Below are 121,537 nucleotides of genomic sequence, written 5' to 3'. Positions count from 1 at the left end.
TGACATGAGTTTTTGTAACTTAATATCCCAGAGAAAACGTAGTGGCCTTGTGTCGCCACCAGCCTTCTGTCACAGTGTTGCGAGGAGTGTAGTAAGGCCAAGTAAGTCCTGAGAAACTAGGTCCTACTTCTTAGTCATGGGCTTGTATGTCTAAATGCAGCAGCACATGGATATGGTTGCAGTGGAGCTGACCCCGAGCTGCCCAGTTGGTCCTGTTCGCGAGACACGGAGCCTGTCTTTTATCAGTCCCCATTAGAGGGGACAGGGCTCGGGTGTGAGTGTGCGCCTGTGTTTGAGTCTCCGTGTGTGTGTGTGTCTTGCTTGAGCAGCCGCATTAATCTCCATGAGTGAGCGCTAGCAGGTGTTAACCTATGTCAGTCCTAATCACCATGGCAACAGAGTCGTGGCACCTGGAGGTGTCTCTGAGGCTGTGTCATGTTTTGATCACACCCCCCACACACACACACACACACACACACATAACATGTAGACATAAAGATACAAATAACTTTGGTTTGTGACTACATAATTGCTGACATTTTGGAAGATACTGTTTTCCAACATGAGGCTGAAGCCAGCAGCCAGTTAGCTTACCATAAAGACTGGAAACAGCTAGACAGGCTCTGTCCAAATGTATCAGAATCCATCTTTTGGTTATTTCAATAGCATTGATTGAGGAAAAGCAAAATAAAATCAAAAAAAAAAAAAACATCTTTCTGAATGATTCAGTCGTCTCCTGAAATAATAAGCCACTTAATGCAAGAACAGCATCATTTCCTCCAAGGGCAGCATCACTTCATCCCCTGTAGGCTCTTAAGCACAAGATGAGACTATCTTTTGGGATCAACTTTGAAATATCTTCCTTACAGTGTAATCATTTCAGCTGAGGTCAAGTACTGATGGTTTTTGTGAGAGCTCTCTTAATGCACCCTTAAGTCCTCTGGCTCTTTGGTTGTTTGTCTGGCAGACAGAAGTAAGCGAGGGCTTGTGGAGGAAATGCTTGGGGAGGACTTTCGGCTGGAATGCGGCGCGGTGCGCTCCCAAAAGGCCGTGCTGCAGAGGCCCCAGTGTGGCTGCCACACGCCGTGATTGCCTATGGGTCACAGCCCGAGCATGGGCCCTTCAGCTCTAGACTCACCACGCATGGTTTTGGGGTCAGAACATGTCAGAATGTTTCTCAGCTAGTTGTTCCTCCACCCACCATCCTCAGGGGACTGTAAGAAGTCATAGGATGTGTGAGAGTAAGAGCCCAAGTGTCAGATAAGCACGTTCAGATAGAAAAAGAAAAATTAGGAATGAGATAGAGTGTGACATAGAGAACTGTGAGTGTGTTGCAGCACCGTTGTTTACCTTCTGAAGGAGGTGATGGTGAAGCCAAGCGCGGCTAGCTAATGCTGGGTGGCAGCTCTCTGAGGCCGGCCCCCCTGGGCTTTCTGTTGGCTGGCCCAGCTGTCATCTTTCTAATGATTTCTTTATTTTGCAGGAAGAGCTTGTCGCCAGGGGAAACGCGCCACTTCCGGCAAGGGGAAACCCGACTCTGGGCCAGGCTGACGCTGGGACCCACTACGTCTGCAGCCACATCACAAGGGACCAACACACCCTTTCATCCTGCCCATGTTTCTTTGCTTTCTTTCTCCCTCTGTCCACACAGTCATCAGTATCACCCTTTCTTTTAGAGCTCCCATTTGTCCTCAGGGGGGTTTAGCTTTACTTCTCAGTAGTAATAGTTTTCTTTTGACTTCGAAATGATTATTTAGCATTCCATTTGGTAGCACATAACAGTGTTGCTGGTACCTTGATAAGATCTAATTACTCTTCAACTGTATGTAACATGATGTCAGTCATCTTCCTTAAATTTGTTTTTTAAAAGGCTTTAGTGCGTGACTTTTTGATATCAATAAACGTCCTTTACATTCAAGCCATTGCAAAATGAGTTGATACAAAGCTAATTACGACTATCAGCTCCACACAACTCTCTGTATTTCTCAGTATGGCTATGTTCAGAAGATTGTGTCATCACTTTCCTGCACAGAAACTGGAGTGAACATAATTACCTCCATCATGTTTTTTTTAATCCTCCGTGTCGTCCTTGGCTACTGGCAAATTTGTGGGGGGGGAGGGGGGGCTGATCACGGAAGCTTGTATCATGTGGACGTGTCGACAATTACTTAGAATTCCTCATGGGGGCGACAGCAACTACGCACTATAGCTTTAAGACTGATCAATAAACCGCTATTAATTTTGCATATGTAAAAGTTGAAAAAGAACATGTATGTCTTTAGACAAACTCAAACCTATTATTGTTGTAACTTCATGGCAGATAAACATATTCATTTCTATCACAATCGGCCGCATTAAAATGTTTCTGACCACGTTTGACCCTTGTGATTGATTTTGTAACGTATCTGAAATCCATTAGTGATTTGGGCCCGGCTGGTTGGATCAGGGGTGAGCGGGGTTACAGGCCCTGATCTCACCCTGGTGAAGCTCTGAGGGCGAGCTCGCACAGATCCCCAGAGCCCTCGCTTTCTTCCAGCCCTCCGTCAGAAACCTTGAGAGGGCCTTGAAGGAAAGAAAACGAACCCCCTCCCCCTCCCACTCCCTCCCCGAGTCAAGCATAATCAGGCCCAGCCTCCCAATCATGAAACCCAAGTTGAGCGCGACTTACAGCAGTTCCCCATGCTTCTCTCTAGGCCCCTGCTGCTGATTGTTCCAGAAACAACAGATGGAAATTGTGAGCGTAAACATGTAAATATTGCAGGAGTCATGGCTGAGAGCAGCGTGGAGCAGAGGTCTTCTCCGCCATCACAGAGAAGCTATTACAACATGAAACGGAGCAAAGCCTTCAGAAAACAGCCACTTTGTGTCAGAAGTGATAGCTGTCCGGATCCAACACACAGAAGCAGAAACACGCACGCACACACACACACACACACACACACACACACACACACACACACACACACTTAAACACACGCAGTCCAACCAAACCGACATAAAAGAAAGGCTGAAACCAAGCGTATGTGAATGGTTAAGGCTGAGTCACTTTTTGGTCGATCTAATCTGATGAACAATGCTGCAAACAAAGAGAACGATGACTCAATTTTGAAATGTACAATCAGACAGAATACTTAAAACAAACAGAAACCATTCATTATTAAAGAAACTAAAACTTCTAATAATTGAAATATGTTGTTGTGTTGATCTTTCAAAATAAGAAGGAAAAGAAAACCAATGACCTAGCTAACAAATAATGAATACTGTATCTGTATGTGTGTGTGTCCTAAATGTAAAATTGCTCTCATTTTAATGGATCTTAATTGTGGTCGAGCAATCTATACAGGGGCACCTGAGAGTCAAAGCATGCAACACAGTTGAAATGTAAACATTTTCGGAGACTGATTGGTATCCAAACCGCAGGACCGTTACCTGTCAACTCCGAGCAGCGCTTACTAACTTGATGAGATGTGTGTGTGCGTGTGTATGTGTGGTGTGTAAATTTGTGTGTACGTACATGATTATATGATTGAAAACCAGGCCTGCACGAGACACTAAAAAAGCTCTGGTTAAAATCAGAGAGTGCTGCTCCGCTGCAGACTGACAACGCCATCGTATGATCTAAATTCTCAGAGATTTGATTTCTGACAACACCAGAGAAAAAAAAAGTTGATTAGCAGAGAAAGTGAGCCTTGATGAGCCAGACACGTTTTTTTTTCAAAATTATATGATGGTCAAAACCTGGCAGTTGATATTTGAAACTGTAAATATATTTTTTAGATACAGAGAAGAATTCTGTTGGTAAATCTCTTCTAAAAGGATATCTACATGTATAATCTGTAATTATACATTTTTAAACTCACTGAAACAATTAGTCAGTCTACAGGAAATTCTTCAGTGCAATTTTGGGTAGCTAATTGATAACGTTTGGCTTGACTTGTTTTTTCTTTTATAAAACAATATAACATTTAAACGTGAAGATTTCCTGCATTTCTCTTCATCATCATCATTGAAGACATAGTTGGTAGACATTTGTCTTTTGACATTTTATAGTCTAAAAATTTAGTAAAAATTGAAATATAGTATAGATTCATTATCAACTAAAATCACTATTAGAATAATAATTAAAAAAAAAAATCCACGCTGTTTTTTAAATATAATACTTGTGATATATTTATATACATATACAGTATTTCTGTGTCAACTATAAAATACATTATACACAACGGTTTGGAAAGCTGTCTATCAGATTAGCATTAAACAGTGCACCAACACTGGAAATCAATAACGTTTTTTCATTTCCACACATTCGAAATCTTGAATTCACACTAGTGTTGCAGTCTTCAGCTGTGATTATATGGTGCTCACTACATAGCATTTCCATTGTGTTGTCTAGGAGCTGGGAGCTCCACCATTACCAGTGACTGACAGCTGGGCTCGGCCTGGAAACTCTGTTGGGGGCTCAACACTATGGAGACACTGCCATTGATATCCGTTGTGTAATTTTCTATTGGCAGGTGGGTGATGGCTGTGATTAAATCTGGGCTTTAGCTCCTGCCATCAGCATTATTGTGTCGGGATTCCCCGAGTCCCTGCTCTCCGGATCCTCTGTCACATTCTGTCATGCCAGCTTTGGACCCTGCCAGCTGGCCCCGTGGCATGGCATAACACAGACTATGTTAGCCCCATAAGGGCCCCCACCAGTTCTCAATCATGCCCTCTCACTCTTTTTCCTCTCCCACCCTGTATCACCCACCATTTAAAGCGCCACGCTGTCATCCAGCAGCACTGTTTTGTGTATTTTAGTCTTCTGCTGTTCTCTAAAGCGATGCATCTGTCCATCGTGCTTTGCAGATCAGCTGGGCACAGCCACCAAAGGCGGAGGAGGGTCACACCAGGTTTACGATGTAATTTGCGTGGGCGAACTACGTGGGTGTTAGTGATTACTGCTAAATGTCTGGGGCTTACAGGTCTGGTCTTGGTGGGCACAGGCTGGGACACCGGCTAAAGGTCAACCGTGCTAAACAGAGACGCTTCCTATTGATGTCTGACTCGCATGTTTGTCTAAGAGCAAGGAGGCGAGGAGAGCCACAGCCTCTCTTATTGGTTTTGGCTGAGGCCACTTTACCTCACACACATAATTGGGGAGGCTTCAGCATTAGTTTGAATCATCTCTGGGCTGTCAACATCATAATTACCTCATTTGCCCTCCAAACACTGACAAAATATTCTGAGCTAATCTGACCTTTTCTGAAAGGGCAAAAATAGTTGATTCAAAAACTTTCAGAGACATAAAATAATACCTGCAAATTAGTGTAGAAAATTAGCTTGAATAGTTAAGAACTATTACATGCTAAAAGTCTCTCTAAATGACTGTTTACATGACTTTATTATCTGCTAAGTGTGTCAATTTAAAAAACAACATAACTTACGTGACAGAAATTATTTTGTTACAGTTCTTTGGATATGACCATGAGTTTAGCGTCTGAACTGCACATGCACAGGAACATCACCAGAGGCTGAAAAATATAGTAAGCACATGATTATATTTGGTCTACCCTAAAAATATGCGGTTTGCATGAAAGTCTGTCAGTTAGAAATAAATGTGTAAGCACCTAATGTGAACATTTATTTTCTCTTGAGAAACGTCTCATGAAGTTTTATTAAAGCACACACATGCAAAATAAACACGCATGCATCTATGCACTTTCAAATACACCCCAAAATATATTTCAAAAATATATATTTATGTTTAACTCAAAAACTGTGTAAAACCATGTATATGTATTATACACCAGTATGTTTGCATGTGTGTTATCTCTCAGAGTTACATTAGAATATTACATTCCCAAAAGGCTCAGCTTTCTCTCATTTTGTCTGGTTTCAAAATTAGCCTGTGACACGTCAGGTGTGTACAGTATATCATCAGCGCAGTGACCTCTTGAATAGCACACCTCATGCTGTGAATGTGTCAATATTATGAAGTGCTGTCATCTGATCTAATGGGATCCATGTCAGCTGTGACCCATGCATGCATGCGCGTGCGTACACACACACACACACACACACACACACACACACACACACACACACACACACACACACACACACACACACACACACACACACAGCCAGCCAGCCTGTGTCACACTGCCTATTCCTGGCTATTGTTTCAGCAAAATGGTTTACCCATGTGCAATTTGTTCAATGCTGTATTTATGACTGGAGATGTATCTGATTACATTTTTCCTTGCCATAGGACTGGGGCTTACTCGGGCGCTCTAGCTCTGTTGACAGGAGCGTTTTCCTTCGTATTTGAAGATTCAGTGACAGCATTCTCATTTTGTCAACTCAAAATCAGAGCCAGAAAGTGAAATGTGTTGCAGCCTTTGCCAGTCTATCCTCCGCGTGTCTTTAGAGCAACTTCTAATACAATGAGCTTTCTTGGATCTCAACTCAACTTTACGAATACTGGTGTAAAATCAAAAGTGTGTGTGTGTGTGTGTGTGTGTGTGTGTGTGTGTGTGTCCACACAGTGTACGGCTGAGTGCATTTTCATTTCTGTGTGCACATGTGTGATGCCTGTAAAAAGCAACAAATGCCAAAACACACAAGAGACATTTTGATGTGTGCTCAAAGAGGGCCTGTCTGCCTAATTTCAACACCACTGACATTCACAAAGACGTGGAAAAATAGATGTTAAATATCATCATTATTACCGCTTGTTTTTATTTCATCTGCTGCAGCACAGTATCTGCCATTGATGTTGCCTACATTTGACTTTCTTTATTGTTTACCTTTAGTATCTATATCTGTTTACCTTGGGTGTGGGTGATTCCTTTGGGTGCTTAAAATTATTTAGCCGATGACCTCATCCAGTATACACACTTGTCAACTGGGAAATGGAATTGGTTCATACAGAACATTTTGGTACTGCTTTCTTTTTTTTTTTTTTTAAGTGGATGTAAATGATATATTTTCTCACATAGTTAAATAGTCTGGGAGTCGGGAAGGTTGTCATAGAGGTAGCCAGCTCAGCTCAGCTGGCCCTGCTAGCAGACCTGCATACTGGCAGTGCACTTATCACAGACGGTAATACTGTCAAGTGGAAGGGTAACTTTGTGCCACATGAGCATACCAAAGCTGTGATGTACACTGCACCCATAATCTCTACAACTGACACCGATCCAAACACATCAGACAATCAGATTCATGATTTGTTTTAATGCGTGAAATGTATTTCTGTATGGTTCCTATCCACACACACCGACTGTGTCTGGGACTCGATGAATCCCAACGGTAAAAGCCACATTAAAGGTGAGTGTTGTTATTCTGCCTTCAGTCCTGCTAGACTCATCAGTTATCCTCTATGGCCTCCAGGATGTCTGCCATCCCCTCCCTCCCTCCTGTTTGTTTTTAGAAAAATCTCAAAGTGGGAGTATGGAGTGGGAGCATCTGACATAAAAGTAAAAACACATCTTTCATGTCTAAATAAATCTGACAAAGAAATGCTTTATGAACTGCCACCTGAAGGTAGTCCTAAAAGTCACAGTGAGCAAAGTGGCCATAACGTTTAATCCAATTGGCTTTCTAACCATCTTAGCAGATGGTAGGCTGTAATATGAAAGTTTTTCACCCACTCACTACGGCAGTGTGTCTGTTATATCACCATGTCCTGTTATTCTTTATGGCTTCCATAGGCACTAAAGAGGAGAGAAGTTATTTTCTTTTCATTACTTTTCTCTCTTGGGGGACTGGGAGACTTGGTCCAGCTCTTCCCCTTCAGACCAGAAATTCTTTTCAATTAAAGGCCTATCCTACCAGATGGTAGAGACATTAGGCCGGTGCTCTGTTCATGTGCTGCCCCTGCAACCGATGGACAGCCATTTCATTTACCAGGCAGTAAATCCTAAGGCACCTAATGCCCCGCAGCACAGACAGCCAGCACCCGAGAACACACACCAGCCCGGCCAAAGTGTTATGCACCATGCTGAACTTTTACCGCGCAATCCTCCGCTCTCTCAATCACACATGTATTGTCTTTGCCACGGATCAATTAAAAGGATGAGGTCTAAAAAAAGGGCTCCATTTGTAGAATGGACGTCCTCTAAGAAGCGAAACAGCAGCAGAGAGCATTGGAAGCGTGAATAATTTATCCCGAAACCCTATCACAGTGTTTGTATCAGTTTCCATCATAAAGCTTGGAGACGAAGAGGGGGTGGAGGGGAATACATCAGCCTGTGTGACAGGCTCTGCAGGGAGGGTACAGTAGAGGGTCTTCTGGGCAACCACATACACATAAATCCACTCGCTGTCACCGGATGAGAGGAAATGGCACAGTGAGAGCATGGCATAAGGACTTAAACCTTGAAAAAAGATTTTAAGAGAGCCTTTTTTTTTTACATTGACAATCATAGTTTTTTAAAGCTATAAAAGGCCATTTGTGATTGTTTCATGATGTAGGGCAATAAACCTCCTGAATGTAAAAAAGAAGATCATAAACAAAAGCATGAAAATCATCAAATTTTACACATTTCTTTTACATGACATCCATAATTTACAGTGTAGTCTATGTAGTTTTATTGAGTTGTGTGAAAGCACATGAATCGCCAGGTGATGCAGATGATTTCAGATTTTTTTCCTAGGGAAGCAGCTTTTTTTTGCAAAAAGTGTAATATCTACTGCAGCTGCTGCAAAAATATACAAGCAGAAACAAGAAACTTCTGGAATCACAATTGATTTCTTCCCGACTTAATCTAGACTTTGTTTAACAATGAGTGGTATGTATGTGTCAAAATAGACACCACATACTTTTCTCAGATTGGGGAACTGGGATGAGCTTCACTGTTGTGAGAGCAGTAGGCCGTCCCTTATTGCTCTCGCTCTGTTTTCCTATGTGTTTTCAAGATTGATAAAAAAGATCATTTTGATCATTTTCAGGTTTTTCAGAAAACACAAAAAACTAAACGGCCTAAGTCACACGCTTGACATAGGCCATTGTATTAAAGGTGTAGAATCACATGACTTGTTCAACTGAGGATGTAGGCAATTTTACCAGAGGTGGCCAGCACCATGAGATGATTTAGGTAAAAAAATCATTTTGTCAAAAAATGACTTAGGCCATTATTTTAGGAAGGTGACAATTTGGGAGTGAATCTGCTCTGAAGCAACGTCTGATTCCATAATACATGTACCAGACATTGATTGCTTATCAAAGGAAATTGCCCACCATGTTAAATTTCGCAAATGTTTTTCTCTATTGCTTTAGCTTGCTTGAAATATGAGCGTATGATGAGAAGCAGAGATGCTCCATGGGCAGGGAGGCAGAGAGACAAGGGTGGCGAAATCCAGAAATATGTCAGGTTTGTCTTTTTAAAACATACAAACATAAAACACCCACACCTTGTTCTTCCCTCACTTGCAGAACAAGCAAAAGAAAGATTAGACAAGAGAGGGAAAGTTGTGTCCCATGAGGAACGAGGGGAACTAGATCTGATTTTATTCTAATGTATGTGAAGGCCAAAATACTGTCTCTACTGTTTCTTGAACATAAATGCAGATTTTATATTCAATATCTGTCAGAATATAACAGATATAGATGATATCTCGTATGTAATGACTTAGGCCTACATCTCTACCAAATATCTGCTTTATATACACAGTAGCTTGGAATATAAGGATATACAGTATGTAATTGTATGATATATTTATCCTGGGAAAACAGAATTCAAATGTAGTGTGTTTGATGAAGGACATCACAGCTCATTTGCTACCCATTTCCTGTCACGTTCAGAGACTTGTAAAAACAGAGCTCCTGGTGAGTGAGTGAAAAGCAGCAAGTCTGAGCTCACCTCGGCTCTGTTCTGGCCAGCAATCGCAGCCCACAACTCCCACTGTTCCCAGCTGCCGAGGCGGGGAAGAGGAGCTGGGGACTGACTGGCTGCTACTGCCAGCAAGCTGACCGCGAACTGCGTCTGAAGCCTGGGCCAAACCTCCCGTATCCCAAAGGAAAGTGCCATTTTCTGCAAGAGCAAGTGAAAGTCTGGTTTCAGACGGAGAAAGCAGCTTGTTAGGCTGCTCTGCCTTTACCCACTCCTCGTTCAACGGGAGCTCTGGGATATTGGAGGAAATCCCACAGAGTTGAAAAGAAACTCAGTCAAAACAAAGGCTCCTGTCAGGGCCAGAGCCTACAACCATTTTCACACATTGTTCTACCTGGTAAAGGTGTTTGCAGACACTTTACTTATTACATGCACGGGTGGAGAAGGGGCTAAGTTATTTAAGATGATGTATTTTGATGTATTTTACATCTAAGGGAAAATTCTGGTTCATTACAATTTGGGTCTTATTTTTGTATTTTTAGCCAATGGATAACACACACCAACACAGTGTACAGACATGAAAATGTACTGTATTCTCACACTGTAAAGGCCTTTGCACCTTTGTTCTGATAAGAACTGTTGCGCACAGAAACCTTGCACACTGAGTCCGATGCTTTTTATTATGCTGTATACGAGACAAAATAGAGTCGCCAGTGTCCAGGGCTGCATTCTATTAAAAGCCAAAGACTGCTACCAATTGAATTAATTATGCATTTGATAAAACTAATCCCAAACGGGGATTATGAATGAGTGACATTAACAAGAAACTATCGTTTATCTGCCCTGAGCACAATCACTACTGTCTAATGTTTCATATCCTTTGTATTGTGATTAGTACCATACCCAATTCCGAACTGTTCTGCAATCACCTGCCACAGTCTATCTTTAAATTCCACATCTCTGTATTCTTTATTTGTGCTGGGAAACAAAGTGAATCAGGTTATCAGATGCCATTTTGGAAGATGACGTTTGTACCGTGGCACTGAGTGGTCAAACAACTCTCTAAAGGCTTTTGACAGATTAAAATTAAAACCTGTGACGGATGAAAGTTTCAGAGTTGGTGTATAAACATGATTGACACAATGTGAGGTGCTATTTATTTTTAAACATGCACCAATTTCGGTAGAAAATACGGACTTGGTTTGCAAAGGCCTTAAACGTACAATATGTAATATTGTATATATATATATATATATATATATATATATATATATATATATATATAACAATATTTCTACCGCTAGGGGTCTCTCAACCAAAACAATGGATGGTAAACAGACTTTTGATGACGCTGGCAGGAATTACAGAAGTTGTTTTTATTGTTAAACACCATCACTAATTATAATGCATCTGTTCACGGATGAGTTTACCCATTCAAGTTTATTCATGTTACGTTTAGTAACGTTTATTCATGTCATTCTAATAAAATAGCTGCAGTTTCCCCAACATAATTAAGTTTTTATTGATTCGATTTGTATTGGTAGCTGACCAGTTAGCTAGTGAGCCAGCAAGCTAACATTAGCCAGCAGTTAAACCCACACTATCACAATATGTTTCACATGTCAATACCACCTTTTGGGTGTTTTCAACACCGGGTGTGCTAGCTGGCTAAATTAGCATTAGATTAGTCGTCTATCTATACGGCTAACGTTAACGTTACTGGTGAACTCATTCGAGGGTTAGCCCAGTGCTGCTTTTATCCATGGTCAAAACAATCATACTAAAAATATCTTTATGAGCGGGTTGAACGATGTTGTAACCCTATAATGTTACCCACAAAGCATTAGCATTAGCATTAATGTTAGCGACTTGTCAACCAGCATGTTGTAGTAATGTTAAGCTGGATCAATATTGATATTTATCAATAAATAAGGTCTCTGCTGTATTACTGTGGTGCAAAGTCGCATGTAATTAACATAGACAGTGTATAAGAATGGACCAAGAGATCCCGTTACTCTGGACGGAGACCAGTGAAGGATATTAGAAGCACTTTTCCGGTGATGGCTGAGCGTTACTGCGCAGCCTCCAACTGAGAGAGACGACGTAAATGTGACGTGAGCAACCTGTCTGAAAGTTTTAAGTCTTCTGGTAGCTGTGCCAAGAGAAATCTCAATCATTGCCAATCTTGCAGAGATTGTCAAAGTGGCGTCAAAATGAATGGCAGTCAATGGGATGCTAATGGGGGGTGATGGCTTGGTAGCATCAAAATGGCGCCATAGGAGCTACGCGGTCCGAGGAGAAGCTTACCCCCTTGGTAATTAATCACAAAATGACGCCTTGTGGCAAAAAAAGCAGTATTACGGTTACGAGTATTTTTTTCTGTGACATTGTATGATTTACAATTACTCTCGAATCATCAGTCATCTGGGTGCCCGTGTTTTGACAGACGTTACGAGTAACGAGAGGGTGAAAGGTTATATGATGCCACTGACAGGCGACTAAAGGAAACGTCCTGTGTCAGAAAGATTTCTCTGGGTTTGACATTTGTTGGAAACATTTGGGATAGTGTAAGTGCACAGCTCAAAAAAATATTTAACATAGGTATGGTCGTTTTTAGACTTTTTAATGCAGAAATGTTACATAAGGTACCTTTAAGTATGGGACTGAAGCCACAATTTTTGGCCAGGTCCAGGGACTTTCTGGAGTCTTTTCGCCACCTCAAGGAAGTCCCTGGATCCAGTTGCTGGTCACCAAGAAATAGTTTTGGAGCCGGGCTAGCTCCTACTGCTGGTCTTTATGCTAAGCTAAGATAATAATCTTGTGGCTGTAGCTTCATAACCAACAAACAAATATGAAAGTGGTATTGATCTTCTCACCTAACTCTTGGCAATTAAGCAAATAGGTGAATTTCCCAAATTAAAATTGGCTGACAGTTACTCGTTATTGTCTGAAATGAAATCTGAAGTATTTCCTGGTGGATGTAGGAACACTAGTGTTGTCACTATCAGGCATGATTTCTGTATGTCTTGTCTATCTCTTGTCCCAATCTGTCCTGTATGTAACATATGACAATGGTCTCTGTCTATTTTCTCTTTCAGACAGAATTGGGTTGGAGGGTAAAGTGTCCTTTTACACAGCATCCATAAATAGAATGTGTGGAGCATATCCCCCATGGAGGTGAATGCATATCATGTTAGCAGGGCTGAGTAGGTGCTAACCTGCTGCTGGCAACCTCCACACTAAACAATACTTGTTACAGAGAAACACAGAAATTGGATCACTGTTGTGTGAAAAGTGAACTAATGTTATGTGGAGTAAAACACAAGAAAGTGTAACCCAATCTAATGCTTATTGTTGTAAAGTGCTGGTTCCCTTGACAGAATTACATTACAAGTAATTGAATAACAACAGGGATGTCTTTAGATTGGATAGTGTGATATGTCTGATTTGGCAAAATTCTCAACCTGAATAATGTTAAAATCTGTAAAAAAAAAAAAAAAAAATGAACTGAACAGGATATTTTGCGTGTTTCCTGTTTTCATTTTCATTTTCATTCATGTTGGAGAGTTACCAAGACACAGGGAAGCTCAATTTCAGTTCGGTGTGAACACAGCATTCAAATTAGGTACAATTTGTGATGCGGTTTTAGTTACAGATACTTTTCACACCAGAGTGACAGTTTACCCAAAAGCATGACTACTAGTATGTAACTTTTGCTGAATGATAGCCACAGCTAAATGCTAATATCTTATTTAGGCTATAAATGTATTTAGCTATAATTCTGCTGAAGCATTTGGCTGAACAGTAGTTTAGCATTTCGCTAAGCATTTAGCTTAAATACTTAATGTAACAGTAGCACAAGTGGAGAAGTTTAATACAATCAGCAAACTGAATAAGTAATGTGCTTTGCACAGCACAATTTACCCAATATTTGGTAATTTTAGCTAACGTTAGACACCATAAACTACTGGTCCAACCTGTTCTTATCCCAACTCTAGCAGCAAAATCTCTCAGTGTATTGAATTGAGTGTGTTTTATAACTTAGAACTCAACTTTCTAATTTCAAGAGGAAGAATGTGTTATTTGTTCTGCCAAAAGTTACGTAGTCTCGCTTTAAAGATTAGGGTTATTAAAAGAAATTAAGAGGTAAATGTCTCTCTGAGACCATCTTACAGTTTTACTAAAGTGTTGCCAAGATTAAATCTGTAACAAATTATGTGATCCTGTCTGTTCTTTGCAGGCTTAATCATCCCAAACCCTTAACTACAGACTGGGTCTTGTGGTTAGGCAAGTAACATTGTGTAAAAATGACACGCATTAAGACAGTGTCAATTACAGAAACCTCAACATTGCTATAAACATAGAAAAGACACGCCACCATTTTGAGCTTTGACACCGTACACGCCCTTTACCTGAGGTGGTGTTGGAAAGTCAGTTGCAAACTTAAAAAAATATCCCGGGGCATCGAACAAGCCGCCTGAGAAACCACTAACAAGTCTGCTTCCTTCCGAACCCCCCCCAAGTAAAGGTCTGCGAGCCATGCCAGCGAATATAAAGACATAAAGACGTGATAACTAAACCTCGGCGTGCCCTGCAGTCACAAGCCTATTGTTGTCGTGCTCTTTTGAAGCCTGGGAAAAATATCAAAGTGTTGGAGGCTAACAGAGCTTTGAACAATTAGATTTTGGCTCGGTGACAGGAAAACCTTAGGCAAAAGGAGAGAGGGATGGAATGAGAAAGAAAGAAACTGACAGATAGAGAGAGAGAGAGAGAGAGAGAGAGAGAGACTGGAGTGTGTGCCGTTATTTTGGCTTTCCCAATTTCTGACTGATGGGGCGAGGAGCAAAGAGGGGGGACCTCAGATATTACTGTCTTGAAGCATGACAGCTTGACAAGGCAGCCTCCATTTGAAGCAGGAAGGAGTAGGCCACTCACAAGCCCTGGCACATGAGTGAACTGCTACAGATAAATATGAAAACATGCAATATAGACACACACACACACACACACACACACACACACACACACACACACACACACACACACACACACACACTCAAACCACCACACGCATTAAGACATGCTCAGGAATGTGTGTCAGTCTGAAAAACAGTGTGCATCGAACAGCAGAGCAGACAGGTCAGGGTGGATGCCAAAGACCTCCAATCATCCCATTTCCAATAGGAACGAGCTTATCAAATTGGCATGCTCTATCTGACAGACAGATCAAGAGAGGAAGAGAAAGAATGGCACAGGAAGAGAGAAAGAAAAGGAGAACGCCTGGTCTAGCTACAGCCTGTGCTGTTCCCCTGTTCCCAGCCAATGTAGGAAATGAAGAAATAGGATCACATCAAAATATGCAAGCCCTATCATCCCGAGCACACCTTTCCAAAGGCCACAGGCAAGCCAACATAGGATTTAGGAGATTAACCTTTTGCCAGATGAAACAATTCTATGGAGTTTATTAAGAAATGTGTTTTAACGATGAGAAAAAATTTACTGATGGCTACAGTCAAATAAGCCAAAGGTCTAGAGCGGTCGGTCTGGAAGACTTGCCAACCAACACAAAACTTCCCTCAAAAGAGATTACGAAGCGCTAATTAAATAATCAAACCAAAGAAGAACAAACACTCATCACTGCGTCGCTAGCATGCAAGGCCATACTTGAAGCCTAAAAGAAAATCTACGTTAAAGTAGATTATTTATGTTCTTTTTCCGTTATAACTGACTGTCAAACTGGATAATAGAAGAAAGTTCTGGGGCGTTCATTGTTGTGTTTTTTCATGTTTCACAAAGAGTTTAACCTGAGCCAGGCCGACAACAAAGATAGAAATCATATCACATCCATACAGGGATAGTAGTATACAGTTGTCAAAACATAATAAAATATATGACATATTGGTATCGGATCGCTAATCTGTATTGTCGGCCAAAATTTTTTTTCTGGAAATGACAAACGCGTCACGTGGGTCTAGCTTCTCCAACCGACAATGGTGGCGGCTCGTTCGGATTACGATCTCGTATTTTATGAAAATAGTTCACTGAAACATGTTTCTGAAAACATTTTAAGCGAGAAATAGGCCATGCAGTTGCTTAATCTGTCTTCATTTCAGATCGACAAAGGTCAGTTTAAAAGATTTTCGCCAGATTTTGAGAGGCGTTTGTCAGATTCATCCCGTTCGCTGGTCATTGAGTCCGACTGCCCGCCCTCCGATTCAACATGTCAAATCGGCCAAAATGAAGGCCGGCGGCCCCTCCGACAGACGACGGTATGGAACACACCGAACAGACTTGAGTCACTGACCTCGCCAGACTGTCCGACGGACGATTATCGGGTTGGTGTGTCAGGACCTTTACATCTTCAGTAGGAACGAATGAGCTTGGAGAGCCACAGACAAGGGAAGGGAAGTCAAAAAAGTATTGAGAGAAAGAATATGAGAGATGGTGGGTGGGATGGTGGCATAAATATATAACAAAAACTGTGAGAAGAGGAAGCTTGCATGCGGTGGTTTTGAAGCAGGTGGGACTGTTTCCCTCCTAGTGGGCAGTGATTACTGTTGGCTGAGGTCCACCCAGCCTGCAGCTAGCAAAACATCATCTATGGCTCCCTTTTATTCGATTTCAGTTCTTCAGGATGAGTTTTTCTTCGGTTCCGTGACAAGAGCCCATAACGCATGCACACTTTGAAGCCTACACGTTTAAAACATGTCTTCATAAATCCCACTATAGTTTATAAGTTTGTATGTATTGTGTGATGTTCTGGAGGGGAAAGTACATTTACGAAGTGTAAACATATGTGTGATGCTGTAGATTATCCGTGCTATAATCAGGGGAGCAGAGCCCAGGCCCCCCGATTAATTTACGGCTCGTTAAAACACACACACACACACACACACACACACACACACACACACACACACACACACACACACACACACACACACACACACACAAACAATTGGTTATTATTAGTCAGTCTGTGACAGACGCACACACATAGATGTGGTGATTTATAAATCTTTTTATCTCACTATAACATGGTTGATAATTTTTAGGCAGCATTGCCCTAAATCTCTTTGAATGGTATTTGTAGAAAAGATGAGTATTATTCTTTTTTTATTACAGGTTGTAAGAAACTGTTGATGTTTATGGGATACACTCTTGAAGAGTAAAGGGAAAAAAAACACACATGGTTATCAGCTGGGTTTCAGTCCTCTATTTTTTTCTCCTTTCCGTTGCTCTCTTCATTGAGACATGGGGAGCTCATAAAGAAGCCGAGAGAGAGAGAGAGAGAGAGAGAGAGAGAGAGAGAGAGAGAGAGAGAGAGAGAGAGAGAGAGAGAGAGGATCTGGGTGATGTAATTTGCTCTTAGCGTCGGTGAGGAGCAGTCCGGTGATTTAGCAGGAGTGTGCTGAAGACATGACAGAGACTAATTGCTTTCATTAATCACGCTTTGCCGGGCCCATTTCGAGGTAAACTAATTGAAATCCTCTTACCTGTCAGGGCGCCAACCATTGTGCGCCCGGCAGGAGTCACGCGGGGAGGAGGGGCGGGTTGAGGGGGGGTAAAGGTGCAGGGAGAGAGTGCAGGAGAAGGAACAGGCAGGAAATGAAGCTTTAACTACAAATAAACCATGTCTTTGTCTAGACAAATCTCTTTTCAAGCCGTAATGCTCTCTGAAATGTGTTAATGTCATGTAAAGTCTTTTAGGGGGCTGCAGAGCTGAGGAGAAGCCAAGCGCAAATGTGGCTTAGGAAGAAAGGCTCTTTTCCAGCATAAAATACCAAATCAAATTATTCCCCTGGCCCAGCTGCCAGTGGCGGCAGAGAGAGAGAGAGGCTTTAGGCCTTAATACCTTTGTGTGTGACAGGGGCCATTACTGAGGCCCCTTTATGGTGGAACAAAACAGAGACATCAGAACAGCCCGGTCTCTGCAGACAGTGTAGAGATAGACGTGAGTAGATTCTCTGGACAGTATGTAAAGTACAATGTAAATAATCAATTACACTACTACTTCCTTTTTACTTACATAAAGTGATAAAGAGTGTTGAGAAGGAAGCTTGACCGTATTACTATACATTTACAGTCAGGCCAGTGGATTAGTTGCACGCATCCAGATCAAAATATGAAAAGAAATTGATTTTCTGTGGACATTTTGTACATTTAGAATTCATCACACCATGTAATAAGAACTGGTCAAAGAAATAAAAGTCCTTCAAATGTCCAATAGCATAAAGACTGAAGTGGATGAGCAAGATTTATTATGTGAAAAATGGCAGCTTTCACCTGAATTCACCTGCTCAACATACATCGGGAACAGAGCGATTGACTCTTCTGTTCTTTTCTACTCACTTGAATAATTTATAATACAGCAAGTATCATATTTCAATCTTTTATCCTCCACCCTGTCTCGGGTCTTCAAAACAAAGAAAGATACATTTAACATAAACTGTCAAAGAAGTTGCTATTTTTCAATATTCTCTTTAATTTTGTTGCAACGTTTTTTTGTATTTGCTATGTTGTGTGTGAAGTAAAGTTGGCATTAACACACGTTATGTTGCATTTATCACTTGAGTTATAGGTTTTATGATTTTTTTTTTTGAACATCAAAGGGTAGTCTAATCCACACATACCTGTCCACCTCAGGTATATTGTTCCTCACTGCCAACCAATAGGGGATTTTAAGAAACGGTCACACCTGCATATACATACACTCACACATGCGCACGCACGCACACGCACACACACACACACACACACACACACACACACACACACACACACACACACACCTTTTTGGCAGTGGTATTCAGGAGTTGCATAGAGGACAAATCCAAAAGTGATTGCCGTGTGAAAGGCCCTCCTCCTGCCTTGAGAGTGCGTCTCCAGTTACGAGGTCACAGACAATTAGAGAGAGAGGATCAGACGGCCCCACTGTTGTCATGGTGCTGCAGAGTGACTCTCTCTCTCGCTACACACACACACACACACACACACACACACACTCACACACACGTGCACAAATACGTTCACCGATACAGTACACGAAAAACACGCACATTGACAGACATTTACAATCCCTCGCACATTGTTTAATCACATACAAACAGATGCATACATGCGCCAACACCTTGCACTTCCTCTTTCTCCCTCCCTCCGTGTCAGACAGACACTGCCTCAGGCTTAGAGACCAGACTTTTTTTTTTGGAGGTGAAAATGTAATTTAAGGTTCAGGAATGAATTTATTTGCCAGAAAAATATTATCTGTTGATCTGCAGGGTGTTCACTGCTTCCTGAACACCTCTTGTCACCGCGCTGCCTTCCCTTGTGGTGCAGCAAGGAGAATAAGGGCCTGCAGGGACACGGGCCGACTCCAGATCTTATCGCCGCTACCATTCCGTATTAGGTTACATCCAGTTTTTAATTTAGCATACTGTGAGACAAGTCAGCATTCACAATGAAGCCTTTATGATCTGTGTCAACTCAGTGCCAGGGACGAGTATTTCTCTTCATCGCCCTGAGTATTAACGAACACAAAGCTGTCCAACTCCTTTAGCTTCGACTAATCAGAGCATTATAGTAGCCCCGCAGAAGATGCTATTTTTGAAGCTATTAATGTTACATTTTTTATGAGAATGTGTCAGTGGGGTGTTGATTTAACCTAATGGCAATTTGCAAGGCTTTAGTTTGTGATTATGCATATTATACAGACGATTTCACATAGAAGGAAACAAAAGCAGGCTTCTCATTCTCTCGCTTGATTTTGGAAAGGCAAACTGTTGCTAGCAGATTATAGATCACTTTTTTTTTCTCTCTCACCCACACACGAACCAGGAAGTTACATTTAGCCAAATGAGTAGGGCAGAAATACAAAAAACCTTCCTCTACCCATTCTCATCCTCATCCCCAGTTCCATTCTGATCTTTCACCATGTGAAACTATCAGAAACTAGAAACTATCATGACATTGGGCAGTGGCATTACAAGATAAAGTCCCACTCTAAACACATTTTAAAGTATGTAAACTACTCTGATATGATCAATACTTTTTTTAACATGGTTTACCCACACAAAAAGTAAAAAAAGTCTGAAATGGGCAAGAAGCACATCTACCCTTTCTCCCTCATTGAGAAATTCTGGATCTGGCCTGGCCCCACCCACCTTGCTCATGCTCGCGCTTGGTTGAGATTTGTTTGGTGACTATATTCTAGCATCTACTTAAGGTTGGCCAGTAATTTGATAAAAGTTATAAGCTATAAGTTATGACCTTATAGGAGTATCTATCTTACTGCATTACAGACCTGCTGTGCCTAGTAATGGTTGCTAAGCTATAATTAGACAATCGCTGTTTGTGATCCATGCATGCATTACACTTGTTGAACTCTCCTTCATTCTCCCATGCTAACCTTTATGGTGTAACAGTAATAGGCCTAGCAGCTTTTTGTCAGGAATAATATCCTTCTAGTGGGCTAAGTGCTGATGTGAATTGGCGCAGGCTGTGCAGATGAACAGTCCTGAGCAGCTCATGAACTAACTGAAATAATTAACATAGTGAACTCTGTCAATGCGCCAATTCTCTTGGCTGGTGGTTCAGAGGGAGAATCATGAATAATGGATTTAGGTTTAAATACCCACTTCCCCATTTTATTCAACCCAAATGGATGCAGGCCTTTAGATTACGCATGGAAATCTTTGTACATTCATACCTGAGCTGAGCGACGACTGCTGTTGGCTGAGGGAAGAGAGCAGTGGGACAAGCCATTGTCCCCTTATCAACTTTACCTGCCAGTGCGTGTGTGTTATTCCAATGACATACTGTACAACATGACTATTCAGAGTGGAGGTATGAGTGATCAGAGGGCAGAGGTGGCGTACAAGAGAGGGCATAGCAGGGGGTGAATGTGGGGTGTGTGTGTTGGGGGGCAGCTGGGGGCACAGGGGAAGGGTGAGGTATGGGGAAGAAAGGAAGGGGGGAAGCCTTGGTTTCCTGTTCCCCAAATACCCAGCTCCTGTCTGCAGAGCAGGTACACAAAGCCTCCCTTGAAGGGTTTGGAGAGGGGCGGCAGGATGAAACGCAGCCACTGATGGTTAACAGATCTGTCCCCCTGGACTCCCCCCACTCCCTCTCCCTTCCCTCCTTTCCCCTCCCGCACCGCTAGCCAGTGCCCCGTTTGTTTACACTCTCCCAAGCCTTTTTAGCATTTTCTGGCCAGGCCAGGAGACTTGGCGGGGCTCCACGCTGCTGATTGCCATATTCCTAGACCAGAAATGTCACTTACCACTTTGCTCTCCTTCATCCGCCAGTTAAACCCTTTGTAATCCCCTAGAAGAGCGGAGTCACCCTGGATATAGAATATTTTCTCCTGTCCCAGTGGCTCCTCGCCCCCAGTGCTACCCCTCCATCCCCTCTGTGTCCCCTGCTCCGAAAGAGGCAGAGCAAAGAAACCATTTCAGCCAACCGGAACGCAACATTAACATTCCTACTGGGACAGTATTGGCCCAAGAGAAAGAGACAGACTGAGAAGAAGATACTGAGAGAGAAATGTGGCATATAATAACTCTAATGTGACTCTGTTCCATTTGGATGAGTGTCTCTCTGGGTCTTAAATAGTTTAAAGAGCTGTTTACCTAAATTACCACAAAAAAAAATAAAAATTCTCAATTACCACCAGTTGTATCTATCTAGATATGCAAATAGCTGTAGTTATATGTGCCCAGGTTTTGAGTTAACTATTTTGGAGATCACCACGAGACAAAAAAAAAGTTAATAGAAATGTTAATGCTGTGAGCACCACAAACAAAATTTCATTCACCCGCATTGTATTAAGAGTGGCAGCAGAAATGTCACTGCTAGGGCAAGTTACTTGAAAAATCTACTGAATTACTCTTCACTGAAACATTTATGAAATTACCTGATAAAGTAAGGATTGGCAAGAGTCATAAGTCATAATACATAGCTAGCCTACTAGTACATTATTCAGCCGGCAGCTCCATTGAAACAACTTCAAAGCTTCACTAGCAACAGTTCACATCTTTGGTAAGGCTGAACGATTAATTGCATTTGCAATAATATCGCAATATGTTAAAATGCAATTTCCTAATCGCAAAGGCTGCGGAGTGCAGACTGATTTGCTCTCGCGAGTCACGTGACCAAATCAGTCTGCACTCCGCAGAGCAAGCATCAACTTAGCATGCTAACGCTATGCTGTACTTTGAGCAGATTTCTGTCATTCAAACAACGCTGAGTTGTAGTTTAAAACTTTTACAGCCAAAGCAGAACTGAAGGCTTGGTTAGCAACGATTAGCTCTGATTAGCGGTTAGCTCCAGTTAGCTAGCTCCGTTATAAAGATATGGAGTGGAGGAGACTGCCGCAGGGAGGGGTAACAACCAGACTCTGATAAATGACGTTCGGGGAGCTTTCACAGCAGCGTGGCTGCGTTGTTTCAACGGTTTTATTAGTACAGTTAATCCCACGACAAGACCAGCAGCAGCATGCTACTACTAAGGGACCGTTCGGTATTTATGGAATGGACCACCAGAGGACTTTTCACCCAACTTTTGTATTCATGAAAACAGCTAAATTTCAAAGTGGCTTGTTTGGTGCATATTTTTTCATGCAGCTCTTAGTCTCTGCCCTCCTTCGCTACCAGATGGGTCTGACCCATGAGTTTGCTGGGGGGGCAGGAGGAGCACTGCCCCCCTGGTGGCTGAAATGAGTGATTGCATTGTTTAAAAAATGAGTGGAATAATTATATCTGGCATGACCAGATATTTTATAAATATCTTAAATAACACAAAACAACTAAATGGTGGTAGGTAATACATCAGATTTCATATACTGCTTTAGTAAAAAAATATTACCTGGCTGACGATGGGAGCAGCAGGACGCAAAAAACAAAAGTTACTGTTGCACTAGTCTGGACATCTTGCCGTGCCAACCTTGCAATAAAGGTTTCCTAAATGCCATATGTATATACATGTGATGTCAGCTTACTAATTGATTGCAGGTTTTGTGTAGATTTGGACTTGTATACGTTTATTCCACTTTGTTTAAACGGCGAAGTGGAGAGGCCTCGTTCACCTGTTTGGAGCTGGTTGGTGAATGTGACGCGCGTAGGCCTTGTGTATACACTGTGACCCTTTTTGTGGATCTCCTGATCGCTGTGGATTACTTTTTTTTCCCGTGTCATTGGATTACGGCAAAATACGGATCTTTTTTCTTTTTCTTTTTTTTTCGTTTTATGGTGAGTTTGGAGAGGCAACTCAACAGACTGTAGGTCCAATACTGATTGTTCACCGTTACATTTTAGTTGAATTTAAGCGTCTGTCTATTGCGTTCCAAAACAGCCGTGCTGTGATTGGATTTCAGAAGGGCGAATTGTTAAATTGTTACAATGTAATTTAAAATCTGCTTTAAAAATAAACATATATATATGTTTTGGAATATAATGTTCAGCTTCGGCACCTTTACCAATGTGCTAAAATATACAATGACGAAGCCTAGTGACAAGTCCATAGCAACCAGTGTTGAATTGTTATTTCCCATTGTCCTTTGCTGAATGGTCTCAATGTTTTACTGTTTTATTTCATGTGAATACTAGTTTACTAGAGGAGTCACTTAGTATTTGAAGTAATGCAGTAATGCATGAAGTGTGCATTTAGTTTCCATGCTTATTGTGTTTCCACAACAATGTTAGTGAGTAAATCTACTGAAATGGCCACCACACCATAACAGAGGAGTGGGATGTGTAAGATGAGAATGCAGAGGTTAAGTCCTGTATGTCATGGCTGTAAAAAATCAAATGGCATCTGTACTTCTTTTCTAAGTGCAAACTAGCACATAAGGGGAGGGTCATAGAAAAAGTATTACTGGCGAGGGGAGGGTCAAGTCTTTTTAGCCTAAAGGTCCCAAAACTCCTCCGGTGGCCCCTTAAATAAGTAACGAACAGTCCGTAACGTAACGATAGCCTCTCTGTCTCTGAGTGTGAGTGCAACGTTGACGCACGCGGCACGCAACTTCACGAGGGGGAGGGGCTGGAGGCAGCTCCTCTGTGTGCGCTGTAAAAAAAACATCATTGTATATACTATATTTTTACTTATTTAACTGTTCAAAGACAGTGTTTAAAAAGTGAAATCCACATGTTTACATATGTTTATTACAGTAAATAATAATTAAATAATCTAAATACTACTAAGTGTGGGAAAGCCACATATTTGTTTTTATATTTCTGCAAACTGCACTTTAGTTTGTGTGATTTGTTTCTGACTTTCATATGAATGTTTACACCAGGCTTGGTCAGTGCTCAATATACTACTGTGATTGAAGTAGTTAAATAAAAGATGTCATTCATATAAATTCATGCATCACCTAATTTCATCATCACATACAGGCCTGGCCTCCAGGGAAGGGAGGGGAGGGAAGTTTGTTTAATCTATCTAATCTTGTGTTGTTCATACTATACAATGATTTATTGCTTGTCTTTGTTGAATAATACAGAAGACAAAGAGGTTAAAAAATAATTGCATATTAAATCGCAATCACAATATTTTTGAAAAAAATCGCAATTAGATTATTTTCAAAAATCGTTCAGCCCTAATCTTTGGTATTTAATATGTGTAGAAATAGAAAACAGACATTCTGTTTTAGCAAGCAGCCAGCTCAAGGTTTGCCATCAACAACTTAACGTTAACGTTAGCTAACTCCAGGGGGCTGTTTCACAAAAGCAGAATTCATAAATCCAGGATAACTGATAAAGCGAGGCTTGATCTAGTCTAATTCTGTGCAGCCTGGCTTGGTGCTTTTCACGAAGGCCAAGTCAGGCCGAGGAGGAGCGACTAGGTTGAGCCAGGATGAAGTAATTCAGATAGATGTGCGTTCATGGCTTTCTTTAACAGACCACGATGTCGATAACAGATTTACTGATGCCAAAATGGAGAATACGTATTGTACATACTTTACATAGAGTGAGCAGCAGCTTCTTATGTAAGTATGATAATGTGAAACATTATTTTTATTAAAAAAAACGATTGCAAACCGACTGAATGCGTAAGTAGCCTAAATATATACATTAACTGACCACTGCTCTGAATTCAAACCGTCATAATCATACCATTCAAGGATTAGGCTACTAATCATTTGCACTAATTAACAGTTGTATTCTTTGCCTTAAATAAGCAGAAGATAATGTTACTCAGGAAATTTACCATGAAGATCAATTTTCTACAACGCTAGAATATGATGCGTAAATATCTGTCTCTCCCTCTCATGGGAAAAAATATAAATTTCTCCAAGTCATTAACTTCCACTGCTCGCTTTTAATGCAAAGTGTACAACTGTTCATTTTTGCAAATGACAAGTGAATCATTGAATGCTTTCAGTTAAGAGCAGTAGTTCATAAATGTATATTTTTTAGATATATCATTCAGTCGGTCCGCTATTATCTGCCACGCCTTTTTCTCGCGTTTTCAGAGGACGAGTTTCCTTCTTTACATATTATATGCTTTGCTCCCTCGTATATACGACATAGAAAAGAAAGACACTGAAGAAATTGGATCTAGAAACTATAAAGATAATTAAGTGATAAATTCCATGCACACTGTAAACATGAATGTAACAGAGTGTATTCATCAGTAATTTCCCCCAAGCTAAACATAAGGTCAAAAACCATTAAGGTGTCCTCTCTCTGTTGTCAGCCTACAACACTAGATAGTTACTTGTCCAGTGAACTAAGTCTATAATTTGGGAGGATTGTACAATTAGGACATGTTCTTAAAATTGTAGGCCTACAATCCTCCCAAATTATAGTCCCAGTTTACTGGACAACATAAATTGTGTGCTAAGAATACCAAATACAATGCACATGAAAGCAAACAAACATGATCCTTTATTGTTAAATTTAAAAAAAAATTAATCAACTAAAATAATTCAAGGTGCATTGGTCCACTATAGGAACACACATGTACAGCATTGTATGTATTGCCCTTAGTAAAAGACTTCATTTAAAACACATTTGGCAACTTTATCAGCCTTTTCTAATCTCTTATCTCAACAACTGCCGTAATATATTCATCAGACTTCAGCAGTCTTCATACAGCAATATAACAGTAACAATGTCACATGAATAATTATAAAAAATAATGGTCACAACTTTAAATAATAACAGTAGTTAACTGAACAGCAACATGCACCTGTTGTATTTTAATGCACGCTGATAACAATAACATAAAAGCACTGCTGAGTGAACAGAAAAGGCTCCAGGATTAATAAATCCTAGCTGTACAAATAAATAAATCTCCATGGTAACTTAGGTGCCTCTGCTTTTGTGAAACCGAGTCCAGGCTAAATTGAGCCTGGATAATTGGGAAATCCCGGCATCCCTTATCTTGGTTTTGTGAAATAGCCCCCTGGTCCAGTCCTTCAACTCAATTTTTGTAATCAGATGAACTGACCCTTTAGGTAACGTTAGGCCAATAGAAAAAAAATAACTTTGGGCATACACACACCGCAACTCAGCCCTTTTCTCTGACACAATATTAAAACAGAGTTTTATTCTCATGTATGGATCAGCGATTCTCACAGTATGCGACACAGTATTTTCCTTCTTCCGCCCTCCCCCACCTACTTGCGCACATCCGAAGAAAAAAACTACGGTGGCCGACAGGGGCAAATGCCCTGCAACTTAAGAAAACACACGCAAATAGACAAAACACAAGCAAATTAAGAAAACAACTTCATTAATTTGACAACACATGTGCAGCATTCAGCAAACGCGCTGCAAATGCACACAACACAACCAAATACATAAACGCATCGCAAATACACAAACGCATCGCAAATACACATAACACAACCAAATAGATAAACGCATCGCAAATACACATAACACAACCAAATAGATAAACGCGCTGCAAATGCACACATGGGGTCGAAAATCAAGCTGCTCCTCCTATTTGCGTGTGTTTTCTTAAGTTGCAGGGCGTTTGTCCCTGTCGGCCACCGTAAAAAACCACAGCGTAACGTTAGCTTACCGGTAGCCTGCAGCTGCACTTTTCCAGACACCACGGCCACTGCCGGAGTCGGAGATGACAGAGAAACAACAGAACTGGAAAGTCGTCCTGCTTCCCTGAGGCCACCGTGTGGCAACATTTTGCCTTCTACTGAGTTATGTAAACAAACAACAAATGGTAAAACCTCTGGCGACTTCATGGTGCATTCAAGTGCAGCTTGTAAACTCAGAGAAACTCAAACTGTTGTTGTAAAGTATAGGCTACCCAAGCTGTCTAATGCCTCTTGTTGTGGCATTGACATTCATTCATCAGTGACTGCTGAAAAGAAATCGAAAATGTTATCAAATTGTGATGTTAAAATCGAAGTTAAATCGAATTGTGACACCCCTAATATAGCCTGTATACAGTCTATATGATATATGTGGCAGCGTGCAACCGTAGCTGTAGTATTTCAGGACATAAAGCAGCAGCAGGACTCAGAGGAAAAAAACATGCAGCCTACCTATGAAACAGGGTTCACCTTTCCTTCATTTCTACGTATAGAAAAAATAACATCACCCGTGACTTATCGAGCAAAAACAAGCCTAGGTGGGACGCAAGGCTGTTTTATTAACCGGATGACATTGAGTTTATTAAACTGGCTGAGAGGCTCTTTTTGCTGCCAGACGAGAGGGAGTTTGGCCCAGGTCCGAGGCCCGACTTGGGAGAGCCAGCCCAATTAACACCCGAGAGGGAGGTCCTTGCAAACACACATACACTTTCTGAGTGCACACAAACACACATAAACATGCTGCGCATGCTCACACACAGAGCATACAGGGAGCAGAAGCCAAATAAACCCTCGGGGACCTGGTAGCTTAGAGTTAGCTAAGAAGCCATGCACATGCACATTTACACACACACACACACACACACACACACACACACACACACACACACACACACACACACACACACACACACACACACACACAGTTGTAGGGTGGCCTTAGCTGGCCATATAAATCTCTGCCACTCACCTTCAAATGGAGCAGTGCGGTGGGCCTAGTAAATATGAGAGAGTGTGTGTGTTTGACCGCAGAGGCGCAGGTGGAGCTGTGGTGCGGTTGGGCAGACATTGAGCATCGCTCCAGGTCCGGCACTGGCAATGCAACACTACGACCTCATGGTGGTTATGAGCCGTGGTGAGAGTTTATGTGAAAGTGTGCCTTTGTTGCTGAATTTGCTCAGCGAATGAATTTCATTACCTGCTGTGATGTGACGTGTTGTACAAGTAATTACTGCAGTTGTTGTACAAGTAATAGAGGCACGCAGCGGGGAGTTACTGCTTTAACTTTCATGGAAAATTGTTTGAAAATTAAAACAAATACTCTGCAATCAAGAGCTAAAGGACTAATACAGCAACATGTTGACTGGCAGACAGAAGAGTTACATTTCATTGTTTCTGATTTATGATATTTGCAGCAACTACTGCTGAGCTAGTGTAGAGAACATGCATGATGAGAGACAATGTCTACCCTGTATCTCAATGCTTTATTGAAACAGTATGTCAGTTGTCAAAACAACTACTTATAGTAAAATAACACATCATTTGCAATGCTGGATTCCAGAAAACCCTAATACAATACATTACAAAGACAATTTCCTCATCTTGTGGGTGCCTCAATGTGTGTGTGTGTGTGTGTGTGTGTGTGTGTGTGTGTGTGTGTGTGTGTGTGTGTGTGTGTGCGTGCGTGCGTGTGTGACCTCTATGAGTCACAACTCACTCTGCAAGTCCATTAAAACCAAATCTTTTTTAGACCAATCCGACTCAAACTCTTCACCAACATATATGCGCGTCGTCGCAGTCTGGCCTCGCTTGGGAATGCCACGTCTGTGTGGGACAGGCATAGCTGTGGACGCCTGGCCCCTTCGGAGTTGACACTTCTGGCTGGGATCCCTGACATACACAGCTTCCTGATTACCAGCTGTCCCTGCCCCACTCTGCCTGTCAAATCCCAGTAACTGAGAAATAAACAAACAGTAAACAAAGGGCCTAGTTTAGCACCACCGCCCGCCACAGCATGACAACAGGTTTGTCACTCTCGCTGCTTGCCAAGGCTAACTGAGCCTTGCACTCTGGAGAGGAGCAAGAAGCCTTTCTTCATCTGAAAACCACTGGAGGAGGAGCTGCAATCAGAGACAGTGGGATTGTCTATCCTGCCTCCAGACAAACAGCATCAGCCAAACCAAGAATAAAGAAATGCAGACTGAAACAACTTAATAGCGTGTCGTTTTGGTTCTTAGATTGAGCAGAAATGCCTTGCAGCTCTGCTAAGGATGGAGGCTTTGTGTCTCCCCCTCTCTGCTCTCTGTTATTGTCTAAATCTGTGGACATCTGCTTGCTACGGAGACAAATTCCCCTAACTTAAGACACTAGCCACCAAAAGGAGAACACAGGCCTATTAATAGGCTTCCTGCTCATAAAAGAGATGTGGCAGATCAGGTTTTTTTTGGGGGGGGGGGGGGGGTTTGATATGCATGTAATACAATATGAGTTCAATTGTGATGCACCGTCAGAGGCCCCCTCTATGGAAATCTGCATGAAATCACTGTCTGGGCAAGGTCGTAAATCACCAATGGCGTTGTTTATTATTGCAGTACAGTTTTATGGAGGCCGGGTGCTTTGCTGGGACGTCCAGGAGAGGAATGCCCAACAGAGTAATGCCCAACAGAGGACCTGCTTGGTAATGGCCCCTTTATTTCCACAAGGGGTTTGATGGGAGTTCATTGAAGAGCAGGCCTCTTGAGAATTACATGGTTACTGTAAAGCTTGATTAAAGCACAGGAACACCTATATCTAACAAAAGCAAGCACATGGCATGCACACAAGATCTACAGCAACATGATAGGATGAGACATCTCACAGAAAATCAAAAGTGTGAGGATTGTAAGTCAGGTCCATGACCAAGCCAAACAGACACAATATAGCTCTTATTTTTATTCCCCTCTGTTTTGCATGAGCAGCCAGAGTGGCTGGCCGACATGCCACAACACCCACTTTTTCTTTCACAAAATGTCTGGTCTGGTTGTGTCTGAGTTTTCCTGCCAGGTCTCTGAGCATCGGGAAAACTTATCAAAGAGAACAGACCTCTATTCTGTGCTGCCGAGAGAGAGAGCGCTTCTCTCCTAGAAAGACAGGCAGCCAGGAGGACCTCAGACACTACTTAGTCTTTCAGCTGTTCGGAAGTGGAAAAAGCACATTAGGGGTCATTGTGCCGGTGCATTCCGGCGGTAGCAGCCTGATTTGCTTTGTCCAGACTGGCAGACATACACGACTCACCCCAGCCATCACTCCCACTCCATCTGAAAACATAATTGATCTGGATATTAAACGGGCTGTGCGGCTCAAAATAAAATTCCATGCATGCTTAATTCTCCATCGTGGTTTTTGGAGGCCGGACACTTTCTTCCCTGTCCAGGCTAGTGTTACATCCTGGACTGTCTCAGCTGTGACCACCTCATAAAATCTGCCTCATAAATATTTTTCATGTGTTATGTTTTCATGTGTTATTTAAACTAACTCAGGTCTCTATGGCTTGGAGCGGTTCGATATATGTTAATTACGCATGGAGGCTCCTAGAGATATATGCTATATGGATAGAATTATTACAAATATTGGACTGAGAATTGGCTTGGCTTCAGGAGCCTCAAGAATGCGTGACGCACCTTTTACATTGTTAAGGCTATCAAGAAAATCTTGCATCGTCTCACAGGAATTATGAAAAATATCTGATTAATAGAAATTTAAAGAGCCTTTAAGTCATGTTAGTTATTCCAAAACAAAAGCATGTCTGTGATTCAGATGTAGCCTTGTGGTCAAAAACGCATTTTTATTTTTGATCAGCTATTGTGCAGCAGAGTTAAAGCATGCCATTAGCATGTGGAGGTGTGATGATGTTGTTTGCTTCCTGGTAGGAAAAGTGGCTGAGGCCTGTGACGTCAGTGGCAGTCTCTGATACTGAGGGCAGATAGTAATGTTATTCCAGTATTATTAACACACAATTAAAATAAGTAAAAAAACTAAAACAATTTTGTTTTAGAGACAAAAGTATTTTAATGTCAGTGTTAAATTGTATTGTGCACCTACTGTTACTACTACTACATTTACTACTAATGTATTAAATTGTAGTTTTAAATATAAAAATAATAATCTGAAGGCAACATGTAACAGTTCACAAATCAGTTTTATTAATTTAAACACAATCAAATAATAATGTCAAAAACATCTGTACACATATTTTGCAGACACAACAATCTTTTGCGTTTCACAATGAGGCCCATGTAGTTTAAAGTATTTCCAGTTTGCATTTATGATTGCAACATAATAAAAAAAGCGTGCTGTATGAATCTATAAAACATTTCCACTAGTTACCTACCATTACCTTGATCTAGCAGCAATATGTAGATACCCCCAGAGCGCGGGGGAAGAAGTTGTTGTTTGAGAAGATGGGTGGGGGGGGGGAATCCAAATTGAAATGTAAAGGCCAACAGTGATCATGTGCAAAGGAGGGAAAATTAGAAACGCAACAAATGGGTTTCTGTTTAAGAAATTCACAGTCGATAGCACATGTCCTGTATGTTCACAAACCCCTCGAAGTTAGTGGCTTTTCTTTCAATGTTCATTACAGTTTCCCCATCCACAGATGTAGAAGCATTTTGAAAAGGGCTTTGTGTCTTTAAACTATTTCAAAGAGGGACACAGAATGTATTTTCAAAGTCGAAATAAAAACACTACATTATACAAAATTATGCTTGCTGTACAAGAGGTGTTATAGCGCTTGTATAAAAGATAATAAAACCTATTCAAGCCTGCTTTAAAATCTTTTATTTGTTACCAAGATGGCTCTCAAGAGGCAGGAAATAGTGAGTTTTCTCACTTCCGCGCCATATACGAAAAACTTATCAGAATTAAGTTTGCTTTCAAATATACGGGGTCAGCGCTGCAAGCTGGTGAAATGCCGTAAGGACACAAGTTGTGAGCTACCTTTCTGAATAACTAAGAAACCCAAATACCTCTTTCCCTTTAAAATATGAGTCTAAAAAGAACTTGCAGTAAAGGAGACCTGTTATGCTGTGTAAAGATGTGACTGCAGTTTCCTGTAAGGACGAGAAACGTCACAGAATCAAATGAAAGGTCATTGACACTTGACATCCATGCTTTTGGTCTTGACAAAATGATTTATCACAAAATCCCATTATCTACATATTTGTTTACTGAACAAAACTTGAACACATCAACACTTTCAGGCTTTGCACAAGCTTATGTGCGATGGGATGCCTTTTATTTTATTTTTTTTTACTTGAAAAAGCATTGCCACCTTTTAAGAGCACGTACCTAAATGAATATAGGAAGGAATAGTCCAGTGATTACAAACTTACACACACAAAAAAAGATTTCCTCTATACACGATTGTCTCAGCATTGTAAATAAAGTTTTTTGTAATTTTCTTAAATTATTAGAAAACCCCCTTTTTTTGTTTCTTCCATAAATGTCTTCCTCTCGCTGTGGTTGGAAATCAATAGTACTTTGTAAAAGGCACGAGTCTTTTGTCGTCGAGGTACCTTCTCTGTGGCACGGTGCCACTCACAAAGTCTCTGTTCATAAATAACAAGCACAGGACTCCCAGGCCGACGGTCAACAGAGGAGCAGTCGCTTTGTCTGTCTGTCCATTGACGTTAAGAGAGACTAAAAAGTAGGTAGACAGATAAGGAACAGAAAGAGACGGGAGGTGAAGAGCTAGAGGGACGGAGAAATGTCACCACCAGTAGTCGTGGACCTGTGGTTTACTGTAACTGAGTTCTGTGGCGAGGTGAGGTGAGGCGAGGCGTCATGGGCGAGGCCACCAGTAGCGCTGCTCTCCTCACAGGTGTGGACCCCGACAGAGTCCCGGCACAAACAGGGGGCCGTAAAACACTTTGACAGCTTCAGAAAGCGGCCAATTCACAGTAACAGGGCAAGCAGCTGCAGCGCCGTAAATTTACCTCTCTCCTTCGCTTCCAGAAAAAAAAAAAGAAAAAAAAAAAAAAAGTTTAGGGTTAAGACGAAGTGTGACCATATGTCAGCACATTAACCGTGTGCTCAGCCTTTTTTTCTCTCCATTCTCCTCTTCTTTTCTTCCTGTGTAGTGGAAGACAGACGCCAGGCAGCGCAGGGGGGTCTTTTCTGAGCTGTAGGGTCTGCGGCAAGCTTGGGACGGGGCTGGAGGGCGAAGGTGAAAGGTTGCAGGGTGTGCTGAGGCGGAGCAGGGTGTACCATGGTGCTGTAGTGCTACAAGTACTCCAGGTCTAGAGCGTGGTGGAGGGCCATGAGGTCTGAATGGCTGGAGATCCTCCAGAAGGGCATGTTGTGCTGAGGGAGGAATAAAAAGATTTTCATTTCAAACACTGAACAAATCATATATTCTATATGTTTTAGGGCTGAAACAATTTGTCAATGAATTGATAAGTAATCTACAAGAGTTATTTGATCCTTTCAGTCATTTATCGAAGAAAAATGCTAACGACTCTTTCTTTTGGTCGGAGAAATAAAAAGGAGCTGTTTAAAGACATGGGAAACTGTGAGCTGAATAATTATCAAAAAAATAATGGACATATTATTATTGACGAAAACCATTACTTGTAGCCCATCTTAGCACTTGCAAGAAGCGCTAAGGAGATTTTATTCTTTACACTACAGCTAATACATTCAATGAATGAAGTACTGTAAGCCTGGTCCTTTCACCAGGAAAAGCAATCATATTAATAACACATGCCGACTGCTCCTCTTGGTCCCTTGTGCAAATGTCTATGCAGCCAAATAGTACATATGTACCTCTAACTAATTTCTCTCCTGCATAAAACTGTAGTTTTATACCACCAAGCGAATCCAGTAGCTGTCTTCAACGTCAACAGAAATAAACTCCCCACAGGGTCTTTTGAATTAACCTCCTGCCTGCCAGTGTGTGTTTGGGACAGTGCAAATGAGCTGTTGTTCCCAAGCAGAGGACGGGGGGAGAAACCTGAGTCGCAGAGAATGAAAGGAGCTTGTCAGGTAGAGTCCTCAGCTCCTCAGTGTGTGGAGCCCATTAACCCCCCCCTTATCAAAAGGTATGGCCTCTCCCAGGCATATGTTCTGCTTAGGAGAGCCTGCACTGACCCTTAAAAAGCTCTTTGCTTTTTGTTTTGTAAATTGTCTTTGCTTTTAAGTTTAAAAGCTGGAGATGCTATCTCTACCTTCTCTCCCAGGCGATGGTAATAACTGAAGGCAGAATTGTTTCAGGGGTTGCGGATTTTTTTTTTTTTTTTTTAGGTGGTGGAATGAGGGCCGGGAGAACTTTTAGACATTTTGCTTTTGTAGTTCCACACGATGTCACGTCTGATGTGTGCCTCCTGACGGGTGAAATTGTTGTGTTATTTCACGTCCTCTCTGATGTTGACACAGAAACCTTTTACCGCATGGCGTGTCGTGGGACTCGCACCGCTCAGACGGGGGAGAAAAAAAAACGCCTTATCCTTCCATCAATGTCACTCTCCAACAACTCAAGACTGAGTGAAAATATTTGCATCTTTTTCCACAATCATCCTTCAAGACCATATTCCCAGGGTGTGTTCGCTTTTCATAATACAGAGCTATTGCTTTACACACTTATCCAGGGTAAAGGTGGATATTTCTTCCTAATCGCTGCCTAATCACTCTTCATCTGTCCTCACGCTTCTACTCGTTGTTTACTGAGAAACAGGTAAAAAAGGAGCTGGAGGCTTTTCAAAGGGAAACTCCATGTCTTCACCCTGACACTGTGGCTCACCGTTACTGTCAGTGAAATATGCCTTTTGACCGCTGATTAATTTGCTAATGAATATGTTTGCTGTGTGCGGCTTGCATGCGGCATTTGGTTTTCATCCAAACTTGGCAGAAACGCTGAATACACAAATTGTGGAGCAAGAGCCGACAGGTAACATAAAAAGGACAATGTCAGATTCATCTGAACAGATACCGGCGGCTTTTTTTGATCCGTCTCGTGCTAACAGGCTTGTCATTGCAGTAAATAATCCAATTCCATCAACAATGATTTAAGTCTCCTTTATGCATGCTCTATTTACAATGTGCCTTCAACAAGCCTGAAAGGGCTTGCCTAGCATTACACACACAGCATTCACGCTGCTCAGGGCACCGAGCAGGAATATATAATTATGCCATCTCTCCCCTCCCCTGCTCTGTAAACCTGAGATGGCGGAGGAAGAGCGCTGATTACACACTACAGACTTTCTCTCTTGTACTTGCACACCATATAAGAGGATAAACAAATGCAAGTTAAGTAAGACTGTTAAGCAGGAGAGCTGATTCCTTTCTTTGGAAAGTATGGCAGGTATGTTTTGTGTTCTGCAAGCATTCATAATGAACTCCTGACCTTCAATCACAAGTCCAAACATTGTCTTTTCTCCTAGATCTGTGTATTTCTGTATGTGGTGTGTATTACGACTTCTTACCTTTTTTGAGCCTTGCTCCTCTTCCACACCATCTCCAACAACAATGTAAACAACTTTCCTCCCGAACCTTTGAATTACTCTCTCAAAGCAGCTCTCCTTCCCTGTGGGGGGAGACGACAGCAGAATGTTAGTGGAGCGTTGAGTGGATGCAAACAGATACACAGGCACACGGACACTTGCAGGGACCCACACTAAACACCCTCAAGTTGATTCAAAGGCACAGGGTGACAAGAGCCCCTTTAAAAACACCACACGTACAAAATAGTGCAGAGTGTAAACACTTTGAGCTCAGCGAGGAGACGTGATAAGATCAGCCCTCAGATAAAGACAATCTGAAAAGCATTAACTCTGCCCTTCTGCTCCTCAACCATGGGACAAATGGATTTAAAACAGCTAAAATCACTCTTGCATGCTACAGGGTCTGGTTAGGAGGACCAGTGCGCTTAACGCTCCGAGGAACCCTGAACTACACTCTGCACTGATGGGCCTGAAAATGGTGTGGGAGTGAAGCTTGATTGTTTATTTTGCATTTGAAACAGTGAAGAAGGGGAAGTACTGGAGGAAAAGGGGGCAGATTGGAGGAGGAAGAGGGGGGCATCGTGTTGCTGTGGAATGACATAAATGTGCAGAAGTGGTTTCATATGCAGAGACTGAACAGGAGAGGCCTGGGGAGGCCCAGCGCAGGCCCAGCTCCAGGAAAATAATCCCAGGCTGATTAGACCTATTCCTTCATAGTAGAACATCAACCCTCTCCGGTGACTGAATCGCCCAGCCCATCCACGCCTCTGTCCCGTCACTTAGGTAGCCCGTGTGTCTTAACTTTCTACACTCACGGAGCTAAAATAATTATCATTCATGTCCCAAAGTGATAGACTGAGCACAGCGGACTAAAAGAAAAAAAGGATTCAAATTACACGTTTACCTATTTTGGTTGCACTATAAATATTCTCGATAGGAAAGACTATCCCCAAGCCGTAGAGCAGGACCTTAGCCAGGGCAGGGATGAGCTGTGTGGTGGTCACCAGGATATTCACACAGTTTGACCTGCAGTATAGAAGCAGAGGAGGAGAGCAAAGGGATGACATCATTCTAAATCACTTGGAGGGAGGACAAAAGAAAACACAGTGTGCCGAAAATAAAGCATGTCATGTCATGCAATGAGGGATTGAATCTCAGATTCCTTTTAAAGTCATGTCTTTTAGCACACTTTCAAAATCAGATGACAAAGCCTATCCAGAAGAGCATTGGCATTTTCTTTAATAGCTTGGGAATGTGAAGTTGACTTATTTACACCACATGCGAGTTTATATATGTGCGGTATGGCACTGGGTACAATTTTCCTCACTGGAGTCCTACCTTGAGTGGATTAATGTTAGTGCTTTCAGTGCCAGTGTTAACCAGGAGTCCGTCAAGGCTTCAATTTCTGCTCGCAATTGCAACCAGGCTTCCCTTTTGGCTGGGCCGAGCAGACCTGAAACGCAGGGTAACATTGTTTAGGTTGGACCAGCCCTCCGAATACCACGGAAATTTTCAAAATTTACTCTGACCAAGTGGTGTGGCATGTGTGCTTTTAGAACATACACATGAACACGCGCAGACACTCACACAAACACCCGCACAAATAAGGCACGAACATCTGCAAACTCGTTTCTACTCGACATATTTTTACAGAGCAGCGCTGCTTGTTGGGGATTACCTCCGACGTTATTTTTGTAGGTGGTGTAGATTTCTTTTACTCGTCTGTAGCGGAAGGCCAGTTTTCTCATCCAGTCCACGCCTCCCCGCACCCCTGTGGCCAGACATAGATTGGCACTGGTCGCCGCTGCGTGGAAACCGTCAGCGCCGAAGTTATACGTACTGAGATGAAGACAAAGAAAGGATCTGTTGGCACAGGCTGGGCCAACGTTGATGCAAGCAAACGGCACAGATTATGTTGACTACTCGACCAAGAATGAAAGTGTACCAGGTTGTACCTCAGATCCTGGCCATTGTCATCGGAGGACACATCGTCGATATGTACCTGGTCACATTCCTGGAATACGCAAAACAAATATTTTGAGTAATGTAGGATTCACACAATCTTAAAGAAATACTGTCTTTTTAAGGGGTGAGGTTTATATCTTGGGAAAGGACACTCCCCACATGTTCCAGGTCAATTTCATTAGAACAACATATTTATTTAGGAATTTCTGCTTTGGCTGGACACCTCAGTCTTAATCCGCTTCACCTTGACTTTTTCTTTACATCCTTTTGAATAAGTTCGCCACATTTGTATTGTACTTCTACAGTTCTTCCCTTATGTCCTGACCAGCTCTGTCTAAATAAAATCTAACCTCATCATCAGTCAGAATGGACTGCTACCACTAGAGGGGTCTAAAGATATGCACACCCACAGACATAACCAATTAGGTCTCAATCATATATATATATATATATATATATATACACATACACACACACACACACACACACAGTAGAATGATGTATGTAGGCTAGCTAAATGTATAAAGAGCCTTGGCACTAATGGTCTGTGCATGTGTCTGTGTAAGAAGTGTGTGCATCTCTAAACATATGTGCACACTCCTCTTCCCCTTTGGGGGTGCCTGGCTCCTCTTGGAAAGGTAGAGGGATTCTGCAGCTCTGCACTGATTCTGCTGGTACACAGTAACACAATCCAGACTTTCTGGTGAATGTAACCTACTAGAAAAATTGAACCTGATGCTAACCGCCAATGAAATTATGACCTCTGATTGCTGCTGCGCCACACACCAACACAGCCCCGGGGCCAGTCAGCCAGCCAGCCGGCAAAAGAGTGCAGGAGAAAGCAGACTAAAAATCTGTTATTAGTTTTCCATTTATAGGAGAGCTCTAGTGCCTCGTCCTTCCTCCCCTCTCTCTGCCCCCCTCAGCCAGCTTGAAATGCGAGGGAGTCCTGCCTTGGCATTCAGATCAACACATTTCACATGGGGCAGAGCACAGAGACTAGCAAATCTTCTCTTTTGCTAAAACTTGGCCAGCAATTTAGCCAACAGGAGGTTGAGCAATCACCTTGTTAAGAGCAAAAGGTTTTGAAATGAATGTGACGTCAAACTCTCAATTTGTTTCAGTCAGCCCAAATCTTGAATGAATAACAGAGAGCGTATTTGATATCTCTATGAAGTAGTTTAAAGAATTTCTGCGGAAAGCTACAGGTTTTAAATTGGCTGTGTAACTGCCCAAAATGTTAGTCTCACTCTCACCTGTTTAAAGTTATGTGCGAAATAATAATTTCTCATGGAAATTGAAACTTGAGGGAAAGAATTCCTCCAGTCTCAAGTATGAAAAATCCCTCCCGATTTTTTAAGCTTTTTAATTAAGTTTCATCCGGCTGTTAAGACACCAAAACACAGAAAGGACTTCCTTGTTTTAAGTCAATCAAATTGAGGCCAAATGCTGACGTTATTGCATTCCTCTCTAATGCTAGAGCAGGGTAAGGGTAAGGGCTTTGGATTGTAAACCTTTTTTATTTTACTGGTTCCCCTCTGAACAAATTTTTCATCTCCCTGGATTTGTGGGGAAAGGGAGGGAAGAGCGACGTGAGGAAAAACTCAAACCAGCTGTTCTTTAAACAGAATTAAAATCTTGACCCCCCAACCCCTGCTCTAATGCAGCCATTCTCTCGCCAAGACTCTCCCAGCAAGCCCCGAGATCCAAAGAGGAAAAGACTTTGACCTTGTGACCCCTCTCCCCTCCTCTCCGGGGCTCCGGCACCCCGATAAGGGGGTGGAAGGGTAGAGAGGTGGAGATGGAGGTGAGCAGCGGGTAAAGGCTGGGGGAGAGAGAGTCCAAAGTGACCTCACATGGAGAGAGCTCGGAGCCCCATGTTCCAGAAGATGGACTGCCAATTGGAGATGGGGTGCAGGCAGGGGCTCTTAGCTCTGCTGGTCTAATCTGTTTCCAGACACTCACCAGCAGATATTTAATAGTTGAAGAAAGCAGCAATTTGTCCCAGCTTGAAGATCTGCTGCCAACAAACTTGCAGATAATTTATGTTTGCAAATTATCCCCATTTTCTTCTCAGAACGGAACCCAAGCCAAAAGTATTGGTGTGCTTAATTCCTTAAGTAGTAGAGGCATGTCTGTTTGTTTAGGAAAACAAAAACTGCACTCTGGGTTAAGCACCTCATAAAGCCTTTTTGAAAGACCTCCCATTCAGGTGCAAGTGACTGGAATACTTCTATTATCCAGTAATTACCTGCTGATGAATCAGACACAATCAGCCCACTGCAAAGCACTCGTTTGGTATATCATTCCCTCATTGAATGCTGTCGCCTGGTACCTTGTTTGATGACAATAGTTCCTCATGTTTGTCCTTCCCCTGCAATGCGTTTCTTTCAGAGTCTGACAGCCAGCATGGATCAAAACAGCTATGTGAGAACAATATTACTCAGCATGTTAATTATGGGCCTACTATAGGTGCCTGGGCTCCAACATGACCCGAAAAACATAAATGTCCCAGTAATTAGGCCTAACTATAGCCATTATAATTGCTGCCTGATTATGAATGATTTTTAATGGACTTTTCCAAATCCTCAAAGCTAATAAACACATCAAACCTCAACAAATGTGAAGTGTTAAAATTTCAAACGGCCAAGAAAAATACACTGAACCCCTTCTATTTTCTTGTTTCTGCGGGTTTACATAGTTTTTCAATTCTGTAGATATTATAACGCTTAATTAACAGCTGAACTGAGCTCAAGACCTCCAAATAAATGGTTGTCTGTGTGTGTGTGTGTGTGTGTGTGTGTGTGTGTGTGTGTGTGTGCTGTGAATAAAAAGGGAGGGGGGTTATGGGAAGAATGCGCAGACTCCAACAATTACTGTTCCCAGCTGGGGCTGGCATAAACCTCTGCACTGGCTTCCTGGGAGGACTAGGGAAGCTAATAGAGGAGGTGGCTGTGGGTAATGTTGTACAGTAACCCTTACACATACTCATTAGGAGGCACTTCTAAAGGCCTCATAAACACCACAGAGCCATGGATGGTGCAGGTTCAAGTCAGTTAAGTACAGTCATATAGTTGAAGTGGATAGGATGGAAAGAAACACTATGGGGTGGTGAATTTTCCTGACAGACTCAATGGCATTCCAGCATTGTTGGATGAATGGATTATGAAACACCACATAAATAGAACAGATCTGAAAAATGCATTCTAAGTAAATAGAAAGCAACTAAATATGTGTCTCATAAAAAGAGTGTCAGTTTCACCTTGTGATAAAGTAGCTCATTTATATGCATGCACGACTAATTCACTGACTCATTGGAAAGCATAAAAGAAAAAATAACATACTGCTATTATTTTGTTTGTATAACACTAGCAATAGAATGTCAAGGCTTCAAGATGGTGGCACATTGAGCGGCAGTCAGAGAATTTCTAAGAACCTTTTGAACCTTATGTCTTTTCCATCGAATCCCCCCATTCTTTCCTCACCAAGCAAACAGTGGTCTCTCTAAAACCTACAATCACCACTAACTCACACCAGATGTTCCTACTGTACTCAGGAGTGAAGACCCTCCACCAGAAGCCATTGCAATTACTCCTTATGCAAACACTATGTCTTTCTGTTAAATTCATCAGCAACATTTTTTTTTCTTCTTTTATCTGGGCTACCAAGCAGTCTTTATCTGTACAGGAAAGATGCCAAAAAATGCACAACAATTGAATGCAGGCTTTTTTCTGCCTCGGGATGCTTCCGTCTCTACATCATTCACTCTCTCTTCCTTTCCCTGTCTCTCTGTCTTTCCACTAGTCTGCTGAAAACTCTTTACTGTGGAGGAAGCTATCAGTGCCCTCTTTGTTCCCTTGGCATCTGTCATTAAGCAATCAGGGATGACGGTCTGAGTCTTCCTGCAGCCCTGGAAAGAGCTCTGAGTGGTGACTGCAACAGTCAGAGGCAGGAAGAAGAAAGACGGGGAAAGTCAGCAATGCATGTTACCAAAACACAGAAAGGGCCGTGCTATCTAAACGTAGAACTGACTTAGAACTGACTTAGAACTCTTAGACCGGTTTTCCCCATGAAGGTCTAGGTCACTGTCGCATAGACAGCATCCACTTATCGGCTACAAGCTGCTCCACTTGCCCCCTCTCTCTCTCTCTCTCTCTCTCTCTCTCTCAGGTGAGCTGTTGGGGGGGGGGTGGGTGGTCAAAACCACAGTGTGAGCGATAACAGCCGTCATCACAGCATTCCTTGTGACCCTACAGGCTAATGCCATGTGAAAAAGACTCATCCATGGTTCGCAGGTTCTCAATACCGCCACTCCACCGGCAGTGGCTGTCATCCCCCCCGCGGTCTGTGACCCCCAGCAACTTCCTTCTCTGTTCCCACCACAGGCACCCCTGTCTGTGGGGAGGGGGGGGGAAGAAGGAGGGTGCAGAAAGGAGGGGGGCCGTGATTACCTGGGGGTCAAACACAGGATGTGGGTAACAAAGGGAGAGTTCTTCGAACCCACTTCATTCCAATCCACAATCTGTGCTTGAACAGCCACGGAATTCAAACAGCGGCGCCAAACAAAGCACAGGTATAGAGCAGTATATGCTGGTTTTACAAAAATTCACACGATCAGGAGAAAGGATCCAGAGGGAGCTCAAGTACGCTTTGCTCAGGAACAGAGTGAATTTTACCAAAGTGGTCTGTAAAGCGCTGCTGTATTGCCTGGAAAAGTTGGTAAAAAAGAATCACCCCACAGGTAGAAAGTGAAAAGTATGAATTAATATGTGTGATGGATGAGCTGCTTCTCATTATTTCCTATTTTTGGCAATGCAAGTCCAAACCACATCTCAAGGAGAGTGACAGTAAATGCAATATCAAATCTCACTCGTTTCAGCATTTTTCCTTTGCAACACACGTATCCATAGAGAAAGGGTTTATTCTTGCCAAGTGGACTGTTGTTTGGACAAATCTGTGCAAGTTTATGCTCTCTTCCACCACAGACCGTGCTGGGCAGGTGCGGTGTCTTCCTCTTTGATTCAGGACAAGAAATCTATTCTTAAATATCATCATTTGTCACCAAACAGTAATGTTATATTTTCCATGCACCCTCAACCCCTATTGGTGCATGAATCGGCTGTGTTAGGGTAGTGGGTAAAGTGTGGGGGTGAGGTGGAGCTCTGTGGAGCGAAGATTGACAGGGTGGCTTTGAAACTTCCACTTTCTCTCTGTAGTCTTTCCAAAACACATCAGTGGCCCCGCCTCGAGACGTTATGGAGTTATGTTGAGGAGCATGACAAAACTGCTGCATCAGTGGCCAGACAAATGATGAAATACCCACATCAGTGTGTACAGACCTAAAGACGCCCATCTGACAAAATATACTATATATGAAAATAGCCTTTTGTAGTTCACTGTTGCAATTATCTGTTATGATAGCGGTATTGAAATATAAATCTACAGTGTTAATTGATAGCCGATCAACTGAATGACTTAATTTCATGATTTATGAAAAGCACAGTTGGCATTATGTTCCTCCTTACTGGGAATACAATCTTAAAAATATACTATCAAGGAAAACACCATAAAGCTACCAATCATATGGAATGGCGAGAACAGGATCTGACTCTCTACAGTGGGACATAAAACCAACAGAACAGCTCCACACTAAGAGGCTCTGGAGGGCCATTTCAGCCACTAGGAAAAGGTAACCATGCATTTCACAGCATCTCTCATTAACAGGCAGCCCCTGGGTGAGAGTGACAGAGGAGGTTTCAACCCTTCGACTGCAGGCTGGGAGCTGTAAAAGCCAGTCAGCTCACAGTGTCACAGGGTTGCTCCACAGGTGTGTGTGTGTGTGTGTGTGTGTGTGTGTGTGTGTGTGTGTGTGTGTGAGAGAGAGAGTATGAGAATCTGCGGGGAATTTCACGAGCGTTTGTACAGTATGTATGTGTGTGTTAAGAATTTGCAGCACAACATGTTTAGAGTGCACGTGCATTAGTGTGTGAGAGAGGGTTGCACACAGCATGGAGGCATCAGTGGACTAATTTAAATTGTTCCCACCTTTAGAGACCTCTCCCCCTCTCTCTCCCCGTGAGTGGTTTGCCCTCATGCCCTTTATCCTCCAGACAGGGAGGGTTGTTTTCTCACCCAGGGAAGGGGGAGACGGCAGCCCCCATACCCCACTGAGTAGGGAACACAGGGGGCTCGGCCAGCGCGAGAGAGGCCCCTGGTTCCCACATACTGCTCGGCGTGAGCGTTTGGGCTGCAGCAGCGCACCTACAGTAAACTCACACCCTGAGTCACAGCAGAGCTGTCAGTCTTCCCAGTGAGCTCAGCCTTAGTAGGCTTCATTATACACATCACTTCAGACCATCAATTAACTCCACATTCAACCCCATACCCAGCACTACTAAAATGGTGAAACAAATGTATTATAATTCAAAAATAAGATAGATATATATATATATATATATATATACACACACACACACACACACCACATCTCTTCTTAGTAATTTAGTAAATTATTTAAATAAAATATTAAAAAGTTATTATTCCCTGTAAGTGTATTCTGAAAATACAATTATAAAATAAATAAATTATTGAAATTACCTTCCCATTAGGATGGTGCTGTTAACTAACAAATTACAAACATGATCGATTTTGTATTAAGTTTTGCTTTCAATATAACAACATCGATTATATGTTTGTCTCTGTAGCTATTGAAATACACCTTCTATAGGGAAAATGAATACAGTGGCGATCACATCAATAAGGATTATATTGCCTTGAATTACTTTTCTAATACTTCCCTCAGTGAGAGTATTTTTGATGATAAAAACAGAGAAAAACAAAAAGAAGAGTAGCAAATGGTTTGTGCAGGATGATCGATAGAGAGATTTGTGTGTGTGGTTGGGAGGGGAAGTATTTCAGGGACGCACCTTCAATTCTATCTAACAGTGAATGAAAAAAGATAGCGCTGATCCAGAATAAGGTTAGAGGAGAAAGAGGGAGCGAGAGAGAGACGTAAGGGTGAAACTGATCCCTGTTGACCCCTTCGGCATGCCCTCTTTCTTTTTATGACTTTCCTCTGAATCGTCACTCACCAGCTCTATCAACGCGGTCCAGCCTCCATTCACACACACTCTCACACACGCACACACTTGAATACATAATACACAAGACTAGAGCGTTGGCTGTGGCTTCGGCAGGCTAAGCACAATATTATGCTTATTGTGATGTTTAGAGGCCTGTAAACAACACTTGTGCATTCAAAACTGATCATAATTTATCTTAAAAATTAACATTTTAATAGAAGCAAAATAATCTAAGACTGCACATAAAGTGAAGTTGTAAGGACACAGAGTCCATGTGTAATCTTCCCGTGCAGAGACTGGCAGGACAACAGTGTTAAGACTTAGATGGACCACTCTCTCTCTCTCTCTCTCACACACACACACACACACACACACACACACACACACACAGAGAGAGAGAGAGAGAGAGTTAGGCCACTAACTCTGCACCTGTGTTTCTGCACAGCCTCTGGGGTCTCTCTTTATGGCTTAGACTAAATTAGATGGACCATATGCATTTCTGCACATGCTTAAATACATAACTGCTGCTGGCTGCGGTATTTATAGTTGGACTCTATTTAGCTTTATCTGAGATGGAGGACTGTAAATCAGCAGAGAGGAAACACAACTGGTTCAGCATTGCTGAGAACTGGCACTAACACTCAGACTGGCCCAGCTCAGTTTAAGGAGGAGGAGAAATCAATATGCCTTCAAGAGAATGTCACTCCTCCTCTCTGGTATGATTATTAATGACAATCATTGCAGCGTCTGCAGAGGTCTTTACATTGGGCGTTCTAAAAAGCATTCTTGCAGCAGACCACACATTGCTATTTTAGTCATAATAGTATAGTTTTAGCTGGAAAAAAAATCTCAAGCTTTAAAGTGTCAAAACAAAATCTAATAATTTGGTTACTGAGATAGAGCAGAGGAAATATATGCGTTGCATTTTAAAATAATTTTATAAGCAGTCTGAGCTGCCAATTCATCTGTGAACGGTTTCATCACACATGAAAAGAAATCAAAACACAGGACAGATGTTGAGCAAAACCACATTTAAGCGTTGTCACAAACTGCCATTTTTTCAAATGATTGGGGCACATCTATTAAATAAAGTGCAGCTACAATGGATTCTACATGGCCAGGGCATAAGGAAATATTTAACCAGCCAATTGCAGCCAATTAACTTTGATCACGATGACTGCGTTTGGAATCTCAGTCACTCGTCTGTCTGGGAGAGTATGAACATTTTCTTTCCTGTCTTTCCCTCCTTCTTGGGTTTGCTTCATGTAGCACAGCCAAACATGGTGGTGAGTAATGATACTTGGCAGACTGGCCACAGATCTCTTCACACTTAGTATCAAACAAAACATTTCCTCTACTGTGAGGTCAGCATAAAGCAGGACACTAAGGAAAAGCGCTGGGTCAGTGGGATCAGATTCACTGGGAGAAAGAGACAGAGGAGGAGGCAGGGACAAAAATCGCAGAGAGAGAATCGGATAGAGCTAGTGTTGACAAAAATGACATCGAGATGAATTGCTTTGTTTATTGCTAAAATATGATGAGCACTGATAGTGAGCTGGGTTTGACATCTGGATCCGGAGAGAGGGTAGCGGGTGCGCTTCATGTCTGTGCATGTGTATATGTATGGACAAATGTGGCACACACTTTTCTGTACATACAGTCTGAGCCTATAAGCATACCTGACCCTTTGGTCTTCCACCTCTCCCTAGAGTGAAGCAGACACTCAGACATCCCACCACACCCACACCCACACACCTCCCTACCCTTGATCCCTCTATTCCTGATCCCCAGGGGCAGATTTTACACTAGCCGTACATGAATCAGGGGGGCAAAGAGGCGTGGGAGGGGAGATGGTGGGGGAGATGGCGGGGGATGTCATGCTGCGACGGAAAGGTCTGTGGTGTAGGTGGACAGCGACACCAAGCACACAGCATGACACACAGACAGAGAGACAGAGTGGCCACTGAAACGCTAGAGCTTGACAAATTGAGCTGGCCGCTACGGTAGTGGGAAGGAGGTGGTGGTGGCGGTGGGGGCAGGGCTGGTGACCCAGGAATGACGGAGACTCACAGCACATGTAAAATTCATGGTATCCCTTGGGCTCCGAGGTAATACTTCACCACTATGGGACTGATAACTGAGAAACAGGCTCCATGCTACGAAACAGTTGTTTCTGCTTTTATGTAACTCTTAGTGGACTGTACTTACACTTCTGTTGGAATATATACACACATCTGACCACTAAAACCATCACAAGCTGAACAGAAGACATTTGAGCAGAACAGGAACATAGTAGAGCTAAAGACAGCTTACAAAAAAAGAGAGAAAAACAAAAATAGACGCACCTCCAAGTCGTTAAAGAATAGGTGTGTGTCGGCCAAGTTGAAGATCATTTCTTCCATCCTCAGGCCTAATGATACAGACGTCGGCGGATCCTGAAAAATAGACAAAACCAATTAAATCTAATTAAATTCGTACTTCTAAATATTGAGGTCATTTTTTCCATCTGAAGGGGTTAATGTGAAACAATAAATAACGCTGTTCCCTGTAAGTCACTCAATTAACACAGAATCCCTTAAAATTCCTCAGCAGGCTATTCCCATAAAAGAAGACATTAGGCGGACTTGAAAGTCTCAGCCTCTGTTTACGACCCTCTGAAAGGGACCAGAATAGTCATCAGAAATGCCACAGACTTGAACGAATGCAGTAAAAGCATGTCTCTTCTCAGGAGGGGTGGTCGATTTTGAAGAGTTGGGGGGTCACAGCCTCATCGTAAATAGCCCATTCTCCACATACTTGTGCTGATGCATCATCTGATTGCTCTACACAATCCATCCTGCGCAACCACTCAGATGTGTGCATTAATATTTAAAATAATTGAAATGCAAAATAAATAATGTTCTGTTCCCTGCAGCAAGCATAGCTGCAATTTTTTCTTAAATCATGATCTCTGTCAGTAATGTGACACGTGCTGTAATGGTGATAGGGTTGCACTGTCTGTAAGATAATACCTAGACAGGAGTGAACTACATTGTAAATAGTTAATGAGCCTGTGACAATGTGTGCGATTTTCCCTTTAAAAAGATAATGAATTTGCAAAAAGTCTTCAGTGCATTTTCACATAAACAAAAAGATATAAATGTAATTATTTTCTTTTTTGTTATTGCACAAATTGAATATCCTTTTTTTTTTTTATCTTAAATCTTTAATCAAAATACTGTCGTCAGCAAGCAAAGAGTGAAGGGATACAATAGCAGGCTGTGGAGAAGGATTTTCTGCAGCTGGATGAGACTGCATTAAAGAGGCAGAAGCAGGGATTACAGAATTAAACCACCTGAAGACACACCTGAGCTTTTTGCTGATTACCTGTCACACCCCACAACGCTTATGTTTTCACTAAAATGACAAACCAAACCACACAAGTAGAGCTCAATCCCCACTTCTAGCAGCTTTCTCCTTCCTCTTAACCTCCCAGTTCGAATCAATCTTTCAGTCAGAATTCATCAAAAATAATTACCCTCCCACATCAACAGGCTACCAGCTCCCTTTCCCAAACCCCTGCCGCTGTCGGCTGATTTAGCATTATGGGCTGGTTTGGTGGGAAAAGGCAGTGTTCTCCGGTGCGAGTGAATCCTTTCCAATTAAATCTAAACAATCACTCAGTGAGGGAGTTAAGAATACAAGCAGGCCAGAAGACCAAAGTGCTGCTGCTGTCATTGCTCCAGCACCACCTGTCCTGAGATGTCAGTTCCATCCACAGGGGCGCCAAGTCCCCCTTTCCCTCTGAGCCCCTTACCAATAACAACCCCCCATCCATCCCCACCCACTTTAAGCTCTAGCTCTGGCCAGCCCAATAGCAGCACAGCTGGCCTCAGCCATCAGCTTTATGGGGGTGAGCTGCCTTGATGCCAATTAAAAGAGCTGATAAGAGTAGCAGTGTGTTTATGTGTGTATGAGAGGGAGAAAAAAAGAGAATCAGAGAGAGTGGGTGGGAGGTCACAGTAAGGGAGAGAAAGTGTGGATGTGTGCTTACTCAGATACACATCTATTTATAGTAAGCTCAGAGCAGCTATGAGGGAAAACTGTTCAGTAACTTTTTTGTTTGATGAGGATGACACGAATGACAGACAGGAAAGAAGAGAAGGGGTGGTTGTTGTGGTGGATGTTGGTCTGCTTCACTTTCCTTTTTGAGGTAGTTTACAGATCTGCGTTTCTGATAGGATTTGAGGTAGCGTGCTCGGTGGTTGCTGTGAGTAAGCAGCATGTCTCCCTCTTATAATATTGCTTTAATGTGATAGAGTCATGAGAAATGTGCTAGGAGGAGAAAAAGAGAAAACCGAGTAAGTGAGAGGGACTCTAACGCCTGTCACATCCTATATGAGCTCTGATGGAACGGGCCCTTATGGAGTCAGGAGTGTTTCCTGTTTCAGAGGAGCACACTGGAGACCCTGTGTATGCATGCATGCAGGCGTGTGTGTGTGTGTGTGTGGTTGGAGTCCCTCATCACTGAGCCACAGCTCCCTAAGCCATAGTTCTCTCTTTACCCAGCATGCAGGGCTGAGAATAAAGTAAATAAACAGTGGAGGGTCGTGGGGCAGCCCTCTTTCACCCCAAAAACAAAACACTGCCCCCATCAAACACCCCCTCATACCAGAACAAAGGCACAGAGCACGGGCTGCAGACGCTAAGCTCTCTGACATATGAGGAGCAATATGTCATTTTTGACTTCAAAACCAGAAACCTCCATAGCCAAAACAACCGGTGATTAGAAATGCTGTTCTACCGCAAAATAAAAATGAGTTTAATTTATCATTATAAAAATTGTGACTGTGTGATGAATTGTCTTCAAGATTGTAATTATGTGTATGTATTATATCTAAATGGGAAAATAAGAGTGGGTGGTGCAATAAAGGCTGTATAGAACCTATGACCTCAACAAAACCATGAGAATAGGATTCTGCCTTATTTCCCAAATTGTTTGTTTTGAAAGTTTAAATTTGGAGAAGCAATTTACATGGAACAACAAATAGCAAAGTCTGGAAAAGTAAACTCTTCATCTTATAAGCATACACAGTGACATGGGATGGAAAATAACCTTCCAGTATAATAATAATAAAAAAATATGTTTGTTAAGGTTTATATATATATATATATATATATATATATATATATATATATATATATATATATATATATATATCATATATTTTTGAATCCTAATTAAGGCAGCTTTAAGGGAATCTCTGTGTTCTAGTTGGAGTTTTGACTAAATTACATTCAGTGGACTCCGTCTCCTGCCAGGGTCTCCAGGGAGATCCCCGTCTGAAAAGGATGGATTGAGAAGCACTTAATTAAACTAACAATGTGGCATTTCTGAAGGAGAAAGGAACACTTAAGATGTGTCAATAGACATCCAGAGTGCAACTGTTGCGAGCCCCTACAGCTGAGCCCCGACCAGCCATGCATAGCCCCAACAGCTGCAAAGAGCAGTCAAATACTTGTCAAGCCTCATTGGACCTATTAAAAAAAGAAACAATTAAATGTACATTGAGTTCTGCTCTATTTTCTCAGTATAGACTCAGTGAAATCTATCATCCGCTCAATGGCCATCCCCCCCCTGATCCTTTTCTTCTTGTCCTTTTAATGTTTATGTGTGTTTGCTGATAAAGTGCACCGCTACTGCCACAAACTGATGTCACTCACCCGTCCATATCTGTTGGCATAAGAACCCGTAAGCAAGGAATGGAAAACGATGATTGTTTCATCCAGGTCCCAGATGAAAACTCGCTGGAGAGATGGGGGGGCGGAGTGGTAAGAAAGAAACAAAGAAAAACAGAGAGAAAAGAGGCAAAATCAATGGTGCACTCTGTAGGGCTGCAAGGTGATCCTCCTGGTCAATAGGCCAGGAGCGTGTATTTGTGCGCCACAGGGACCAGGATCCATTTGCTTGGGTTGGTCACCGCAACAGTCCTCCCACCACATGCTTTCCACCCTCTGCCCTTTACATTAGAGTAATCAATAGTGACAAACTAATTAACTAGATATGTTAACACGCCATGATGTCAGTGCTATAATGGGTGCTATTAACCTCATTTAAATTCATATCATGGTAATGAAGAGCCCAGCCCTATGAATTTCCAAGAGTTTGTTTTGACATATGGTCACAATTGTTGTATACAGTAGCTCAAGGTGCAATGGTTCTATTATTAGTCAAAGCTAGTGTCCCATCTTTGATGACTAGAATATATATATATATATATATATAAATATATAAAATTCACTTCTGTGATGACTCACTTAATCACATGCCTTATTGTTTATTTACGAGGTATACATGAGAACTTTACATACTGTATGTGTGTCATATATTCCACAATTCATCAATAATGCAGTTATAGTTAAGGCATAATATTTAAGAATTAATGCCCATCAAGTGTTAAAGCTGGTGTGGCAGCCATACAGTAAGTGGATTAGTGTCAATGTGCCTCAGACAGGGTGAGGCTGTCTGTCGCCAAGGTAGCGGGCTCACCCTACCTCAAGGTCAGAGTCAGGCGGCGGTGATGGGTTGTTGTTCCTTCTTCCCCGGCCACGTGACTTTCCATCCGAGGCCCGCCGCAATCGATCCGAATCTGAATCTTTAATGGGGGTTGATGGACTGTGGATGGTACTGTACTCTGCTGAAAGGAAGGAAAGAAGGAAGAAGGAGAGTATAAAAAGAGCGTATCGAAGATGAGCTATTATTTGCTTTTAGCAAAGAAGTGTGAGTGACCATTTGTCTTGATGCAGGGCAGGAAGCTTCCTGGGACATTTTTAGTGATTATATAGGCCTACAGGTAACAAACATATCATAAATCAGTTGCAGAACACAGTTACTAAAAGCTATCGTGCTCCATACTGATTTAATAAACAACAGATAATGGAGCACATGTCAAATAGAAATAGCAAAGACGTAATTTATCTAAATTGGACGACTGTGTATGAAATTACGTTAAGTTAAAGCCTGATGTCTTTGGTGTTGATTGATGACAATTTGAAATGTAGTCATACAGTATGACTGACTTATGAAGATACAATCAATGCTCGATTGCCAGATGAGGCATTAATGTCACATGAAATTATGGGAAACTCTACATCCGATTTCAGTTGTAACGTTTTTGTTTTCTTGCTTGCTACACTGCAGTACACTAGATGTGGTGGCTGAAACACTTCCCTACTTATATTGTGCATTCACGTTATGACAAATTAAGATTTTATAGCTTATGTTCTATTATCAGAAGCTACTTCCAGTCAGTGAGAAGGAAGGGTTCAGTGCTTGTTAAATTTAAAAAAAGAAACATGGTTACACAAGGCAGCCCTGCGGCCTGTGGTTTGATTCTTACCTGCAGGGTTCTCTGTGAGGGCCTGGCTGGTGATGCCAGTGGGTGGCTCCTGGAGGGTGTAGGTGGTGGTGGTGGAGGGCGTGCTAGGGCTGGTGTTATTACTTGTCATGTAGGGTGAAGTGTAGGGTGAGCTGTTGTAATACTGAGCATACTGCCCCTGGCCAAAGGCTGGATAACTGGCATAGTCCTGTTAAGAAAAACAGTGGAGAAATGGTAAACAGTTACATATAAAGATAAGGCAAGGAAATAACAAACACAAGATAATCTAATATGTACAATGTGGTGTAAGAGGGGAGATTTAGATCAAAAAGATGGAGAGAGAGAAAAAGTAGCAGAGCCGAGGAAGAGAAGCAGTAGGTTTGGCAGAGTAATGTGAGATATGCCCTGCACCAGTGTTGCTACTTTACAGTGCAGATTCCAAAATATAAATGCAAACACATGTCTGTTCTGTCCTACATCTGGACAACGATCTGTCTTGTTTTTTTTTGTTTTTTTCTCCCTTTCCTCTGTGGCATAATACATTTTTGTTGGAGGAAGTACAGTAGATAATCCTGCATACAAAGCTTTCGACATCCTGAGTGATTTATGTTTGAATGTATCACGGATGAAATATAACATATGAGTATGCATGTTTCATAAAGATTTCCTGGTTTGGAAGAAGTCTGCAATTCAAACTTCTATAAATCGATAGCTGCATACTGATACCAGATCACAGCAATGGAATGAGCAGAAGGAAGTGCACAGCTACCTGTTGTGTGCTGTTGAAGCCAGTGGAGTTCGTCAGGGAGTTGTTTCCTGGATACAATCCTGACGTTGTTGTGAAAGTACCACCTTTAAGGAAAAATAATACTTTTTAGTTATGTGTACACCATATTTTATCAAACAACATTATTAAATCTGCAGTACTGCAAGCAGTGCAGTGACAGAAATGAAATGGCACATTGTTTCTTTTGTGAAACAGCTATTTGAGGTGGTAAACAGAGGGAGGCCTGAGGGAACGCTCCCAACAGTGGCCTTATCTTTCGCCTCTTCCTTCCTTATCAGTGATTGGATCAGGCCTGATGAATGACAGAGGGGGGCAGAGAAGGGTGAGGGGTGGACAGAACCTGCTTCCAAAGCCACCCAGGCCCGCACAATGTGAGGAAGACAAGAGACTTTTGTGTGTGAGCTACTGAAGGGTGGCGTGGGGGTGAAGGGGGGTGGATGCACTGGGACGGAGCATGAGGGTGCCAGGGGGGTGTGCATGGGCAGTGTAGTGAGACAGAGATGTATAGGGAAGGAGGGTTGAGGTCGCAGTGAGGAGCACCTGGGGGGGGTTTGCTGCTGACATCTAGCCCCAATGAATATGTATGTTCCTCTTTTTACTTGCTCAAAGGATGGTCCTCTGGGTAATTCAATCATTCAAAAGGGTTGATAGCATATAATGGCTTAATAATATACATGACATGAGTTATAGAGGAGAGGAGCAACGGCAGCCCCCGGGGGCACGACTTCTCTGTTCAGCGGCCATCCACCTGTACTATGATGTCAGGCAAGAGAACAGCAGGAGGAGCAGCTTAAATGGGATCACAGACTGGTAGAGAAACAGCAGGGCGACAGGGAGAGCATGAGAGAGCTGTGTATATTAAAGCTACTATAATCCCAATTATTGTGCTTGAGGTCATTAAATGATCTGTGAGAACAAACTAGTTTTATTGCACTAAAGCATTTTAATTTGACAAACGTTGTATATTGTGCTTTATAAATGAATACAAGTCACATCAAATTTGCAAATCTTAAATAGGAAAAAAAAACTTGCCAATACAACCAAATAAAACTGATTTATCCCTTAAAAGTAAACGTAGTCAAGCACTTTGCCTTTTGAGTGGGAATTTTTTTGCCTGCAGCCACAACAGACGGAGAAGAGCGGTGAATCACAAAGTGCTCAAAGCAAAAGCCTGGGATTTGTCAGAGAATTCAGCTGTGAGTAGGGAGCGTTTGATTTGATGCGTTAGAGTAGGCAATCTAAATGCAAAGCATTAATATTGCATCCACTCAAGTTTAATCCATTGTGAAGGCCAAAATAGTGATTGCAATTATTATAGGATTATTTACGCAGCTTGGCGTTATTCTGCATGCCAATAATATATGTAAACATATACAGTATAACAATAGTAAAGCTTTGACCAGATGTTGACTTTTTATACCTAGTATCAGAGGCTTGAGATTTAAAGACTGTATTAAAAAGGTCTAACATTGCATCAAAGTGCCATAGCAGTTCTTCCAGCCTTTACAAATATGACCCATAGGCTTTATTACTCGCTTCTGTTAATACAAAGACAAATCCCTTCTCCATACGTCCACAGGGGACATCAATTAGCACTACCATTGCATTATTTAATAAGGCTTCTTCACTTATCACCACAGTGATCCTCCTGTAGCCAAAAAATATCCCGTAGCTTGAGTGAAAACGAAGGGGGAGATAAATGTACTGTTCTTAAATGGGGGCATAATTACACCTTTGTTCCCAAAGACAAACAGAGGGGGTTCCTTTCATCCTCTGGTCATTGGCCCCATCAGGAGGGCCCTCCCACACCGTGACAAACGTGAAGCAGCTTTCAGAACGGGGGGGGGGAAGGATCAGGGAAGTGAGGGGGCATGAAGGGTACCGTATGAAAGAAAGCACGAAAAGAGAAGACGTAGTGCAGTGTTTAGCCTAGTCAGTTAAGTACCCAGCACTGTGGCCAAAAAAGAGAAACAAATACTTCACAAGCTCCCAAGATTACCAGGATCCACTAATTATTTGTGCAGTTTCTCACTCTCTGCTTTCAGCATTTACACACGCAGCAGATTTCCACTTTTTCATCCTGGCCTCTGCCAGTTATTTTCATTAGAACGGTTCTCTTTCTTTGTTGTTTTGTTTGATTTTTCGATGCCTGCAGGGGATAATTGAAAACTATTGTGTTCTCCGCAGAAAGTTCAACATCAAGTGAAAGTCTGACAGAACAATAAGACAGAGACAAGGACGAGTGAGGCTGCGAAGGACAACAAATTATCTTAATGCACAGTTCAAACAGTCGTAAAAGCTCTCACTGGCAGGGTTTGAGGGTTGCTCTGAGGAGAACAAGGAGCCACATAAAAGCCGAGGGGACCCCCGCTAGCAGTGAGAATGAGCCTATGCTGTTGGGAGTGGTGGTGCTGGTTATAGTAGGGGGAGAAAGACGGGGTTTTGTGGTTCCCCGGGGGGCATGTTTTCTCTCCCTCCCCCTGTCCTGCTCCAGTTAGTTCACTCACTCAAGACCAGACATCATCCCTCCCTCCTCTCCTCTCCTCCTTCCCTCCTGCCTTCTGGCTCCACAATTGGAAGTCCATTTGCTTTGCTTGATCAGTCCCCTTGCCATGGGCTATGTCTATCATCAGTGCACAATATTTGTAGCAGAAGTTTGGATGCCCCACTTGGGAATAGGCTATCAAGTCCAGATGGGGCTCTCCTTTTAAAAAAGGCAACTGAGGCTTCAGCTTCTTCAGCTCGCACTGCCACTGGGACAGAATGCTGGAATCCAATTATTCACCTAATTAGCATCTGCTCAGTCCCACCATCAGCACAATCTCCCCGTCTCTTCACACACCTCTGATGTTTTAGGATTTTTCTGACAATCCATGAGATGCACTAAGTAAACTGCCTAAAGGGATTTCAAAACTGAGATGCACACAACACTGTTCCCCTGTTAAAATGTGATGCCACGACTTTAGCACACACACTTAGCACCATGGCATTGGACATGAAAGTAAGGATGTTAAAGCATTAATCAAATCGTCCTCGGCCTTGACAGCTGGCCACAGGCTGGTGGCAGGGACACTGACAGAGAGGGGGGGTATCAGATGTGGAAAAAGAGTCTTTGGTTGGGACACCCAGGCCCGAGGCACTTCGCCCAGGCAGATCAATAGGCCAGAATAAGTAATGATGATGGTGTGACGGAGGGCCAGAGCCACAGTTAGAGAACTCAAGGCCAGAATAGTGGTCAATCTGTCATCTAACATGGCTGTCAATTACTAACGCACTTAACGCTACGTAGGGCATATTATAGCCAGAGATAGCAGCAGGCAGTGAGGAAGAGAAAGAGTTAGACAGAGGGAAGAGAAAGACAGCGTAAGAGCATAATACTTAGAAGATGAATGGGCACATAATACTGTCATCGTGAGTTAAACCACTGAGGGCAGGATAGCAGCTTGAACACTGCTGTACATTCTCTCTCTCTCTCTCTCTCTCTCTCTGCTGTGCGCTGCAAAACTCCAGCTGTGGCCGACTGTATTTGGTTAAGAGGCGTGGAAAAGAGGCTTCCCGTGTGCTGTTGAGCTGGCGTTATTTATTGTGAGGCTTTTCAACAACATGTGGAGATGTTTCTACTGTCACACATTAGATAATACAGGAGAGAACGCAAATACTATGCTAGCTGTAAGCCAACTGTCCTTGCCCAGTGCAGGTGGAACAGAGGCTTTTTGAACAAATGCAAAAAGAGTAATAGAAACACAACATGACAGAAGGCTTGAACTACATTTAAACAGAATGTATGACTGGACAGAGAGCAAAAGAGGGGGAGTGCAGGGCGCAACAACTCATCTTTATCGGTTTCAAGGCCATAAATCTCTATGGTCTCAGCTCTAAAACAAATACAAATATGATCACAGGGAGAGACAAAACAAAGGCTGGGGAGTGGGGAGGACATGGCTGGTGTCTCCTAAGTGCCTGCCATTTTTCCATCTGTGTTGATTCTTTTAAGAGGAGAGGAGAGGGAGGCAGCCGTCGTGGCTGCACATAACGACCGCCGGGATGCAACAATCTTTTGTGGTGAGTTCAAGGGCCGAGTTGTGAATCAGTCTGGCTCTGCATGCTGTTAAATCAGGGACAGAGACCTCTTTCTCTAATATTTAAAAAAAAAAAGATTACAATAAACCTTATTTGAATGGGCCAAGCAGAGGGAACACATGGCAGAAACATTGAAATGAGACAAAGTAAGAAAGAAGACAGAGGGGCTGATATTGTGACAAAAGTGATATTGGCAAAAACATTGTAAAAGACAGGACAAAGAAGATACACAGAAGAAATATATACACACAGAGAACAAAACAGCAAAGAAATGTACCAGCAACCAGATTCCCACCGTATTTTTTAATTGTTGGTGAATCAAAATCTGCTTTGTAGTTTTGTAAACCTCTCATGATGTTAGCCATTTTAGCAATTTTGCTGCAAACATGTTACAACTGTAAAATTTGACAAACTAGCTTTAAGAGAGAGTGACGGCATCTCACGTACGCTGCATTTTGACACCATACAAACGCCCAAACCGACATGTGAAGATGCACAGAGAAAAATATTGACAAGGGATTCAATAAGATGTCCTCACCCTGCATCTGATAACTGTAGGGGGCCTGTCCTGTCTGCGGCGTGGTGAAGCCGGAGCTGTAGCTTAGGAAGCCCGTCTGTCCCGGGGATTGGGATTGGGTCAGACCCCCCTCCGTCTTTATGCCTGCCCACAATGGACCTAAATCAGTTAGTGACACCAGATCGGTTTGATGCACAGACAACAGTCAACACAGGTTTAAATTACATTGGAAATAGCAAAGGGACACAGCCTCTGTCTGTTAGCATAAAACACTTATTACAATGGTGGAGCGCTGATTATCGGATTAAAGATTTCTACTATCATCAGTTGTTTAGAAATATTATCTCACACTGGGTTCCATTTCACTGCAAACGTGTTGTCTACTTGGCCGTAAAATCAAAAAGCATGTTAGGACTATGATTGTTTGATTTTATGTAATCATTAGTAGTAGTAGTATTATTATTATCATCTAAGATAGGTCATCTGTGAAAAAGATGCACAAGTAATAAAACATTTTGCTTGCGTTTGTGAGTTAAACTTGCCACTGCTTACATTCAATCAGTCACGATGCAGCTTCTATGCAGCGGTAGGTTGCAGGACTCCATTCAAATAAACAGTGTAAATTCCTCCACATATTGGCGAGTCTTTTGGGGTCAAAACACTCTAAAGGCTTTGGATAAATAAAGCCTACAGTGAGCCATGTACTATGTTCTTTCTCTTGCAATGCCAGGGGAAACCAGGTTTTGTTTTCAGATTTGAATCACTAATCTTTCAGATCTATCTGAACAGCTTGACAAGCACATTCTGTTTTATTGCAATGAAGGAGAATATGCAGGCACTAAACAACAACTTAGCATCTCTACTGCTCCTGCTTTACTTGAGGAATTGTGGGAACATAGTTTGTTATTTGCAAGGTCTTGGTTCATAACCTTTAGGAAGGAAAAAAATATTTAGTTAACATGCATCTTTAAGCAAGACAAGGAGGTTTTGATGTGTGTTGAGAAATCTTACCATAGGCTGGGATGCCATAGGGCTGGCCAGGCTGGGGGTAGCTAGCATAAGCTGCGGCCTGCTGCATTCCTGTGGTGTACTGCGTCTGCCCATACGCAGCCATATTTTGGGATGAAGGGGTAGGAAGAATATGCGGATATGTTCTGCTATTTAAGAAAAGAAACAAAAGACACAAGTGAGAAGGGAAGGCAGGAAGAAAGGGGACCATGTTTTACCCCTGAAACCATAACACAAACTTTGCTAACTGACAAATTCTTTGTGATTGTGCTACTTCATTTTGAACACCGAGCCAAACTGTAGGACAGATAGCATCGCACAGCTCATATACATAGTGAAAGAACAATAAATGGCAAGGGAAATTTTTGCAAGATAATAATTACAACAGATTTCAGAGTGCGCAAGCTGCAGACATCCAGGCAAACAAAGCTAGTCGAAAACCCCCGATCTAGCAGAAGGATCTAATTAAAGATCCAAATGAAGTTGGATGCTGCTTATTTTTTAAAGAAAAATAAAAGAAGCCTTACTTGGAAGGGTAAATCTGTGGAGAGAACTGGTGAGTTTGTCTTGGGCTGAAGCCACTGGTTCCAATAGCTGAGGAGAGTTAAAAAGAAAAGAGGCAAGCACATATTTAAACATTAAGAAATAAGGTAAATATTATCTTTTGCCAACAGAACTTCTGGAATCCAAGGAAACAGTAATTACATCGCATTACTCTATTTATTTCGGTAACCTTATTTAAGGTTGAAAACCGGAGAGCAATAATGAAGTAAAATAATCAGGTAAGAACATCAGGTTTTTCTGCTGACCCGCGTATCTCTGAGATACTTCTGGGCTGCTATGACGACCGCTGGTTTAAACACACACACAGGATGGTCTGAATCAGTCTCAGCCTGTGGCTTCAGTTGCCTTGGGCCTTTCAAGCCACAACCACATTGGAAGGGCCATCACTGATTGCAGGTAATGAGTGCTACTGCATAATCATTCCTTCATTAAGCATAAGACTGTGTGGTTCCACGGTGCTGTTAACTCATGAAGGTTCAGCCACAAATAACTCACAGAAGTGCACTTGTTTCAAATCTGCAGTAAGAATTATATAAGACACACAGTGGGCTTTTTCAATCGTCAGCGTGAGGTAACACCTCAAATAAACTCTTATTAATAGAAAAATGGAAATTTGTATTAGTGCTCTTAATGTTACCTGCTTTTCAGTTTCACGATGTAAAATATAAATTTTGAAAAAGAAAAGTCAAATCTAAACAACATTTTAAATTCCCCACATACAAAAGAGCCAGCAGGCAAGACTTCTGTTACCAAAAATTCCATTATTGGTTTTAATTTAATAAGTCATTTTTTAAATAGCTGCCATAATTTATTGCATATTTATATCTAAATTTGGAATAACACACAGCAGGTTAACCTTAAATTATATCACAATACATGAATAAATAAAAATGTAATAATACATTTAAATTTAATTAACTTCAGCAACAATCACAGTTTTACCGCATTACTCGCATTTAACTGCAGTGCAGTGGCACAGTTTTCAAACATCTGTCTAATTGGTCGTGACATGTAAAATAAAGGATTTGGTTGCGGGGGAGCGCTAACTGTATGTAACTGTATGCTGTAACCCCTCACACACGTTATTAATATTGAACACTTTTCCCACATCAGCAGCACCTGCCACTGGACAAAACCTGCTCTTCTGAATGGAGCTTTGGGTTTCCCTGTGGAGGATATGGGGTATAAGATTACTAAATTTCATTAATATTGTCAAAGACAAAAGTCATAGCAGTGATTTATGCGCTTCTAGTGGTAAGTATCAAGTACTTAGTTAAACAGTTAAGGAAATACAGAAAAATTAGCAGCAAGATAATACTATGCACAGCTGAACGTAGTACTGTTAATACATGTTTATAGAAAATAGACGAGAGTGCTGCAGGTTGACATAGATACTGGTGGGGATGGAAAAAAGAAATAAGCTACAAAATTATCACATTAGTGATTATTTCTTTTATAATTCCTACAATTGTCATTATACTCTGAGGTCCTGGCTTTATTTAGAGCTGTCCTTGTGTGTGTGTTTACAGAATGTGTGTGTGTGTGTGTGTGTGTGCGTGCGTGTGTGCGTGCGTGTGTGTGATGTTCCCATGCTGAGAGGAGGGTGTGAAAACCTTGGCTCTGACAGGGCGATAGGGTAACAGCCCGTGGAGAGCGAGGGCCACTGGGATGCCATGTCACTCCACGAGCCAGACAGGTTCAGTGCATTACAGGTCATAATTCAGTCCTCGCTGGCATGGGAACCAGCAGTGTTAACACACGTGCATGCAAGCACAGCATATAAATATGTTGACAAAGGTGAGGTAGAGTCGCTTGTTCTAAAACACTCACACACACTATATTGGTGTTTTAACTGTAGGGACACTTCCTGGGGACCGGCTTATAGGTCACCCATCTCTAGGCTCATCTCTCACTAATCAGTTCTGCAGCTGTGTGTGTGTGTATGTTTGTGGCAGCCAGACACATGTGCGCGCGCGCGCACACACACACACACACACACACACACACACACACACACACACACACACACACACACACACACACACACACACACTTCAGCCTCACCTGATCCTGAGAAGCTGTCTAGAGAGGTGTCTGCTACTGAGTTGGCGATTTCGCTGCTGCTCATTGGCTCTGATTTAACTGCAAACAAAGAAGCCACATTGTCACCAAATGGACCAAACCAAGTCTGGAAAAAGAATAACGTCTTAATATCTCTTTTTTTCTTTTTTTTGATTTTCACATTCACGATACAGCAAAAAGTTACTCAGTGTAAAATAAAAACAGAACTGCACAGGGAGGACGGAGTAGTCAAACAATATTCCAACAGTATTTACAACAATGTCAGAAAATGTAAATGCATTACATCTGTATCCATTCAAATGGTTTATAGATGTATTTTTGTATTTTATCTTTATCGTTAATTCTTTTTGGTGGGATTTATGGTGCAAGATATTTATCTTTATCACTGCTCTTTATTGTTAAACCCAGAGAGTTTACATTTAGAAATGTGTTTGAGCCATTTCCTTATGTAAAGCTTGTGGATTTATTTTAAATCAAACTTTAATTTAACAGTACATTCTACTTGGCAAAACAGAATTACATTATAATTTACATTTAATGATAAACTACTGGCTTATCAGCAGTTAAGTGTAGCATGAAATAAAAATCATCACATTACATGTGTGTTGGAGTCACAGACAAAAAAGTGCTCCGCAGGGACGTACAACTACAATTGAAATGTCAAGGAAATGTATGGTGTATAAAATCTTTTTAAGAGTGTAGCGAACGCTGTTTGACCTTGGCTCCATTATACAGCTCAGCGATAGATCTGCAAAGACAATTTCACAGTTTTCTGACAGCTCAGGAATCTTTGAAATCAATCCATTTCACTTCAGGCGGGCTGGAGGACTTTTTTTTTTTCCTTTCTCTTTTTGGCAAAACAAATTGACAATGTGGGCAATGGAGTCATGCTCAGTGGAATCCCCCATGGTTGAAGAAGCCGTTTGCTGTCATGTTTTACATGTTTCCACTATGCTCATTCAGTGCAGAAACATATGTGGACAAGGGGCAATTCTTTTGAACAACACACCGATGACAAAATAGTGGTAAGGTGCATGCATAAACTACCACACCATCAGGTCACAGAGCACACAATAACCACTGTATTCAGGAAATGGCATAGAACGTCCAAATGAAAACAAAATGCACAGTATGCAAGTTCACAATCTGACCATTCATTAATAATGGACTCAAATCAAGTCGGGGTCAAATCATGCTTTAAACAGAAGACCACAACAACTACAGCAAATACCAAAGAGTTTCTGAATGAAAGGCACAATAGTTGAGGCAACTTTATAATTTAGCAGCTGCTAAATAGTGCATTTTTGGGACTTTCCAAAAAGATACAAATTCAGTTTCTTCATAAGTGAAGTAGGTGGTTCAAAAAGGCAAAAGTGCAAAGAGTTTTTTTAATCTTGCTCTCCGTTGAAAACACCAAGTATTGTCCTTTCATTTGTGTCACCAAGAGTAGACAAACCTGCAGCGGACTGTGAGTTAGAACCTAACAACCAGTCTGCAGTGGTAAGCATTGTGATGCTATCACCTATGGGAAAGAAAGAATGGCAAAGGGACACATGACATGTCTGCACCATATCTACAGGTCCTGTGTCATGAATACACAAAATACTAAACTGAGCTCAAAGCACAGACTATCCTGAAGATTACGTGACATGGGTTATGTTTTTAATAGGTCGTATTTGTTTGTGACGTGCATGACTGCTTCACTAAACAAAGGCTCAGATTTAAGCACAGGTGAATCACCTGAGTAAATAAGTACGTACAGTAGAGACCTCATGCAAAACCCCGTCATTCCCCTGCTGTGGGCTTTGAATAATGACATGGTTGCTTAAATAAACAGCTAATAGTCACTGAACTACTACTGATTGCACTGAATTGTTGAAGCAATACGTGCAAATAGGACAGCAAATATGAAGTCCATTTTCTCCATTATTTAGCTGTTTACTAAATTACTGCTAAAAAATATTGGTAATTCACCTTAGAAAAATACCATAATATTTTGACGCACAACATTTCAAATGCATGAACGCTACACTGAATTACGTTCAGATCAAAAAGTCAGTTTCGCATTGAATGTAACAATACAGCTTCTGTCCCCATTCTCAACCCTTTTTAAAATTTAGAATCGCATACAAGACAAAGAGAGCAACTGAAGAGCAACAGCACCGCACACATACCTTCAGTGCCATTGGGTGTCATGGAATTGTTATTGACGTGGGAGTTGTCGAGGTTGAGACCATTAGGAGATTCACTGCTTCCACTTACTCGGCTGTGAGGACTGGCTAGATCCTGCATTTCCATAGACCTGACGTGATACACATGCACACACCAAATCAAATTACACATATCACTCTGGTTTCAGGGAAGACACGCAGCTCTGATACACAATGCAGTGTGCACAATATGCATACTGTACATATCCAGTAGTCCAGATTTAGAGGAATACAATGGTGATGATAAAAAAGTTAAAAAAATAAATAATTTAGTAATAGTTTAATAATAAGTAAAAAATGTAGTAATTAGATGCTGAGTGAAAAAATATTCTACTAAAACTACATTTAAAATCTATAATTCACAATTTTACTAATGACTACCGTGCATGTGATATTTTCAACTGAATTTCAACGAATGATGTTTCTATGCAATGCCAAATGTCAAGGCTTAAAAACTAGCATATGAAAATCAAAGAAATATACAATGCAAAATGTGACATACACACTCACATGTGCACACAGAAAAAAACAGAGTGGAATTGCAAGCTATGAAATGAATAGTAAACATTTTGACAAGGCAGTTTCTGATTTTGCTCATTACAACAATCTCACTGCAAGTCACCGTTTTACATGAAGTGAACACAAAGTGTTTACTGTCAATTTACTCTGATGTATCTTTAAGCAAAATTGCCTTAAGTGTATATCGTTTTGTGTGGTATCGAAGACTGTTAACAGATGTTTGCTGGTTTGAGGCAATTGTTAATGTGCCTGTTAAAAGTGCAGCACTCTGCTTGATTGTAAGAGCCCATGCCTCAGTGATGGGCAGATGAGAAGCTCACGAGGCATGCGTTTGCTCTGGCAAGCTCCTTAATTGTTTCTGTGTTTATACAAAAGACCACGCCACTGAAAACATTATTCTATCTTCTCATTTGTGTGCTCAAAGGATTTGAACGAGTATAGACAATGGAGTAGTAGAGAGAAGGCACGAGTGATTTCAAAAGTACGGCCAAAAACTCTAGACCCCATTTGTCTCTGCCACTGTTCCCATTGCAATAGTAAGTTAATGAAATTAGGAGAAAATGTTTTGTACATATTACTGCCACTTCCAATTATATTCCAGAGTTCTGGGTATCTCTGCTATCGGTAAACATTGGCCTTTTTATACAAGGCCACAAAGATAAATGCTCAAGAAACTCGGAGTAGTCTGAGTGCTATCAGATAGCACGAAGAAACCAGAATTATGTGATAAAAAGATTAAATTATGATATGCATTTACTCTATTTAAGATGATATAATGTTATGATATTATGATACTTTGCATTAGATTGTTAGAATGTCCTTTCTTGTGGTTCAAGCGCAATTTAATTATCAAAGGAAATTATACATTGTTTTAAGCATTATATTACAAATCAAAAAGACTAAGATAAAAAGGACATCAAATCAGTAATAATAAAAAACAATGACACAAGAGCCTTTTTCCACACATACTCAGAAGCTGCATTGTCCTTTTCCTAGATATATATTAATTTACTTCTACCCTAAAAATATCACACCCTCCAAGCATACAACACCACAGAGGTAGAAATATAAGCACATTAAGGATAGTCCAGAATCACATAACCCTATTTCTACATTTCACACTTACTACTTAATCCTGTTTTCTATTTTGCCCAAACTTTTTCTCATTAGCTGCTGGCTAAAAAGCCTTAACTATCTCTAACAGGCAACAAAGTAGGCTGAGAGAAGTTGACAGTTGTTTAGCAGAGCGTCTAAGGCAATCTCTGATGCCACGCAGAGAGCTACATGTCTCTGATGCTGCTGGCTCTGGCTCAACTGTGCTCTTACCTGGACCTAGATGGCTTTGAGTCCTCACAAACCACACTCCTTTCTTTATTCTGCCTCCACCTGCCCCAGCAGAAACAATGTCACTCCTTGTTATTGCAGCTCGATGTCACAGTCCAGAGCCATCCATGACACAAAAAAGGCTTGTCTGAGAAAACATTATTGTTATTCTGTAGCAGAAAGGGAAGAGAGGGCTAGCGGGGGAACAGAGGCGCACATTGTCTTTCTCCAAGTCGCGTCCCTACTCCGCTGTTGTTTCCTCCTCCAGGTCCTCCCTCCTCCCTGAGCAAGGGGAGCACAGCCAAATGACGGAAAGGTGATTCATCATTGGTCTACGACAGCTGCAAACTGGATTAGCCCTCCCCCAATCAACATGCAAAGCGGCTTAGCCAAGGTAAGCAGGAAGGGGTGGGGGGGAGGGGTTGTGGGGGTGAAGGTAGGTAGAGGGGTGAGGGGTTGGGGAGAGCAGGGGCTGAGGGGCAGCAGAGGGTGGGAGAGCCTGCCCGATTTCCTGCTTGAGGTAGCCTGCTGCTGGAAGGAAGATGGGACTTGTTGAGCAGAGACAAGTCAAGCGTGACACCCCTAGCATCTTCAGCAGATCTTTCATCTGCAATTGACACTATCTGAAATTTATCAGCACTCCCCCTCCCGGCATACTGACAGGTCCTAATGACCGTCAGGGTTGCTTCCCGCAGGCCTGCCCCAGCCTGGGGCCATTGAACAGCACAGACATACACAACTTCCTAACTTCACAGCCCATTCACAATGGACAGAAATGCAGAAAGAGAACACTATATACACTCACACAGACATAGTATACATGTTTCTTTCTCTGTGGCAACACAAAAACGTATGTTTGTGTCTTTTTCTTTAACCCACAGAGACACATAACTCATGCCTGTATGTCTGCATGCATTCACACACTTATGCACAGGGCACTTCAGAGGCCCCCTAGATCAGTGGTGCAACACACACACACACACACACACACACACACACACACACACACACACACACACACACACACACACACACACACACACACACACACACACACACACACACACACACACACACACACACACACACACACACACACACACGGCACTTCAGAGGCCCCCAGATCAGTGGTGCATCTCAGACAATGAAGGAGACTGGAAACAAGAACATGGAGAGCATATGGAGCCACATATGTTTCCTATGACGCTACGAATGCCTCTATTACTCTCCTTTAGCTGACAGTTACATTTTGCTGTCCACTCTGGCTCTGCTCGTCTCTCTCCAAACATCAAGCAGGGCCATATACTTGTATGGCTATAACACTATATTAGCCCTGACTACAGTTCACCATGGGAATACAGGGTCCAAAAAAGGTCAAAGGTATTCAATTGGTCAGGAAAAAGTATAAAATACATATAAAGTATTTTTTTTCGCAAAAAAAACTAGCATGACTTTTTAATGGCTGACTGTTTACATGAGCCAGGGTAACCTGAGCTGCATGGTCTTAAGTTTTTTTTCCTTTCTTCTTTTTTTCAACAGGCTTTGCTCTTCACACCAAGGCAAAGCCTTCCTGAATACCATTCCAGCTTTACAATTTGCCTACTCTCCCACTGCTAATGGTACAGCCATCTTAGCAAAAATAACCATTATATTTCATTCTCACTTCAGAAGCTACAGACAGCAGTGCCTCCTCCTGTCATTTCCCAATACTAAAATATGCAGAGGGGGGGTAAAAAACAAAAAACCTTCAATGGAAAAGAAAGTCCACAGAGGTAAAAGCCATAAAGACGAAAGAGAAACACATTTTGCCACAGCACATTAACAGCGATCACAGAGTTGGGGGAAGTTGTGGAGAGTGTGTTGTGGTGGAGAAATGTGGTGTGTGTGTGTGTGTGTGTGTGGTGGCTGGTTTCTCTGTTCAGCAGTGCAGGCCAATGAAGCCATTACCATGCTGGTGTCTCAGCCAATTTTCAGCAGGTGAAAGCAGCCAGGTGAAGAGGGGGAAGATGGGAGGGAGATGGGAGGGGAGAAGGGAAGGGGGCAGGGATAAGCACAAGCCTTTCTACTGCGCTGCTAAATATTTATTTAAAAAAAAAAAAAAAAAGGGCTGCATTCAGCATCTTTGATGTGCTTCTTAGCTCAACCTGAACTGCCAGGTCTTTGAAGCTAACAAGAACAAAGCTAGGCTAGATGAAGCGCTGGAAGTGTCATCAAGAGAAGAAAAAGAAGTGCCACAACACGCTTCACTCACAACTGTTTGCTGGCCCTTTTGTTTCGCTTAACTTATTTCAAGACCTGCGTCTCCAAAGGTAAACACAGCCACAGCCAAGCTTTTAGCATAGATCATCTCAGCATGCAGGCTGTCTGACCCGGCACAAATCGTTTCTTCACCTTTGCTACATATTCCGTTACTATTCAGCAAAGAGTCACCAAGGTGTTGTATCACCTGCAAACTTTTAACAGATTTCTTTATATTTTCACATAATAAAGTTTACTATTGCAAACAAAAATAATCAAACCAAAGATGACACTGAAAAAGAAATATGAGTGAATATGGTTTGTTTATTTTACGTTCTCCACTCCCTGTGTCATCCTTAGATATTGATTTTATAGGGTATAGCCCATAGTCCTTGGAATTTTACAGTCTATGTAAGCCATGTGTTGTGAGTTACAACTTTTGAAAAACAATGCTTTAATCAAAATCTAACTTTAAAACAACTAATCCCCACTTAAGATGGTCAGCTGAATCCACATGGTGGCCCAGGAAAAATAAATCCACTCTCAAAGAATGTAGATGCAGACAACAATTGAACACAGATGTGAGTGGAATTAGGCACAGTTTACAAAATGCTACACTTCACTTGTGTCTCTATACGTGGCCGAAAAAATTACGGCTGCCAGCCAATGCAACATTAAATAGCTTAGTGCTTTTTCATCCTCAAAAGTAAAAGTATTTTAGATAAGAGAGCCATTGCATATTTTTTATAAAATGGATAGACATTTGAAATGATATGGTGGAGTAATTTTGAACAATGAGGGCACTTTCATAAACTTGTTTTCTGAGAGACAAAGGGAAATTAGTTTTTCAATCAATGTATTATTACATCACAAGGAAACTTAATAAAATGCATAGTTAAACTATTTTTTTTTTTTAGATAAAATAATATATTTCATGTACATTTATTTATACAGATGAACTGTCTGGTCTGTACTTGGTACATGCACTAGGATGGAACGAGGCTAGGAATGAGACTTAGGGCGACAAATTATAAAAGCACACAGTGTTTCACATGTAACAAAATGTTGTACTCGTCTGTAATTAAAAGTACAATTATTAACAGATGTGCTGTGTGCTGATGTGCAATTTGTCTTTCTCATTTAGTTCAATCTGACATGGTGCTCCAGCAATTCACTCAATAGCTACGTTAAATCTGTTAATACTATGCTCTTCAACCTTCAAAATTATTTCCAGAAGGCCAGTTCGCCTTTGAGGAGCCATCAAACTAAATTTAAGGTGCACATTTTATCACAACCTGCCTACCACCGTGACCACCGCAGAACGAGAGAGGCTTTGCAACACAAAGATGAAAGAAAGTCCAGTGACAAATCTTAAGGATTATATCAATTTAATGCTTGTGGCTTGTTACTCTTATTCTCTCAAATGTGAAGAAGTGATCTAGAATGTTAATGAAATGATTATCTATGCAAGTTACGAAGTAGAGGGAATTCTAAAATTGCTTAGTTCATATCTACATTGCACAAGGTAATAAAGATGTAGTTTTTTTTTTAGTTTTTATTTTTTTAGAAAAAACAAATATGTAATCCGTACAGAGGCACGTTGAACTATAGGCACATTTGCAGTTCAATCCCTTAAAATACAATTTCTGTTGAGACTCTCAGCTCAGCGGCTTCCTGTTATCTTGCACAATGTAAACATATTGCCATTTACAAACAAACAAACACACACACACACACAAGTAATGGCAATAAACAAGAAATCTTTCAATTTTCTTTCAGCCACATCTTTCACATTCAAACAGTGGTGTGTTAACAAAATAACAGCCCACTGTATTTAGTAAACAACCCCTGTCCACTAATCACCCAGCATGAGCTACTTAATAGCCCATACTGGGTGATTCTTGTTTTCGTGCTCTTTCTCCCCCCTCTCCCTTTTCCTCACTAATAGCTCTATCAGTGAGGCTGGATCAATTAGCCCTCTGTGTCTTTCACCATTTTCAATCTCCTCTCTGAGAGAAGAGGACAAGGGCTCAGCATGCTAGACACATCTATACGGAAGGCATCAGGCCTTGGGCAAACAATGCCACCGTCACTGCCGACCACTCCTGATTGTACACAGTGCTGCTACACATGCATGGAGCTCCGCAGTCTGGCAGAAAGACCCTAATCTCTTCCAGCGTAAAGCAAATACACAGTGTAAACAGCCCCAAATCAGCCTGCTCATTATCTCTTAATTGGATAAATAAGGTTATTGTGTGAGTGAATGGTTGCAGCAGGCGATCACACACACTGTCATGTTTGTCTGCACGGAGCGGAGGCCACTCTGCAAGCAGGCTGGCTCACTAGCCTATCCTAACCTCTCCATTTCCTTTCTTTCATCTACACACACACACACACACACACACACACACACACACACACACACCTTTCTAAACACCAAAAAGGGCAGGCGTTTGAAAATGACAGGAGAGGATGAAAAAGGAAAGAGGAAAGAAAAGCACAATTTGAGATGAAATGCCCTTCACACACACAATAATTCCCTGACTTGTGATGTAAGCCTGTGATCATACAGAGAACATTAAACCAGAAAATCCTTCAATTAGAGAGGCTAGTGATTACAGCGGGTGAGTCATCTTTACGCCAAATACTGGCGAGCCGAGATGCAGCACGGCCGGGAGTCGAGGCCTGTTGTCTCGGTCAGAAGCTGAGAGCCTCTCAGGTCTCCTCGCAGCATTCCTGGCCTCAGCAGATGGCATTAGATGTCAACTGCTTTAACTGTGTTGGTTTTGTTTGTTCTGCCAGTCAGAAAGGGACTCCTGCAGGGACCAACATGTTTTCCTAGCCTGATCAAAAATGTAAACTGGGCCAAGCAAAGGAAGATCCCATATTTCAAAGGGGAATTTGTATACATTTGTATGTAGGATATAACTCTGTCATGCTAACAAAATAGTCCTTTTTGCAATTTAAAAACATGTTTTTAATTGCGTGGAGAAATTTTAGGGTCATAATTTTTAAGATGGCAATTTTAGGGGATATTTTTATACAAATGTCATTTATAATTGCAGACAAATTGGACTGTTACATTTCTAAAACTATTCGACTCATACTGTGTGTAACGCATTATAAAAAACAGGACGTATATTAAGATGTTAAGCAATAATCAAATACACTCTAATATGCTATGCATTGTTATTTAAATTACATCATATTATATTTTTTAATTGACTTCATTATAAGGATGTGAGTTGCATTTACTTTCGCTTGTAAATTAAAACTAAACATCCATCAGGAAGAATTGTTTATTCTATTTATCTATCATCATAAATTAATTGCAGCTAACCTGTGAAGATTAAAGCTTCTCTCTTTGGTTAATATTACCATTATTAGAAATGTTTGCGCTAGCTTTACATTATTACAATTCTTACAACAATAAAAATGTAGTAGGTGCTGTTTTAAACCACAACTATTAATGACAAAATAAGTGGAGAAATTAAATGTTTACTCCTACTGCTCTGTTAATATGAATGCTTTAATTGAGAAATATATCTGAAATTATGCTGATTCAAATGTACTATATAAAAAGGAGATAATTCCACAAACACACACACACACACACACACACACACACACACACAAATACAAAAAAATGGGTAAGACAAAACATACAACATATCAAACATCATGCACAAATTAAAGTTATACTCACTACAATTATGGTTGAATCCCTGTGTGTTTATCCCTTCTTATATCTTCTTAAAAAAAAATCTTTTACAGAAATCGATCAGTCCAGCAAAACGGACAGCAAACTTTCTAAAAGAGTTCTTCAGGTGTTGGTAGAATCTGTAGCACAATAAAAGTAAACTACAAGACTACTTTTTTCTTTTTCATTTTAGGTGTTGGAACCCATGGAGCCCCGCACGGTATCTCAGGAGACCCGGTCCTAGTGAGAAAGAGAGTTGTCCGATTACTGCTTCAGGCAGTGACTAGTGAGTGTCTGAGGAAGAGGGAAAAAAAGAGAGAGAGTGAAAGAGCGAGGGAGAGGGAGGGAGGGAGAAAGGCAGTGAATGAGGGAGGGAGAGGGAGGCTGCTGCCGTTTGAAAAAGCAGAAAAGTTGCTCGGTGCTCTCTCACAGGAAGACTTTGGGTCTGGAGGAGGCACGGGGGAGTTGTGCCTCACACCAGCTCCCCATATGTCATTCACTCACAGCTTTAAGCAATAGAGCGCTCCCCAGATTGTATCAGTGGAGACTAAGACAATGAAATGGCAGCTCTCTCCACCAGGCTGCCACTGGAACACCAGGCTCTGCTCACACACCCCAAGGGCCCACACTTTTCTTCTCTTCTCCCCTTTCTCTCTTGTTTTTGTTATGCTCTTTTTCATCACAAACCACATTTTTTTTGCTCTCTCGTGTGAGTGTTAGGTCGCGGCTGGACTTCTCTTTGTCATAGAGGGACTTCAGAGGGTAAACAAGGGCTTAGGTCATTAGCTTAGGTGATGGGAAGCCGGAGGTCTAAGAGCGGCCCAGCGGCTCAGCTCTGTCCGTCTCCACGGCAGTCTAGTGGAAGTCCTCCGTCAACACATACACGCCGCGTCTGTGTGCAAGGTAATGACTGCCTTCTGTCTGCTCCAGGTTATTATTTCAACTGTGCGAAGCTGCTACACAAGGCCATACTGCTACTGATGAGCTCAAACTGGTGATTTATTCAAGCTGGTGACGAGGCTTGTACAGCTTTTGCTTCAATATGCCATGCCATTTGTTTTTTCAAAAATATCAAATCTGTGTAATGAATGATTGAGAGGTCAATGGAGCATTCAACATTTGTTTAATTTCCACATAATAAAACTGTGGGTCAAATACCGACTGTAATACTGAAAAATGATTACCAAGAAAGAGGAAATCATACATTTACTATGGTAAAGAGGTGGTGACAGAAGAAGAACACCCACGGCTAGAAGAATAGTATACTGTGTTAGCGGTTGGCCTATGTATGCACTGCTTGCATGTTAGTCAGTGGGTGATGATAAGAAATAAAAAAGTGGTCATGTATATCACTACAAAAGAACATTCAAATATTTTTTTTATTATATGGCATATTGTTTCAATAAAAAAAAAACTAATAAGTCCATTTCTACATGATCATCGGTAGAGTTCACATTCTATTCTAAAAGCAGGTCAAAACCAACCAACCTATGTAGCAGTAGTCAATAAGGAGCTGACAGAAATAGAGTCAAGCTGCACTGCTCCTGATTTAAATACAGTGCAGTAATGATGTGGACGTGCTGGAAATGCAAGTGCTACCTCCTTTTCCAAACCAACTGCCCACAGGTAAATCCATAGGCTCACGTTTCAATATCGAAGCATGCAATATATTGCACAGTGAACAGGTTCTTGATAACTCAATTGACTAATAGATGCTTTGGGACTCTCAAGTAACTATTTTTAATAGCGGAGGGGTACACTTGGCAATTGAGTTACTGCATTTACTCTGTCACTCTCTATTTCAATAAGCAGCTGTTCAAAATTAGTTTGAGATGTCATTTTGCAAGTGAGTTAATTTCAAATTTCACAGTATAATTATCCTGAGTTGTTTATGTCTCAACAACGATCTCAACTCAGATTTTCCTTGTACTCTCCTGCATACAGTGCTGTATGGTGTGTTTTGAATCAAGGCTCCAATCAACCTAGCAGTTTTACTAATGATGTTTAATGATCACTATTTTCACGTTCCACAGTATTAAATGAAATGCTGTTCAATGCAAACAATCTCGTCTAAAATGTAGGTTTAAATTTGAATTTAAATTGTCAAGATGTTGAGTTGTTGAGTCTGGGAATGATGCACGTCATTAAGCTTTTTTTTGTTTACCTTTTTATGAAAAATATTCACATAAACTGCATAAAATACTACAGTTTAAGAGGCACTGAGACATATTCAACATAAGAAAACCTCATTAGATATAATAATCTCTTCTGCACAGATAAAAACTTAGCCTAAAAGAACCTTCTACAACTGCCAAATGGAAGCTTAACAAAAGATGCACTGATACTGTTCGACTGACAGCAGCGCTAAAACATCACTTGCCAAAAACTATATCAAGTAAGAAATTTGAGAAGTGAGCTAAGATTAAATGTGAAGCCGTTCTTTATTAAGGATTATCTTGATTGGACTCAATGGTCCTCATGTGGGGTTGCAGGGATGCCTGACTGCAATTTAGAGTGAAGAGAGATCTGCACTGTCCTCCACTGCCAACAGGTTATCCACTCAGCTTCTCACACACATGACAATAGACTCACTTTCAAATGGCTGATTCCATTTTTGAGATAAGGAATGGAGGGTTAATGTACATCTAACTGGAATCCTAGTGCTTGGAAAGTTTTAGTTTTATCCCAAACTGGTGAGTTTTTCCACTGTTGTTATACAAAGGGGAGCATCTCAGTGAAGTGAGTTTGCTTATCTTGACAAGGAATACATAAACAGTGTGAAAGGTGCAGGACCGGTGTGACAAGGGATCAAATGGTACAGATGAAACAAAATGCTAACACCCTGGTGACACAGTTGCAATATTTTCATATGCACATATATTTGTTTGGGTAGAACTACTACAGTGTTTATACAATGTTACACATTGGGGGGATCAAGTTCCTTTTTTGACATAGGTCTCAGCAGAGCATTAGGCTTCAAACCTTCCCCCAAGAAGGGAAATCTGAACTTGGGATAACTTTGGATAAAATAACAGTTTTTATATATTTCTACAGGCATTACTAGGTGAAGTGTTCACTTATTTACTAAGGGGAAACATACAAAAAGACCTTAACTACACAAGCCTCCCACCCTCCAGTCTTGCCCCTGACACAAGTGGGACATTAAGTTTGCTGGATGGCAATTTGTCAAAGAGCTCTGTAAGTGCTAGGTACTGGATATTCCTGAGTTATTCAACGTGCATAGTTTCCTGTTGAAAATAACTGAGCTGTACAGGGTGACATATCCTTGGTAAAGTAAAGCAGCGCTGATGACCAAGGGAAAGTCAAGATAATTTTCAATACTATTCCATTCCTGTGCTGTTCCCACCGTTGTGTGTTCATGTGAACTCTGTAAAGCTAACATAAAAGCAACTTGCATAGCAATAATGACAGCTAAAGCAATCAAAGCAAAATCAAAAAGCAACAAACATAATTTTGAGGCCCAAAAAACATGTTACCTGAAGTTTAGGATGTCTTTCTGCATGCAGAATTCAAGTATAAATGATATAACATTAACCCATCTATCTACCAGGCTTTCATTAACTCTAAAGAAAAACTTTGATGATGACAAGTTGCCACCACAAAAAAGATTGTGACAGTGCAGACAGATAATTTTGAAGTCTCTCAAGGTAAATTAGTAGCAAGTCAAGTGCTTTCAAGTGGTGAATGAAAGTTTCGAGTGAAGCCAGAATTCCTTATAAACAAACATCAGGTTGGCCTGCCTCACCGAGGAGCAGTCATTAAAGTAAACACAGCATACCCTTAACATGAAAATAACTTGGAGCTTTCCTCCACAAAAAGCGAGGAACAAAGGAAATGGTTAACCTCAGTGAACGTCACAAACTCAAATCAACAGAGTGACCTTATTGTTGTAGCCATTTGGTTCAAAACTAAAAAGGAGAACATGCTTTGAAATGAGTAAAACACCCATGTGTATGTAAAAGGAAATACAAAACACAAGCACACTTGGTGCTCGGTGCAGGCAAAACTTACAAATGACAAAAATCATTTCTAAATGTTGTCTTTGAAAAATTAAAAATCCCAGTGCATGCGAAGTAGTATTTGATTAAAGAACACTCAGCGGACACATTTATCAATGCATATACCATGAGAGACAAGTTGTACTTTATGACCAGTGAGGCACACCTGGAGAAAGTCTATGAGGACCCCGAAAATCCTCAGACAGACACTTTATTGCTCTCCAATGGCCCCAAAAAAAGGCAAACAAGCACACTTTAGAGACCTATTACTCAGAATGAGACATCACTATGGCTGGAAGTATCACCGCGGGCATTACACTTCAAATATATAGCCTGTTAAAAGATAAAGAGAAAAAGAAGAGTAAATTCAGCTTAATAAAGTCACATAAATATGGTTTATTCAATATATTTAGAATTGTTTTGTCTTCCATAGAATCTGATTTATTTATCAAAATGTGATTTAAGAAAAGGCACAATACGCATGTATGTGGGGGCAGAAATAATTCTGTAAATGTAATGTGTCTCCTCATTCAGCTATCCAAGATAGTTCAGGATCCAAAATCTTTGAGGCAAAAAGTAGATGCATGCAGGTGCAGAATACCCTTAATTTTAGAACACCTAGAATTAATATTTATCCACAAGGTTTGCAGTGTTTTTGGAGCCCCAATTGATGTCATCATCTAAATCTACTGCTGTGGTCTGGTTACCAGCTAGGCTTGTGTGATTCTCAATAGATAAAAAACGTGCATCAAAAACTGAGCAGCTTTGTGAGGAAAGGATTTTGTAATGCACTAAACAGAACAGATTTGAGCCAAATGCTACTTATTTTGATCAGCATCTTTGGCCTGTTTTACTTACACCAGAGATGATTTTCAATTTTTCTGACACACCATATGGACTTTGTTCAAATTCATTTGACATGCTTTTGTGATTTAAAACTATTCAAAAAGGCAAGGATCTTAGACTAAATATCTGTGATTAAATACTATCAAATACACATTTTTAGATATGCTTCATTTAAAAAGGAGTTTTTTTGTTTCTCTCCGTTCATTCTTCTTATGTTAAGCTGCTTTTGTCAGGCCACAGTAGTCTGCAATCAAACTGAATGTCGGATGGACCAATTTCTAACAAAACAACAAAGCTTTCATACTGTAGAGTATGGCTCACCTATTCTGCATAACACAAACAGTGGATACATGCTCTCCCCTAAATACACTGAATTCAGTGTTGGATGAAGCATAACACTGGTGCAGTTTGAAGTGATTCTAAAAATTGGAAAAGGGACAAAGATAAAAAAGATACAATGCAAACCAAACAAATGGCAACCATAAATGAAGGCTCACTGGATAGAACACACAGTACATGTTTTTCCTGCTCTTTCTTCTCAAAGCTGCCCTACAATTTGACAATTTGCAAACAAACAGAAAAAAAACAACATTTAGATTTAAGTTGCAGTGGTTTCCTGTAAATTAAAAACGAGCCATCTTCTGCCTCCTTTCCCTAATTCCATAGCTGCAAACTCGAAGCTTACAACTGCTAAGGAATCAAATTCAGCAGATATCAGTGATTATTATAAATAAAGTAGTTGGTATGAGGGCAGTGAATGGATGGTGTGACTTTCTAGTAGTAACCTGGTATTCTGGTTTAAAGACAGAGCCCCATCAGCAATGCCACTAAATCTAAGTCAGCTGCACCCTAAAATACCAATATGTTTGGTAATAAATTTTCAGCACCACTCTAATGGCAGCATTTGTCAGGGCTGCCCCAACTGTCTGGGACCGCTTCTGACTTGCGCAACCCGGGCGGCCAGAAATGTGGCACTCCCCATCTACTCCACAGCTGCCTGCTCAGTTGGGCCCAGGTCAGCAGAGTGCCGGGGGCCGGGGAGCTCATCAGCAGGCTCGTAGTTGGCCTGGCTTATAAGGAAGGAGGGGCTGGTCATCACTGGAACTTGTGTTCACCAAACCACCAACTCCCAATGGGTTAGAGTACAGAATGCAGAGGTTATAGATTTAATTTCTGCCTTGCAACCCCACCCCCTCAGACTCACTCCCTGTTCCTGTACCCCCCCCCCCTCCCTGGCCCAACTCCCAACCCCCTGAGTCACTAACCAAACCCCCCACTAGTCCAGCCACTGTGACATTTGTGAAGCCAGGAGTCCACGTAACAAAAACACATTAGGCAAATGTCTGGGGTCAAACGTCTGTTTGAATTGGCCAGATGAAAGCCACTTAGATTGGGTCTGTGCCGCTTTGCTTAGATACTAAATACAGTTACTAAAGAGGCAGTGGTGTGCAAACCAGTGGTTTGTCTCACTGACAGAATATGCTTCCACATTCAAGTTCTGGTACTGTGTGTGCCAAAGGACGATACAAGAGTTTGGACAAGGCTATCTAAGCCTGGAGTATTACCAATCAGCTATCTATCCCTAAATAAATATAACACAGAAATACTACAGACCGGAAAATAACTTATATTTAACCTACACCCACATTTGTTCTCTAAGTAGCAAGTGTAAGTGAACACAGCAGGGATATTTGCAGTGATGAATGGGCATTCCCATTGGACACCAGTTTTCAGTAATGTTAAACTCCTGGACAGACTTAACAGCTGGGCTTATCTGTCTACCCGGCCTCCTTCTACATGTGCACCAAAGCTTGGATTATCTAGGCACCAAATGTCACTCATTTTATGGAACAGCAGGAAACATGCTGAGCTGCAACATTTTTCACAGCCTTAAAGACAGTGTGAACTATTAGCAGCTTGCCAAACCAGTGGGTGCCTCCAATCATGTCAGAGGAAAGCATGACAAGACGTTCCAAAATAACCAATGGGATAGTCACAGTTTAAGACTATGCGAAGAGAGTGCTGACGTATATGCTAATACCTTAGCCCAAAGTACCTCTTGGTGACTTCTATGCATGTGTCTGGTACTTGTCGCTGCAGTCATCGTGAGCAACGGAGACAGCCTTTCATTTATTGTTTTTACTAGAGCACTACTGCACGCTATCAATATCCAAAGAACAGGAAGAGCTGTCCAAGTTACTTTACAAATGAAAAAAAAAAAAAAAAAAGACTGCATCATCCAAGTGAGGAGACCACTAACAGTGGGTTATAAACCAGGAGGAAATAACAAATACAACAATAAATAATTTAAAGTAAACATCAATTCTCTCTGTCCAATCCAGTCTAATTGTCCACTTTCTTGAGACTTCAGACTTTGCAGCTTCCTAATGCAGTTCATTTGGACAAACATATCATTGTGAAAGACATCAATAGAACCAAATGGACTAAATGATATGCCAACTTTCCATGTTTGTTTCTTCTTGATGTGTTTGGAACAGCAGTGGCCCTGCTAAAAGGTTACTTCCTCTATGAGGAAATGGAATTTGCAATGCACTCCTGCTTATAGCACACTCTCCCTTTGTACTTGTGTGAAAATATGATGTATCTCATCTAGACAGAACTGCCTACAAGTGATTTTAGTCTCATAGTTTACAGTTTTCTATAACAGTAACCCACATATTGGTGTACAATATTGCTCTGTTTCAATGTAAGACCTTGTGCTATAGATAACACAACTGGTTTATGCTCCTACATGGTGCTCTTGAACAATTTGTCTTTTTGCTACGGTAAAAAAGAGAGATTATCAACAATAAAAGCAAAATGTGAAAGAGAAAAACATCGCATAACCTCCTCCAGGCAGGACAAGTCATCTTATGTCCATTAGAGAATAAAGTCGAAGTGCAAAAACAATTTTGTTGTGTCCTTTCCATAAATTGCTTAACGTCATTCTTGTAAACTTGTCATCTTCTATCGTATAATTGTATTTGTTGCAAAGCAGCATTACTGGAATTTAAAAGTACTCGTGACGAGAACTGTACAGTAAAAGGTGCATTTCAGGGGGGAAGTAACAAACGGACTAAGGTAGGTGAATAACCACAACAATATAATGTTAAGAGTGAGCATGATGGTGAAAATGTATTGACAGGCCAGATTTGCGTGCATTAAAAAGCTTTAAAGACAGGGATGATTGATTGTTAGTTAAGTTAATGTATCTAGTCCATACACTAAATAGATTCCTATTGATATCGCACCTCTTTTAAAAGTCCATCTCATTCCATCTATTGTCTACCATCTTTAAATCTTCTCTGTTGAATCTAAAGGTTCTTTCTGTATCCACATTTGGTTATCAAGAAGCAATAATGTTTTACATTTTTCTATATACTTTTTCCATTTTCTAATTTGGCAGCAACTACAGGTATTGAACAGAACCCTGGACATGTTCTGAGGAACAATATGAAACAATTGCAGCAACCTGCACATAAAAAGCAAATGGAACTGCGAAAATAGAGGTAATTCTATTACAATATACTACAAACCCCAATTCCAATAAAGTTAGGACGTTGTGTAAAACGTAAATAAAAACAATATACAATGATTTGCAAATCCTTTTCAATCTATACACTACAAAGACAAGATATTTAATGTGTAAACTGATGTTTTTTGCAAATATTCACTCATTTTGAATTTGATGCCTGCAACATGTTCAAAAAAAGCTGGGACAGGGGCATGTTTACCACTGTGTTACATCACCTTTCCTTTTAACAACTCTCAATAAGCGTTTGTGAACTGAGGATTGTTAAAGCTTTGTAGGTGGAATTCTTTCCCATTCTTGCTTGATATATGACTTCAGTTGCTCAACAGTCCAGGTTCTCCATTGTCGTATTTTGTGCTTCACAATGCGGCACACAATTTTAATGGGAGACAGGTCTGGACTAACGGGCAGGCCAGTCTAGTACCCGCACTCTTTTACTACGAAGCCACGCTGTTGTAACACGTGCAGAATGTGGCTTGGCATTGTCTTGCTGAAATAAGCAGGGACGTCCCTGAAAAAGACATTGCTTGGATGGCAGCATATTTTGCTCCAATCTTTCAGCATTAATGGTGCCTTTACAGATGTGCAAGTTACCCATGCCATGGGCACTAACACACCCCCATACCATCACAGATGCTGGCTTTTGAACTTTTCCTCTTAGGCCCAGAGGACATGACGTCCATGACTTCCAAAAACAATTTGAAATGTGGACTCGTCAGACCACAGCACACTTTTCCACTTTAAGGTCAGTCCATCTCAGATAAGTCGGGCCCAGAGAAGCCGGCGGGTTTCTGGGTGTTGTTGATATATGGCTTTCGCTTTGCGTGGTAGAGTTTTAACTTGCACTTGTAGATGTAGCGACGAATTGTGTTAACTGACAATGGTTTTCCATAGTGTTCCTGAGTTCCATGTGGTTATATCCTTTACATGTCGGTTTTTAATGCAGTGCCACCTGAGGGATCTAAGGTCATGCCCATGCCCATGATCTAAGGTCATGGGCATTCAATGTTGGTTTTTGGCCTTGCTGCTTACGTGCAGAGATTTCTCCATATTCTCTGAATCTTTTGATGATATTATGGACTGTAGATGATGAAATCCTTAAATTCTTTGCAATTGTACGTTGAGAAATGTTCTTAAACTGTTGGACTATTTGCTCACGCAGTTGTTCCTAAAGTGGTGAAACTCGCCCCATCCTTGCTTGTGAACGACTGAGCCTTTTGGGGATGCTCCTTTTATACCCAATCATGACACTCACCTGTTTCCAATTAACCTGTTCACCATGTGTTTTTGAGCATTCCTCAACTTTCCCAGGTCTTTTGTTGCCCCTGTCCCAGCTTTTTTTGAACGTGTCGCAGGCATCACATTCAAAATGAGTGAATATTTGCAAAAAAACAATAACGTTTATCAGTTTGAACATTAAATATCTTGTCTTTCTAGTGTATTCAATTTAATATAGGTTGAAAAGGATTTGCAAACGTTTTTATTTACGTTTTACACAACGTCCTAACTTCATTGGAATTGGGGTTTTAAGCATATAAAGACAGTGAATAGACCTAAAAGTTAGAGACAGATTTTGAAATTTGAGTTAAGTTTGATGTAGCTGCCAAATGCCTTAAGGGAGATCTCTTCTTGAACTTTGTGCTTGACACCTTTGATAATTAATACGCCTTTTCAACCCTGTGAATCAGCGATAAATTATCACTTTTTTATGAAGGGTTCCCTGATTAACCTTTTGCTAAAATTGCACACAGTGAGTGGAAGCGCGATGAACTGCCGAGGACCTCTGATGATGAACATATGAATCATCAATACCAGCAGCTCTGCACGTCTTTGCTAAGAACACAAACAAAACCACAACAAAGAAATTCCGGTCATCCGGGGCATTGCCTCTGTCTCCAAAATAAACATTACGTTTTGTTACTAGGATCCACTTCTGCATTGAGGGGGAAAAAGCAGACAGTGGGAAAATGAGAGAAGAGTGTGAAGCCTTCTTCTTCTTGACTTTGTGACTCAATTGCTAAAGCCCCAGGTGTTTTCTGTTCTCAAAACATCCAGTCAACTCTCTAGTTGACTTTCAGTCAATCCAAAGCCAAAAAGAGGACTTCTCTTTTAAATGAATGAATACAATTGTTGGTAACGCTTTCTGTGCCTACTCGTACCAGCTAGATAGACCTATAAATAGCTCAACAGCCTGCCATGGAAATAAACAACCGCCTAGCCTCGGATCAGTTACAGAAAAGCAACTTTTTATAGGTCACAAAAACTTCCAGTTGCCTAGGTAACAATGTGGAAGACTAGTGCACTTTTGGAGGCAAAACAGGTAATACTGGTCAGGGCAATTAGAAGGCTCATTTTGTTGAATGGGAGTTATCAGAGAGCTTGCTTGGGGTAATTGACGGGTTTGCTCATTCACTGGCCATGGCTGTTCTGCTAACGCTGCACCTGGGCCAAGGTACCTTGAAGAACTCACAATGGAAAGAATGCTTTGTTTTCTGTAAGGCAGGGGAAGTATCTGGTGGAAATCTGTCAAAGGACAGGACTGGTGGTTTAACAAAAAGCCACTATCTGAATAGTTAATTCCATTTCAACTTGGGTAATATTGTTAATCCTGAAGCCAAGCTTAAGTGGAAAGCAATGGATCTGTTTGACTACAATTGTGCCCAGAGTGCTGAGCTTGAAACATGCTTTTCTGCATGTTATGTAACAGCCATAAATGTTTTTCTCATCCTTTTCTCTGTCTGCTTTAGATTATTTATGCACATCAGAAGCTTTAATATTTTGGGTTTTTTTGGCAAGCAAGGTGCTTTCAACTGTCTTTCTATTGTTTCTCTCTAGGCCTCTTTGGAAGCCCTTTGTTTCCACACTGCATTTGTTGTGGATACCCGATTACAACTCCACCACATCGGGATTAAACCTTTCCTGTACCTGCTACTAAAATCCCAAAGGCCAACCTACATTCACAGCTGTGACTCTCACAGCTGCCTGGCCCATCCATTGCATGATGACAATGCAATTTACAAAATGACAAGCTAGGTGAAACCCTGCCCTAAAGAAGCCCCAGACTCTGCCTGAATTATTAATCAACTATTGATGAAGGCCTGATAAATGCACTCGGCTTACCATTCCAATGACATTCTTGCCTCCTGCCCTAGGCCACTTTTCGGCCTGCCTATATTTCTGTCAGTTGATACAAAAATTTGGAAGATTTAAATCACAAAAAGGTAATTGTTTTCAACAATGTATCATTTTACATATCTTAACTGTACTGCTATCTCTCTTTCCCGAGAACTCAAATAAGCACACTTCCATGCCAGCTAATTACAATTTCACACTGTGTGACAGTCCACAATCTTCCCCTCTTCTGTTGGCCAGCCATCAAAGTCTTCTAATGTGCTCACACAAGGGGAATCAACATGCCAACCTGATGGAGGTGTACAAACATCAGCAGAGAATTACAGGCAGAATTTGGATTACTTCTCTGCCTTTAAGTATTATTATAAAATACATCAAGTTTTAAGAAACTAAAGAGAACATCATTGTATATGTGAGGAATGCCCAAACAGTGACATGCTCCTTTTTCACTAAGTGGACAAGTCTTTTTTACGAAAACTAAAGAATGAATGAATGCATGTAAACACACCAGGGAATGCATAATACCAAATGTTTTGTGGTGATGCTAATTTAGCAAAATAATGCACATTCTCAAATGACAGTCAAGCACTTTAGCGGCCCTACTGACTGACCTCTGAGCCTGGTCGCCCATATCTCCACCACCATCACCTCTAGCAGCTGCAGAGCACTTAATAAATTGCACCTTTAACAAAAGGAAAAGGTGATGAATTGAAAAATGTTAAGCTCTTTCATGCATTGTTAATGCAGCCTTTCCCTCAAATCGGCCGCTGATAAATAATTAAAATTAATCTCATTATGGGAGTTTTCATTATAGGATAATTTAATTAAATGAAAGCCCAAGGACCTCTGAGGGCCTGGAGCCACTAGGGCCCCATGCCCTACTCCTCTAATGGGTCGAGGACAGGAGAGTGCACTGGTAATGCACAGGAGCCCATACATTATTTAATGGATCCCACTAAGTAAGGACAGATCAATGATAACTTGTCATCTCATCAATGTGTTGAAAGCATTCCAGAGCCTACTGCAGGACAACTCCCAAAACTAGAATAGAAAAATATCTGCACGCGGATACGGAAAGCCCACACACACGCAAGCCCATACACATTTACTGTACGCTGAGCAATGTCACTGACTGTCATTTGAGGACGCAGCTATGAATATTCTTTGTTTGTGCATATTGAAATGCAATACCAAATAAAGGATGCCTGTGCATTTTAGTGATGGGAAAGAAGCAGAGGGCTAGAGGTTGGAGGACGAAGGGAAACGAGTAAGACTTGATGTCTGCTGCCTACATTACAGTTCAGGTCAAACGTGCTTCAGTGCAAATGGTGAAGGGTACAAGGTGTACATTTGATACCAAACAATAAATGATATCAGAGTCAAATGGGAGCCATTAAAGACCTTCTTGGTGAATGAGAGCAGGGCCTGAAGAGGAAGAGGGTATCTGGGTTTGTCTCATCTCCAGGAGCACTTAAGCACTCCAATTATCACACAGCAGTGAATATGCACACATCAAGCTCCAATTGAGACGTCTTTGGCTACTATTCCACCACACATGGATCAAGTTCTTGGCTATTCGCACAAGCACCAAAATAAATCGTCGCTTAAAGTTCTAAATACAATAATATATAAAATGTACATATCCATGATAGATACACACTACAATGTGTATCTACTGAATTAAGAAAGGTAACAAACTCTCAAAAGCTGCATTATGTTTAACCCCCTTCAATATGCCACACTATGTTATTACTCAGACTTTATTGTTATTGCCAGACTTCTACAAATTAAATGAATGCAATTATTATGCGTAAAAAAACATTGTGGGAAGTGTGTAATAATGAAGAACATATGTGACAGACTTCCATTAGAACGTACAAAATCTCTCATTATGTATATGCACGCCAGGCCTGCATTTCAAAGAGGAAATCTTTAACATAAACATTAGCATTTTGTGAAAACAACTGAGTAATTAGTTTAGGGCATAATAAGCTGGGGTAGGCACACAATGAAAGAAAGCATTCTGGCTTTAAAATGAATAAAAATTGATTGTGTCCCAATAAAAAAACGAATTGGCGGAGTGTTAACTGGATTCCACATAAACGTCTGTAGCAGTCCCTCTACCGCTTTATTGTGTGCTAATGCAATAGAGAACACTTAGCAATAAATGCTCCTCTCTGATGAGCTCACAGAGGCTTTCCAAGATGGCCTGATGAAATTGTAAAAATTAGATTTGAGCTAGCTGCTAATGACTCCTAAAACAAAGGAAAATCTCTAAATAGAATTAGCCTGCCCTCTTCTTCTCTAAATACATCATATGTAAATTACTGTCATTCGGAGAAATATGCTTGCCTGGAAGGTAAAGCCTTCATTAGAGATCTCAGTAGGTTTGGGACTTGAACGAGAACTCCTCCAGGACATTTAAAAAGTTTGAGTACTGACAGACGGTAAAGGTATTGTTCACTCATGGCAGCAGATCAGAGATATGACTAAGACATGAATTTTTCATCATTTTAGTCAAACCAGACGGATTTTGTTCCAAAGCTGAAGTGCTATGAGAAACAAATACTGTATGTGTAAAAATGTCATTGTTTTAATCCATATTTGTATTTAATTTGAAGTCCAATTGTGCTCAATAAAGTGGCATTTGGCAGGCAGTTTGCCCATTATGTTTATAACATGTTTATGTTAAGCTTTTAACAGGTAATTTTTGCTTTCTGTGTTATATTAGAAACATTATTTATATTTCATTTGCACAATTATTTTCTAAATTATAATAAACTTATTGCCTTATCCAATCAATCCAATCCAATCACCTAATCCGATTTTACAATTCAAACATTCTAGTCAGACATATACTGGCATTAAACAATATAATTTAGTAGGAGACAAATAATTTACTTTATGTGTCAGTCTAACTCTGTTATTCAGATTACGCCAAGATAAACAATACAACTTTGTCAACTAAAAGGTTCACTAAACAATTCTTACCACCAATTATTTGCCCTTCTAGAGAAGCCTCCACTTAAGCACTCAATGATCATTCAAACTGCCCTCTACTGTTTGCATAGGTCAAGAAAAGCAGACATATATGACAACTTTGCAGGAATTACACACCAGTTAAACAGGATAAGTAGTGTTTGCAGGAGCTGCTCAACTGTTTCCTAATACAAACAGAGGGCCTGCCAGTTGCCTAGCTTCAGGACACAGCCCTTGTGTGTTCCTACCAGGTAGGTAATTCGCTTATCTGGGCATTGTTCTCCATTCATCCCTGTTGAATCACATGGCTTTGCCATGAGATTTGCCCAGCTTTAGGTAAAACCTCCACCAAATATAAGCACAGACCTCACAGGGTTTCCCAAAATAAAACCATGCAGAATGTTTAGTGACCCTAAATGTCACTAATAGTAGTAGAAATAGCTTAAAGAAATGCATTTTCCACACCATGCATCACTACATACAGTAAGTGCATGTTAAGCACTAAGGGACTGTCAACAATGTTTTATCTTAATCTAATTGTGAGTAAAAGCAGAATATCTGTAGATTCATTATGCACACAGAACGTTAGTTGGACACGGCTGCAATAGAGACTGTGTCTGCATGGTAGTGAAGTTTGAGAGTTTTCAGAGGGTCTGACAGGAGGATCACATATGGAGCAACAGCCAGACTGCAGCTGTGGGGTATTTCCACTGTCCATAAGCACCTACCTATTAATGGGCTTAAAGAAACTCATAATAACTCAAATCTGTCAAACGGTTAGTGTACATTTATTAACTCTTAAATGCAACAGTTTCTTATCAAACCAAAGGAAAGCATATCATTTACATTTGATTTCCCATTTCCTTGCTTCCACATACAGCATAAGGTAGTAGTATAAGGTAGTGTTATAGTAACAACTGAGCTATGGATGAAGGGTACGGGACAGAAACCAAGGCAAGAGTAAATTCTTAATTTGTAATATATTCCCAAACTAACACCCTTGTTTGAAATTATACAGAAAAGTAATTCATTTTGTGTCAAATATAACAGTTTTCATAATGTATGATATGTACCACCGGTATCACATTTGATGTATCTACATAGTTAATCGGCCCTGATGTTCTTGAAGGCGTCAAGCAGCAGATTACAGTAATTGAAAGTCCATACTGCGACGGAAATAACTGTTCTCACACACGGGCTAGACCCACTGGTGCCTTTTGCTGTCTGTTGGCGAGAACTAAATATATTTTCTGCATTCTGAATGGCATTCCACTCTAACGCATACGTGCCAGTAGTTAACAGTGTATAAGAATAAATGTCTTTCTCAGCCAAGCCTTGAGACATGTCAAAGATGGGTGCATGCATAAAAAGTGATTTGTTTGTTTGTAGAAATATATATTAGGTATAAAAGCAGGTGTAAAAACGTATTCATGTCAGTATCTTAATTTTGTCTTTCCATTTTTATCAGATCACATTAGTAACAAGTCAGATAAACTCACGCTTATATATGTTGACAGAGTAATAACACTTCTGGCAGTGCAACAGGGCCTAATGTCTAAGGATCTTAACAGTGAGCCAGAATTATGTCACTCTGACCACCTGTTCCCTTTGAAAAACGTCACTGGCCTTAAGTAGTTCCGGCACACATCCAAAATGTGAACTTCTGAACTGGAGTGCTTACTTTCTCATTTGTGTAGAAGCAGGAGGCGGCAGCATGTAGCAACAGCCACTCTAATTTGGTGTTGGTAGAGGAAAGGTTTACATAAGGGATGTGCTGTTCTGTGCCCGTCACTCAACCTGCCTGTGATTGGCAAACACAAGATTGAGGCTGATGCTGTTTCATGTCACCTAAAGGCTAATGAGAGATTAAACATCAGTAGTAGAAATGCTAAATATTGAGCCAGTAGTCCAGCAAGTTCACACTTGCATCTGTGGAAATAGCATAGAGAACATTTCCTTATTGGGTGAATGGAAATAGCACTCATAGTTAGAACTTATTCAATTATTGTCTTATACAAAGCATCTCTACAAATAAAAAAAAATAATAATAAAAAAACAGGAATGATAATTGTTCTAACAAATGCTCACACATGATCTATCAAAAATAGAAAAGGCAATCATCCCATGAAAGACAGGCTTCATATATTAATTATTGCTCATGTATTAGTTTTGACAGAGGGTCACAGAAATAATAGCTGAGCTCAACAAAACTAATCCTTTCTCTGTCAAGGGAAAAAAAACTAAAAAAAAATGTTATGCTGCTCACATCGTCTGTCTTCAAGAGCAAGTTGCATTGCAGGTGTAGCACAAGTATACTGTTTATTTCTTTTGGATTGGAGCTCTAAAATAGTTAGTAGTAATAGTCACACAGCAGTGAATAAGTAATAGTGCAAGCATTGGTGGACCACACACATCGGTTAGTGGTGCGTGGTGCTGCTTACATCATTGGAGTCTATGCCAATTAGCCTTTCTCCCTATTTGCAGGGTGTTTGTCATGAATGAACGACACACATAAAAATAGATGGATGGATGCCTCCACACCCATGTAGCAGTGCGCTTGCTCTGACTGGCAACAAAAGACTAAACATAACAATTGTCTATAAGATATAAATAATAATAGACCATTTATTTAACATCATGACTTATTTGTCATGAAAAAGATATACATTTAAATTAAATGTAGTGTATGGTCACAAACACAAATAAGAGGTGAAAAGGTGCTCCACAGGAAGAAACTGCATTGGCTGCACAGGACATGTCTTCTATTAAATGAAAGAGGCTTGCTGAGGAAACCAGCTCAGTATTAGTCCATCCTGGGGAGCAAGGCAACTACCATACATACTATGGTGGCCTTGAGGATTTCAGCTCACACTAAGGCCTATGTGCTGACAGTGGGGATACTGGTGGTCAGAGTTATTCTAGGGGTCCTGCCACTCAGCCCAGTTGCTGACCTGTACAAGAGGCTGATAAGCCACAGACAGAACACCAGTCTGCACACTGTAAACTACAGAAAACCTGAAGTAATGTTTTAATCTGTGGGCGACACAACAAGCAGGCAGGCAGGCAGGCAGGAGAGGGCACTGTTTTTCTTCACTGTTACACACAGTATAGTACAGTACAATGATAAAAGCAGTATCTAATAAATGGTATAGAAATAAACTTAAGTATTAAGAAGATCTTGCAGAGTATAAAATATTATATAAAAAGAAGATAATCTAGCACATGGACTTTTATTATAGTGTGGGTCATCATACTCTAATTACCAAGATCACTGGCAAATTTCATTTTAGATAACATACTGTACAAATATATCTAAAATGTTAAATACTAGATTAAGTCCAACGATTATAATACACCTATGAATGTATGAATTTGTGTGTTATAAAGGCCTGTGCTGTGTGTCCTGTTGTAGTAAAAAGAAGTAGCCACATGCCCCGCTCCATTTGCTCCATGTGTTAAGGTGTCTATCATGTGTGAAACGAGCTATTTTTCTTCAGCCGTGCCTTTTTGACTCTGATGACATCATGCTGAGAGAGTGGGTGCTAGGGGAACTTTCCCCACTCTTACTTTAATACACCTATTTAAGAACAGCAGCCTTTCACACCAAGTTCAGCAGGAAGAAGTAGTAAAAATGAAATGGGCAAGACCTACAGTATTTCATAATTAATAGGTAGCAGCGAGAGGAGAGCGGTCCACGCTGACGTAAAAAGATCAACAACGTATAAAAGTGATCATTCATTCTCCAGAAAATTACGGATGAAAAACCCAGTGCCATATGTTATTCCTTACACAAGAACAAAATCATAGCAAATTTAAAATATGCGTCAAGCTTTTTATAATCTTTGATTGCTTTGCTTTATTTGGAAGTCCTACATAGCTGCTACTCTGCTTGCCTATACGATCTAATTTGTTACTGAGGTGGTCCCAAGCTCATACCAGGTCACCACCTGCAAGCAGTACTGTAAATTACTCGGTGGGCCTAATTGCCCATGTCCGCTATATTACTATAAACCACTAGTGCTGTGCTAACTCTATTGTCAGGTACTTAATCAAGGCCACCAGATTTATTTCCCTGCACTAACTCGGGGGACAAGCACAAGCAAAGGCCTGAGTAATTGGATCTTTTTTGTATCTAAAATTAACCACCTATTCTTAGTGAGAGCTGGGGTTTGGAAATGATAACAATAATGATATCAACCAATACCATATGAGACCTTGCCTTTCATACTGGGAGTTGCATAATACATAATAGACCCAGATGTTGCTCGAACTGACCTTACCTGGGGGGGTATGGTGCCATTATGCCAATCAAACAGTAGAACACTTGATCAGTCACAGGCCTAAAGCCGACTGGAGGAACTCAATTATTCAGTCTCTTACCTCACACATACACAGCAGTAGCAGCAGGCGTTAAGGTGAGCCCAATCCCTCCTGCATGGACCTAACAAAGGAAATGACAATGGGGAGAAATTAATAACCTGTAACGCACATTTTAAAAGGTGAACCTTCCACATGCTTTCAATCAAAATCACTGTAATTCACATTTTCAGCATTTTTCACACTTGACAAACTGCTTTAGAAGGAAGACATGGAGACTGATTGATGAATTAATTTTGTAAAAAGACACATTCCTGGACAGAAGTGAGAAACGACAAGGAAAAGACACTTGCCAAACAAAATAAAAACAACTCTTACAAGTTACTATAGATATATTTTGTTCGGGAACAACCTTAACAGTTGTACAGCATGGATGCGCTGTATCAAAGTGAAACATTCAACATGCAATAATTTAATATTAATATGTTTCCCATTCAATTTCTTTCATTAAGAGACTGTATATAGTACTTTGTAATATAACTCCTTTTTGTCAATGCTGTAGGCGAAGCAGTGCGGAGTGAGAGAAGAGTGAGCACTGAGCATGCAAAGGGAATGTGGTCTGTGTAAGGATGTCAGAAGCGTAATGGCCAGCTGAGTCATAGGTTATAAAAAGCTGTCATTAGGGATTTCTGTCCTCAGCAGCTCATCACACAGGACCTGTGAATTATTTATTACGCTGGAAGCTCAAGTGCCCCGTTACTCAAGACCGCCTGGTTTCCTGCACTTCCCTTTCCTCGGGCTTGTTTAATAAAAGCATAGCATTTAGTTGTTGTAATTAAAGTATCTAAGAGGATCCAACATATTAAAAATGAATTATTTTGTATTAATGTAAGTACTGTGGTGATTCTTTAAATATTGGATATGACAAATTATATACCAACAGTGCATGCATCTAATGAGGCCTTTTATACAATGGAAGTGTACAATCAGTATAGTGTATTTTCTTTGCCCGCAGTACAAATGATCGCCTAATTAGCACTTAAGAGTGCACTAATGAAAGACATTTTTATTATATGGCCAAATTTTCCAAGAGCCAAGCCAAATAGCAACAATTTGAAAGCTCTCTAAACATGCAGTTTTTTTTCCATTGGCATTTATTGCCTTTATTGATAGGACAGATTAAGTCAGGGAAGTGGGAGAGAGAGGAGGAGGACATGCAGCAAAGGGCCACAGGTCAGAACTGAAACTGCAGCCGCTGCGACAAGGACTGAGCCTCTATACATGGGGCGCACGCTCAACCAGGTGAGCTGACCAGGCGCCCCACAATTTGGAAACTCTTTAAGAATACATGTTAGCATGAATGATGTTGTGACAACAAATATGTTCTGAAAGAACTAAAGATCCCACTAAATCAGTTTCACTTCATTTTCCACCTCAGTTTTTGATAGCAAAGTCGATGCAAATCAGCTCAGGCATTTTTCCTCACTTTGTTTTGTTCTCAGTATATGAAAATGGTTAAAAATCCCATGGGTCAGTGAAAATGATCCCTCCACTCCAGTCGCCTGCTCTAAGTCAGCCAAAACATTCCAGACATCAAAAGGCTGCTTGGCCTACCAGGGCCATTTCAGTGTCCCAACCTCCATTGCCCAGGAGGACTTGGTTATTTGGATAAATTCATTTCTGGAGTCTGCCTGAGTTGCAAAAACAACCTCCTGCCTGACAGCAAATTAGTCTAACTAAAAAACGCATAAGGTCAAAGGAAACACCCCTTTTCTTTACACAAAATTAATTTTCTGTCAACTGACTGCTCTGCTGTGTCTATGTCTTTATATATCCTTGAAAAGTTCAATAAGAGAACAGAAAATATCATTGTATACATCTGTAAACCTTTATGCTGGCAGGTGAAGACTTTCAATAGGCAACATCAGCACGCACGCTGTAAAACACACATGCTGTGTACAGTACACAGCTGACAGGCTGTATGCCATAAAACAGGCTGGTGTAAAAGTTTAACAACTGTCAGTGGTATTGAAGAAATGATATAAAATTGAAATCTCTTGAAGACTTAAACATTAATAAAAGAGAAAAAATAAACCTGAGAGCAACGACTGTGAAAATGTGGGAGGAAAATGGTTACGGAGGGAAAATTATGCAAACAGATGAAGACAATCCAGAATTAATGGTCCGCAACATTTTCAGGCACTCAAAGAGCTGTCCAAGGACACCATAGGGGAGACTGCATGGCCCCAGTAATTGGAGGAGCATGTAACTTCAAAAGTGAGGAGAACAGACTGGAGAACTTTCCTCTGAAGTCAAGTCTTAAAGTAAACGTGAAGCACATGTACAGTACAGTAGGGAATCTGGTACATGTGCGAATAAAACTTGTTCTGTTCATTGCTGCAGACATGATACATTGCAGTATTCCTGCTGTGCTACCACACTTTTTTTTTTTAAACAGAATTAATTCTAAACGTGAATCATTAGACCACAGCTGTTCCATCTCAGGTCAGTGACTGAAAATACAAAATGCAGCAAAAAGAAACTGGGTCAAAACAAAACAAGATATTCCACAGTGTCAATAAAGATGTCCGTAAAATATATCATTCAGAGGATGTGAGATCACCCTAAGAAAAGAAAAAGCTTTAAAATGTAATGAACATCAGTCACAATAGATGTGTCATTTGGATGATATTTCTACAAGGCAAATCAACTGTGGCCTTGTCAGATGAAAATGTAATCACAATATGAGTATTATTACTAGTATGACTGAAAAGATAACTCAATCAACTAGTCAATTGAATGACATGAATTGTTTCCCAGTAATTCTTCAAGCAAAAATACCAACATTTACTAGTTCTGGCTTTTCAAATGTGAGAATTTGCTGCTTTTCCTTTGTCCTATGTCAGTCGTTACCAAACTTTCTCAGCAGGGGCCACTCCCTTTTGTAGATACAAATATTTTTCAATTCATTTCTCGCGAGAGAAAAGTAAACAACAATCTTTCAACTTTCAACGAGACACAATGTGACTCAACTGGGAGACTGGCAGATGAATCAGGCTCCTTGGATCAAATTGTGGACACCACTACGTATTTTCTTGCCTTTGTTTTGGTAGTTGTGGTGTTGTTTGAATCATCATCTGCCCTACATTTACCTGGCAGGCATTTCACAAACGTGTCCATGCTTTACTAGCAGTGCAGCAGAACCATGCCCCCTTTATAACTCCAGGCGCCCACTAGGGGACACACCCCCCAGTTTGAGAACCACTGTCCTATGTGATCATAAACTGAATTTGTGTGAATGAGTGTTGGTCTGTTAAAACAAACAAGCAATGTGAGGACGCCACCTTGGGCTTTAGTAAACTGTGATGGGCATTTCTCACCACTTTCGGACTTTTTTTTTTTTTTTTTTTTTTTTTTTTTTAACGATTAATTGATAAATAATCGGTAGATGAATCGTCAGTGAAAATAGTCGTGAGTTGCAGCCGTAATTAGTAGAACTTTGCAGATAATCCTGCCCCTTGATCACATGTTGCATGTCTGTACACAGCAATATAAAATATAAAAAAAGAATTCTGCTTATGGATCATAAAAAGCAGTCTGATTGCCAACATGAAGAGTCTGTTAACCTGTGATATCTAAGATTACGTTAAAAACATGGAGACTGGATGAGACAGACAGACAAATCAAACATCATCTATGTACCCTGTTCCACTTTTCTACCATGTGATTACTGCACCACATGGTTTGTGCAACCATGGACCCATGCATGACCTCTAGTCACAAGTGAGCCAATACTCAGCACTGACCTCATCATAACATTTAACCAGGTGCATAAATATGGCAGCTTCTTGAATTGACATTTAGACACTGAAGGACTACTGATATTTGACAACTTAGTTCGGTGAGACTAAGAAAAACATCCAATCAGGGAACCACCATCTTTACACAGTTGATGCTTATTCAGTACTGCTGCACTGGTAGAAGGCCTGCGTCTGCAACCTAGACTGTAATCATGATGGCATAACTTTGACATAAACTACACTTCTGTCTTGATGATGTGCTTTGGTTATAAATCATGGAAATGAGTCCAAGTCAGAAGAAAATGAAGACAAACTGTATCATATCGGAATGGGAAAAGCAGAGGGGAACACAATCTTTCCAAGGTCCTTTGGTCTGAGGGAAGAACACCATGCATGCTTGAGTCAATCCAACATACACTAACTGAGGAGAAAATGTCCATTTTTAACCTGCTATCCATCACTGTCAAGTGTGGTGAACAGTGAAAAGGGAAATAATTAGACAGAAAAATGACTGCAGCCTGGGGCAGAATGAATGAGAGTAAAACTTAGGTACAACTGCTGTTAACTTAAGGCAAAATATATTTTGATAAATGTCCTGTATGCAACTTGAACTACCTGCATCATCCTATTTCTGGGAGTGAAAGCACGTTACAAAATACTGCATAATGCAAGTACACTCATTGGTCTACTGTATGGTAAACAAAGGCTTGTTTTTATGGAACAGCAATTGAATTATGTAGCATGAAACTTTGAAACAGTGTTGATTACTTTTTGAGACATGTCAATTATTTTAAGGCAATGCATGGACTGCGCCATGCTTTACACGGTAAACACTTAAATTAAAAAAAGGCTTTACAAACTAAACTACAATTAAAATATTTAAAAAAAAGAACTAACTAAAATAAATAAATTGACTTACAGTTACGTTTTTAGTCCTATGAAAGCATTAATTTACCCAGCTTTAATTTATCAGTGCGGACCTGATCCCTCTGCCACAGCTAATACAAGAGCTATGATTCATAGTGCAGCTAGCTTACTCACAGCTGTCCCCGCCCATATTGGAAATAGCTCAATACCACGCTGTCAATTCACAACACATGACAAACAAATTGGCAACAATTGTTAACTGGCACGAAACAGCTAACAGAGAAATAACAGAAAAGTAGACAAAACGCAGTTGCAGTCGTCTCATTTCTACCTACCTTTACTGTTTTACTGTCCCCACATGCAACAAGTCTCTGTCCATAACCATGGATTTTACGTCTTCTGACCCGTCAGCGCTCTGCCTCTTTTCCTGCTGACTGGAAATGTGTCCAAAAGCTAAAAAGTTTTCAATGGCAGCGGAGTCAGAAGGTTACAGCATATTGACAAGATAGAGCCGCATGCGTCTGTGCGCGCGCTGGCCACTGGTATCAAATGTTGTCAGGCAGAAGGAAAACACACACACACACACACACACACACACACACACACACACACACACACAGACACAGGTCACATTTTGTCGCAAATGTTGTTTTCACTTGTCAATAAGATATCATTTGATACAATTTTTAAACTCAACTAATGTGGTTAGTTTAGACAAAACTGCCATTTGTTTTAGAACAATTTAAGATATATTAAAACCTTAATTATGTAGGCTACATTAATTAGTCACTAAAGTTCCACTAACAAGGCGTGAGTTGAGTTGAGTTTGCCCAAATATTAAAAATTTGCTATGGAAAACCATATTGTGGTGCTTGTATACAGTAAACTACATCTCTCCCTCCTCTCTGTATATGAACTACAGCGCCACCTATAGGTTCCTATATAATTATCAATATTGTTGAGCTTGGGGAAGCTTCTTATTGAGCATTTACACCTTCAGTAATGTATCTAAATATCAGATGTTTAATGCTTTAATTCAGTGGTACTGAAATTATTTCACAACATATATAATATTTATTTGTCAGACTTTTGTCTTATATTTGCTTCTTTCTTAAGACAAACTGCACTCTTCCAGGCCTCTTATTAAAATAAAAAAAATCTGCAAGGGCAAAATGTAATTGTTGATTGAACTGCTCACAACATATAAACATGCAACCTGTGATGAGAAGTCACAAGGAGATATTGCTTCATATTAAGGAGTCACAGGCAAAAAATAGGGTTGGGACTGCTAGAATTATTACTATTAAAATAGGGATTAGAATAGGGATTTTGGGCACAACTTCATCTACTTCCACAGTGCATGGAGCAGACAAAAAGTCTAGGCCAAAGCTCCAGCAACAGAGCACTAAAAAATAACAATAATGAATGAATGCAACATTCATGCTTGCACGAATAGCAACCATATAATAAAGCAATTGTCATGCTACTCCTTTGATAATATCAACTCATTGGACTACATGATTGGATGGACAGCCCTCAACAGCCTTCAGCAATATATCACAAGACAATTTTGATGATTTGTTGCATCAATTGACTGTTCACATAATCTCATTTGTGTTGGAAAATGCACTCATCCAAAGGTTCCAGTCCAGGCCTTCATTTCAACACAGCAGCCCACACACCTTCAGATAAAGCGGTCCGAGTGGATGGAAAGTGCCACATATCCTTGAGAGCATTTTTTAATTTCTTGGTGCTCCATCTGTTGAAATGATAAAGTGCAGCCATAATGGAGTGCAACCAGATTAAATTAATCAGGTTTGTCCATTACACCGCCGCAGGCTCTTCACAGATGATTGCAATTTTATCTGTCAAGCCCATTATTGTAAGATCTGCTTAGTGGCTTGATGCAATTAAAATGGACTTAATGTAAATTTAACAATACAAATAACACTTCTGTCTGTGTATGTTTAAGAGGGGTGCGGCTGAAGGGTCCTGAAGTGCAACGGTAAACACCCACTGTAACCATTTTTAACTTCAAACAAACCAGGGTGCTATTTGATTAGTGCGGACTCTGTGATCAATAACTATGTTTCATGTTTTCATGTTCTCCGTGATGTCAAAGGATCCGGTTGCACAGACCACCCTTGTCTGGACTTCGGCAATAAGGAACACAACACCTTCCACAAGCGTATCATGATGCTCATAGATCATTTGAACCTGGAGAGGGGGGAGTTTAATGGAGTCGCTCTGATGAAAGTGTATAAAGTGCACGCCTTTACTCTTGTGTATGAATCTCATGGTTCAGTACAGTAGGTGAGGCAGACTTGAGAACATTTTATTAATTTTTCCTGGAGCTGATCTAATATTTTCCTGATTGGTTGCTTCCTCCTGCTGGATCAAGTCACTGCCAGGGGACAAAGCCTACAGGATGTGTGCTTTAACAGGAGGAGATCTCGGCCTAGCGCCACAAAGCTCACACCACCACTTAAACACGGGAATGGCGGAACTGTCACGCCAAACATGTCAGATGCTTTTTATTCTCAGCACTTCTATAATTTTTGATTTATGTCATACAGTAAAATATAACAATGCACCAATGCTTTCGCTGCATGAAGATCCTCCTACACATTTGAGGACCAGGTTTTTGGTGGAACCTCTGCCGTGAGGCACATTCTTCATAGATCTATCTGGAACCTCAGAGCCACATCTGTTTTAAGTGATTTTACTGGATTTGAGGCGGCTGAGCTTAAGGTTATTGTGGCTGAATGAAGAATTACCATAACCAATCAGACAATGCACTTTATTACATTATATGCTGCATTTCACATTGAGGTCAGGTGTTTTGTATTAGTCTCCTATCACATTACAAGAAAAGTTAAATAATCCACACCTGGAGAAAGGCACATATTTTCTTTGATACATAAAAGGAAGGAGGCAATGTTTTTTTTTTGTTGAATATTCTTTTTTTTCCTTCCTCAATACCCTCTTTTTTTCATCACACAATGAGATTTATAATATGTAGTGTACCGCCCAGGTAACTTGAGGAGATATGCACCAGTGTGTTTGTTGGAGGCACCTTTCACACGAGGTGCATTCCACTGGTTATAGCAGGCCAACAACAAGTCAATCAATCACATTCTGTACACCAGTAATTTAGTAGGTGTCACACTATCTCTTTTGTTAGCCACAGAACAGCAATGGGAGTCAGAGAGGGAAGCAAGACAACAAAATGCTTTGCAAACAGCTGAGGACGCATAAAAAGCAATATAAATTCCCTCCCAAAATCACATTTGCAATGTTTTATGTGGTTTATACGATTCACTGAACGACAACCACGCACAATTTAAGTCAGTAACGCATTTTATATGCAGTAAAACTAAAAACCGGTGTTTGATTACATCTTTTATATGATTACTATATGATACTTTATTGGACCTTGTAGAGCTTGTCCTTTACGTTTGTGCCTTAGACTCAGAGTTAAGCTGGTAAGTAAGTAGTCTGTCAATTAAAGTTCCAATCTGTAATTTGGATTTTTGAAAGTTTGACTTCTTGATTAAACATAACCATTTTTTGTGTGTGCCTCAACTGAATCATTGCGTGTTTGGGGAGTTATATAATTAATTGTTGTGTTTTGAATTTTGTTGGGGGAGTATACCTTTTTGTTTATGTTCGGATCAGTTCCTTTTTTCATATTGTTCATTTGAAGGAGAGACTTTTTAACCATTAGACAACCCTGTGAAACTATTTTTCACGAGCCCTGACATCATGGGAAACAAGTTATATATATATATATATATATATATATATATATATATATATATTATAATATATACAAATATATTTGCAGTGTAGATCCAGATATAAGTGCTTATGAAATTACACAAAATACTTATTGATACACCACAATAAAACCCAGTGTGTCCTTTGGTACATCTTTATTTATATGTTTGACTTGCTAGACATCTGCCTAAATATGCAAATACAATAACAACCCAACTACTTTGATTCATTGCTCTGGTGGTATATGGCCTCAAGGTGATGGCTGTCCAGTTGCCAAATCAAATATCCCTGCAGGTATGTGAAACCTTGAAAAATGCGGTTAAATCCGTCCTCTATCAGCGGTTATATTGGAAAGGAAGTATGGGCCAGTGTTTGCGAGTGGAGTGCAAAATAATGAGCCACCCATTCCAAAAAATGTTTAATACAAACATACAACCACCGGCATCAAATGCCAAAATCTCCCACAAAAAGAGCTTATGAAGCCCCGGTCCTGTGGGATAGCATAAAGTATGGGAAATGTGTAGTCCTCCAAAACTGGTCAGTACAATTACTCGGTATGTGTGGATTCTTTTTAATATGTCATGAAGAAAACTGGCACTGAATGCGAGACCTCTTCTTCGTCTTTTACTCAGTCATGATGGTTTATGGGACATACTTTTTAAAATAAAACAGGCATCTTCTAAACTTTGCCAAAGTTGGCAGTGGGCTGTTTTATCATAGCTTTTTCACCATTGGAGAGAGATATGTTACCTTTTAAATTATCACCATACTAGAATGCTTTTATGCTCATTATTGTAAATCTCTTTAGGGGGAAATAATGTGTGTGAAGGTTAAAAATGTCATAAAGAATACTGGGGAGGAGATACCTTATTGGCTCTTCTTAGATATAATAGGATTCCACTGAAGTGCCATTCGCAACCAACATCTTTAATCTCACTCACTGACACCATTTTCTGCCAGGTTTGCCTTACCTATCTGTGGTTTTATATTATAATACAATAACTGGTAGATGGTCAGGCCAAGAGTGCTTGCTCATAAAGCTATTATACATATCAAAAATAGTGATGGCAGACTAGGTCTTTGCTTTAAAAGCATTCAAGTGTGCATTGTCACTAAGTACTATCATTGCATTTTCTACTAGAAGGTTGCATTTCATGATGATTTAATAATTTTCTTTTTAGGATGAAAAATAATTTTTTGTATTGTATTTGTAAAGCATCCACCCTGCTATTAAAACAAAATGAAGATAAAGTGACCTCTGACATAAAAACAGCCCACAGCCCATATGGTGGAACTGACTTAATCATAACACATATACATTCAGCAGGACTTGAATGTATTGAAAACATCTATATCCTAAAGTGGGAAACACACAATGTGTTTGCCTCAGAGCAATAGGTCAGCAATAGGTGTGGTTGAGTCTGCAGACGGATAGTGATCATGTGGATTATACTGCATTTAGCCACACATGTCTCATGGGATTTTCCTTGGCTACATGCGAGCAGACACCGAGCCAAAGCCCAGCTCAGTATTTTGACAGCAGAGCCAGAAAAAACAAAAGTGTTTTGCTTTTCCGTTGAAAAAAGCCAGGGAGAAAGAAATGAAGATGTAGTGGAGAGAAACGGTAGTCCCTCAGCCACTGCCTTACTCAATCCATATGCGAGGCTTAGAGGCAGGAAATACCCACAATTCAGCGTAATCAGGGTAGAGGCCGCCTACCCCATTGGAACGGACCTGGTGGAACTGATTGGGCACCATTAGGGCAAGCAAGAACTATATATGCAGCACACTCAAAATGTTACATTTTCATACAGCCAGAGACACAGTCAAAGTAATGAAAGGCAACAAGTTCTATCTCCCATGAAAACTTAAGTAGAAATGGATTTGTGAAGGTTTTTCTGTATGATTTTTAGGTTCACCTCTAATCTAACAGCTTCAGTCTGCTGCCAGATATATGTGAACACTATCGGCACACGCTCACCTTAGTTTATAATGACACATTTCCAAGTTACGAATGTTTGATCACTGCAAGAGCACATTATGTGAAAATCTCCCAGACCCTCGCTGCTGCTTGTTCTCAGTACATTTTGAATCAAAGGAACATTTGTATTTTGTTCGGTTGCATAGCTAATTCACAAACTGCCTTTTTTCTGCGGTACCAACATTCGACCACAAGTAAGACTTCAACAGAGCGAATCCCATGTGCTTCCCCAAGAAGGCAACAGTTGTTTGACAGGCTGGTGGGTTTGTTTTGTGATGAGGGAGAACTGCTGGCATGTTAAACCATAATAACACTTCCCCCAAACTAGCGTGCTAGCTGTAGCTCTGTGTCAGAACCAGAAAGGGGTTTCCCAGTAATACAAACAGAGGCAGGCTGGCTTGTTGTCTGTACAGCTTGACGTTTATGGAATTTGAGGAGTCTGCATGTTTACTGATAGTTGGTTTTGGTCTGTCCTTTTTGAGAAATAACTGGGGAGGCTGAAGGAAACAAGGGGAGCGGCAGCTGATGTGGTTTGGTCAAAGGGAATAAACATCTGCCTTGGATTTAATATGTGGCCCAATAAAGACCAATGTCACTGGTGCAATATTTGTCTTTCTCTCTGTCTCTATATATTGTTAGATTTGTCTGTCTCACACACTATTTCTCACTCTTTCTCTCACACACGATTTAAAAAGCACCATCTCCTCTTGCAGCTCAAATACTTTGCGATTACTTCTTTTCTGTAAATGCAATTTGTGAGCCGCCAGCAGCACACGCAATAACAAACACAACCGAACACTGGCCTATACATTTTGAGTAGGAGAGAGAGGGGCTGCAGTAGTTAAATCCTTGATTTGTACCTCTCGAAACTCTCACAAGTCCCCGGTGCCCCTCCACCCCCGCTCTCCACCTCCCACACAATTCCCAGGTCAACAGAGCTCTCAATATGAGGCGCGTCTGGTCTACTGTGACAGCATATGGTTATCCACTCAAGGTGTCCGGAGACACTCGTTCTTAATACATTTCCAATAAACAATAGAGTAAGGGGCTCATTCAATCAAAGTGGGTACAACATTATAGAAGTCTGCTTCAGTAAAATAAAAATAAATGTATTTTTTAATGTTTTACTTTGCTCATAATCTGGCATTTAAAGTGGTATATTTCCTCAATACTACTACTAATGTTACCAATATAGTAAGTTGGATCTTTTTTCTCCTCTCTGCAATCAAAATATCTCCTTTTTAGCAGTTAAACGTCTGGCAAAAAGGAGATATACTGTATGCAAGCGAAGAGTAAACACACCAAATTAGACACTGATTACATCATATTTTGAATCGGGGGGCTAGAATGGCATCATATGAAGTTTTATGGGCACTGTCAGTTACCTTTTAAATAATACACTCACCATGGAGATGATGTTTACTTTAAGAAAACAAGTGTACGTTTTGCCTGTTAGAGGCACAATTCCTTAAGTGCTCGGCAGCTCTGTGCAGATGTTTGTAGTGTAAACACATAGTGAATATTAGAATGATGTAAACCCAGAAGGTCTGCAGTCTATTACCACCACTTTGCTTCTTTATTTATAATGTTCGAGATTAACAATAAAGCTAATTCTATTCCATCATACTGTGTCCTCTGCAGCAGATTTGATTTACATGTTGTCTGATTGGATGATAGACAGGCGCTGCCTTTCCTGGAGTGTGTGTGTGTGTGTGTGTGTGTGTTTGCAGTTGCATGGCGACAGTGTGGCATGCATGATGGAGAAGTGTGCTGGAATTGATAGGATCTCTGAGAGGCAGCTCCCCTGGGTTAATGGGGGAGTTATCCTATTAAAGCCCCTCCTTTGCTCCACTCCTCCTTTTTCTGCTGGAGAGTACCCATCATTGCCTGGTCTCTCCTGCAAAAGGGAAGAGGCTAATGGCCTCAGCTGTAAACAGTACAACCACAGCCGGACTGTCCATCGGGAGCACCGGGAGAAATCCAGGCCAGCTGATTGGCCCGGAGTGTCAGGCATTAAAAAGAGAAAAGCTCTGTCATATCACAATTTCCCTGCCCGAGTTGCAGTAGTGGAATGTAGTACATTTACTCAAGTACTGTACTTAAGTACATATTTAAAGGTACTTTACTTTTACAAATTAAAATGTTGACATAAAAAGTATGTGATGAGCTTATAAAATTGTTATAGATAAAAAATACCTTCCAGTATATAAAATGGTTGGAATTAGCTTTACCTCAACCAGCTACAACAGTAAATTGCTTCTTACACATAAATGCATGAGCAAAAATAAACCAATAGTCTACCAGACTGGCATTGTAAGTCATTTTACTTTTGATACTTAAGTACATTTTTCTGATTATGCTTACGTACTTTTACTTGTAATATTTTTTTAATTACAGTATTGCTACTGAATACTTCCTCCTACTGCAGCGTTGATACTATGTAAGTAATAAAGGGCATCAACACATAATCACGCTGTGTATTGTAGTATCTGAAGAGCCTATAAGGTTAAAATTTGTATAAATTATGTGCTAAGACATCATGAGCATTGTGTTAGTGACCTAAGATTAATGATTTTCCTCTCAGTGGAGTGATGTGTTGAAGAGGATGTTCTATTTGATTCTGTGATTGGTAGCTGAGTGGGATCAATGATTTTATGTGTAGTGTTGGAGCCCCCCAAAGAGACTCTGACCTCAAAGGGACTCAGACCTTTACTTGCCAACTCACATCTATTTACTTTATCTAACATGTTACCTAAACGTACCCCTTATAAACCATGTTCTTGCTGCAGCAAGACAGAGTAGCCATATTGACTGAGTAGCTCTCCAGACTTTCCATGGAGTCTGTTAATTGATGCTGAATCTTTGATGTAATAAACCTTTTATTATCAAGATCAGTGTCGGCAAATTCTTCTTCCAGCATACAGCACCGCAGCAACGAAACTAAAGATACCACAGTATGAAAGCATGAGATGCATGGACATAAACTCTTTTCCATCAGGTGGAAAGGCCTGGGCTGACGGTAGATTCCCGGCCTGAGTTATTATCCCTGAGCCCTCTCCTCCCTTTTTGTATCAGTCTCCTGTCTGACTGGCTGTCTCTGTCTCTCTCTTACGTACCTTCTCTCTCCACTTCTCCCTCACTGCTGATTCCCAGGATCGATATTTCTCGGCGGGTGCCCTTACATTTCCCTCTCGACATGTTGGGCCATTAATCATCTCTCTGCTTCTCCGGCAGGAAGGATGCCTCAGGTAGAAAACATCGCAAGCAAGCGCAGGTCAGGTGGAAAGGTGAGGACAGCTTAACGGACTGTCCCCAATAACATGCCCTCTTCTACTGCTCCTAAAAGAATTTTTTTTTCTTTGGCCCTGAGTCAATGGATGAGTGGGGGAATAAATTAGGAAGCCACATTAAGCTGTCACCCAGGACTTTGAACAACACAGACTAGCTTTCCACATGTGATCGCACTTTCAGAGACTGCACTGAGCAACAGGTCCAACTTGAAGCCATCTTCATAAATAAAAAGCATTAAGAAAAAAAATAATGGAAGCACTGGATTTAACAAATGTTTCTTAGGACGCTGTTTTTTTCCCCCCACTTTCAGACAAAATGACATCAACAACTTTAGAAATGTTTTAATGTGATTTTTGTCATATATCTCTGCTCACATCAACCGCAGCCACTGGAGAAACTGCACCACAGGAAACCAAAAAACACCACTGGTAGGCCTACGGTATATTTCAAAAGATGCACATTCAAGAACTGGCATCCTGTTGTTTAAAACTTAACCTTGCTGTTGTGTAAATCACTCTGGCTCCGAGTTTTCCTCCTCCACAGATCTGACCATCATATAAAGCATTCTTATAGCACATACAGTATGTGTGATAGTGAAAGTCAAAGGAAGAAAACTTTGAAGATGTCAGGAGTGTGCTTCTGGGCTCCTCTCCGACTGTTCACTTCCTCCACAAGAGCTGGTTATTTCCCCATGGCTTCTGAAGGCAGCCCAAAGACATTGACCTAGGCCTCAGTAATGGCCCCTTGGTGGCCATCCTGTCTTGCGATGTCCATCCTCAGCATAGCTGAGTGCTGAGGCGCTTGACGTTTTTATGCCGTAACTTCACCACTCCATCAGCAAGGGTGCACTTGTATGATGTTACAATAACGGACGTGAGGAAAGAACTATAAAAAGCTGGAAGGATTAAAACAATCTTATAGATCACAGTCAACTGGGGCCTCCATGAGGCTTGGTCCAACAGTGAGCACAAATTGTGCTTTAGGTTTTTTAGGACATCAAAGGTGGTATGGGGAAGGTGACTCACCCTCAGCGGGGAAGACTGATATATGGTGTGAGAAGGGAAACGGTATGAGGCTCATTGAGGGGCTCATGGGGAAACCTCTTGGACAAACTCTCACTGCACCTCGTTTGCCCTTGTGACCCATGTTCCTGACAGCATTCGGTCAGGAGAGGAGAAGTATTATTACTTTTACCTCACAGAAGATGCCCAGAAGCCATTGCCATCACTCAGGCAGTGGGAATGGCCTTGGTTTATATTGTAGGCATGAGGGGTAGAAAACATTAGACAAGGATCACGTTCATCTTTTAGGCTGCCACTGTTTTAACCACATATTTAAAAAGTTATCATGTTCAATGGGGCGCGAACTCCTTCTTGGGTCTCAAATCAACTTCTCTGCTCTTTCGTTTCTTTGGGAGATGAATAGTGGCAGAGCTAAGCCAAAAACACACAAGTAGTTCAGAGAGTGTAAAGTTTAATTGGGTTTTTGCACCACCAATAATTTAGGATTTGTAGTCAAAGGTATTTCCAAAAGAAGCCAATGTTTTTCCTACCAGACTATAATGATGCTGGTTTACACCAATGGCTGCAAACACTTTTAATTTCACCTCTTCCCTTCAGCACTAAACTTTGTCCTTTACTGCAGCACAGGCAGGCCATTGTATCTCTGCATTACGATAAAGAATACGCAGATAAGTGGAGACTCGTACCAGACAATGGCTTTTCTATTGCAAGTGTGGGTAATCGTCTTGTGGAGGGAGGCACTGTGTTTTGGCAAATTGCACCAGATTCATCAGGCTATAGGCATCCCCTTTCCTGCTCTCTCCTCAGGTTTCCTACACCCCATCACAGCACGGGGGCCTTATAGTGCCCGCTCTCAATAGGCAGGGCCGACACTAAGATTTCAGATGCTGGCCAACCGCTCTGAGGGAACAGGTGTCCCCTCTGTCTGCCTGTGGTAGAGGTCCCACAGTGGAAGCATGGGAAAGGGCAGCCACCGCAGAGGTTCTACCCCAGCGGACAGGTAACAGTGCGCCTTTCAACTCAGCCTGAATTCAGCTAAATTGGTATCCTTTTAAGAACCACGGGAAGCAGTTGGGGCTAGAAAATAAAGAGCGGAAATTCGCCCGGTGATTCCCAGCTGGCTTGAGGAGTATGGTGCTCTCACAATGGGAAAGGAGAGAAACTATTTTGATGTGTAAATGAGATAAGAAAAAAAGTTGCTTTGGCCAAGACTGCTTTACTTTGTTGCTTGCTTTAATACAACACACCTGACGTATCATGTATTCAGTAAATTAAAATAATTTGTTGTACTATCTACAATTTCACTGAACACATACACAAAAAAAGTTTAACATTGAGTGTCATTTCCCTGAGGACAAACTTTTGGGTTTTTTAGTCTGACATGAGACAAGAGGACTTTGGGGCCTGGTGGTTAACAGGTCATTCTGGAGCGAGATCAAAAGAGCAGCAGTGTGAGCCCTGAAGCAACCAACTCATCAGGCTGACCTGTGATCAATGGTGCAGGTGTGGAGAAGGACACCGGGGCAGGTAAATATCTCAGAGGCTAACACCTTTAACTTCTCATTGGGAACACATTTGCATGAACTTTGAATGTTGGGATTATTATAAATCCAAACTTTCAACTATGGGGAGTTGAAGTCTGGAAAACACTTATTTATGTCCAAGTAATGAAAGGTAATTAATATCTTTAGTTCTCCAACAGTTATTAATGTTAACTCTCACTGACAACACACCCACCCTGTGATCCCCACCATTCATAAATGTAGCCAAACATAAACAGCTAAATCATCAATGTCAACCATAGCCTCAAGGAAGCTCTGGGGTCGTAGAACAAAGACATTTGCAAATGTCATTTATGACCTCCACGCTCAAGTTCTTCAGAGTGATAATATATCGATGGGAATGCCATTAAAAAACTGTTTCCAGCTCCTCCTGGATTCATTTGCGCTGACCCAGAATGCAGTATTTTCTTAACACAAGCAGCAGGCTGCTTTGATGTTATCTCCCTATCCAAACAGTGGAAGGCCGGCTGTCCCTGCCCCGCCTGTGGCCACGGAGGACGGCGTCGATTAATCACAGTGAAGCCTGCGAGAGCGCGCTCATAAATCGCCTCGCCGCTCCTTAAACAGGAGAGTCCCAGGGCGCAGCGCCGTCATTTATCAACACTCTCCCCTCCGGATGAGGAGTAAATAAAACTCTGAATATGGAACGGTGTCCTGGGATATTGAGCATATCCATTGGTGTAATGGCAAATAAAGAAATACCAACCTGTGATCTCCAAGCAGTCATCAATTTATTTTGTTTATTTATTGTGTATATGAATATTTTCTTTAAATCCTTCCTTCCTTTAAAATATCTCACATCACTGTGGTACTATCATACTTCGGCTACTTTTATATGTAGTAACTTTACATAATTTAGACCTATGCTACAATAACAAAGCTATAAATTCTATAACCTGATTTCATGATGATCTAGCCTATTTGAATGTATTTTGTGTATGTATTATAATATTAGGCTCATACAGCATTCTCTGTATGTCATATTTTGACCAATAGGAACTCCACGGAAACTTTGCAGAAATATCTATAGAGATGAAATAATCTTTTGACTAATTGTTAACTTGATTGGCAGAAAATGAACTGGCAAATATTATTATGATAATAAATTCAACATTTAAGTCATTTTGTCCAGCAAGAAGACCAAAAATGTAGTAGTTCAAGCTTTTAAATTGAAGATATCAGCTTGGGCTGTTTTATTCATCAATTAACTGAGTATATAATCAGCAGATTAATCAATAAAGCCCCGAAAAATGAATATGGCATCTTTTTCAAACCTACAATAGCTCCTTCTCATCAGATGCATCTTTACTCCAAGCTGCGTGGCAGAGAAACAAATAGCTGCTATGGCTGCATGATGTTTCCCTCAAGTGGAGATTAAGAAAAATGCATTAGTTTGGGGCTAAGAACGGGTGTGATACTTTGTGTCTATAACTTTAAATGCAGGAGATCATACGTATAGTCCTGGATCAGGTTTTATGCTTTATGGATTTTGTTGTGATGTTGTGGAGAAAAACCCACACATACTTATAGAAAAACAGAATAATGTACATGCATATGAATTAATGTGGTCAATGTGATGCTGCACATTCACAATACTCTTGGTTAAGGCTCCTCTTAGGACAAATGTGTGGACGAGCTTCTCTTTTGGCTGGTCTACCTCCGTAAAACTTTTCCTTCTTACAAATACCATTCCACAAACATTTTGGCATGAAGACCAGAAAAAAAAAAAAACATTTCCCAGGATTTTTCTGTGGGACTTTGGCTGGGGTTGTAAACATTGCTCCTTGTGTGCGGCAACACTGGAGTCCTGTGAGAGTCTGGGAGAAGCAGCAGCAGAAAGCACTATCTCCATCATCGGTGCTCACCAGGCCTGTCCTCACACTGGCAACCCCACAAAGCCTGCCCGGAGACAGATGACAGCGCCACAAAGACAACACAGGTGGCTGGCTGCAGACCACCTGGAGCAGAAAAGCTGGGCCACACTAAGATCTCTGGGAGACACCACAGAGAGGAGAGTTTAGAAATGGGGGAAGAGAGGGAGGAAATTATGAGGGGGGTTGGACAGATTGAAGAGTCAGATGAAGCAACAGACAAACAAAGGATAGGAATTAAGGTACTTATTGAAGGAAAAGGAATGGAAAGAGTTGGGCAGCTGAGATAACGTTGCAGGACATATTTGAAGAGCTTTCAAGAAACCTATTCTTAGTTAACAACTCAAAGTTTTAAGGAAATAGTAAGACATTTTGGTAAATGCACTTCTTTGCTGAGAGTTAGACGAGAAGATTGTGTTTGTACGGTAAATATGAAGCTACAGCCAGTAGACGGTTAGCTTAGCATAGAAACTGGAAACAAGGAAACATCTATGCCTGGCTCTGTATGAAAGTAACTAAATCAACCCTACCAGCACCTCTAAAGCTCTCCAGTTAACATATATCTTGTTTGCTTAATTTTTACAACAATTGTAATCTAAACCGGGGGTTATGTGTTGGACTATTTCTTGGCTGGAAGCAGTGACTTCTTAGAGTGAAACATTTTTGTTTTTACACTTCAGTTGTTGAATGAATTAAAAGACAAAATGTGTTTATTTGTCTAGCCTGTCTAACCTTGCTGTTTCCCCCTCTTTCCCGTCTTTGTGCAAAGCTGAGCTACCCAGCTGCTAGCTGTAGTTGTATATTCAACAGAGTGTGGTATCATGAGTCTTCTCATCTAACTCTCTGCAAGAAATATAATAAGGCATTTCCCAAAAATGTTGAACTGTTGCTTTAAGAAACTTAATCTAAATAGGTTTTTGACCTTGCATTTTGCTTCAAAAAATGTCATGCAACACAAAATGTTGAGAAGATCTTATTATAATAACATACGACTGTTTTTCTATAATAGTTTATTAGAGTTAACATTTTAAAAAGGACATAGAAAGGGACGTGAGCAGAAATAAGATGACATCTATACTATTATTTATAGTGATGGATAAGCTCATCAAAGCTAACCCTATATCTATCACCAGCATTAGTGAAGGGCTCGTCTCACATGTCACAATAGGGCGGCTTACATCAAATTTGACCTCTCTCCTATTTCCTTTAACAATACCATTTAATAACGATATGGTCCGTTACGCTCCACATTGCGATTACATGCCCTCCTTTCAAGAGGTTTTCTCCTGACCAAGATGAATCTGTCTTCAGGACTCACGTTCATGCCCACCTTTGAACTGAGGGAGATGCTTTAGTGCCGTGACCTCAATCCATTCCCCTTATAGAGCTCAGTGAACATTTATCCAGACAGCACAATCCCCTGGATCAAATTCTTCAACACGATGGAGAATTTCTGGAGCCAGTGAGTCTTTAAAGCAAAGATGGACTTCCAGTGAGGAAGAGTGGACTTGATAGCCTTTAGGACCTTAGATCAAGTTTTCCTGCATTGGACATGACCAGTCTTTACAGAGATGGAAGAAAAGGGAATAAAAATAAGTCAGACAGAGCATTGGTGGGGGACTGATTAGAAATGCAGAAGAAGCCAGTACACCCAGCCGGGGGCCTGCTTAAAGTTTTTGACCTCCGTGCTTTTACATGCAGAAATAGCAGATATGACCTTACCTGCTGCTGGAGGAGCAGTGTTCATCATCAAGGCAGATTGGCAGGCCTCCTTTCTGCCGTTGCATTGAAAGCCACTCACAGGAGGTTACCTTGAAATAAAGACAAAGTCAAAGGCCTGTTATTCTTCTATAATCTGTTAGCTTTGAAAAGTATCAATTCCCCTTCCACTCCATATCTTCATCTCTTTCTGTCCTTGTCGCTATCACTAGGTTTTCTTTTCTCCCTCCATTGTCAGCATCACCTCTCCATCTCACAGACTTCATTTGTCAGCCAATTTCTCCCAACATTTCCCCTCTTTTTTATGCCCCAGTCTCACCTCATCAGTAGCGCTTCCCTATGTGCACTGCAGCTCTCCTGTGTATCAGCATGCGCTACATCTGGGTCCAGGCCTGCTTGGTAGGAGCCCTTCACCTCCAGCGCAATGCCTGACTGTCTGCAAGCCTCCTCAACAGCTGTCATGAAAAACCAAACAGACACTCTTAATTGGTGTGCCAGACTCAAGGAAACTGGACTAAAATATTTGCATAATTTCACAGAGGACGGAGGAAATTGTTAAAACATGTGAGCCGAGGCCCCGGCTGCTGTAACCCTACCCGTCGGCCGAGTGGCTCTTGGGTGCCACCCAGCGCCAACGATGCCAAGAGGGAATGGAGGGGGAGGGCGACAGGGGTGAGGGGAGGGCAATGGAGGAGGGAGAGGCGAGGAGTGAAAAGGTCATACTGGCTGATCCTATTAGAGTGTCTCACCTTCTCCTACTGCTCAGAGCCAGAGAAGACCTGACACAGGCCGAGCCAAGCCTGCAGTATCGTATTAACACACAACACTGGGTGGTTCTTGTTAGGGCAAACTACATTCTTTTTTCACCTGATATTTCTTCTGTTGCTTTTGCACATGTACTGTATACATGGGTGTTTGTGTGTTTCAGGTTCATGCATTTTTACTAAATAAAGCAGTAAGATAGATGTGAGGGGTCGTGAGATGATTACCACGTTAGGAAAGATGAACAAAACTATTTTTTGCTTCATAAAAATATGTACATTTTTTTTGGGGATGTTTATCTTTGCCTTTTTCTTGTAACATAAAGCATTGTTTTGCCTCTAAAAGTTATTCAAACTCAAATCAAAAACTCAATCAAATCACTCTTTGCTTGCTTGAAATGCTCACAGCTCACAGAAATACCCAACCTTAAAAAAAAGTCATGACTTGACTTACTCTTGTTTTAAAGAGTCTCAAGCCAAAAATGGTTGTGAGCCAGTAGCTTATGTTATGGCATGGATCATTGCAGATTAATTAAGCAGAGTATAAGATGCATTTGTGGCAAATTAAAGACCTGAACTGCTCAATAGTCCTCACATCTCAGAGTTGATGTTTTAAAATTAAAAAAACAATAACAAGGTTGGCTCATTTAAAAAAAAAAACTAACTCAGAAGGAGAGAAAGGGGTGATCATTTTATGACCAAATGGGGTGATCTTTTAAAGTACATTAATGTTATGAAATGATATGTTACTGTAACTGCAAAGAATCGTGGACAAGTAAGACTTTGTATAGATTTAAACTGTAGAATGTAAATGAAATAAGAATTAGTGTCGGAAAAAAATAAATATATGGAAAGCAGGACAGTAAATATTTGCGTATCAGGTACGCAGCCTATAAGTGCTTGTATGTGTGCAAGCAGATGTGCTGTATGCATATGTTGGTATTCTTTTCTTTCTATTGTTTTGTACATATATTTTTGTGATTTGCTAGAGAATAAGTACATTTTAGTGTATGGTTACAGCAAAATCAATTCAATATGAATAATAAAATGTGTATATGAATGGAGATATGTATATTCAATTAGAATCGAATGCAACATGATACAATAGAATTTGCCATTCTCTCCAAACTTTTTTTTTTTTTTTTTTTTTTTTTTAACATATTGTATTAACGTGTATTAGAATTAGCATATGCAGCAGGGCTCTGACCCCTGTCCTCCTCCATCCTGGTTCCCACATAGTGAACCAGAGTGGTGGGCGTTCATAGCCACAGCTGAGGCAGGGGTAATTAAACTAGTCTGGGCCATGTGGAAAAGACATAGAGCTTTAAATGCCCTCACTGGAGATAACATGAGCGCCATGCAGATAGATCACATGGGAGCCCTCCGTTTACTGGGGATGCCAGCTGCACTGAGACACCGCGGCGAGCTTTGTCACCTTGTAAACGAAAGAGGAGAGACAGGGAAGTGTGGGGAAGTCAATGAGTGGAACTACAGTGTGTCTTTTTGTTGCACACCAGAGGCAGAGGGAGCAGACAGGGGAACATGGGGTCTGAAATTGCACGGTGCTTAATAAAAACGCAGAGGAGGCTAGTATGAGACGCATGAAGTAGCTCAAACAAGCATCAGGTGTCCCTGGGATTTCAAAAGGAAATTTCATGCTGTAAAACTGTATTTTATGGTTCTTCGCTAAGAGAGATTGTGAAATACAAGCCTATGATTGTTGACATTAGATATTATTTAGTTTTTTTTTGCAATATAGATGCAAATGAGCCATCACTGTCCACTCCAGTATAAAGGAAATGGCAAATTACAAATTCATCAGAGCTACAAGTATTATATAAAACAACTTTGCATTACTGAGGAGTGATTAGATCTAATCAAGTGGAGATAAGGCAAGTAAACAGATCATGAAACATCCACTCCTTATGAATACAACATAATTATTAAATGATTATGGTGATTACACACCCACCAGGGTTTGTGGCGTGTCTTCATTATCACGCAGATTAATCAACGCCACAGGCTGGAAGATTCACTGTGCAAGAAAGATGCATGATGGGGTGAAAAACATAGAAATAAGAGGCTGAAAAAATATTTGTTAAACAAATAATGACCTTATATATTTGCCACAGCACAGTGGCAAATATTAGTAGTTTCGATGTATGAAATTCAATATTTATAGAGTTATATAAATAAAAAATATCAGTTTGGCTCAACTCTCTGGAATTGCAGGTAAAGCAGTTACTGGTGTTTGGATGATGAGCTTTTATTCAGTGTGATGAAATGATCACAAATACTGCAGGTCACACTGACTCTGGCACAGGCACACACAGCTCACATCTTTAATGCTCCAAGGATGCAATGTACTGTATTTCATTACTGATTTGGTTCCCAATGCGTGATTTTTATATCAATAATGATGACTGAAAAAGTCAAAATAGGTGGAGTTGAATGATTAATCACATTTGGGGTAACTGTAAATTCATATTTTTGAACTGCATCCATTTTTCAAAGTTTTGATATGGATCAGAGAAACGTTATAAAATGTTCATGTATAAACAACTACAGAACAGTTACCCTGATATTAGTTGAATGAATGAATCAGTGTCACGGGCCCAGACAGTGGGAGAAAGATGATGGATGAAAAATGTCTGCATGGTAACCATGGGACACAAACCATGGGAGCAAGGCACTGAGCGTGTCTTTGATGTAGTGATAGAGGAGTGTGTGTGTGTGTGTGTGTGTGTGTGTGTCTTACTGATGCAGAGAAGGAAGAGACAGTGAGAGAAACGCTGTGCGTCTTTTCAAGTGTGTGTGTGAGTATGTCTTTCTATGATGACAGAACAAACGACCTCTTCTGTCATGCATGGCCTTGAGAAGCCTCCATGGATCTAGGGCTCCATCAGCCGGGGGGAGGGGGGGTCTCTGGCTGTCCTTGGAGCTGCCTGTTTGTCTCTTTCCACACCGCCGACTAGCCAAACAGCAGGGTCCTCCGCCTCTCCCATGGGTCAGGTCCCTCTCAACCTCCGGCAAGCTTTGATCTGACGGACAGAAGAAGGGGGTCTGAGAGGGCTTTGGGAACTTTAAGCTCTGTGTATGGGTGTGATGGGGTAGCAGACAGAAAAGCAGGGGGATGGACAGGGCCAGGTGGGGTCAAAGGCCGGTGTCCATCTCAACAGTCCTGTTTGTTGACTACAGAAAAAAAGTTTATAAAGATGCATAGAGTTTAAAGCTGCTATAATCAAATGTATTTACTTTTTTTTTTTTTACAATACCAAGGCATCAAATGACTGTGTATAATGTTAAAGGTGTCACTTGTAGTGAAGAACCCAGAGAGAATTATTACCCGACTGCAGTTTTTAGCTCTGGGTAGTATTGTAGCATATTTCAGCTCACTGTTTTGCTTTTCCGGCCCTCAACTTCACTGTTTTGGTCCACTCATCGCTCTCAAAGTTTCATTTTTAAGGCAGCACAGCAGCTGTTTTTAGTTTGAAAAGCTTTAAAAACCCGCTGTGCTTTACCTGCCTGGCACCAAACAGCAGACAAAGTTAGCGACTAAACTGTAGTTGAGGAACATAGTAGAGAATTTAGCATTTAAAGAGCCAGATTTTTTCGTTGTTCGAGTTGGTAGAGACCAAAAAAATGGCTAAAAGATGAGTGAATATTGGACGTGTCAGATGGCCAAATGAATGCTAACATTTCTACGTTTCTGTTGGATGTGTGAATAGACAACTGTTCCAAGGTGATAATATGCCCCCAAGTGGCTGAATAATTAATTATTGCGGGTTTAAACCACTCAAAATCTGCAATATTTTAATACATCATGTCCTAACCCTTTCTACCTTCTGCTCAGGGTGATTTCAGCTTAATTGAATTATTCAGTAAACATATTCATTTGCTGTTTAATTTTCTAGTAGTGCCACTGATACTGACACTCGAAATATGAAGAAGCAACCTACAGGAAAAGATACTAAGAGCGAGCCTTGTATCACTTTATGATGAGAACAACCCGATTGCTCACCTGTGTGATGGGTTGCATGTCTGTGTGATCACTGTATATGCATGTAGACCTCCACATGTGTCACTCATCTCCACGCCTATTCCCCACGGGCAGCCTCTCTGACCACCACACAGCCATCAGCCCTCCACTCACTTCTACCCAGGACAGCCCTCTTTTGAAGGCTGAGTAATTAACGTGCCATCTGATACACCATCCAGCCATAGAGGCTCTCCAGGGACACACACACACACACACACACACACACACACACACACACACACACACAAACCTGTGTGCACACTCGCACGCTTACACACACAGGTGATCCATCAAACAGTGTTAACTGGCTGAGTGTCGCTGTCAGCTGTGTCTCGTTGTATGATGGTGACCCTAAGGTTAGCCCAAAGAGACCATCATGTGCCCTAATGACAATCCCCTCTTCAGCAATTTGGAATTGGATGCACCATAAAACTAATCCTGAAGATATGATGTCTGATTGAAGGTCTCTAACTATTGGCCTAAAGGGATAGTTTGGGATGGGGGAAATCTACTGACTCAGAATCATACAAACTGGTGGATGAATACCTTGTTTTTCATACTATTTGTGTAGCTTGAAGGTGTATCGGGCTTTGCCTAACTTTGTTAGAATGTATTTGCGATCAAGTAGCCACTGTGCTTAAAGTTAGGGACAAAAGGTATTAATAATAATAATAATAATAATAGCTTGAATTTTTATTTTTTTTAAGTTTTCACAAATACACAAAAAGACTGAATAATTACAAAATGATTTGTGATGTGTCTAGGTATACTAGTAAAGATAGTATTTTTTTTAAATATAATACGTAGTCTACTCTTTCTTTCTTAACAATTAAATAACAAATATAGATAAATAAGATCAAACTTTAACTTGAAAGCCAGGTTTAACAAAATACATACTGTAAATATATTAAAATGTGGGTTTTACTCTGGGTGAGTAAGAAAGAAAAAAAAACTATCAATCTCCCCCAATACTGAACTGAGTTCTTGTTAGCACATACTTTAATCAGTTTTAGAAACCAAAAGACATGCTAATAAAATACATTAATTTGACAAAAATGTCCTCGTAATTAATTAAAATTGATTTGAATTGTGAAATATGTGGACGTGTGTGTATTCCCCCCGTCGATGCAACGTTTGATATGGTGGTGTTAAGTTATTCATGCTGCTGTGTAAATGAGACACAAGGGTTCACCTGTGTAACAAATCTCGACCTGAACTCAGCCCAAAAGTTCAACAACATTAACATGAGTAATGGGAGAGAGTACGTTTTTACTGTGATCAAGATCAAGGAAAATGACGGGAAGTGTTGTAACGACGAGGAAGTCTTTGTAAAGCAACAAATATCACTGCAGTAACACAAAACATATCTATCTCTTTTGAAAAATGTAAAATACCGGCATTATTTGTTGCACCTGTGCAGACTGCGCGTTCTTCAAAAACAAAAACAAGATAAGAGACCACATCTCAATACATTTCTGTCTTCCTCTGAGATTTTAAAGGACATCACGTTCTACACGATGACCGTGAAATTACTTTGATTTCTGATGTGGTCATGGAAAGTTCAAGCCTCTTAGAAAAAAGGTTGAAATTGGGATTTAGTTGCTTGGATGTGGCCATCAGAGACCCTTGACAGAATATTTTCTCCACAAGGTTAAAGGTGATGTCAAAATAAGACTGATGCCTGGAAAAGATATCCTTCCTGACATTTATTTGGACTTGTAAAATCATTTGGTACATAGATTGATTGAAATGATGGACTCCTGTAAAACTGTTATTTCAGCATATTAATATAGAAATATGAAAAATAAAACTACCTGTTTCACAGGTAAGCATCTGTACACAACAAGCCAACAGTAATTAAAAAAGGAAAAATAATACTTTAGCTTGTCCATCTTAGCTGGTGTGACCAGAAAACTTTTTTTTTTGTCTAAAAGATCACTTTTGATGTGGCCAACACTGCCATGGGAAATGTGTCAGAAAAGAAAAAGTAAAGGACAAGAGAGGAGAAAAAAGAGGGTAAGAAAAAGTTCTAATCCATAGTTGCAGGTGTGTTACACTTTTGTTGCCCTAGCAGAAGTTCACAACAGAGTTGATGACAAAGGGCCAGGCCCCATGCAGCCTATTGTGGCCTGGAGAACAATATGGAGGCTGTGAATGGCTAATCCCTCTGGACCGCTGACAGGTTGGGCCTTTAAGCAACCTGGGGACTCATTTCTCCACTGGGCTGGGCCGCTGTCTGACAGGGATGGGAAAACCCAGGCTACTTACAGCCACTGAGCCTTCGCCCAGAGCGGAGACTGGGAGCCATTGTGAAGGGAAAATATTATCTCCATTGTCAAGTTGTGGCCGTCTTTGTAATGTCAGAAGATGAACTCAGGGAGAATGTGCCACCGGAGGGAGACTGGAGGAGCGATAGAACCAGTTTTCTGTTGACCTCATTAATGCTGCACAGAAATACAAGTGTCCCAATGGAATCTACTAATAACAAAAGTGTTTGTGTTGATATTTTTCATTTATTGACTGATATCCAGTTTTTATATTTTTTGATATTTCAAACTTCCAGTCAATATTAATGATGTAACTTGCCCTTTATTAGTTATTATCATCTAGATAAAATTTCTGAAAACAAAAAAGGCCTTCAACAACAACAACTTTAATTTCCCCCTCTGAGTAGTCAACACCAAAATAAAAAAAAAATCTTTCACAAATAACATGATTTTTACCTTTATTTGTATGTACAGCCTAACTGTTTGCATGTCTGCAAGAGCATATCTTAGAGCACACCTTACACATCCAGAAACTCAGACACAATGGGAGAAGTATGCAGTGTGTACGTAAAACAAGCCCACTGAAAGAACCTAGTGGTGTTAATCTCTTTGTGAGAGAGACAGAAAGGCGAGGGCAAGATAATAGGCCAGGGGGGCACCGCCCAGACCTTGTAAACAGGACTGGGCTAGCTCCCCATGCCCTGAGAACAAACACAAATATCTGTTTCTTCTAGGCTGCCATTGGCAGCAGCAGGACACAACCCAAACAGCTCAGCAACTGTCTCAGCCAACACACGGCAGTTCAGTTTGGAGACAATGGAGGACGAGGGCGAAAGAGGGCCACGGGGCTTGTGTGGCTATTGTTTTGTCAACCTTCCCCTCCTAGAACCGTCCTTACCCCTCCTCACCAATTTATGCATCTTCCCTCCCATTTTCTTCTACTCTTTCCCCCCCCCGTTTGGCTCGACCTTTCCTTTCAGAGTGTCCAGCTCATCCTACCACAAAGAGCCTCCATTCTCTCCTGAGAGGAGGCTGCCAGTCCTGCACTGTAACCCAATCACCTATCTAACAGAAGAGTGTGTCATCTCCACAGAGTAACAGGAAGTCAGATCTCCGTCTCTCTGCCTCTGTCTCTCTATCTCAGTCACACTTACTCACCAGAGGGCATATGCACACATGCATGTATGAACAGCAAATTACCAATATCCTGCACAAAACAGCATGACATTTGATTTTGGGGTATTTTTTTTTATACTTGACTTGGGGGGTTTACATTGAATTAAAGATAAGGCTGGTGATATTCTATATTTTTATCAACAAATCCAATTAAAAGACCAAAACTAACAATACGTGTATGTGTAGCCAAAGCCTGATCGAGCTTATTACATTCCTCTGTGCCATAGACCTCCATTGTTGTTACTGTTCCCACATTGTTGCACACGGTGACATATTCCTTCATTTGGTAAACATGGTCACTGTAGTTTATTTGGAGTGCTGCTGCCGGAAATATTCACAAGCGCAACAAATCTCCAGTTTGAGTGACATTTGCTAAACAATCACAGTGCCCAGCTGTTTTAGAAAAAAATAAGGCTTTAAAGAAATTAAAGTAAAAAATAAATATAAGATTTAAATTTAGTAAGGGCTTTTCGTTAGTATGGGCTTTTGGGTTAAGTGTCAGACTATTGACACTATTGACAGACTACGACACTGTTGGTTAGGCTCTTCATGGGATTTGTAAAAACATTGCCAGTCTTGGGCTGCGTCTCATTTCTCTGTCTTACCCCTTCCCCTTAGTTTTGCGCGTTCACGTGAGAGTAAGGGCTAGCCCAATTCTCATTTTGATCGATGAGTAGGGCTAAGGGGAAGGGGTAGATACCCCTTAGTTTTAAGCAAAGTCGCGAGCTTACTTGAAAGCAATGGGTACCCAGAATACACCGCGCAGCCGGCATCAATGGCGACCAGATCAACCAGAGAGACCCATAAATGTAAGTATTTTCGGCTTAAAGAATTGATTTAAAAATTACGAAAGTCTTGTTTTGTGCTCTACACAGTCCTGTACATATATATTTGCAACCATGTTCTTAATTGAAATGTTTTGAAAAGTCTCTAGTTTGCTACGCTAAATGAGATTCAGCCTCAGTCTTTAAATCACATCATTTAGTATATTTTATTAGTGAGAATAGTAATTCAGTTAATTGAAGAAAAAAAAGTGTTTCTTGGCAAATAACAGCAAGAAGTTAAAATATTTGTTTTTTAGTAATTGTAACATTCACAGAACTATGTGTGTGCTTGAAAAGAATAAAATGAAATACTTACACAGATGCACACATAAAGTGTCAGTATCATTTAACCTTCAGCAAAACAAACACTTTCTCCCAGCATGTCCTTCAGTCCAAGTCCAGCTTTGGATGTGTTACAAGTATCCTTAGGCCTACATTTCTGGCTCCTCAGTTCATGACCACATTCCTGGAGATGTTAGGCAAAACTAAGTGAGTGCTGGTTATCCAAAAACTACATCCACATCCATGTTGCACTACACTCCCACTACAATAATTATAATTATGGCAATTTGTAGAAAACCAATAGCCCAACTGTACCCTTACATTTATGTTTTAGGATGACAGTTCAGGTTCAGGGGTCAAAATGTTCATACCTGGAAAGAATGTATTTTCTAAACAAAGCCTGGACATAGCAGAGGAACTAATCTCCCCATGAGGAAGTGTATAGGTTAGGCAAACGGGATTGAAATAGTTCAGGATTTACATATCCCTTTCTCATTAGTGGTATTGAGTGACTGGATATTGAATAACAAACACGCTGAAAGTTGGTTTGGAAAGCTCAAAGCGTCAAGGCTGGATTCCTGCAGACTGTAAGGCCTAAAGTTAGTGCTTTTGGGGCAGCTACAAAGGCAGCCTCGCTGAACCCCCCGATGTTGGCTTTGGACCTATAGTTCCTTCCTGTTCATGGAAATTCTTCTACAAAAGAAAAATGTTTCAGCCGTACCAAAACAAGCCCTGATGGCTGACGATGCAATTTTATATCAAAGCAATGTGTTCTGCATGAATTAAATTAATATCTGAACGGTTAAAAAAGAGATACAAACATAGATAATGTTAATTAAACCAGACAATATATTACTGTGAGCAAAGCAAACAAGTAGCAAAAGGACATGTATTTGTAATTGTATTTGTTTAAAAAAAAAAGAAGTGAATTTAACAATTGATGTTTGGTAGCCATGTATGAAGAAAAAAACAAGGAAAATCAATGTAATACTGAGGCTTCCTAATCCCAATATACTGCACAATGCAAGGAACGCAGTAAGTGTCTCATTCTCTTGTGACCATGTTGACCATTGTGAAGATATACTGACCTCTGCTGGACAAAAGAAAACGTGTAATGTGAGAGGCCACGCATTGTAATCCCGTGTCCTCAAGTAGACATACCGTATGCCAGCTCATATTTGTATTTAACCATTGCATTTCATTAAACCTGCTTATAGGTAGCAAAGAGGCAAATGTTATTGCATTAGTTCAACACTTAAGCAGTTCAAAATCAGGCACTTGCTTTTACTTGTTTTTAATTTTCTTTATCTACAAACAAATCCTCTCATTGTCCTTGTCTTGGTAAACTCAACCGTTTTTACTCTAGAAATCTAAGGGCCCTTTTCACAGCAGACATTCTGACTTGTCACAGTAAAGCACAGGTGTCAGTTATAACATTAACAATGGTTTTACTCAAGCGTCCCAGTGAGCCAGCATGCAGAAGCAGCTACATACAGCCATCATTAATGTTATTATCTACGCCTGTGATTTTCCTATGACATGTACAATGCCCGCTGATGTCTCCTCCTTTAGTTTCTCATACTAGTCATGTTGTCATCTATTTTAACTTGACTTATTTTTTTAAGTACAAATTCTGCCAGCTAGTGTAAGATTATTCCACTTGTTAATTTGCTTGTTTTGGGAAATGTTAAAGCAGTTAGTGTCAGTATCTTGAAATTTGACAGAACAATCATATTGCTGCACTAGTATCACGAAAGAAGAGACTTAAAGAGAAATCTTAAAACAATTAAAGTCTTAAAACTGTAATTTGAATACATATTTTTTAAAGGCAACGTTATATTACCGTAAAAGTGATTACCATGGGTTTGCTGTTCACATTCCTCACCACTAGATGCCACTCATGTAACATTACAAACTGCATGAGCTTCAATGAAACCTGCTGCAGCAACATATACAGTATGTTCATCTTAGCAGTGTCTGTGTTGCTCCAGCCAGCTTTGGCCGTAAATTGGCACACACTATCTGTTGTCTTATTTCCCAGAGTTCACTCCGAGAGATCAGCTCATTGCGCGTAAGCCAGCCCCAAACATCATCATTCGGTTGACATGCCATGTTTTGACTAATGACACCTCATTTTCAGTGCAGTCAAGATGCACATTGGACATTTACAAGTTGCTTTCCCTCTATGCCACATTTGAAGCGTATGGTGCGAGAACAGAGGCAGACTGAGTGTGAGAAGGCAGCTCATTAGCTGTCCGGGTCCAGCAGAGTGGCTGCTTTCTCCCAGGAGAGCAGTTCAGAGTTCTGGGAAACTCCCCAACACGCCAACAGCTGCGACTCTACACGAACCTGATGAAAACTCTTCCTCTTTCTCCTCTCTTCGTCTCTTTCTTCATCTCAAGTACTTTGTCAGTCTGTCCCACCAGACCATGGATGTACTCACATCATCTTGGGGTTTAACTAAATAAAAGGACTCGTAGATCAAGAGATCACTGTCGTACATTATGCTCTGTCTGCTAAGTGTGGATGTTCATGAGTGTGTGTGTGTGTGTGTGTGTGTGTGTGTGTGTGTGTGTGTGTGTGTGTGTGTGTGTGTGTGTGTTTGTGCAAGTGTGATGTGCAAGTGGGGTGTGAGTGAACTTCTGCTTCTATCTGAACTTTTGACCAATGCTTTGTGAAGTTATTT

The 121,537-nt window shown here is 40.9% G+C and overlaps 1 protein-coding gene across 14 annotated transcripts; it reads right to left on the bottom strand.

Annotated features, from left to right (window-relative positions):
• Nucleotides 1-31,032: 31,032 nt before the first annotated feature.
• Nucleotides 31,033-94,839, bottom strand: eya1 (EYA transcriptional coactivator and phosphatase 1). Of its 14 annotated transcripts, none has more exons than XM_078280840.1 (18): nucleotides 94,612-94,839; nucleotides 89,673-89,733; nucleotides 62,969-63,096; nucleotides 60,777-60,854; nucleotides 58,676-58,742; nucleotides 58,152-58,297; nucleotides 57,162-57,299; nucleotides 52,526-52,608; nucleotides 51,778-51,964; nucleotides 50,933-51,075; nucleotides 50,102-50,185; nucleotides 46,744-46,833; nucleotides 37,307-37,365; nucleotides 37,030-37,190; nucleotides 36,690-36,804; nucleotides 36,256-36,377; nucleotides 35,334-35,434; nucleotides 31,033-33,216 (listed from the first exon to the last, which is right to left on the bottom strand). In XM_078280840.1, the coding sequence occupies exons 3-18, from the start codon at nucleotides 63,090-63,092 to the stop codon at nucleotides 33,136-33,138; spliced, it is 1,779 nt and encodes a 592-aa protein (XP_078136966.1). In that variant the 5' UTR covers nucleotides 63,093-63,096; nucleotides 89,673-89,733; nucleotides 94,612-94,839; the 3' UTR covers nucleotides 31,033-33,135. The 14 variants fall into 14 exon arrangements, with proteins under 14 accessions (XP_078136966.1, XP_078136967.1, XP_078136976.1 ...); XM_078280841.1 differs by lacking the exon at nucleotides 94,612-94,839 and adding an exon at nucleotides 94,329-94,391; XM_078280850.1 differs by lacking the exon at nucleotides 62,969-63,096 and having other exon boundaries at nucleotides 94,612-94,835.
• Between the last annotated feature and the right edge of the window lie 26,698 nt (nucleotides 94,840-121,537).

This window comes from Sander vitreus, chromosome 22 (assembly GCF_031162955.1).
Source record: "Sander vitreus isolate 19-12246 chromosome 22, sanVit1, whole genome shotgun sequence".
Classification (NCBI taxonomy): domain Eukaryota; kingdom Metazoa; phylum Chordata; class Actinopteri; order Perciformes; family Percidae; genus Sander; species Sander vitreus.
The sequence above is the reverse complement of the archived record's forward strand: the minus strand, read 5'-3'. Positions and strand labels throughout refer to the sequence as shown.

Coding starts and splice junctions, on each gene's coding strand:
- eya1 (XM_078280840.1), bottom strand. CDS start 63,092: ATGGAAATGCAGGATCTAGCCAGTCCTCACAGCCGAGTAAGTGGAAGC. Junction 52,609..57,161: donor CTACAGTTATCAGATGCAGG/GTGAGGACATCT, acceptor TTTTCCTTAAAG/GTGGTACTTTCACAACAACG. Junction 36,378..36,689: donor CTAACATTAATCCACTCAAG/GTAGGACTCCAG, acceptor TCTATACTGCAG/GTCAAACTGTGTGAATATCC.